The sequence below is a fragment of the Conger conger genome, chromosome 10, assembly GCF_963514075.1.
Source record: "Conger conger chromosome 10, fConCon1.1, whole genome shotgun sequence".
NCBI lineage: Eukaryota > Metazoa > Chordata > Actinopteri > Anguilliformes > Congridae > Conger > Conger conger.
In genome coordinates, this window is record NC_083769.1 from 36,029,777 (window position 1) to 36,173,955 (window position 144,179).

Below are 144,179 nucleotides of genomic sequence, written 5' to 3' on the forward strand. Positions count from 1 at the left end.
CCTGATATGCGCATCCTTTTATTGTTCTCTGAAATGTACTATTGTTTTATTTTTTATATATTTTTAAATTTCAGTTAAAGTGATCTGCGAGTGAGTGGGTTTCTCAAAAGCCTCTTAACTATGAGAACCTCTTTAAATGCCTCTTATGATGGTTTCTCAAACACCATCATAACATAAGTTTCTCTTTAGTTCTCCCTTAAGTTAGGAGCCATCTAGATCACTTGTTCGCAGTGAAGAACCTCTTAAAGATCCCTCTCGTAGCCATCCACTCTGGCAGCTCACAAGCTATGCAAAGCAATGAACATGGGCTTTCTGTGCAGGTTTAGTAATAATAATAATAATAATAATAATAATAATAATAATAACAACAGCCTGGAAAGTGTACTAGCCTAACAATCTATTTCTTTTTCATGTACATCTAGACTAAATGAAAAAAATATATATAACCCTAAAATAAAAATGAATATGATTTGGAATGACATTGTTTGTTATTCAATTGAACATGATAATGTCACATTGAATTATTGGTACATGTGATATGCACAGTGTGGAATAAAAAAATAAAAGAATCTTCTAAAAATTGAAGATTTCAATGAGGGATTTCCATCATGTGTCACACTAGGGCCTTACTGGGTAACTGTAGTCTGTTAGCATCAGCACCCATTTCCCTCGGGGATACCACACTCACGCCGTCACCCAGTGCAAGGAACCTCGGCGTGGTGATGGACAGCAGACTGTCCCTTTCCGATAACATTGCGGCGGTGACCCGGTCTTGAAGGTTCTTCCTATACAACATACGGAGAATCCGCCCCTTTCTCACCCCCTACTCGACCCAGCTCCTGGTCCAAGCGATGGTTCTATCCCGCCTGGACTACTGCAATTGATCAGACCCCTCCAACTTATCCAGAATGCAGCAGCTTGTCTGGTCTTTAACCTTCCCAAATACTCACATGTCATCCCCCTGCTTACTTCCCTCCACTGGCTGCCTGTCATGGCTCGCATAAAATTCAAAACATTGGTGCTAGCCTTCCAAGCAGTTAAGGGGTCTTCCCCAGCTTATCTACAAAAAATCATCAGACCCTACACCCCTGCCAGACCTCTTCGTTCAGCCTCCACAGGCCACTTGGCACCTCCCCCTCTCCAAACCTCCACCTCACGCTCACGACTAATGTCTGTTCTGGCTCCACGGTGGTGGAACGAACTTCCCGTTGAGGTCAGAACTGTAGAATCTCTCCCCACCTTCAAGCGCAAGCTGAAGACACACCTCTTCAAGCAGCACCTCTCCCCATCCCTCCCTACCTCCCTGTGAACCTTAATTGTTGTCTCTGTGACTTGCTTTGTGTATCGGTATTTTTAGTTGGCTAGGTAAGCAGTGTTTGGATAGTTAACTTTGGTCACTTTTGCTCTGTTGTTTGTTTCTTTGTTGAAAAAAAAAAAAAAATTGGCCCTCGTCGTTATCCTTGTTGTACAGGTAGCAGTTGAAATTGTACTTCCCTCTAGGGTCTTTCAGCGAACTTATCCCTGGTTATGGGTATGCACTTTGTTGTACGTCGCTCTGGATAAGAGCGTCTGCCAAATGGCAATAATGTAATGTAATGTAATCAGTGGTGTTTTAACTACAGTTGACTGGTACCATGTCTACTGGATTACGGGGTACAGAGGCACACACCTGCTTTCTCCAGGCATTCCACCTGGCATGTGAAACAGCTGAGACAGCTACAGCTACATTTACATTTTTGTAATTTGGCACTTTTAATCCAAAGCGATTTACAAGTACATAGGTCCTTCCACAAGTTGAAAGCATCAAATCCATAACTAGAAAATTATGCATGAAGAGCTGTTATAAACAAAAAGACAATTGTCATCGTAAGTGCAATAAAAAAACAAACATGTTTTTTTCTTAAGAGTTAGGATTAGACAAAAGGGATTTTGGAAGGGTGGGGTGATCAGGAGGGAGGACTAAGGTATAGTCTGAAAATTTGCTAAAATGCTTACGTTTATGCAGGTTTTCACCCTACCACCACGTCACGGATTGGAGGTGTGGCTCAAACTAAACTTTTCAGTCAGGGTTGCTATTTTTTGCACAAAATTGAGTGGCACAGCTTAATTAGATAATTATATTAAAAACGAAGGCTAAAACACCCATCTTACAACTAAAGAAAATGATTTATGGTTTATTACCCCTTTAAATCTAATGGTAACACAAGACACCTTTGGATAATCAAAATGCCTTTTGCAAAATGTCATATGGCACCTTATCAAGTGGTTTTCAGTTATGTTTTATGTACATTTCACATGCAACTATTACATGACATTTCAATATTTTCAAATGTGCCTATTTACAGTGTACATATTTTGACCAAACCATACATTCTTTTACAGGGGGTACTTAGCAAAACAAAGATTTATGATACTTGTTGATTTACAAGAAACCATCAGGTAATGGCCAATGCAGGCTTGAATACCACAAGGCTACTGCAGTTGTGGCCAACAAATGCCAGTTATTTCTGACCATATTTTTCCCAGGTACAATCTGTGGAATCTCTCCTTTCATACGTCAAACAAAATGCTTTCTTTTATTTGATTTCGTACATGCATTTTTCTTGTCCTTTCTCTTTCTTTTTTGGTTAATTCAATCTTTCAGGAAGGAAAAGATAAGTGAGACAAGATGGCCTTGCCTGCCAATTGCAAAAGAACGCTCAACGTCAGGGATTTTTTCTGGAAAGCGGGATTACCGAGCGCCTGCAATGAGATTAGGTTCATTTTTTAATTAACTGTGCACCAGGTCAAGTAACCAAGGTCAGAGGCGGGTCTGTTGAAGATGGATTGGTATCTTGGCTGTTTTTGGCAATAACATTTGTTTTCTATCTGCCTGAGGTGATGGTAGAGATGGTGTAAATGAAGTTATGAAACGTAATGATGACAGCAGTGTGTTTCACGTAATTGGAGAGGTGCTGTAAATAGTCAGGTTGCTTGAAAACCAGAATTTTCAACCCATTTATACAGCTGTGTATTTTACTGAAGCAAAGGCCTGTAACAAAATGGATGGGTTTGAAATGATAAATGATTCGGAAATGATAACAGTTGAGCAAACCTAAGAGCAAACTTAATATACAGCAAAGTGGAACTATTTATTAATGTATCATCAAATTGCGATTGCGTGTTCTCTGTCCTCCAGGACGAAATACTTAATTTGGTTTATACATGGACAATTGGTCCTGTAAGTTTCAGGCTTTGCCATTTTAATAATAAATCAAGAGATGAAAGAAAGGATTTAATAAAAGTTACCAAGACATGCTACTTGTGAATGCAGAGCCGGATCATCCATTAGACCATATGAGCAATCCCCTAGGGCCCAGGAGTGGTTAAGGGCCCCTCGTGTGGTGCTTTTTATTCATCATTTTAATGTATTATTATTTTGGGGCTCATTTTAAGGCCCCATGTAAATTGTTGCCAGGTTTAATGTTCTGTGATAAATGGAATTGGCCTGACCTGTGATTAATGTGCCTGGAAGGCATTAACAAATCCTGTGTAGATATAATGGAAATTAGGAACTTATTAAAGCCAGGTGAAGAAAAGCTTCAGGTTGCTTATTGCTGCATTGTTTCTTAATTGGCTGAGCTACTCGGAAGGTTTGCCGATTGTTCCTTGAGATGAAAACTTGGGAAAGATACTTTGTAAAACATTTGCATGAAAGAGAGCCCATTTGGTAATGGCGTCTTTGTGCGTGGAACCAGCAGGCCTCCCGGTTTTCAACTGATCTGTGATGAAGCCGGTCAGAGTGTCTGTCCAGCCAGCAACACAGACTTCATTCTGAGAGCACTGATTGAGTGTTCTTTCCCTTGATCCTCCACTTTTCCCAATGCTATTGTAAAGTGCTATTTTATCCAAAATGGTTCCTGGGCACCATCACACATCCCTATTCAGAGTTGTATCCAGCCAATTATTACCCACTGGGTCCTGGAGCTGTCTTTTATTATTCTGTTTTGGGCCATTATGTGTCAACTCAAATAAAGTGCACCTCAGCCTCTCTTCAATTAATTAATTTTTATTTTTTGTGTGGTGGTAGGCTATTTGTTTTGTCTGTGGAAGTGTTATGAGAGACCTGTCTCCTATAAAATTGAAAAACATCAGGTGATTAACCCTTTCCACTCTGGCCCCCTAGAAGGCAATTTTGGCCTACTAGTCCTCTAAAAGTGATAATATCTCAAAAAATATTTACTGCACAAGTTGAAAATTTAAATTAAATAAGAGGCTTGTACCATTCATAAATTTGAGACAGAAAAAATTAATGTTGGAGCATGTACATACAGTGTACAGAAAAGATACATAAAAATAAAAAGGAATTACACCTTGCCTATAAAAATGCCTCATGTTTAGCACTTAATATCTCACAAGTCAAGCACCAACTCAGAACTACTTCATATTTGTGCACAAACATCTGTCAGTACAAGTTTTGGTAAAGCTATATATGGGTATTCAAATTCTACATGAGTTTTCTCAAAAACTGCACCCAGATGTCCAAATACAAAACATCTGCATATCCTTTTGTCCAGACACATGAATGATCAGAAAGGCTTATTTTTCTATTGAACCCAATTTCCTAATACAAAATGTAAAGACACTTAACCTTCATGTGTGTTTTATTCACATATATTTGTTTTTATAATGCATGCCCAATGTGTCCATGAAACTCCCCAGGAAGGATTACTCACCCTAATTCTTTGTAATAAACCTCCACATTTAAAATTGAACTTTCAAAATTATGTTAACCAGAGGCACATTAGCCCTGCTAGCCAGTCAAATTACTTACGAACAAATGATAACAAGCCAAATCCGCATTGTGTTAATAAGTTTAAGGAAAGATTACGAAAGAAATTAAACCCATGTGTTCTGCAACTGAATTAGATGCCTACTAACCACAGGCTTTCATTCAATCCAGAAATTGTCACTCCTTTTATGTAGAGAAGTGCTTTTTCCACCAGGCGTGTGCAGCTGTTAAAGGCCATCTGACTAGAGAACTCAAGTTTTGATTCCTTTTTTAACGCATCAGTATTAGATATTAAGGAAAGAAGTTTCTCAGCTGTGCTAATTTTGTTAGTCCAATTGTTGTGTTGTTAGTTAGACCAGCTGTGCTGCATTTGCTATTAGTTACTGAATCGTGTTCGTTTTTCACTCGTCACTGTTATTCTGATTAGGTGATCAGACTCAATGAAACACTTTGGACGCTGCAATTGTTAGGATAATTGTTAGATCGCTAAGATTCTATTTGGTAATTAGCGATAGGCATGCTCACAGCGATGCAAGCGTCGGTCCCTCCCAGTTATAAGGGTATGGTGTGTCAGCACCCCATTACAGTCTGCTCTCTCCCCTACTGAAGGCGCTTCCAGCAACATGGCCCTCCATGGCGACGGAACCCCACCAACTGCTGCTACCCCACACTGACCCCCTGTGACAACTTCACAGTTGCAGGGTGGCTATGGAACTGCCAGTCTGCCACACGGAAGGCTGACTTCATTACTGATTATGCCTCTTGCCTGTCCCTACAGTTCCAAACCCTCACTGAGACCTGGATCACACCAGATAACATTGCCTCCCCCGCTACCCTCTCATCCTCCTTCTCCTTCTCACACACACCCCGGCCACCGTAGAGGTGGCACTGGCTTGTTGATCTCCTCCTGCTGGAAATTCTCTGTTTCCTCTCATTGACCTATCCCTATCCACCTTTGAATACCACTCTGTCTCAATCACTCACCCATTTAAACTCTATATTGTTGTTATTTATCATCCTCCAGTTCCCCTGGGACGTTTCCTTGAAACTCAGCTCATTCCCTGAGGATGGCACCCCACTGATCTTCCTGGGAGATTTCAATATCCACCTGGAAGCCTCCCAGTCTGCTGCCTTCTTACCACTATTTCACTCCTTTGACCTCTCTCTGCAGCACTCTTCCCCAACCCACAAGGCTGGAAACCTTCTAGACCTGATCTTTGTGAGGAACTGCTCCTCTTCCAACCCCACTGTTACCCCTTTACACATCACCATTTAATTTCCTTCTCCATCCCCTTTGCTCCCCTGCCTCCCTCCCCTCCTCTCACCCCCACTGTTTCAGTCCGCTGTAACCTTTGCTCTCTGTCACCCTCCTCGCTTGCCCACAGAGTCACTGCTTCTCTCCTTCCTCTTGAATCCTTCTCCAAACTATCCACTGACTCTGCATCTTCCCTGCTTTCCTCTCTCTCCTCAGCACTTGACTCTCTCTGTCCTCTTGTTTCCAGGCCTGCTTGCTCCTCCCCTCCCAGCCCATGGGTTTCTGACCTTCTATATACCTCTAGGGCCAGCCTACGTGCTGCTGAGAGGAAGTGGAGGAAAATCAAAGGACCCATTGGACCTCTCTTCCTACCAGTCTCTCCTGGCGGCATTCTCCTTTTGCTATCACCACTGCTAAAAGAAACTACTACCAAACAAAAAATCCTAATTCCACCTCTAACCCTTGTCAACTATTCTCCACTTTCTCCTCTCTCCTCAGCACACCTCCCCCACCATCTCAGTCCTCCCTCACTGCTGATGACTTCACAGGGTACTTTGACGAGAAGGTCTGTTGTGGGAATTTTAATTTATTCCTGTAAGACATCACTCAGAGACAAAGACAGTAAAAATAATTCAATCTTTACTATGCATAGGGTCCAGGTTACATGCAAAAACAAGGACAAAGGTTCCAGGACCTTTGTCTGGATATGTGTATGCGCAGAGCGCAATAAATGTATGCCCCTTCATTAGTATTCATTAGTATTTCCAATAATCAATATTCAAAGACAATCCACCCCTCTTCTCCTTGCAACAGATGTTTCTTAACTTTCTCTTCCCTTAAGGTATCTGTCCACATGAATGTATGTTTTGGGAACATTCCGAAGGGCCCTCGCTTATCTTGTTTAAGTTCCCTGTCTCCAGGGCAGAGAAGGAAAAGAGACATCTCAACTCACACAGTTTGCAGAAAATAGTTTCCATTAATACAAAGCAAGTTATGATACTTTAATAAGTGTGTATGCTCTGGATCACTCCAGCATAAGCAACCAATAATAGTATATATAAATAATCACATGAATATATAATTTCAACAACAAGGTCGCAGAAATCCGCAGCACCTTCGCGACCACCACCACCTCTGTGCCTGCCTCCCTTTCTGTGCCTGCCCCATTTCTCCTCTTTCTCTCCCCTTACAGATGTCTCACCTCCTGCTCTCGCACAGCCCCACTACTTGTGCCCTCGACCTTATCCCCTCAAACCTCCTTCAGGCAATCACACCTGATATCTTCCTGTTTGTCACCTCCCTGTCCTCTGGCTGCTTTCCCTCATCCTTCAAGAGGGCCTACATCACCCCACTCCTAAAGAAACCCACTATGGACCCCTCCTGCATACAGAACAACTGTCCAGTATCTCCTTTTCTATCCAAATCCATTTAATTAGCTGCCTCCAACCAACTCTCTTCATTCTTCTCACAGAATTACCTGCTGGACCCACACCAGTCCGGTTTCAGACCTGGCCACTCGACGGAGACCACACTCCTCTCCGTCAATGAATTGCTTCAGGCTGCACAAGCAGCCTCCCTCTCCTCTGTCCTGATCCTCCTTGACCTCTCTGCAGCCTTCAACACGGCCAACTACTCCATCCTCCTATCCTCCCTGGCATCTACAGGGATCTCTGGCACAGCCTTAGACTGGATTAAATCTTATCTCTCTGACCAGTCCTCCCAGGTGACCTGGACTGGAAAAGTGTCAACCCCAACATCCAGAGCTGGATGGGCAAGCACCATCTAAAGCTCAACCCAGGTAAGACGGAAATAATCTTCATCCCTGCTCTAACCTCTCCCGTCTCCATTTTTTCCATCTCACTAGGGGATACCACAGTGACCTCATCCCCTAGTGCAAGAGTGATGATGGACAACAGGCTGTCCTTCTCCGAGAACATCGCTACGGTGACCCGGACATGCAGGTTCTTCAGGTGCAACATCCTGAGAATCCGACCCTTCCTCACCACCTACTCCACTCAGCTCCTCATACAAGCAATGGCCTTTCCCGTCTGGACTATCGCAATTCTCCGCTGGATGGCCTTCCAGCATCTGCCATCAGACCCCTACAACTGATCCAGAATGCCGCAGCCCGTCTGGTACTCAATGTTCCCAGGCATTCACATGTCACCCCCCTGCTCAGTGAACTTCACTGGCTGCCTGTTATGGCTCACATCCACTTTAAAACTTTGGTGATCGCGTACCAGGCAGTTAAGGGATTAGCCCCTGTATATATGGATAACAGCTTTGGATAATAGTCCAGTATCTCAAGTTTGGTCACAGTCATGCCAAATATGTGTGTGTAACGTCTGACAGCTGTTCAGTTACTTTTTCCAGCGTTGCTCAGCTGCAACAGGGTAATACATATCCCCGTGTGGGAGGAATCACAGATTGGTAACAAGTAGTTATTCCCCGGAAGCATTTGCAAACATTACCCAAGTCTTTATAGCCACAGATACATTTCTGTGGCACATCATCAAGTGCCACTGAAAGAAGATAGAGCTAAGGCTACAATGTTCTGCCAATCGCTGACATGAACAAATAAAAAACTTGCTGTCCAGAGTAATACATTACCATTGGTTCAGATGAGTGATGACTATCAACTGCACATGGTTCATTTCAGGGCTGTAATGGAAACCATGCAAGGTGTTAAATGACTGGGATGGCAAAGACCCAAGAGTACCACGACTGGTAAAGTTTATGGTAGGCTTGCAAGGATATTTTTATGCAGCATATAGAGTTAGTAGCTTCTATGCTCCTCTTTCCAAACATGATTGCTCTTTTGGACTAAAGAAATCTATTTTTAAAATATATTTATTTTTAAAATACTGTTCAGAAGTACGGTTTAGAACTGCTGTAACCCCAATACACAAGAGTTCATACCAAAAGAGAGAGAGAGCAAAAGGCATGTTGATCCCAAGGCTTCCCATTCTACTATTAAACCCAGTCATGCCTGGGTCATTCAAAAAGATATATTTTATAATGCAATGGTACATTTTGGGTAACAGTTCAGCTTTAAGATGATCAGTCTGGCATCCTGTGTTCCTCCGCTAAATGTAGAAGATGAAACAGATAGACATGTATTACCTCCCTCTGAGGTGTAGGAGAGTTCACCACGCAGTGCAGGGGATGGTCGCTCACTCTTTCTCTCACTCTTCTGCCTTGTGCTCATGCTCATACTTCTTTGAATGTCTTCTTTTAACCTCCCACTCAGTCGATTTCCTCTTGCTTTCTTCTTCTGAGTTGAGTTAAATTCCATTCAAATATGCTTCCTTTGCCAGATAAGAACCAATAAGTTAATACATACACAGATGATATTAACATTAACACACACAAAAAAAGTTTTGTCTGTTGAATCATTAAAACTGTATTGTTTCTTACTATGTACCAGAAAACTTGAATGACTAATCAGATGGCTTGGAAGAATAAATAAAGCTTGCTACTCAACCACAGATTTTATCTGCCAGAGATGTGTGGTCACAGTAGAGCTGGGAACACAGGACAGTATGAAGAAAAACATTCATAAACACAGCAGGACACATTGCAAAAGAATGATACCAGGCCCCGGTGAAACTGCATGGGCTGGTCAAACTGTACGGCCTGGATGTTAGACACATATTAGACATTGAAGTGGATTTTCAGACATTCAGAAATCGGGAAAGGCAAAGACATAGAAGCGTTGTTGGAGCAGAATTGTATGTGTCTTCAGTCGGGGATGTTTTTGCAAGATGGGTAAGATTGATTGACTGACTTTCAGATACTGCCAGGGGAACTGTCAGGAGAAAGGCTCTGAAATAAACACTCTCCTTGAACTCTAGTTTACCTTCTACTCTGCTGTAAAAATGTGGTTTTATTGACAGAAAGATAATGAAGGGCCCTTTGATATGCTGGCACCACAAACATCTCAGGGGGCGAATAAGGAAAAAAGCTAATATTATAAAAACAAGAATGAAATTAGAGTATGAGATATACCTTACAGAAATAGGTGAACATTTAGCAACATAAATGAAGCATTATGTTATTTTGTAACCAAAATATTTTGTGCCAAGTGTTATGCTGTATTGTAACAGAAGTGTTCTGATATTTTGTAATATAAATGTTCTATTATTTTGTAAATTAGAATCAGCTAAAACAGGCCCCTAACCCTAACGTGCCCTTCAGCTGAGCTTCACCCAAACTGACAGGAAAAGCCAGACTCGCTTATCAGTGGATGAGTGGATTGTGGCACTACTATGTCCAGCCTGCAGAGGTCATCCCTTCTGCCTGACCAATGTCAAGTGCACACGCAGCTGCTGAATTCTAGCCAAAGCTGTGAGGCCATGTTTCCTATAAACCACATGGGAGAGAGGAGGTCTTATAAACACAGAGCACCAGCGCAGGCAGCCAGTCTCTCTCACTCTCCTCCTCTCTCAGTCCCAAGGAAAATCGAGCAGATTGCTGATATTATCCCCAAATGTAGGGGAACCTCATGAGGGGGTAGGGTGTCGACTTCAAGATCTTTCTTTTTAGGGGGGGGGGGCGAGAGTTGAAATTGCCAGATTTATTCAGTAGATGGCGAGTTGCTTGACCGAAAATGACTTAAACATGGAAACAACAACAACAAAACAAATACTAAAAAAACATTTTATCATCTAAATACACCTACAGAGGGACACCTGCTCCAATGAATTTCAAAGGAGACACTGCTCTGTTCTATTCAAATAGGTGAGCCAGATGACAACACTCAAATCAGCCAACATTCTGTGCAAGGTAGGAACATCTTTTTTTTAATTAAATGTTTGTTGTTAAGCACTATTTTTATGTTGATGTTAAGAGTTCGTATTTGTGTGTCTGGATTACCTACCTCTGCATCAGACATAAAAAACCTGCTCATTAATGCCTTACAATGCTTTAGAATGAAACAATACAGGTAAAGGTGTTATGCATGTTTTACGAAGGCTTTACAAAGCTGAAGTTGTGTATTTTAAGTGTAATCAAAAGCCAGTCAAGTCAAAATAGGAACATGTCACCCCTCTTTATTTTTTATATAATCCTTCATTTTGAAATCTGAGGTAGGTTTTGTGTCTGTGTGCATGTGTATCTGCATCTTTCTGTAGGGTGGGTGGTGCAAAAAGAAAATTGCAAGGTTTTACCCAGATTATTTGTGCTGACACAGGAAAAAATGGAATAAGGGCTTATCAATAACATGAACACAAAAAAACTGGGCAAGACTTCATCAAGGTTCAGTCTTGATTGATTGACTAGTCAATAGATAAGCTACAGTAAATGAAAATAAATCTTTGCTCAATTTTGGCTTTAAGACTGCAAGTAATTATATATATGTATATGTATATGTATATGTATATGTGTGTGTGTGTGTGTGTGTGTGTGTGTGTGTGTGTGTGAGCGCGCGCATGTGTACATAATCACAGTGGCTGGAATGGAAGATTTCTGTCAGTGAAGTAATTTCACATGTTTAATTTGTTGAAGAACAGCATCAACACACAATCATGGAAGAAGAAAATCTAACAGTTTTAGTTGTTAGCTCACAAGATGATTGACATTGTGTTACCCTCTCTTCTGGGAATTAATGGGATTGTCTGAAATGTCATCTGATACTGGGAAATGATACTGGTTTTGAGCTCATATTCTTTTCACTTATATGATATGCATTCACTTTGTCTTGCTATGATGCCACTCAAACATGGGCCTCGGGACCCTTTTTAAATATTACAATTTGTTAATTCTGATTAAAGTTTTCATGTTTGGAGGTATTATTTACCCTCTTAAGCCACATTATGCCAGAAATATCTATGCATGCCATGGAGAATACATCTTACATTCACATTTTATTGTGTGATATTACAAACGATTACATAAAGTGACATAAAAATATATTAACTAATCAAATGATCAAAATCGGCGGCACGGATGGTGCAGTGGGTAGCACTGCCACCGCACAGCAAGGAGGTCCTGGGTTCGAATCCCCGTCGGCCGGGGCCTCTCTGTGTGGTGTTTGCATGTTCTCCCTGTGTCTGCGTGGGTTTCCTCCCACAGTCCAAAGACATGCAGGTCAGGCCGATTGGAGAGTCTAATCGCCCGTACGTATGAGTGTGTGAGTGAATGGTGTGTGTGCCCTGCGATGGACTTGGCGACCTGTCCAGGGTGTATTCCTGCCTTTCGCCCAATGTATGCTGGGATAGGATCCAGCCCCCCTGTGACCCTGATCAGGATAAGCGGGTTCAGATAATGGATGGATGGAAATGATCAAAATCCTTTTCTTGTTACAATAATTCATCAATACAATAATAGATCATCTTACCTACTTCAGTCAATTCCCTCCCTCCTTTATGTTCTTTTTAAATCTATCCCCTTATATATATTTTTATCCTCATTTGTAATTTTCTTTTGTTATTAGAGTATGATCATTTCTTTAAGAGTAGGATAAGTACCTTGAAAAAGCCCCTTTGAGTTTTTTCTTTTTCACTTTGCGATGTTCATTTTTGTTCACGATTATGTTTGCTACTTTTAATTGCCTTCTGCCCAGTCGTCCCTGGTTTGAATGACACGCTGTGCTTATGTTGTGTTTTATTTGTAGGTTAAGGGGCTGTATTTAGTTCTCCTCTGTCTCCGTCTGACTGTGGCTGATGTGCCTGGTCCCTGCAGGTACTCCATGAGGAGAGATCACCTGGCCACGCTCAGCCATCTGGTAAGACTTCTGAGGAGAAAGGCATTGATGTAGGCTGGAGGTAATGCTGTACTCCACAGCTCTGCTCCAGCTACAGAATACAGTAGGTACATACCACCAGAAAAATGTAAACATTTTGACCCAAATATAAACAAAAATGGCCCACCGCTTCAAATTGGAACTTGGAATTAATGATTCATCCACCTATTCCCACCTCATAGCATTCCTTGTTATGAAATTACTTTGAGATTTTTATGACATGCTGAAATAAATTATTACATACTCAGTTTGTATAGTAAGACATCACAATAAGGTTACATGAATTGGCATGAACTAATAATAAATACTGAGAATTTAATCTGTGCAGTTTTGTTTATGTAATTGTACATCATTAATTTATGCTAGCAATTATATTAGCTAGGGCTAATGCCAATTTAAAAAAATGTTAACGTATAAATATACAGCTAGTAGTTAACAAATACATTAAATCATGAAAACTGTACCTCAAGGGCAGACTTGACTACCTTAATACAGTAAAGCTAACACCAGCAATAAGTTATCTCTCAGTTATCAGTTTACTAGCTCTCTGGCATGCTGCAGCATTCAACTCTGCTTACTTCATGCCACAAAAGAGCTAGTTAGCCGAGGCTTTTCCAAAGTCATATTACACATTTTTAGTCATACATTGTGTTATAGGAATTTAGTTCTTCATGGCATGCATATAGCTATTTCTGGCTTAAAGGTCCCATATTGTGTATTTTCCAGTATTTATTTGAGGTTTGGATGAAGGTGTTTGTTTGGTTTAAAACCAAAAACTATCTATATCCAGTCTTCTCCAGCACCTCTCATTAACTTTGTCAATAACAGGCTGTTTTAGTGACTGTGGCTGTGTTCAAAACTGCATACTCGTAACACACACTATGTCTTTAAGGCTCATAGACGTCAACGAACCTCTGTTCTGATTGGCTATCTCCAGCAAATTGAACACCGTCTGTGCTGAGTGCTTGGATTTGTTCCGGCTACAAGGCGGGCCTTTTAGTCCACAGATTGTGTGGATTTGTTTGGGAACTGTGCGTTTTCATAATTGTACAGTGTTCAACTCCTTCAACTCATTTTCCACAACATGAGGCCTTTACGAGGGTTAATAATCCCTCAAAATATCAACAGCATGACATAATTAATAAAAACTTTTTCTGGGACTGCAATTGTGGTTGGAATCAATACCAGCATACACAGGAGGCCCCAGGCCAGGAGTTTGTGAACCACTGGGGGAAAGGATTTTGAGCTATTGCGATATACAAAATGAGTAGGTGGATTTGCTGTGATGTGGCTCTTGAATGCTGCAATTATTTTTTCCTCATTGTCCTCCAGGACACCAAATGCCAAATGATAATGTTAATGTATTAAATATCGTGTGAAGAAATGCCTGTTTACAAAGACCATTGTGCATTGTATGCAGTGGAATCCCAGGGTAAAGATTGACAGAATGTGGATGTAAACAACAAGAGGCAAACTTTCTCATGTCAGGGTGTTTTTACCCGCTGAGGGCTGATTTATGGTAAGCCTCTGTGCTCAGTTGTGCTTTGTGCATTCACAGTGTACAAAGCTTTTCTTCTTCAGCTGAGCAAATACACTGGCGTTGCGAGACACTAATTGATGCAGTTTCGGTTTTGGTTTGAGGGCACGCTGTCCTTTCAACGGTTGATGGGTTTTGACATGCCTATGGTCTGCATTTTGATCTGATCTTTGGAATGATCTGGAATGCTGAAATGTTTCCTCTTTTTTTAACAGATTGATAACCAGTTGAAAAATGGATGCTCAATAACATATAATTTTACTGAGCGGGGGAATCTGGTATGCATTTTTCTTATCACAATCACTAAATTTGTATCTGTACAAAAAAAATGTCGCAGGGAAAATATTTTCAAAAATATTATTTATTTTGTGTAATGCTGATTATTTTTGTATCCAATAATAATTGTTGATTTGTTCTGCTAACTTAGTTAAAATACATGGCCTGTCTGTGCCTTATTTGTGATATTGTTGTTTTGTACTCACAGACATTCTCCACTTTTGTAAGCCGCTTTGCTAAGTGAATGTAATTCAATATAATGCAATGTACAAAAAGTATGAAGGAGAAGACAACATTAATTTTGTTTCTTAACTTCACAGAGTGACGCATGTTACATCAAAGCTGCGTTTCCACAAATTCTGGAGCTCATTGACACTCACTTCAGATTCTCCAGGAGCTCAGACAATGGACGCTATGTAGAGGCAACGAGAGCCCTGATTCACAGCATGTACTCACAAAAGTGCATCCTCCTGATCAACGAGGAGATTGAGGTGAGTGCTCTCTTGTTTACTTCCAGGGATAAGCAGCAGCGTAATATCATGCTTTGGGAATTGTTTTGGTTTTTTCTATGCTTGGAGGTTCAATTTTTAAGCAGGGCATTGCTGTTGTACCCCTGAACAAGGTTTTTAACCCAAATTGCTTGTCTATATGTCCAAATGTATGCGTACTGCTACTGTTTGCATGATACCCCTAATTAAAATTTTGAATGGCATCATCAATTAACAAGATTTCAAATTCACGTCTTAAATTCCACATGTGGATTTACTTTTACAGAATGTTACAGTAGGCAGAGTGTTGTGGGGATCAAATGCAAGTCGTAGTGTTGTTTGTATCAAATTTTCCACTACTTAGAAAAGCATTCAGTGTTTAAGTTTGTTGAATGGATTCTATTGAGCAGCTGTGCAAATAAAATATGTAATGTCTTTGTATATCTGTCTCATTTTGACTGTGTAAAACCCCACGCTAACCCAATGACGGAATTTAGCGGGGGCCGAAGGGGGTTTTGCGTGCTTGTCCTTCTGGCGTTACTGGGAGAACATTAGTATGGTTAATTATCATCCCCCGTCCAAGAACAGAGCACAATTATGTTTAAGAATATACTGGGTCCGTTGCCATGGGTCGGATATGGATTGACCTGCCCCATATCCCGCTTACAGCTGGCCAGAAACGGATCAGTACAATTCTTAATATTCTCCGTTCTCAAACGGGGCCGTATTGTACGCTTAGTGGTTACTATAGTTTTACTTGTTTATCTGACTCCATTTAAAATATAATTTAGAAATTTGGGTTCGTAACTTACGCGGACCTCGAGAGTGATTACACTCGACTCGTACCTGCGCCACCATTACTCAATATATGCTCCCGGGATTAGCATTACTGCTGAAATCTCAGTTCGGTGGAGAACTCAGAGGCTGAGGGTCCAGTCAACACAATACATGCAAACCTGCCATGATAGTTGCAAGCCCAGGTTGGCGTAGCATTGTCTGGGCTCCTTTGAGCTAATTTGGCAGGAACCAGCGCCATAACGCCCATGGGTTCCCTTCGCACCAGATTACAAGAGCCGTGCTTCCCCCGACCCTTTAACGGACAGAAACTTGCTGGCCTCACAGCTTAGAACTACCACAGATGCACCGCGCCGCCGATCGGTCGGTCTTTAGCCACCATTTCCCCCTGAGTATTCAGTTGTAATTTAGGCTGAAAAGGTGTGGCAGGTCGAATACGATCTTCCGCTGCTACACATACATACATACATACATACATACATACATACCTACATACCCAAGACATGTTGTGTGGGAAGTCGAATGCGATCTTCCCGATACTTACATATACATACAATGTGCTGTGTGGGAAGTCGAATACGATCTTCCCAGATTGGTCTGTCTCCCTTGCTTTTATGCCAAATCATACGTTTGAAACCAGGCGGCAGTGCCATAAATCAACCTGGAGGGGTGGTCAAATCTGGAATTTAGACCCCCACCCTTGTGGGTTGTTAAGTAGGTTAAATGAGATGATTACCAGGAGAGGACGTGTAGGTTTTCCCTTGAGTTACTGAAACTATGGTTTATTAAACTCCATTTGGTATGAAATGTATCTCATCCGATTCTTTGATTTTACCAGATCACATCCATACCAAACAGATTACCCTTATGTTTTATTATGTTGCAGTTATCATGAAAATTTGCGAAAATTTACATGCAATCCCTGTTGCCATTACATAAGACTTAATGCAGTAATACAAGGATCACATGGGCAATGTTTTCAAGGTTTTACCGGGTCTATTTACTATCTTAATAGCAGTTTTGAATATTTAATCGAGGAGAACAGTCACCGGTGTAATGGCAGCAGTGCCCAAATGAGGGCACTGTGGCATTGTCCGGAGCCTTCCCCCTTGGAAGTGATCAGGTATGGGGTCACAGGCAGGTCACCAATGTTCTGGAGGATTCTTTTCCCATGACCCAACTGCCCTTGGACCACTCATACATCTTTCTCTTATCTTTGCCCAAAACTGCCCAAAGCTAGTTTAAACAACATTGAAACCCCAGCTCTCAGGCCCCTCACAAATGGCAGCCCTTCCTGACCTTAAACACTACACTACAGGCCGCCCCATCATATCTATGAATGCTGTAGTTGGGAGTTTTCATGATAACTGGATTATGCTGTAAATATGTATTTGTGCCTCTCATGGTAATATACCTTTTGGATAAACCTGATTTGGGTGAATGAAAGGAAAGGAGACACAACCCCAGATTGCTTGGTTTCTTCTCCTTATCTCTGAAATCCAGGCCTTAGTTCTTGACCCTAAAAGTGAGTCACCCATCTATAATTTACAGCCAGGCCCACCAGGCAGGGGGCTAAAACACATGGCTTCTACAGAGACAGCTTTTGCCCAGTTTCCCCTCGGCTCCTGAATGGTTATGATATCAGAGGTAGACTGTTACAAAAACTAGACCGTCGCACTGAACCAATCAGAATAACACCAAACATCACTATATTCTGACCTGGGATTTTCATGAAACATCTTTATACCATCTCCAATATTCCTGTTCTCTAACCTGTCAGGAATGTGAGAAAAGGGGGCCCCCAGGGCCCAAGAAGGCGCCTCTAAGAATCCTTCTCTAGCCCTCCCCCACAGGCATGTGTGCCAATGGTGGTGGCTAACAATGTTCCAGGAGGGGGAAGTCAGCAAGCTGACCAGCGCATTTCCACTTATGACTGGTTTACAACTGGCCTGATAAATGAGCAAATGAGTTGTTCAAAGGTGGCCATTTTGTTATGGTTATATGCTGCTGATTATTTTAATCTTGCTTGTTGAACATGTCATTGCAATTCGGGAGTCAGGTACCTCAGATACACAGGAAGCCTTTAGTACATTATGAATTAAGCTTTTTCCTACACTGGAAAAAGGACAGCCAATCAAATACATATGGTTTGTGAAAATCCCTCAAAGCTCCTCATAAACGTTCATGAGAAACATATCATATACTTCAGCTTCAACAGCCTATTGTTTCAGTGTTTCATAAGAAAAGCGCAAATCTGAGAGAGAATTTTTCAAAAAATAGAGATTAGAGTTTTTTATATTTCATTGTATGAAGTAACATATTATGTATTACTTTTCTGATAAAAAAAGATATGCTTGGAACAACCAGCCTATTTTCTCATAAAACTGCAGGACATTTAACCTAAGAGGACTGATGCAGTTTTAAAGGCAAAGGGCAGTAACAATACATGTTCAGTTGTTAACTTTTTATATGAGTCTAAGACTTTTGCTCAGCACTGAATGGATAATATATGGCAATATATTTTTTATATTATTATTATTATTATTATTATTATTATTATTATTATTATTATAACAGCACAGCAGTTATATCTGTATTTATTATTGGACTGAGGGTTCAAATTCCCTTGAGCATGACACATACAATATTTTTCTCAATACTACTGCAAGCCACTGTATGAAAGTCCTGGATTTGGTGCTTCTGGTGATCACATACCTACATATACTGTGGTGATGTGTCAATGTCTATTTTCCAGGATGATCCAGTAAAGTTTTCCAAAACCCACAGAGGTTCACCCAGAGAAGCACTGGACAGGGTGCTGAAGGTCTTCTCACTGTACCTGGAGCTAATGTCCTCTAGAAACAGACCAATGGACTGGAGCTGTGCTGATGAGTATGCTGAGGATGAACCCCAATTCACCACAGCCCTTACCCACACCACAGGTATGACTGAACGAAAAATAAAAGTGTACATAAATGTAAAATCTGGCGTTTTTGCATGGAAGGGGAAGAGAAAGCATGCAATGTAGCATAACACAAAAACATACAGATTACGCTACTTGGGGGGCATTAACAGTGTGTTGCTGCAAAATTGTATGTGTGCTTAGTCAACCTACCCTGTATAAATAAAGGTTAATAAATAATGATTAAAAACCCAGCGGTTGCAGGTTTGCAAGTCATCGTTCTTCAGAGCTGTTGCCACTCAGAATTCAACTGGGCTTAGTTCTGCATCCTCCGTTAAAATGGTGGTGTTTCCCACAGCACCGGAGACCCGTCACAAGCTCAGTCTTTTCTGAAGCCTCAGAGTCCCCTCACTGATTTGAGGGAGCATTCTGTGAGTGCAGCATTGAGTATTTCCAGGGATCCTGCCCAAGCTACTAGTGGAACACCCAGATTTGTGACTGATTTTTCTGTAAGCCATGCGTCCTTTGGACCATGGGTCGCTACCCTCTCCTCACCTGTCCTGCAGCAGGGATTTCAGGTGGAAGGGACCCCCAGGAGGCCATGGGCTAGTGCCAAGGTCCTGCTAGCCAAGTGATCAGTGGAACCCACACATGATAGATCACAAGTGGATCTGTTGCCCAACCCAGCTCATCCCCAGAGAGGGCCTACTTCTGCCTCTCAGCTACCACCCACCATTTCCATGCTGATAACCAGAAAGAATGCTGTCCTCGCTGCCGTCTTGGACCACTTTAGCTGCTCAGAAAAGACCTGGCAAGGAGATGATCAAACTGGCAGCCCCGAGACTGCAGCTCATGTTCCAAAGACTTGGCTGGGTGATGGCTTTTGGCGGTTGCATGGTCTGCCCTTACCAGCGGCTCACGCACCCCCCTCGCCTGTCCCGAAGCACAAGGCCCTTTCCCAAAGTTACCACGAAGCTCTGGATGAAGGATGTCCTCCCCAGAATCACAGACTATGAGCCCCACATGAGAAATACATTTGTGGACTCCAGGATTCCATCTTTGTTTTTATTTTTCTGGTTTTTGTTTTTAAGAAGCACCCTGACCCACTGGCAAGATCAACTGTTTGGGGAAGCCCCTCTGCGGATGCTTGTTAGATAACAGGCAAAGTAATGAGTTTGGTAGCATCTAACAATGCTGCTCTTACAATCTCATTTCAATTCTAATCTGCACAGAAAGTACACGGCTTCGGCACTGCTGAAACAGTCACCTCACAAAGCCCTCTTTCTCTCTCCAGCAGATCCACTGGGACAAGACGAAAGGACACATTTCCAGAGCAAGGATCCTGATGAGTCACATGACTCAAACATGCTTGCCTATGTACTGGCACCAGTGTGTGGGGGACTACTGTTCATGTCTGCCGTCTATTGTCTCATAAGACTGAAGGTACAGAGATACTGTCTCCCTGAAACACCATAACAACAACAACAACAATAATATTAATGTGTATTAAATGTTTTAAAAAACATTATTATTATTATTATTATTATTATTATTATTATTATTATTATTGTTTTATTTTTTTATTCCGACTGTGTGATTTATAAAAATATATATATGGGGCACAAAGACCAATGCACATATTTATTCCAATATGTGAATATGGTTACATAGAACTATGGATAAATAATGATATACAGAAAATTCTTGGATGGTTTTGTGGATATTTTAGTAATCACGATAGTTTGAGTATGATGTCATATGATGTTTTATACAGTAGATTAATAAATCATATGGTCACACTTTACAATAAGGTTACATAATCAGCATCAGTTATACAGAAATACATTCATTATCTTTTCATTTGTAAATGTATTTGTTAACTACTACTGTATTAATTACATGGATATTTATATGAATAAACCATAGAATACACTTATAATTAGTTAACCATTAACAAATACATTAACAGTTTTTTCCATTCCATTATGAATCAGCATTAACTAATGCAGTTGTTAACATGAATCAATGCTGTAAAAATACATTAACAAAACTGAACAGATTATCTTCTCAGTAGTTAATTAGTGAACAACTACGTGAGTGAATGCCATTACTATTTTAGGGAGCCTACTGTCAACTGGCCGGGGACTACAGCTGGAAATTAGTCATGTAGGCTAAAGCTGCTCCATTTACTGTTTACAGTTAATTAATGGGGACTGTCCACGACATTATAAACAAATAAATTCAAATTCAAATTCAAATGTAACAGTGTTACCACTGATGTCCATTTATGGACAGAACCGGGGAGGCAGAACCCAACTGCAGCTCTCTCATCGCTCATGGGACTCACAGCTGCAATAAATGATGGAGGGCTTTTTGCTTCTTAAGCTAAGGAGCTGTACCCTATTATTTTAGGTATTTCACTTAAATGACAACACTCAATAATTTATAGTCTATAACAACCGCAAGTGAACATGGCAAGAGGAGTTCCACTTAAAAGGCTTCGTTTTGAAATGTAAGATTCCTTAAATTTCCGTTGATCCTAGCAACTGAAGTTAAACTGAGGCTATACAAACATAGAATATCTTACCTATGAAATCTTTTGTCACAAATGTGTTATTCACACCTGTTTTTCATCATATGATGTGATTTAGACACATATCACATGTCTAAATTGTATAGTGACTAAATTGTATAGCACTGAACATCTCAAATACATATTTCATATTTTTTAACATGTAACCATTTTTAAATGTAGCCCATTTAATATTGTTCATATGCAGATTGGCTTCATGCAGCACAGGCCTGGAGCTGCAGAACTGTCCATCAGTGACAGCCAGGTGAGAGACTTTCTTGAATCGTAGGGGGGTTCAGGGGTGTACTAGGAGGATGGGCGGTGGGCAGTGGGGCAGGGACGGGGTGATTGAGGGTTCAGGGGTGTACTAGGAGGATGGGTGGTGGGCAGTGGGGCAGGGACGGGGTGATTGAGGGTTCAGGGGTGTACTAGGAGGATGGGCGGTGGGCAGTAGGGCAGGGACAGGGGGTTGGGGGTTCAGGGGTGTACTAGGAGGATGGGCGATGGGCAGTGGGGCAGGGACAGGGGGTTGGGGGTTCAGGGGTATACTGGGAGGAGGAGCGGTGGGCAGTGGGGCAGGGACAGGTTTATTGGGGGTTCAGGGAAGTACTGGGGGGACGGGTGATGGGCAGTGGGGTGGGGAGGGGGGGGGGGTTGGGGGGCCACAGCCATTTCATTCAAAGCTATTATTTGCAGCTTTACAAAATACATTAACTTTTAATCTATTTCTCTATTTTTTGAAGGTCTGAAATCATCATACAGTACGCAACATCTGTAAAATTAAAGTTTCAACATTTATAATAAACTATAATAATTTCTAAAAGAACATGTCTATATGCAGTATTGTCGACACAAGTAATAAACACTTATAAATGCAAGCACACTTGCGCACGCACACAGACATTAGTTTGGAACAATGTCTATGAAGAAGATGACAGCATTTCCAAGATAATTTCAGTATCCATTACCCAATGGGTAAACAATGGGTAGCACTGCTACTGCTCCATTGTGAATGCATGCAACTCTTTGAAAAGTATTTTCTCCCTTTTATCCTTTTATCCTCAATTTGGATTTGCCCCTGAATTATCACACAACTAAACCAGACGCTCTGTACATCACAAAAGCAGAAGCCCTTCTTTAATATCCCTCTCAGTCCCTCACTGTAAATGAGAATACATTTTAGCTGCAGGTCAGTGACTGTCTTATGACATATTGCCAAGAGGAAATGCCAATGGGAGGATATGAATGTCACTGTTACAACTAGTCACCTGTAGTTGTCTTAGATACCATTGAAAGGAGCAATTCAATATTATTATTATTTATTTTATTTTGTTTGCTTAGCAGATCACTATCACCCAATTATGTGTTACAGTATGATCAATTTATACAGAGGGCTTAATTACTGAAGATCTTCTAAATGTAAAAGATTCTGTGTATTTTAAACCAGTAATCAGTGTAAATTATTTTAACCAAACATGCAAGTTTTGTACTGGTATTTTTATTAGTTATAGTTTCTTTGACTAATTTTTGGAGCACATACATGTACAAGTTATTTAAGGATGTGCATATTTTATCTTAACCTCATTTCAGTTCTGTGTCTGCATAATGTGCTTAAGGACGCAGTACTTGGACTGAAGTGGTTGTACCTCCAGTTGTAAGGAAATGTTTTTTTTCAGTCCGTAGTGATGTTTGAAGCATTATGTTAACTGGCCAAGCAACAAGTAGGGTTTAAAGGTATGTGATTCAGTGGATAACTACTGTATAACTACATTATGTCAAAACATTTTTGTTGAATCATGTCCATAATAAAATAAAATAATAAATATTATTTATATGGATGTGTGTCATTTTTCTGTGGGTCAGATTTATACACATGCAGCTCGCAGCGCAAAATGACGAGGGTATGTTGTGCGGTCGCAGTCTGCCTGAAATTAAGGTCTTATTTATGAAGGCTACAGCTCATTATGCAATCGGAATGGGACTGCAATATGAATTTACTTAACAAGGAGTTCATGCAAGCAAATAGCAATTGAATCAAGACCATGGTTTATTAATTGGAAGTGACTGCATTAAATGTGTTGGGATTTACAGAATGTATTTACAGCATACAAGCCTTTGCTGATCAGGAGACAGCATGCAACGTCATACCACAGATGTAATTAATTTTATAATTATTATGTATTAATTGTATTTATTATTATTATTATTATTATTATTATTATTATCCATCCATCCATCCATTATCCTAACCCGCTTATCCTGAACAGGGTCGCAGGGGGGCTGGAGCCTATCCCAGCATACATTGGGCGAAAGGCAGGAATACACCCTGGACAGGTCGCCAGTCCATCGCAGAGCACACACACCATTCACTCACACACAGGCAATTTAGACTCTCCAGTCAGCCTATCCTGCATGTCTTTGGACTCTGGGAGGAAACCGGGGTACCCAGAGGAAACCCACGCAGACACGGGGAGAACATGCAAACTCCGCACAGAGAGGCCCTGGCCGACGGGGATTCGAACCCAGGACCTCCTTGCTGTGAGGCGGCAGTGCTACCCACTGCACCATGTATGTATTTTGTATAAGAAAAAAGTTTTAAAGCTCTTACAATTCATGTAAGTAATGACTACAGAATGAGGTTTCACAAGTGGTATCCTTTATTAAAAAGTCACAGAGAACTGAAATACTGAAAAGGGTAAGAGATCACATGACCACACAGGTACAGTCCTTGTGTAAAGATGTTGCATTCCCATTGAGAAAGTTCACAAACCTTGTATTAATTGGCTGTGTGGGGTAACTGTAAAGTACTGACACATCAACCAGTGTGTTTAAGTGCTTTATAGTGGTAGTCCTGTACAGTATTTTGTTAACTATTGAAATCAATATATTGCAATGTAATGCAAATTGTTTCCCTAGCTGTGTAACAGTGTCCATATTGTTTTTGGCTCTGTACTTAACAACTCAAGATTCGTAATCAAACTATTTGTGTGTGGTTAAAGTGTAGATTCTCAGCTTTTATTAAGTGGTATTTTAATAGATTTTACCATGGAGAAATTCAAGCACGTTTTATATATATAATTCCCCATTTCAGGGCACCATAATGTTTGGCACAAATGGCTTCCATAGTAAAAGTATGAGAGCTTTCAGTATCTAGTCTTGATTCAAGGCTTTCAAGTCTGTCAACATGAGGACAATAGTTGTACCAATGAACTTCAAGGCAGCCATTACGAGGCTGAGGAAAAAGAAGAAAGAAACCAGTCAGTGACAAATGTTAGGCTTATCATAAACTGTCTGGAACATCATTAAGAAGAAAGAGAGTACTGGTGAGCTGGTGAGAATTCTCACAATAATGAAGAAAATGTCCAACTGTCCAATAGATCAGAAACACTCTTCAGGAGACAGGCATGGATCTGTTGGTGACTACTGTCGGCAGAAGTCAGAAGACTTCACAAACTGTCACACTACAAAATGAAAACCACTGGTTAGATATAAAAAACAGCATAGCCAGGCTACAGTTTGCTAAGAGGTCCCTAAAAGAGCCTGCAGGGTGCTAGGAAAAGTGGTGAGGCCAAAAGTAACTGCCCAGGGTCCAGAGCACCCCACATGGTGGTTGGGGTGTTATGGTTTGGGCATGTATGGCTGCATCTGGCATTGGCTCACATGTATAAAAATGTATTAAGTATAAAAATACCCTTTCATAGAAGCTCAGATTTTGTACTTAGCATGTGAATTGTTTGATTACAAATCTAAAGTGGTGTACAGAGCCAAATGAAGAATAAATACGTCTTTGTCCCAAATGATTTGGAGCTCATGGTATGGGCATATTTTAAGTGCTATATAATTTAGAGAAAAAAGTACAGGAAATTGTAATATTCCCAGAGAGAAATGTGCTGCAGTGACCGCCAAAAGTATTGGCATCATTGATAAGGATGAACAAACACGTCTGTATAAAATAACAACACTATATGCATACTCAAAAAAATATTTTATACTAATTTGATGATTCAGGATTTTTTTAGGATCCTTCTGATTCTATGGTCCCAGAACTCTCTTCTGGAAAAAAGTAAGATTGTTAGTTGGTGCGTTAAACATTTCTTCATTTGAGGCACACTTGGGATCTTTGCCCTGTTGGAAGATCATTTTGTAGCCACGTTTTGCTGTCTTTGGGTAAGGGACCATCATGGCCCTTGCTGGAATTCATGATGTCTTTTGACATTATCAAGAGTTCCTGGATCAGTAGACAGAAAACAACCCCAACAAAGATTCATGACTATTCCACCATACTGTAGGTAAGACGTACTTTTCCAGATAAAGTGTTCTTCTTCTAGTGCCAAACCAGTGATGCTGCACATGGCCCAGAAGTCTTATCCAACCACCCTGCTCATTGTTGAACATTTGATCGAAACCAGGTGTTATGGTCAAATGGGACAATAATTGAGCTTATAAAATATTCAGGAGTGGGTTTGGCATTAGAAGAAGGCAACTGATGGTGTTAGTTATTTTATACAGCTTTTTTGCTTGTGTTTTTCATGGGTGGCAAAAAATATACATCATAATAAAAAATCGAAAATGGCTATTGTATTATTCACTGCATTGATTACAGGAGGTTCAGGGCATTTCAGCCTTCTTCACATGCACACGCACACACACACACGCACACACTCACTCACTCTTTCACTCACACAAATGCACGCACACACACAATACAAGCAAGAATTTAGCAAAAGGACAGTTGGAATTCTGAGGCCATTTAGCATGTTTCTGTATTTCTGTAGCATACTTCTGCATTTGCTCAAATAATATTAACAATAAGAACCACATCTAGAACATCAAGACAGCACTGCAAGGCATAATTCATGTGAAATATGTTCAGTTACTATGTGTTGTGTAATAACCACATTTGTGCTGGGTCCCACTCATGTGCATCTCCTGGTATGACAGAACTGTACTGTATACCCACGCCAATCATAACCATCAGGTACAGCACTGTGAAGTGCAGTTCTTTTAATTGATTTTAACTCCCTGTTATATCATAGCATAGAACAAATTATAGTTTACTTGCACTTTATGCACACTGAGTAACACAATAGCATTGCAAGCTAATCACCTGGGGTAAAACATTTAATGAAGTCATTCCAAATTGTGAGAAAACAAGTTTTTCTTGCTGAAAGTAAACCGGGAACAGCACAAACAGTAATAGGCTTGGTCGTTACAGAGACGATGGAGATCTGTTACTGTCACACAGTTATGGTCCTAACAGTGGAAACGACTGAGAGGGAAATATCCTAACATTTTCAAGGTCTTGGCAGTTATTAGCCTGGTTTGTTTTTTTTGTTTTTTTTAACAGTACAAAATCTAAACCAGGATAACACAATTAAGATTGTGATGGCTAACAGACACCATTGAGACTATCAACTGTCCACAGGAAGAATACTCTTTATTTGGTCATGAGGGGAGGGGCCAGTGCAGGAAGTGAGAGGTCATGCAGATGTTTGAGAATCTGTACCAGCCTCTGGCTTCTGCTGCTGAAATGCAGGTCCCAGGGTCAGAGAAAACTCAGGATGCTGGCCCAGTCCACTTATATATTTTCCATTAAAACACTTTCACAGTTCCAGACACAAACCCAAGGCCACTGAGGGAAGAATGCCTGTCTCACAAAGTTGGGCTTTAGTTCAGAGTTCTGATCAGTTCTGCTAGGCAACCCAAAAAGCCACAAAAAATTTCCCTCTGTAACCTCAGGCAGTTGAGACTCCAGCCAGGACTCCACACTTTGTCAGTGCCGCTCCCTGCTGAATAAAAGCTGGCTGTGGTGAGCCTGTCCACCTCTAGTTTTGGGCTTTTTGAAAAAAATACTTTATCTTCTTTCTTGAAGCAAAGATTTTCTTTCCTTCTCCAAGCAGTTGGGCACCACGGCTGCAGTAACTCAACAGTAAGAGGGGTCTAAACTGTGCTTTCTGACCGAGGGGCAACAGAAATGGCTCCCCCTGCTGTCCGGAGGCTGGCACTTCCATTCCTCCGACATCCACAGTGCTGGATATCTGTTATGAATTTCGGCAGGACAAAGCTGCATTCTGAAAAGAATCTCTGCTTTTTTTATTTGGTTTTTAATTTCTTGCTAAATATATCCTCTTTCACAGTTGCAAAAATAACTGAATGGAAAAATATACTTTATGGGGGAAAAGGAAAAACATTTTTTATATCTTTATTTCCTTGTTTCTTCAGCAAGTGCTCAGAAGGTTGCTCCGTTAAATTTGACCGCAGCAAGAGCCTGGGCTGGAGTGAAAACAGAGAGAGACAGGAGTGAAAACAGAGAGAGACAGGAGTGAAAACAGAGAGAGACAGGAGTGAAAACAGAGAGGGACAGGAGTGAAAACAGAGAGAGACAGGAGTGAAAACAGAGAGAGACAGGAGTGAAAATGGAGAGGGACAGGAGTGAAAACAGAGAGAGACAGGAGTGAAAACAGAGAGGGACAGGAGTGAAAACAGAGAGAGACAGGAGTGAAAACAAAGAGAGACAGGAGTGAAAACAGAGAGAGTAAGTCATGAGGAGTTTTCTCAATACTATAAACTCTAAAACAGAATGGATCAGACATGAATAAAATAGTTCAGAATGGATGCTGCATGAATGCAGAATGCTTTTGCCAGTGGAAATATAATGACTTATTACTGTGTTTCTCTCACCAAAATATTATTTAGAGTGAAATTATCTTTTTTAACATTCACAGATTATTAGTTTGAAAGCCTGTGGCAGTGACGAGTGCCCTTCGGAGAGAAGGAGAGGAAAATAAAGGACGGAGTCACAGGGTGGGGGCGGGGTCCAGGACAGGTGTGAAAGGATGGCAGGGCGTATGCGATGGACTCACCCAATCCGAGTCAGACCTTGATGAAGTGGGAGGAGTCAGAGAGTTCAGCAGAAGGGGGAGGGGTCGGGTTGGTCACGGGGGCGGACTGAGCTGGAATGAGATTAGGATGAGATGAGAGGAGATGAGGAACTGAAAATAAGGTTAGGGAATAGCAGGTCAGGGGACACAGGAGATCTGACTGATGAGAAAGTATTTTATAAAACAAATCCACCAGCAATGCTATTCCCCTTTTTTTATGTCATCAACTTGCTTTGTTCTCATTTCAGTGGCTCACGATATAACACACACATAAACAATATGAGCAAGGGGAGGAGGGGAAACAGGTTTGCTAAATATCTGCCCATTGTAAATACAGGGGGGCCTGGCCCAGCCAAGAGCTTGCCTTGCCAAAGGCAATGTCTGGCAGGCAAGAAACTTGCGTGCATTGAGAAACTGCCAATGGGTGGAGGACAAAATAAAATGTGTGGTTACATTTTCAGTTAAAACTTGGATCTGCAGATGCTGGTTCCTCTCCTTCACACTGAGTCATTTTAAAGGGGATGCATGGCCTAAGGACACCGTGAAGTGATGGATGAAGTGATGAAATGGATGAAAAGGGAATGGACTATTTTTCATGCGCAGCAACAGACCAGCGAGAGCTAAACTGAATGTGACTCAACATCACAATCAGTCTACACCACGTACACCAAAATGTATCACCTGTGGGTTTACATATTTAGTGTGCAAAATATTCACTGGCATCCATTCAATGTCCATTGGTTCTTGTTTTTATTACTACCACTGACTCTATCAAAGCCAACTACCATACCCTTTATGCACAATGTCATCCGCACAAGCAGTTAGGGTGGGGCATGGATTGAGACAGTTGGAGGATTGAAACAGTAGGAGGGTGGGGTATGAGTGACAGCAGTGAAGTGGGCCGGGGCAGTGTGTGAGTGACAGCAGTGGGGCGGGGCAGTGTGTGAGTGACAGCAGTGGGGCGGGGCAGTGTGTGAGTGACAACAGTGGGGCGGGGCAGTGTGTGAGTGACAGCAGTGGGGTGGGGCAGTGTGTGAGTGACAGCAGTGGGGCGGGCGGGGCAGTGTGTGAGTGACAGCAGTGGGGCAGGGCGGGGCAGTGTGTGAGTGACAGCAGTGGGGCGGGGCAGTGTGTGAGGGACAGCAGTGGGGCGGGGCAGTGTGTGAGTGACAGCAGTGGGGCGGGGCAGTGTGTGATTGACAGCAGTGGGGTGGGCCGGGGCAGTGTGTGAGTGACAGCAGTGGGGCGGGGCAGGGCAGTGTGTGAGTGACAGCAGTGGGGCGGGGCAGTGTGTGATTGACAGCAGTGGGGCGGGGCGGGGCAGTGTGTGATTGACAGCAGTGGGGCGGGGCAGTGTGTGAGTGACAGCAGTGGGGCGGGGCGGGGCAGTGTGTGAGTGACAGCAGTGGGGCGGGGCAGTGTGTGAGTGACAGCAGTGGGGCGGGGCAGTGTGTGAGTGACAGGGCTCACCTGACAGCAGGCGGCTGCGGCGGGAGGCCTCAGCAGCCAGTGCACAGGAGATCTCGATCCTCTTCTCCTGTTCCTGCAGCTGCTGATCCTGGTCCCCCTGCTGCTCCGCAGGACCGTCCAGCAGGGGCACCACATTCTGCAGACTAGGGAGAGAGAGTGAGTGGGGTGGAGGGGAACGAGAGAGAGAGAGACAGTGATAAAGAGAGGGGAGAGAAAGAGGGAGTGAGAGACCATTAGAAAGATAGACATTCAGAGCACAATTGGAGGAAATTCAGGTAAGGTTCAATCACAAAGATTATGCATACAAATGCAACACAATATACATTGTGCAAGTTCTCCTGCATGTTGCCAGCAGTGCCAGCAGTGGCTACACAATCACACCAGCAGCTAAACTTTCTGAGTAGAGGGAAATGAACAGGTTCCGCTTTGTTCGTACTTTGATTTGGCAATCAGGGTCTTGATTCTCTCCACTTTTTTCTGCTTCTCCAGAACCTCCTCTGGACTGAGTGGTGTATCTGGTTCCTCCTCCACATACCTCTCCTGGATCAGAACCTTATCAGTGACTGGCAGCTGTGGAGGCCAGAGGGCAAAGGTCAAAGATCAAAGGTCAAAAGTGATTGGGCCTATAGCAACCTGCCCTCAGCCTGCACAGGGCCCCACCTCCTTCTTCACATCAGGTTTGGAGTGCTCGGGTTCGATCTGCAGCCTCCGCAGACGGGCGATCTCCTCCCGCGGAGACTCCATGCCCTGCCCCCGCACCGCCTCCTCCAGGCCTTTGATGTCTACCTCATGGGTCGTCACCCTCCGACGCACCTGAGAACCAACACACCAATCAGCAGGCGACCAAGGCCTGAGGGGAGGGCCAATCAGAGTCTTGTGCTTCAGCAGCAGCGGGTGCATTAGGTTTTTATGTCATACCACCCTGTAGCTGGGCCTGAAGGCGTCGCCCTGCTGGCTGCCGGACGCGTTGAGGCTCCGCCTCTTGTCCCGCACCGAGTTGCTCTGGTTCCGGCGGATCCTGGCGTTCTGCTCCTCCACGCTCATCTTGGACTTCACCTCCGCCGGGAACACAGCACTCTTTGGGCGGCCCTAGGATTCAGCACAGCGTTAATTACCCCTTTAATTACCCTCCCCAAACCATGCTTTTGAGCACGCTGATGGGTTCTGACTGTGCTTACCCGGGAAATGTGTCCATTGGCCAGTGCACTGTCCACTTGCTGTGCAGGTGGGATGGATTTTTTCTCCTCTTCTGTAGGAGACTTTGTTCTGGGAGGAACAATGCCAACTGTTCCAGAGAATGGGTGAGATAGCAGGGAAACATTTACAGTAGGTTTCGGGGGAAAATTAGCAAATGACTATAAATGTTATAGCCCAATAATGAAAGCTGGTGAAAGCTAAATAAGATATACAGTTGGATTCCTTAGGATCCATTCTGATGTTTGTGTCGTATTAAATTATAACTAGTGTATAAGATACTAAGTATCTTCAGCACAGTCATGCAACATAAGTCCATTTAGACTTCCTAGTTCAGGTGTCTACCGCCCTGGTTCTGAAAAGCCACAGAGTGTGCATTGCAGTGTTATTCCCCAGCAATGAAAAAACTTTAAAAAACTGATCAATTAATGTAATCAGTTGCTTGATTTAAGTTAAGAACAAACACCAGCCCATCTGTCTCTCCAGGACCTGGGTTACAGACCATTGTTAGTTTGAGCAATAAGAGTCCGGCACAGCCAGTAAGCTTCTGACCACTTTCTACCTTTATTAGTGCTGGCATGCCTGTCATCCTCTATCTTCTGCTGGTCACTGCTGTTGGTTCTGCCCCCTGACGAGGTGTCAGAGTGGACAGCATATTTATACTGGAGGAGGAAGAAGAATGAAGGATGTTTACTTTCACTACAATGGACTGTACAACACAATCCAACACACTACTACAACACAATATGCAGAAATGTAACAAAATATGACAAAATACAGCAGCAAGTCTTTATGTAGCTGCTGTATGCTCCAGTAACCAAGGGTTGCTATGACTAGGATTTCCTTTTATACTAAATGGACGGACACTCCAAAACCATCCAAACACTAAATATAATATAAATATAATAAAGAGTGCATAAACAGCAAGCTTGGAATTTAATTTTGGAACTCAGGTGAAGAACTTGCTCATAAGACTCACACACCAAACTAGAATCACACAGGACCAGAATAAATATTTTCTGACAAAATGGCAATGACAAAATCATACATACATTTGTATCATCTTGTTTGGATTACTGCAGTTCCTATTACCACAATTTTAGCTTCTTTGCACTGGATACCAATTGCATTCAGGGTGAAGTGTAACATTTTAGTGATTGCATACTAAAACCTTTCAGGGTTTGGCACCTCAATACATACAGTAACTTTGTCTCTTTACCAAACCAATCGACCTCTGAGGTCAGACCTTTGTTGGCTGTTGTTCTTGGCTGAAGACAAGGGGAGATCATGCTTTTTCAGTTAGATCTTTCTTTCTCTGGACATTAGGACAATAGCTGAGTCAGTATAATACTGAACAGAAGACTTATTCTTATAGATTAGCCATCCATATATTTTAGGGTGTAAAATATATTTTATTTGTACTGTATTTTGCCTCAAATTTTAATGTTAACGTGCAATACAAATAAAAAAATTGCTGGGGCACACTCATGAAGTTTAAGACACATCTTTCATTCCTTGCTAATATGATCTAGCTGAGATGTCACAATCTATTGTCACTTGCACTGCATTCCATTTCCTGCAACTCTTTTGTGATTGGTGAGTGAACAGAGAAGAGGGAGGAAAATCAGGAAGAGGAAGTCATAGGAGTGGAAAATGAGCTTTAGAATGGGGGGGGGGGGGGGGTTGGGGGGGGGTCGGTAGGGTGGTGAAAGCAAGCACTTGCTATAGGGCTATCATTTTGTTGAAAGGGTTCTCCAAAATACAATGGCCTTCCATCTGCTTGAATGTTTATGTTTTCCTGGGATTCCCTGGAAACTCCCCTAGGAATTTTCCCGGGAATCTCCCCTTTTCCCTGGAACATGCTTGCTTGCTGGACAAAAGTGGAATATTGAACAACCTTTTAAATGATTTACCAAAATGAGGTAATGATGACATCAGTGAGGTTTGGGATGAGCTTCAAGGGAAATCCTTATGGAAGTTGGGGGCAAGGGTTAGTTGGAGGGTTTTGAGACAGGGATTTTGGGGTTTGGGTATGGATGGATGGCGATGAAGGCTCTTGGGGGTGGAGCGAGGGGTGCTGGCTGCAATCCCCTTCCTCAGAGGTGGTACCTGTCTGCGACGGGCCTCTTCCTCTTCCTCATAGTCTTCCTCCATTCGACAGAGCCAGGAGCTCCTGTCCAAGCTCAAGTGAGAGGTGGACAGAGGGAAGGGGGGAGGGGACTCGAGCGGAAGGTAGGATTTGGGAAGTGGGGGCCGTGGGGGACTGATATCCTGAGGTAGATTGAAAAAGAAAATGAGAGAAGGAAGGAAAGAGAGTAAGAAAGGGGGAAGAAAGAAAAGAGACAGAAGAGGGAGTGGTCCAGTCGAGCCAGGCAGAGGGGCATAGGAAGTTGGGGGGGAGGGGTGTGTGGTGACAGAGATCTCTCTAATCGGAGACATACATCACTCAAACATCAGATACTGTACTGCAAGCTTAGCCCTCAAAATATCTACATATGCAGTAATTGTCCCTAACAGTTATTAGTGATGTAAGCCATTGCGCAGTACAGCACCACCAGGACTCAATAAAGGCCCTCAGAGTATAGGGGTGAAAGGTCACAGCTATTCCAATGCAGCGGCGGGGCAAGTTCAGAGTTGGGAGCGGTCGGAGGGGAAGGGGGTAAAGCTGCAGATGGGTACAGTTCCGGGGCAGGATTCCCAGAAAGTGGGCAAGATGCTCACCTCCATGCCTGGCTGTTTGGGGGGCGAGTCGTGGGACCCAGACACGGGCGAGAAGGGGCTGAGAGGACTGGTGAGGCTGGTGGAGCTTAGGGGGCTGGCAGGACTGTTCGTGCTGAAGGAGCCTGAAGCCAAGCTGGCCACTGTGGGCAAGAGGAGGGGGAGATGTGACCAACATCGCATACATTGCATTGCATTACATTATGAGGGGAGAAAGAAGGAGGGAAGGGGGCTAGTTCTCTATATAGCATGCATGATACAGTACATTACATTGATTTAATAGACGCTCTTATCCAGAATGAATTACAGTGTAGGACATCCCCAGACCAGCAAGTGTAAGTGCAACATCAATAAAGCACAAATTATGTTTTCATGTAATGTGTCAGTAACAATGTACTGCATGTGGCGATGTCAGAACCTCTGTATGTCACTGTGTCAGTATCTCTGTGTGTCATTGTGTCAGTACTATTGTGTGTCATTGATGTACAGTATGTAGCTGTGTACCTCTGTGGGTGGCTGTGTCAGTGCCACGGGATGGGTTGTTCTTGTGTAGGCCCTCAAGCACATCCTGAATTTTCCAGAACTCCTTCTGGAAGTGTCTGTGTACCACCTCGTTCTTCCCAGAGGAAAGAGGACAAATATTTAGTCAGAATAGAAAGGGGTTTCAACAACATGTAAGGTCCAGAGGGAGAAGAGAGAGTGTGTTCACCTGGCCACCAGCGTTCAGCTGCTCCCAGAGGTCTCCATGGATGGTGTTCACCTCGTCCTCCAGCACTTCAAACTCCATCCTCGTGGTAGTCAGGGCCTGAGGACAGTGAATAAGAATGGTTAGACTGTGGTAATCATGAGACCAAGAAATCGTTCACGACCTTCTCTCCATACTGTAAAATCCTGAACTGTCACTGACTAAACGTCTAAAGAGGACAGGTAATGGCACTCAGAAGGATGGAATGGTTCATATAATAGGTGCTGAGGCCATATTTAAATCCCCACCCCAGCCCCGCTCCCCCATATCTCACGCTGGATGCCTGAGAGAGCTCCCCCCGTATGTTGATGAGCTGGTTCTGTAGGGTCTCCTTCTTCAGACGGAGCTTGTCGGCCAGTGCCGGCTGCCCACGGTACACCTCCAGCTCCTGGTGGGTGGCCACCAGACCCGACTCCAGGCTGTCCTAAGAGGCAGGATGCACAGAGACTCAGACATGCTTTCAATAGGCACAGTGACAGTGTGGATGGTCTGACCCTTGGTTGAGAGGGCAGGTTGAAGGGTGTAGGTTGGTTTTAGGGGTTACCTTCTCAACACGCAGCCGCTGGACCAGAACCTCCTGCTCCTTCAGGAGACGGTTCTGCTCACAGAGGCGACCCAGGAGGCTCTGCAGGGGGAGGGGGCAGAGAGAGAGAGAGAGAGAGAGAGAGAGAGAGTACATAAACTCATTTAAATTAATGATGCAATGAGCCAACAGTGCTGCTGAAACTCTTTAAAGCCTGGCCTCTTTCTACACCTTTTTTCTAATCTTTTTTACACACCATAAAATACACTTGGCCTGGTTCTGCAGACACCCACTGAATGCAGATCACAAAATAATCTGACTTTGGTGGACAATATCAGCAGGGGAACAAGATTCAAGGTTTGCCCTAACAGTTGTGATTGAGGTGGCAGTGCACTACAGGCTAACATGGTTTACTTTTTAAATAAATAATACATTCTTTCTTATTTTGTTCACGAGGCCTCTGGTTCTTACATCGATATCTATTTCGCCCAACGCAGTGGGAAGGTCTGTGTAGACATCATGGAATGGTGCCACCTGCTGGTAACAAAAAAATAATTTTATACATTATAATCGCACTAATATATTGTATTGAATAAAAACCAAATCACAAATCATTTTCAACTATCCCATCATGCACCTTGGCTACAGGCATCATAGTTGTATTGTGATATGTATTAGCTCGATCAGCAAGAGCTAGCATCATGAAGTATACATAATTAACTCTATCTCTATCACTACCAGGTAGACAGGCATAGTTCCTCAACAAACTCAGCTTGAAACCTGATCCATTTCTCTCTGCTCTATTTAATTGCTCTTCCAGCGTCTGCCTCCCAGCAGACAGCTGCCCTGACCATGTGCTGCTGGTGATGGAGTGCTGGTGTTACCTGTTGCTCCAGGTAGTCCAGGTTTCTCTGGAGCTGCAGGTGTGTCATGTCCTCCTGAGATAAACATATGGTCAACATTACACACAGGCAGAAGGCATAAATAGCCTCCTCCACATTCACATGACTATACACTCTTAGTGATGGTTACTGTATGTGGTACTTATATGCCATTTCTACACATAGCCACAAGGTGGCATGTTTAGAAGTGTTCACACTTGCTAGATAATGCTATGTTGAGCAACTCTTGTATATGTATATTTTATTGAGAAGCACATTACATTGCATGCCTGTGTACAAAATGCTTTACTGGATGTAAATACATTTTGTTTGTTTGATTGATGAACTGTGAATGTATTTTTAGGTAATAATCAGTGTTTAAATGTGTTTAATATATTCGTCAAAGGACATACCATGTTGTCATGGAGGGAGCCAGGGTAGTTATAATGGTACAGTCCTGTGGTCATAGAATGGCTATCTCTATGAAAGTCATACTAAAACAGAAAAGAGAATCTGAGAGTGCTGGGAGTAAAGAAACAAAACAGAACAATGTAATACAAAAGCAGTATATCAGTGTAACAGTATTAGTTTTTTACAGGGTAATACTGTAATAGCATTACAACATAGCACCGTTAAACATAGCATGGATGAAATAAGAATTAAGATATTTAAAGATATAGTTCACAGTGAAGAATATACAGAGTGCACTGGCAGCATTGTGGGTACCTTGGGCGAGCTGACGGACCTCCTGATGCCGTAGACGGAGGGGTCGGTGTAGATCAGGTCGTCGCGGTCGCGTTCGAAGCGCGTGCTGGGGGAGCGCATGGGGGAGTAGGGTCCCTGTGGGGAGGACGAGGAGGGGGAGCGGGGCACGGAGCGGGAGCGGGGCTGCATGGAGAGCCGGTGCATGCCTCTCTGGGCCTGGGCCAGCTGGCCGTAGTACCCCGCGGGGTGCTGGGGGTGTGACGGGGGGCCCCACTGAGACACGCGCGGGTACACGGGCCCGTCCCGCAGAGACCGCCGCTTCATCTCCGGCGTGGTCCAGTGGGGGGGCACGCGCTCGAACCCGCCCGACACCGAGCAGATGCTGTCGGGCCGCATGCCTCCCGGCGGGTACAGGGCGTACTCCTCCACGAAGTGGGGACCCCCGTAAACGCCATAGCAGTCTGAGGGGACCCCCCGGTCCACTGCGTAGTACTGAGAGGGGCTGCAGAGAGAGAACGAGGGAATAAAAAAGGAGAGAAATAGAGAGGGGGAGAGGAGGGGAGTGAGGAAGAGGAGAGAGAAAAAGAGGAGAAGACAGAGACAGGGGAATGAGTGTGAAAATGAGAGGGGGAGATGAATAGAAATTGAAAGAGAGAAAATGGAAAGCAGAGACAGGAGTCAGTTCATTTTCTTTAGTTTTATCTCACATAATTAATTGTCTTATAATGGCATGAAAGTGTAAGAAACTAGTGCATTTAGAATGTCCTCTTTGAAACACAATAAACCTAAAAGAAAGTAAGCAGAAAGTAAACTAAGGGGCCTGGGCCCTTACCTATGCAGGTCGTCCTGTGGGGCCACGGCCCGGCGCTGGTTGACCCACTGCTGGAGCTGGGTCATGGAGTTCTGCCGCTGAGTGAGCCTGTCAGGGGCCGGGCGGGGTGCGGGGGCGAACCCCCTGTGCAGGTACGCGTTTTCGCGCTGAACCCGGGCCTCCCACTGGTCCCTGGACTCCTGGGGCTGGTAGACACCATAGCCACCCCATCCGTTGGGCTGGGGAGGTGGGCCTCTGTCCCTGCCCCTCTCCCCACCCCGCTCATCCCTGTCCGGGGCCGGGGGCGACACAGGGGGGTCCTGCTCCGCCTTGCTGACGCCCCTCTGGCCCTCCCTGAGCTCTGTCCCCCGCCCGTCTCCCTCTCCCCGTGGATGTGCTTCTGCTCTCCTGCCGGCTGTGGCGTTGTTCAGTCCTGCTGGTGGGATGTTCTCCATGTTGTTCCTGTAAAAGGAGGCAAAAGGCAGAAATCTGCATGTTCAATTCCTGTTTCCACCATATTCTGTCAATACACACTGTATGTGTGTGTGGGTGAGTGTGTGAGTGTATGTACAGATGTGTGAGTACCTCTGTGCAAGTGTGTGTGTACAGGTCTGTGAGTGTGTGAGTACCTCTGTACAGGTGTATGTGTGCACCTCTATACAGGTGTACAGTATATGTGAGTACCTCTGCACTGGTGAGAGTACACAGGAGTGTGTCAGTACCTTTGCACAGTTGTGTCCATTCGGTATGTATTAGTGGATGCATGCTATAGTTATTTACCACTATAAGACCATCAGGCTGCAAGTTTCTATTTTCAAGCTTTTAATATGTGTGTATAGGTGAGTGTGTTGGACCACTGTGCAGGTGTGTGTGTGTGTATGTGTCCAGGTGTTTTTGAATACTTCTGCATAGTTGTGTGTGTGTTAGTACCTCAGTGCAGGTGTGTGTTAGTACTTCTGTGCAGTTGTGTGTGTGTGTGTGTGTGTGTGTTTGTGTATACAGGTGTGTGTGTAAGTACCTCTGTGCTGGTGTGATGGTTATGCGTGCTGCCTCACTCATAACCTTCAGCCAGGCCTCCTGCTCCTCCTGACCATCAGAGCTGAAGTAGTAGGTACGGATCCCAGCGTGCTCCACCTGCAGGCAGAATGCTGAACTACCGTTACTGTCCTCCTCCTCCTCCTCCTCTACGTCACTGAATACCTGAGAGAGAGAGAGACAGAGAAAAAGAGAGGGAGTAGGAAAAAGGGCAGCAGAGAGTGAGAGATTATTTATTTTGCCATTACCCAGCATTGTTCATTCCATTAAAGTTGACTATATTTTCATGAATTTGCCTTCAATCACAAGCTGAACATGAGTTAAAGCTGCAGGCAAAGGATGCGGATGCCCACATTCCCCACGGACACACACTGCAGAGAGGACCAGCAGCTGAAAGCGATGGCCAGACCTCTTTCACAACAGCCGACAGCATGCAAAGAAGCATTCCTCTCCTTCACAATAACACGAGCAGAAAGGCAGCACAATCGAGCTGTGGCAAAGGTGAGGCCTAATTTGCCATTGTTCAGAGCATCTGTCAGTCCAACAGTGCGTGTCTGTTACTTCAGACATTCCATGGGAGCAGACAGTCAGCCCAGAGTGGCTCAGAGCACAGATGGCAGTGCTCCTCAAGCATTCACAGAGCTATCAGCCCGAGGGAGAAGACACGCTGTCAGGAACGAGCCAGGAATGTGTAATAGTGCCGCAACTGTGGTACTGCACAGGACAGGGTCACTGTAGTCGTTGCACGCATTTTAACTTAAATACCTATTTTCAGTTTATGGTATATTCATTATGGGTGTCTATATATTATAAACATTTTTGAGGATTTTTTTATGTGCTCATATTTCACAAATTCATGAAAATGGATTTCATTTTAGCACAGAGGTACTACAAAAAAGAAGTCTGGTTTCTGCAATCTTTGCAATATTACTATGATTGCAATCATTGCATTGTTTCTATCACATTGGACTTGATCCAGTTGCTTATTTCCATTCCTTGCATCCTTTTCTCACATCCTTTCCTCAATCCTTAGCTCCTCCCAACAGAGGACAAAAGGAAAGGACGTGAGGAGAGAGGAATCAAGGACACGTATATGAGGCAAATGGACTGTCCTTGTTCAGTCAAGCATCAGTTTGAAGCCCCTCAGAATACAGACGTGGCAGATGGGGAGAGGTGGATCCACAGGTTGATTGTTTAAATCACATATCACATAAGTCACATATTCTATAAAAGCTGCGTATCCTCACTGAGGCATCCTCTAGGAGCCTACTTTTTCCTTGTTCCTCCAGGGAGCATTTAACAGGACTGTCCTTAAAGATGGCGGACGTCTATGGATTTCTGGGACAGGTGAGGACCAAGCAGACGAGGACAGATGAAATAACCAATTGGAGTGAGTCCACGAAAAGTATTATAAAATAAAGAACCGTGATAAAATCACATAATGGTTCAGACATTCTTCCATATACAGTAAAAGAGTACACTGACAACCAATGTATTGCTTGTTGTGGGTGTTTAAAGGTATCAAAAATGTACCATTTTACTGAGGTGGGGACCTCAGACATGGAGTGGTGATTGAAGGGGGTTGGAGGGGACTCAAAGTTTTGGGACCCCTGGCATGTTGGTAAAGGCTTGATGTGGGCACAGATGTACGGACGGACAATGAACACGGCCTTCAGCTATAACACATGCTGCATGCAGAGGAGAGAGAGGTAGGGACTACCTACAGTACGGGAGCTCATCAGGGATCTCAAACAGGCAAAGTGAAGGGCAGCCTCACTCGGGGGTCCTCAGAGATAAGAGTGAACAGGACAGAGTGACACAGGTCAAAGGGTCAGAGGCCACCAGGTAAGAGTAGGAGGAGGCCATTCACACAACATATGGCAGGTGAATTATTAAAGATGAAAACGGGTATTATTTTTCTGTCTATGCATTGGAATGTAATGCCTTAAAATTTAATGCACTAGAACTTTCATATCCTGTTACAAAGAAGAGTTATTAATACAGTTGAGAACTTAAAGAGCATCAAACTGTTTCTTGAACGAAGAGAGAAAGGGTTAAGGCAAACATTTTGTTGTCATAGTACTGTGTTCAGTTCCACTTTCACCCACAAGGGGGAAATATCACCACACATAAATCTGTAAAACTCAGGTTCAGTCATTGCAGTGGCTATAATTCATATAAATAAAAACGACAGCCCTATGCAGTACAGGGCAATTATCAATCTCACGCGATGAAGCAGAACTATAAGTAATGACTGCTTGCTTTGATGTGGATGATACAGAGGCTTCAGATGCTGCAATAACCAAATACAGCCTGCTTTTTCTTTGAAAACATTCATAGCATTTAGAATGAAAGCCACTTTGCATAATAGCATGAAGTAGACATATTCATCGTACACAGACTCTAGACATATGCCTCAGAGAAGCACTGGAACCAAGCCACAGTGCTGTTGCTACAGTAACGCGGTGTGCAGCTCCAGGGAAAGGCATCAACAAACATACCTGCCGGCCATCTTGCATGAGACATAACAATAAGCCAAGCCCGCGGGATAACTTACATTATATTTTTCATTGTTTAAATGTTGGCTAGGAGCTCTGCCTGCCTGGGAATAATACAAATGATTTATTCCTAAAATAAATATGCATAGCCTACTCATAGAAATGTCCAATTGAAATATGAGAGGAGTTTGTTATAACTATTCAGTAGAAAAATACACAATGAAAAAATAGCTGACAAATATTGAGATAAAAACACCGTGAGCTGTTTGCTTGCAGTTTGTGAAAAACTGGTTTTGCCTGATCATGGTCAAACAACACATTGTAGCCTAATCCTTGGTCCTTGGTTTTTTATGTTTCTATGCATTCAGTTTCTTGTGAAAATGGCTCTGTGGTATAGAGTTCCAGTTGGGATGGTCCCAAAACAGGAATTCCAGGATTATTTATGGATGACAACAAAGGCCTGACCAACTCCCCAGTTTGGAATTTGTGTAAATGTGAATGCACCGAGGTGCTGTGAGATACCTCCTAAATACTGAGACAGAAATATATTTCTGCTCGCTAAAACACAGACGCTATATATCCCAGACATTTCTCATAATACGACCCCCCTCCTCTCTGAAAAAGGGCGTCCAAGGCTTAGATAATCATTTTGGGGGAGGAACAGAGCACAGCTACCCAGTATGGGGTTTCATTCCATGGCCAAGTCGCAGTAAACTCACAAATTGACATGGTTATTATTATTATTATTATTATTATTATTATTATTATTATTATTATTATTATTATTATCATTAGAGGGGTAACCAAACCACAATCTCCCTGAACACCAAACCACACTTCTGAAAAATGTGTTAGCCCGTTCAGCATAAGGTCCCTGCCTCCAGGTAAGGAGCCTACAATTGCAGCCTACAATTGCAGCGTACAACTACGGTTTGCTACATTATCACACAGTCACTGCTGGAGCGTATTTGAATTTGAATTTGACTTAAACCCCTGAGGAATGGCAGCATGTCCACTGGGGGCTTAAATCCCTGCAGAGCTCACAGAGCATATACAGTAAGATTAATGCCTACAGTATATATTATTTTTAATTATTAACACGCACACACATTACAAATACAATTGAGATGTTACGTTAGGGCAAACTCACTGATCCGAAAGCGCCGTACACACAGTGGGCTAAGATTTGATTCTGATCTCTTGTGATAACTATGGCGAGACACTGCACAGCGCATGCCTGGGTAGATAAAAACCGGGAGCAAAACAAAAACAATGTTTGCCCTTTTCTTAACACTGAATTTTTTTTGGTTAATTTTGTCCATGCACATATCACGCTTCCGCACGTGAATGATCATATATCTCATATCTACAGTTCATTCATCTGGACAAATAATAACAATGTGTAATCCATATGGTGCCTCTGCAGTTCTCTTTGCAGCAGGGCAACTCCTATGGCTGTCTGGGTATCCTCTCAGATACATAATGCAGTAGGTGAGGTAAATATAAGCCGAAGGCTCAGAGATGCTAACATTAATGGTGTGGTCAGAACAGAAAGCTGCACTGGTGAGTTCTGCAAATCCCCCTCCCATCAAGACTCAAAATGAACTCAGTGAACTCAAGAGTCCTGTCATAGCGCCTTCATAAATAGTGTATTACAAGCAGGCATAAAACCTTGCTGTCTTACATAACCGCAGTGCGAAGCTTCCAAGCTGGAGACATGATTCATCACTGCAGAAAACTGCCAGGCTCCCTAACACAGGAAGTGGGTGAACCAGGCCTCCATTATGACATCAGCAGATAACACCATCCATTAAGGGCAACTAATTGGAATGCGCTCATCTACCTCAGAAGAAGGACCACTTTAGACAAAGTGCTGTGTTAGACATACTAATTTGTCTCTGACCACTGCTTCGAGCTATTGCGTGGCATGTTACCTGCTGAGGTGAGCAGGAGGATGCCTAATTATCTGGGAGAAAAAACTAAACAAGTGTCATTTTCAAATATTCAGGTAAAGTTACAAGTCACTGAACCAGACACGATACATCAGCTGTAGCTGCCTACTCTGAGGTACGGTGATGGATCTACCATGGTGTGCACAAAAATTATTTTGAGAGAAACAAGAGACAAGATCTGTCAGTAACAGTGTGAGAGCTGACAGAACAATGTAGTGTCACACTAGGTATTATACTGCCGAGAGGAAAGGGCAGCTGGTAACCTAGACAGCCAAATCATCAGCCAAATGCATACAGTATACACTAGGACTTCATAAAGCATTCATAATTCATGCCTATGTAAACATTATATTGTTTGTGATTCATTCATATTCAATTCACTACGCAATCACAATTTAGCAAGTGATATATATATATTTTAAAAGAAAATGTATCTGGTGGACCCAATATTCTAAATCAGCAAATTAGAATGAACGTTTTCCTGTGCAGGCCAGTACGGCAAGGAAGCCCAAAACCAGTGCAATGCCCCTCAATGTGGGCCTGTGAATTTAGATTTATGCAGACCCTACAAGCCTGAGAAACACTGAGAACTACCCAATCATCCACCACAAAAATGGTTTGTATTTCCTCCATCATTGCGGTTAATTGTTAATTGATTATTCCCAAGGAAATATTAAAATGGAAATATTAATGGAGATTATTTTTTCCCCACTCCACTTTCTCTCAGTGGCCAGGTGCTGTGGGTGACGCTATGCTGGAGACCACGCAAACATGTGAAGACCTGACAGGAATGCCCTAACCCTCCCTCCAACCCTGGGGGCAATAACATACGCAAAGGGGCAACAAACTGCCTAACACATCATCAAATGCAGCTGGCTGGCCCCCCTTCATCTCAACATCCCCCCCCCTACATTCCCTACTCTCACAGCACAAAATAACACATAAATATTTATTATAATGAATTAAACATATTATCATAACAATTCCACTGCGCTGCTAAGCTAAGGCTATCTCTAGCCATATCAGATCAAGCAACGGAACATGAGGCTGAGTTAGACGGCACTATAAAAGCAGAAGATGATTATGTTTCACCCAGAGCTTGTAAAAATGCACAACCCTACTTCATGAGTTGAATAACCTGGACGTGTTCTGGCACCAATACAAGGTGGGGGTGGATGAGAGATGGCAAATAAACAATTCTTTTAACCCGTGCATTGCCTGAATTTGTTCTAATAATCATCATTTAGCACAAAACATATTATTCAGAGTTATCACTTTTTTGTATTTGTGTCCCTATCTTAGCATGGATACTGTAAACACAGACATTTGGACACAGCAGCAGCATTAACATTGTCCTGCACCCTGTAGACAGTCCTGGAACAATGCACCAGTGCCACCAAAGCAAACTGTTATTCAGTGCCACTAACCTTAAAGGCGTATTTACGACTGATGCCGTCCGTGGGCTGCACTCCTCCGATCCGAAAACCAAGGAGAGGCAGGCTCCCAAGGACCGTCTCCTCCTTTTCGTCTGGTATGGGGTGTTAGGGAAAAAAATAAAAATAAAATATGAATCTAAATAATAAAAAAAGTTAGGTCCAAGCGTCCAGATCCAAGGCAAACACACGGGAAGAGAAATGGAAGAACAGCCCCGCTCTGGATTCCCGCTTACAGTCCTGTCTGAGGCAACGTGGAATACCAGCATGAGACAAACTTCAGGCAGAGCGTCAGCATGTCCTGTAACAGATCCCCATTACCTGTATTCCAAAACTAACAAAAAGATTAGGCCAGGTGTGTGAATACTGAAATGGCCCCTGAAGTTTCAGAGATCCAGAGCAATCCAGCGTAACCCCAGTTCACTGTGAGATAGCTGTGGATCAGCTGGAGTCTGGCTCTGCAAATCCTCGGCAACTCTGAAAGCATGCTGTCTATTGGCTGAGTTTGAATGCGTGTGTGTGCTGTGTGCGTGTGTGTGTGTGTGTGTGCGTGCATGTGGGGAGGGCTGTGTTCGGCTAAGCTGAAAGATACAGCGGTAACCAGCCCTCACAGTTGCTTGTGGCAACACTGTGAATCCAAGCATTGGCCTCCAGCCAACAGCACCTGCCTAATCCACCAATAGGAGGCTGCACTCCCACTTCAGGTGGAGACAGACATATGCACACACACACACACACACACACACACACACGCTTATTGTCTGCTTCAGAAGAATGAATAACAGAGCTCTTCTACTGCATCACAGTCTTTGTGTGCTCAAAGAAAGCTCCCAGTGCCGTCTCAACATGTCCGTTCGGTTTACTGCATGCCCAAATGTTTGATCAAAAAGTAACAAAACCATGACAACGGCACCAATGGCAGAGGACTGAAAACACGTGGCAGGAGACCTTTTCACAAGCGGAGACAGACTGGCTGTAAATGAATAAATCCTCACATCTGAAATACTTTTGTTTGAATTGCCCCTGCCCTGGAATGCATTCAAACATTCACACACGACACATACAGCACCAAACCGTTGTGAGGCAGTTTGAAAATTATCTGACAATGTTTTCATAAGCAAAACAATAACACACAGTATGTACTGCATACTGGAATTAACTTCATTATAGGGATAAGCAACTGAAGTTTAAATATAAATATTTGAATAATATTCATGTTCTGAAGGCATGTCTCTTTCTCTTTTCAATTTTCAGTTAAACCTTTAAATCCCTTGGGTTCCAAAACCCCATTGATGTGTTTTGTCAACGCATCAAGTCGCACAAATATATGCAATGAAAATGCTGTGCAATCTATGCTGCACAATTCTACAATTTGCGCAAATAAATAATCACAAAAACAGAGCCAGTCAGCCACAGTCTGGAAAAAGCCATTTAGAACTGTACATGCTGTGTCATATAAATGGTCATATGACCACTACAGAATATAGAGCATACTGCCATAGCATGTACTAAATGGCTCCATATGCCTCAGAGCAACCATGTCACGTGCTACATTTGTAAAAAACAATAGTAAAACTATGGGCTATTCTGTTCTCCTCACCTTCCCTTTTGCTCTTAAGCTACTATTTACAATATTTTCATTTTAGCCATGACTGAAAGTAAATGTATTCAAATAGATATAAAAATTCACGAATACATGCAAACTTTTGGATGTTTTGCAAGTGAAAAACACCCAAAAAGAATTTCCCTTTCATCTTTCACACAATGTTGCACTCGGCAGGCAAAGAAAAAAAACTGAACTGAAATGTGAACACTTTTGGCAGGGGGAAAGAGACACACCTTTGTAGTAGAAGAGGCAGCGGTCAGTCAGTACAAACCAGCGCTTGTTCCACTGCTTGACTCCGTGGCTTGCCTTAGGCAGAAAGAGAAAAAATTCAAGTAACAGGGATACGTACACACAGATCGCATTACAGAACTAAAGAAAGAAACCAGATGGAATATTATCTTTATAATTAGATGGTATTTAACGAGGGTATTTTCTCCATGCTCCAGGGTTCAGTAGTAATACCGCTTAGTGTGAATTTTACCAGTCTATATAGACTGCTCTGTTTGGCCTGAGACTGTACTGGTCTATGGTGTGGTCATACAGGTCTCTGGGAGTCCGTACCTGCTTGTAGAGCCAGCCCTGCTTGGTGACCTCAGCTGAGGGGTTTCTGCGCATGGAGTTGGACCGCTTCCCGAAGGTGGCAGCCTTCCTGGTCGACCGAGGAGTCTGGAGGGGAATCAGAAAATAATGAATCTGGACAATCCACTGTGTGTACTCAACTGCATACTACCTACAGACTTGTGTCTGTTATGACCTAACTGATTATTATGTAGCAGCTTAAATATTATCTCAGCATCCGCAAAATTGCATAGCTTATAAAAGGTACATTTGTTATATGCTTGAAAGGAGGGGCATGGCAGCCTGAGAGTGTTTTAGTGGGGAGCGGGCATGACACTGTGGCAGTGTCATAAATGGAGAACTTGGTACTAACCTGGTTGCTGACCTGAGTCTCTGGAGACAGGTCAGACACCATGGTGAGGTTATTAGAGTTGACGTCGCTGGCAAAGCTCACAAATCTTTTCCCAGTGGCTTTAGTGCTCATGTCCGGACTGGAGCTCCTACACACATACAGAGAGTTAGAGAGGTTCTGCTGGGGAAATTCTGTCAGACACGGGCCCTGGCAGTAAACACGAAGACAACTAAAAACATGATATTCAGGGCCGAAGAGTAGCATAATGGTTAGAGAATGGGGCAGTTTTGGTCCAACCTATCCAGGTGAATCCTATTTCTTTTCAAGACCATCTAGTACAGTCTGTAAAATGGATTTCTCCTTTTTTTCAGTTTATGTACAGTATCATCAAACTTGTTACCAGATATCAACAGCTTTAAATACCATAAAAAAATGAAAGTGCCAATTCAATGATTGGTGATTGATTTCTGTACACAGTGCTCGGCGTAGTGTTGTCAAAGTTGTAACATTATTATTAAGGCTGGGCATGTGCCGTGGAAAATGTTAACTAAAGTCACAGAGCAGTCACAGCAAAGTCACAGAGAAATCAGAGTTAAAGGTAAAATAAAAAATATATAAACATATTTATTAAATTAATTAAACCATCTCCTGCGTAGCACTAGGACATTTTAAAAATAACAAGCATGACTGTTGCGACAGGCGGTAACTAGCTGCTATAGGAATAGAGAGTAAATACATTGATTGCTGGTGCATTCATTTTAGTTTATTTGCTTAATTTGATCCATTGTGGAAAAAAGGGGCATGCTTTTAATTTAATGGAACATTGTTCAAAATAGAATACGCTCCAGTTGCATTTATAAAATACATGGATACCATGTGTCTGTTTCTATTACATTAAAGTATGTTTTGGTACACAGCATGTACTGTACTGTACATTTGGAGGTTTGGCCACTGATGGAGCACCTGTCACTGAATGTTACTGTAACGTGGTGGGCATCACTCAAATAATTAATTATAAATAAATAAAAATGATTAGCTGTACTTTAAATGTCAAAAAGAAAGAATGTGATCGCAGATTGTGGGGGAACATTGAAAGGGGAACAGCGATTAACTGACTCTGACTATCCCGTTTAACTTAAACAACCCCTGTTAAGAAATATATTTATGCATCAATGTGTCAAACAATGGAAAAACATGTCCTTTCATGTATATGCTTTGGCAATGCAAATGTTTGTGATGCCAATTATGTCATTTTAGATGAAAAATGATAAACAGAAAGAGACAGCGAGAGACATACTATAAACAGAGACAGCATTAGAAAGAGAAAGTGGCAGATCTTTCTAAGAGGACAATGCAAGCATCTACACTCTTATCTCAAACCAAAGAGATGCCAAGGACAGCAGGCTTCAACACTTTGTTTATAATCACAGCATGATGGTTTGCTTTCTGCTGTCTCAGCAGAATTTTCAACTGTAGCAGTACCGTATAATGTAATATAACCTAATGTAATAGTGGTGTAATCCAATACCGAATGTACTATTGCGGGAATGACTTTGTGCTATTTTTCCGAAGCAGAAAGCCATGAGACAACACCCAACCTGCTGATAATGGTGGAGGGACCACTGCCTGATACTGCCTATGTTCCCTTCATTCTGTAATAAGAGTCTTGTTTGAGAATTGCGTCTGTGAGGGGTGTGATCTGTGATTTCCGTGGTTTAAGAGTGTGGTTTTTGGTTTCAGCGGACAGTGGTTTTGAGGGATGTAGTTGGTGATTCGTGTGGTTTTTGGTTTCAGCGGAGAGGGTTTTGAGGGATGTAGTTGGTGATTTGTGTGGTTTTTGGTTTCAGCGGACAGTTGTTTTGAGGGATGTGGTTGGTGATTTGTGTGGTTTGTGGTTTCAGTGGACAGTGGGTTTGAGGGTTGTTGGTCTGCTTGTTATTGCGGTTTATGGTTTCAGAGGAGAGTGGTTTGTGAAGGGCATGGTTCTGAAAGGAGGAGTCTGAAGGAGGTTGAGAAAGGAGGAGTCTGAAAGAATAGACCTAGGCTGGATGACTCTCCCGGTCCTCAGTAGTAAATCACTCTCTTTCTCAGGCTGTGTAGGCCATCTCTAACAGATATTGACCAGCTCAACCAGAAGATAGATGTATTCAGCAATAAATGCGATGAATGAGCCATTTTATTACTGTACACCTTGAGCTAGAAAGGATTTTTAATGGCAGCAGATGTATGTATTTTAATTTTTCATCTTAAAATGACACACATATTGAATACATATAGTTGTTGTTTCCCATAAAAAAATTATTTATTTTTGTTATATTTTCACTGTGAAGTGATTTTTAAAAGTTTCTTCCCTTGTACTTATACACAGGGAAGATAGATAAGATTAGTTTACAAAAACAGGGCATACGTGTCCTAGACTACGTGTCACAGAGGAGTTAATTGTCTTGAATCTTGAAAATATGTGGCTTGTACTGAGAACGTACTTTACTGTGTGTGTTGCAGGCACAGCACAGTGACTTTCTGACTCCCACTGCATTCTTAACATCCGATAGTGTTAGTGTGTGTAAATGTGTGTGTGTGTGTGTGTCTGTCTGTGTGTGTGTTCTAGTTTCCCTGGAAGTCAGGGGGAGTGACAGTTTCTGTATGACATCACTCAGATAGCAGAATAGTGGCGCTGATGTTGACAGCACAGAGTCTGCCAGACGCAGCTCTCCCAGTATCCCAGTGAAACTGAGACAGTGACTCATAACACATAAAGCATAGAGTTCAGGACAAAAGTGTGAATTACAGCATCTCACTGCGCACAAGAAAAAGATTGAATATCATAATATCAATATTTAAAAAAATGTATGCAGTAAGTGTATGCAAGTATAACTCATATGGTACAATTTAGGTCATCCCGTTATGACTTGTTAACCCACAACTATGTTGACATCTGACATTGGTCAAGGTGACCTAAGATTTTCTCCCCAGCATTATTTTTAGCTTTTACACTGTCCTTTAATAAACCCTTGGGCTGTGGATGACTCGTCCTTTTAAGGCAATGTTTTAGTGCATGCATCTTGTGTAGCCTTATGTAGACTCCAATCCACATCATGGCAGAACACAACAGAGCTAGCATTGCCCAAGGATGGGAGGGCTCCAGTCGGCCAGAATGACAATGTCTCATTGTGCACTACGACCCCTGCTGGTCAATCGAGTGCCTGTAAATCCAACTGTTGGGTCGCGCATGACATGTCTTCCTCCAACTCATATCTGTGTGAGCCCCACATACAAGCTGTGGCCAGATGAGAAGCACCAGTTGACCTCATGTGCTTTGAAGGAGAGTCCTCGTGTTTGTGCTCTCCAAAACTGATACTGGAGAGACAACGGTCGCTAGTCAACTCATTTGGACATTTCTAAACGAGGGCGAAAAAGCATTAGTTTTTGCTTTTTTAAAGAAAGCCGGTGTGCAGGTTCTGTGTAGCTGTGGCTAATTCTATGCTAGTGTATCCTGGGAAAAATCAGGGAAGTACTGGAGATATTGCCCTATGATTCCATCAGCTTCAACACAAAACATCTGGGGAAGGTTCCAAAGATATTCTATTAACAGACCAGATATTCAGCTCCTGCAGCTAGGAGGCTTGAGGTGGTATGAGGAGGACATGGTGCTGACTTTGTCTCTGTTCAAGCAATGGATGTTCTCTATCTGGTCAGCAAATATAAAATCGTTGATGGTCTCTGAGGCCCCATTGGGGGTTTTAGTACTGCATCTGTGGCACCTTTTATGTGTTTCGCAGAGCAGTGCCAAGGTAACACCTGATATTAAATTATGCCAGCCATTCCAAAACCATCAGGGAATATTAGAAAATGCCACTGCCCACTATTCGTTCTGGGTGCTACCTCTGATGAAGGTCACCTTGATGACCAAATGTTGGCAGCTGTTCTGTGCTCTGTGCAATGGTACTTTTATGTGTTCCTGCAGGTAGGATTAAATTAAGTTACTGTTATATATTTTATACCCATTAATCCACCAACAAGCCTCTTGTGTAAATTAGGCCTGTTCCTTGTGACAGAATTGCAGTATTTAATGAGCCCACTGCAGAAAGAAATTTGCTGATCACTCCCCTATTTCAATTACAGTTGGATATGTTGCAACATGATATGATACAATGCCTAATACTGTATGACATTTGTCTCATAAGCTAATTGCAGAAATGCAACTTCTGTCTCGAGTGATTGACAGCCACCAGTTTGTTATGGTTACTCACTGTAAATGCATCTGCGTTCTTTTGATCTCCACCAGGTGATTCCGGATCACTGGGCGCCCAGTTGTTCCATCGTGGTCATTTTGACTGAAAGAGAGGAGTAAATAAATACAATACAAGTCAATAAATACATTCAAATAAAAAAAATATATAAATGCATACGCTTATGTTAAATTTAATGAATGAGCTTAAAGCGTGAACGTTCACACACCATGTTGTTGTGTCCATGTGCTCAGAGAACAAAAATGGACCAATATAATGCTTTTTGGTTTTATAGCAGACAAAATAAATGTGGTGATACTGGCAGGATACCCACTGTTCAATTTTGAGTTATTTCAGAGCAAAAGTGGGAGGCTACTTTTTTGACAATGCTCCCCTTTGGCACGTCTGAAATCTGTTATTTTTTCCACTGCTGACAGAGACTAGTGTTTGTGTTTAATGCATATTCCATGCACTGGCTCTAATTTTCCCACATGGATTTTACAAGATCTGTTCTGAGACTGAGGAAGCGCACATTCCACATTCTGAGAAGCTGGGATACATTCATCTGCAGATATCTATGACTTTAGGAGAGAGGGAGAGGGAGAGAGAGAGAAAGGTTGAGAGAGAAAGAGAGAGATTGAGAGAGAGATTGAGAGAGATTGAGAGAGATTGAGAGATAGAGAGAGAGAGATTGAGAGAGATTGAGAGATAGAGAGAGAGAGATTGAGAGAGATTGAGAGATAGAGAGAGAGAGAGATTGAGAGAGATTGAGAGGGTGAGAGAGAGAGAGAGAGAGATTGAGAGAGATTGAGAGGGCGAGAGAGCGAGAGGGAGAGAGAGAGAGATGGCACAGAGGGGGGAGTTTGCATTTCTACAGGGCAGAGTCCTATTTACCTGCGGGGGAGAAAGAAACTCAGCCCCCACAATCAAACTTTTCACTGATCTGTTGAAACATTAGTCTCTGCGTTTACACATGCCAAAATATTGTCCTCACACTGTCAGATAGCTTCAGCTTTCAGTCACGTGATGCCATTGTGCGCTATATACACTCAGTGAGTAATTTCTTAGGTAGAGCTTGTTAATTCAAATACTTAATCAGCCAATCATGTGGCAGCAACTAAATGCAGAAAAGCATGCAGATGTGGTCAAGAGGTTGAGCTGTTGTTCAGACCAAATGTCAGAATGGGGAAGAAATGTGATCGAAGTGACTTTGCTGGTGCCAGACAAGGTGGTTTGAGTATCTCAGAAACTGCTGATCGCCTGTGATTTTCACTCACGGACTCTCTAGAGTTTGCAGAGAATGGTGCGAAAAAGAAAAAGGAGGTCAGAGGAGACGGACCCGACTGGTCAAAGCTGACAGGAAGTTGACAGTAATGCAAATAGCCACGCATTACAACAGTGGTATGCAGAAGAGCATCTCTGAACACACAGCATGTCAAAGTGGACAGGCTACAGCAGCAGAAGACCAATACGTCTAAAACAATAAATTAAAAAATACCAAATAAAGTGCTCACTAAGTGTACAAAATCACAATATTACCGGAGAGCAGGGACTCTTGGTGTGACATCTGAAGCATAACTTTAATGAGGACACAAGGCAAGGGCAGTTCCCATCCTTTCCCACAGATTGTGGAGTTACTGTTCAGGCAGTGTCGGATTTACACCTGGGAACGCGGGATGGTTGACATACTAACCAAATAACAACTCCAATCAAACCATTAAGATCCAAGACAGAGAAGGAAGGAGTGTGTATGTCTCCCTGAAGCAGATGCGGGCATCAATGACATTACATTACATTACATGCCATTTAGCAGATGCTCTTATCCAGAGCGACGTACAACGAAGTGCAGACCAAACACGAAGTGTGAAGAGGACCTGAGAGGACAGTACAGTTCCGAGTCCTAGTGTAACCATACAGATATAATCGGAACCCTTGAAGAATACATCAACTTCCAAACTAGCATACCACAGTTGCCATTTACAACAATATGACATTTATGGCATCATGGATAACACCATCCCGTCCTTTTGCATGGGTAATTTGTAGGTTAGTTTTCACAGATAGCACAGAGGTACTTTGACACAAGATTGTTTAATTTATTCACAGCAAATATGTATATTTAAAATTTGCTGACTGTTTCAGACCATAAATGAAGGCTAAGCACATTATTCCAGTTATTGTCAACAAATTGTCTCTTGTTACTCTGGTTACTGGCCTGTCAAACAAATACAATTCTGTACTCTACTGACACACACACACACACACACACACACACACACAATGCAGGACTACAGCTCTCCACAGCCAAACTGGCCGGACACTGCACAGGAGCATCGTCTCAGATACACTTTGGTTCCAGCATAATCATTCAGGCAGAGCCTACAAATCTATATAAAGACACTGCCAACAGCAGGGCAGCTGTAGACACTACCGTACATCACAGTGTGTCAAAACAGATGTCAGTCACACAGAATGGGCTCGCTCATTCCAACATCAGCGAAATAGGTTGAAGCCAGTACTACTGCCATCAACAACTCGCTCAAGGTGAGCGCATGGTAACGTGGGTGTAGTTTACCAACACAAATCATAGGCCCACAATGTCTGCCACCAAACTTCTGCGTTCACGTAGACACGCACAGCCACAGCGCACCCACGCATGTGTATACGCATATGCACCAACATCCACCCATGCACACATTTAGCAAGCAAAACACACACACACACACACACACACATATGTGCACATATTTAGCATGCACTCACACACTTAGCAAGTGCGCCTGCACACACACAGACACAGGCACAGACACACACACACACATCATTTCTCACATTCAGTTCCCCAGTTAATTGTTGATAAAGAGCAGCGGGTCCCTGTTATCAGCACTGCATTGCAGTGATCACTGACCTACAGTACGGCACACTTCTCTCATTCCGTACAGCAAGCCAACTCCTCAGCCATAAAGTTTAACAGTCCCGCCTGCACCTACCTCACTCTGCGGTCCGCTCGGAACTTCAGCATTTTCCCCCGCCCGCATCAATCGCTTAATATCACAGGCACAGAAACGGAGAAAGAGAGGGAGACAGACAGGGAGATAGAGAGGGAGAGCAAGAGAGACAGACAGAGAGAGCGAGAGAGAGAGAGAGAGAGAGAGAAGGGGCTTCCAGTGCTAGGGGAGATGTTTACCCCTTTCTTGCCATTGCTGGGGGGTACTGAATTGTAATCGATGTGCGACTCTCTCCTTGAAAAGTCATGCCGTAGTCAGCCTCTCTCTCTCTCTCTCTCTCTCTCTCTCGCTCTCTCTCTCTCCCCTTATTTTTCCACTGTCATTCATTCCTCTTTTATATCATCGGCTGCTTTCTCTCTCCACGTGTCTAGCTCCCTCCCCCCTCTCTGTATCTCTCTCCCTCTCTCTCTCTAGCTCTCCCCCTCTCTCTCCCTCTCTCTCTCTCTCTCTCATGCTCGTTATCCGCTGCCTTGCAAAACAGCTCAGCTCAGCTCGTTCACTTCCAGGTCTGTTTCTCAATGCCCTTCTCACCTCCCCTAATAAGAGTGAGCCCAGGGGAGCAGGCGACACAGGCAGCGCACTGAATGTCAGGCGAGTCCCCCGACTCAGCTAGGCCAGCTGCTGCCCCAGCATAAGTCTGGCTGGGACGCGCGCATTGGAACGGAATGATGGAAAAAATGAAATAATTTTTCTGTACTTCAACACTCATCATTTTTCTGGGGAGCCACTGAGACCGGGGCTGTCACGTCGCAATGGTATGATCTGCATCTCGTACAAAGAAAACCCAGATAATGGAATGCCTCAGAGATGGAATGAACCACTTCGCATTTATTTGTACAGAAGTATTCCCATGCAATAATGTCTTTGCTCATATTCTGGTTTGAGTTTATGTATATAATCTTCGACTGTACTGTACTTGTACTGAAAATCTTACCAAAACATTTTGCCAACAGAGGTCTCGTGTTACATTGTTTACATGCATAAAAATATATATTTTCACACATTCATCACTATACTGACCATAGATCAGCATTGAAAATGATATTGCAGCGCTTCGTATGTATTTCCATGGACACATTCTTTACAAGGCTGACCCTGGGCCTGCACTGAGGGAAGGCACTCTGCTGAACTGCAGATGGGGGCTGTCTTCTCTACAACTGCAGTGGTTTCATCACATTGCATCATTCATTAGCATGGCTCAGTTTGTGCATACATACACAAATTAACAGGTTCAGTGTCTTGCATATATTATTATTAATATTAATATTAATAAATGTTTATTTTTTCATTATTATAATTAGCAGGTTAATGTTTGCTGACTTGATAAATCATGTCATACCCCATTTGGTTTGGACCAGCTACTTTCTAATGACCAACTTCCACATCTGTGTTTCTAACGGCTGACATACTTTTCCTTTTTAATCCCTTAAGTATCTCCCCTTTTCTTAACACAAACTTGAAAATGAAATAACCAAAACAAAATGGTAACTACTCCTGAACCCTACAGGCACAATCATGCTCTCTTCTGAAAGGTAACCCTTGGGAGTTTGCCAGAAGTAATCTAAATAGTACTAAAACAAAGTTACAGATGCACAAACACTGGAAGTGGAAGCTTTTTTTCTCACTGAAAATATTTTTTGTATTTGAGTGGATACAGATGCTCATGGCTGTGTCTGGTGGGCTTAGAAACACAATGGAACTATAGCAAAAACGCTGGACAAATCCATTTCAAATTTGATGACAATATCACCAAAAATGAGAATTATGCAATGCTTTTTCTAAGCTATGTCTAGGCAGGTTTCCAAAAAGGGAATTGGGAGACTGCAGAAGGACACATGGAAACAACATTATATTATGAGTTGTGCATGAGGTGTACAATACTATAGATTGCATCCTAAATGATAAAACACTTTTTATCCTGAAAAATGTGTTCTCACTTCCTTCCCCTACCTCTCCCATTTCTTGCTCTCCCCAGCTGGCAGAAGCAGGTACAGAGGATTGTAAAAAATAATTGCAATAATAAGATCTTGTATATTTAGATCTTATTACCCCCAACAACAAGTAAAAAAAGAAAACACATCCCACAATTGCACATTCTGTTTATTATTAAAAATCAGTCCTTATTTATACGCATACAGTATAATAATAAAACATCTTGAGAATGTATTTAGCTCACCAATATAAAATGGGGTCACGTCACTGAAAATGCCCTCTAGTGTGGAGTCACATGTGTTTTAACCGTCCTCCTCAGAACTATTCATTCAGTTTAATCCAAGGCCTCCAAATGCAGAGTCTTCTATTCAGACTTAGTCATCACAAAATACTTTTTTTTGTTGTAAAACATCAACATTTTCAGGTATAACTGTTTTTCCGTCGCATAACTGTCGGAAGGAAAGGAAATGATTATGCTGGCAAAAAAAGGCCTGTTGTTTTATGCAAGCCCAACAAACAATAGACCATTGGAAATATTTTAATAGCTAAAATTCTGCTCAGTCAACACTCTAATACCATACTCAAAAATGGCTGTATGATAAGCAGAAGTTACACTGTAGGTGATTGCTCACGCAGAGGGGTGTTGTCTATACCATGCGACTGCATTACGGCAGTAATGTACAGGGACTGATCAGAGAACTGGTCAGTTGCACTGATCTTGTTCCAGAGAGCCAATACAAAATTTTGATAAGAGCAGTTCATTGTACAAGTACTTTTGTACATGTATGCAACGGTGAATGGACAGAAATGGTAATTCCTCCAGAGAAATTCTGAGTAAGCAATGGCCATTCTATCATTGTTTCCCCGAGTTAGCACGTTTTTGGAATTATAAACTCTATCTTATAAACAGGGGCTGCACGGATGGTGCAGTGGGTAGCACTGCTGCCTCACAGCAAGGAGGTCCTGGGTTCGAATCCCCGTCGGCCGGGGCCTCTCTGTGCGGAGTTTGCATGTTCTCCCCGTGTCTGTGTGGGTTTCCTCCGGGTACTCCGGTTTCCTCCCACAGTCCAAAGACATGCATGTTAGGCTGATTGGAGAGTCTAAATTACCCGTAGGTATGAGTGTGTGAGTGAATGGTGTGTGTGCCCTGTGATGGACTGGCGACCTGTCCAGGGTGTATTCCTGCCTTTCGCCCAATGTATGCTGGGATAGGCTCCAGCCCCCCTGCGACCCTGATCAGGATAAGCGGGTTCAGATAATGGATGGATGGATGGATCTTATAAACAATTATGGATCTGTTTTGCTGGACACTCGAAGGTGAGGCCCCCTGCACTTGTTTTTCCATCCTACATGTTACAAAATAAGGAACTGTTGTCACTAAAGCAATGGCACTTCACTCAAAAATTTTCCAAAACCACATGTTTCCCTAGTACAAAGTACGTGTTCCACATATTGCCAATGTGATTTTAACATACTCATGTGAAACTCATGTGGTTTTTCTATTGCAGTTCCATAAGTTTATATAAGTGTTAATAATTACAGTGTAATTCTCACCATTACCGCAAGCATCAGGAAATGACTAAATTAACATTATTATTCACAGACTAATTAATTTTTGCCTAAAAATCAGACTGAGCCAGCAGTCAACACTGCTCAATCTGCTGATTACTTACTCCAAGAAATTCTGGAGTGACAAATTACATTACATTAACATATTACAGTAACTTGCTCTAATCCTGAATTATTTACATAGCTCACAATCTTTACATTCAATATTTTCTGAAGCAGTTCAGGTTAAGCACCTTGAGCAAGCGGACAGAGGCATTGCGTTATATAAAATGTTTCGTTTTAATAATATCATAAATGAAAGGTTTTTATATTAATTTACAGTGAAATGGACATGGATGTGAATTACTGCTGTTTGTGTGTACTGCTGCATCATGAGCATCACATCGTCTCCACAAAGGCTCTGTTTATAAAAATCGCTGCCTTCAATATTGTAACACATTTTTTCAGGGAAACTCTAAAGCTTGCATTTTGAGGTCATTCCAAAAATGGCACGCATTTTTCATTGCCACGGCAGCCTGGTAATGATGAGACAGCTGCTGTCCTGGGTATTTGTAGCAATGTGTTTGTTTCTTTTTAAAACAGCGTTGCTTTTTGTCTCTATGGACAGAAAGCAAACCTCAGAAACAGGGTATATTCTCAGATGTTTTTTCAATTTGAGGGTTACCACTCTGGGACAAAGGCACCCATCATCTAGTTCACAAGACAACAGAAGTGTACTTGTTTGTGTGTGTGTGTGTGTGTGTGTGTATGTATGTGTGTGTATGTGTGTGTGTGTGTGTGTGTGTGTGTGTGTGTAAAGGTATAGCAGTTAGCATCAGCACCATCTTGGGGGATTTCAAATAAAACCACAGAGCACTGTTTGATGTCATCATCCTATTATTTTCGAACTGTCTCGTAAAAAATCGACCTCTTATTTCATAGTAGTGTGAGGTTTTTGAATGCTTAGAAATGCACACTGGCTGTGGGAAAGCTGCTTTAGACTTTTCTGTTTCTGACAGTTGCTTTTAGGGCGTTTCCATCATGCACGCATCCAATTAATCACTGATAAAATGTTTATCAAGTTTCAGTCTAATGATCAGTAACTTTTTACTGTACCATCACTATATTCAGAGTACGGTAAAACAGCTCTCAGTTATTGAGCTGGAATAATCTAGCTGGAAATAACCAAATCGCAGTATTCATATTGGTCATTTTAAATCACCAATCCATTATTTCAAAACTGAAACTGGCACCTGTTTTAAATAATGTTGACGTGTTGTCCATGATGTGTGCTGTCTGGAAAAGAGACCTCAGCCTCAAGAGGACCTCCCTGCATTAATAAAAGTAAATAAATCTAGGAAAATGTTCATGATGAGCCAATCACATTGCTGCTATGCAGAAGCTGTTATGAGTTGGCAGACATGAAAGAAGATATGTAATTTTCATGTGTAGTGTTTCATAATTTAAATAAGTGGACATCATGCAATAGCCAATGACAGAATGTGTGTGGCTTTTGTGCTGACGCACTGAAAAAGTGAAAAGTGCATAATGCATATTCGCGTCCAGAAAATTGGACTGTCAGGGCTTCGGTCTCATATCCCTGACGGATTTTCTCTAAAGCAGCAGCCAATATTTTGTATTCCCCCATGTGAATATTTCACGGCTCACGCCACTGCAGTGACAGTGGAGGCCAATTTGTTTTGCTGTGTTCACGGAGAGAATTACCTGAACATCTATGACATGAGGTCGAAAAAAACCCCAGATATGTCATGTCATGTCATGTTATCAGGCTTTTCTCTGCTGTAGTGGTGGTTTGGGTCACTGACAGGCATGTCCATGGGACCCCGTGTCTCCTATAGACCCAGAAACCCTTCAGCTCCATCTACCCATCACACAGGTGGCACAATCACTTGTAAATGTACTGTTGAAAGAGGCTCAGACTACTCTGAACTGGGCACAAATTATGTTAATCCTGCCCTGAGGGCCCGGTTACACCAGCACATGCATTGCTGTTTTATCTGGATTCACTGGGAGATAACTGGGTTTATTCCCCTGAGAGCAGCCCTGTGAGTAATACCAGATGAACACAATGCACGATACAGGAGGGGAACCTGCCTACCCTGCCCTCTAGGGGTCAGAAGAGGTCAAACATGTAGAGTTGAGTCCACATGGGCAGTAATCAGCAGCTCATTTACTTATCCACCACATGATGAGGTAGAGACAGAGAGAGAGAGAGAGAGAGAGAGAGAGAGAGAGAGAGAGAGAGAGAGAGAGAGAGAGAGAGCATCATGGCTAAATATTTCATCCCAATTGATATGCCAGGCTCCCTGTTTGTTGCCATGAAAGCACACATCTCACTTTGCCAAACATAAATCTTGCAGAGTACTTTCTGCAGTTTTCAGAGTTGTAGTTGATGCATGAAGCAGAAATAGCTAATCTCTCCCATTTCATTGTTTTCTTTTAAATGTAAAGTATATTACAAAAAATGGCAAAGGCCATTGTAAGTGTAAACTGAGATATGTACCACAAAAGATGGACTCTACACTGCTTTTATAAGATGATTACTCATTCCTTATGAAATTCTAGCCCAAAAGATTTAAATGAAATATAAGGTTACATGTTATCCTGAAAAGAAATCTGCTGCATTATTTCAAACTGATGAGCATATCGCCTGCAGTCATTTTATTCAGTCAGCTGCTCTTTGGAACATATTTCAAAAAGATGGCACGTTGTCAAAGTGCTGTTTTTATAAAAGAATGAAACTCCTCCTAGGGATATCTTTTACAGGAAAAGGTGTGGCCTCAGTCAGTTCCTAAATTAATTGTGCCCCCGTAAAGCCAGGACAAGCCTATTGTACAAGGTCATCTCACACGAGTGGCCAAATGAGTTCTGACTGCACTCTACATAGACTGTCATGTGCTGTCCTCTCTGTGATTCCTACTTAAACAAAGAAATGAGGATGGAAAGAGCCCACTTCTCACGTCTGAGCAGCAAGTCCTTAAAATAAAGAAAAGGTACATATGCAATACAAAATAAATTACTGCTGGTAAGGTAAATACAGTCATAAATATAAATTAATGCCATTGTTAAAACATAGCTTATCACACACACTCCCACCCATCAGCTTCTACGTATTTCTTTCCAATGCATTATAATTCACGGCAAAATATTCAGCATTTTGTTATATTATTGTAGTTACAGTACCTCTCATTGTTTTTGTGAATAGTATTCGCACATTGTTTCAGCGAATGACGAATTTGCCTCACAACTCCTTGTGGGAGAGAGACAAAATGAAGAAAAGATAGAGAATACAGAATAAAAAAATTGGCAACGCCATGGTAACAAATGACCTTTTCATAGTTGGTGGTCCAGGCTGGGGAATATTTAGCCGTTCTGACACCCGGAATGTGATCTCTGCTCTGGGTTTGGCAGGGAGTATTTTCACTATGGAGCAGTTCACCACAGCTCCAAACACAGAACCAGAGGCTAGAGTGAAGGTCAATAACAACTAGGACAGGAGACTGTCGGCCATCATCAGTCACACTCTCCACTGTAAGGGATTTTCTCATTATTCATAGTCAGAACTCACAATATGGTGCAATCTGACACAGTCAAAATGAGCCACTGCACTCCACTGCAATCAGTCACAGCAATTCATGGTTTCTACTTGAATCATGCTCAGTCAGAATTTGCAAAAAAAAAGTGATAGCGGGGATTACATTTGAAATTCATTTTGAATTCTGTTTTTCTCAGGGGTTTTCTGATGATTTTTGTTTTTGTTTTTGAGTGTTTTTCTTTGTAGCTCCTGGGAATACCTGGCTCTAAGCAATCAGACTGATAATCACACCTGTAACTCTCCAGAGCACAGTTCTGCATTCCTGAGGACGGCACAGACTCCAGCTCCAGGAGAAACAGGCTGGCATGCCTTCCTCCACAGAGAAAGTGCACGCTGCTGTGTGGTGAATCCTGTTACTACACTCTACTACTGCACGGACGGGCCCTGCAGCCTGTTACCATGTCCGGACCGGGCCCGTGTCGACTGAACGGCAGCCCCAGAGGGCGGTATTGCCCATGAAAGAGAAGGTTTCAGGAGGCCAGGATCACAGGATCTGCTGCAGCTTTCGAACCGTGACGGCTCTGCACAACAAATTTGGTATTGGCTCCAGGTCCCCGGAAAAGGCAATTAATCACAATCTTGTTTCTTGCTTTAGGGGTGCTGTCAGATTCTGATTCCCATTCCGGTACCACCCTACAGGGCCACCAGCCCCTCCAAACCCCAAGGAGCCTTGGCCCAGTGTATTTCTGGGAGACCTGGGGGTACCCCAGGGGGTAATATTTGGAGTCAATATTTACTTCCAGTTCACAGTGCTACTGGAGCTACTGAATGATGACAGCTATTCCCAGTGCAACAGCATGCCATGCACTTCTCTGTGAGCCGAGAACGAGTTCGGGTTGAGTTAATTATTTTGATTTGACAGTCCGTGTCTCACAACTAGGCCACTAAGATCCAGAACGCAAACAGTCAGCCTTTCCCATCACAAAATGCCCTATCACTGTTTCAGTTTGAAGACCACTGCATTTATCCTGAGGTGGCTCCCTCCTAAAGCTACACATTGTCATTTTGTTATATATTTAAACTAAAATGCCTTTTAAGGTGGGTGGTTCCCCTTACCTTTCCTATAGTTTGCTCACTTCAGTGATGGCCAAATGTATTATGACATGTAATTATTGCACCAAGAACATGAAAGTAGCACTTGTTTAAATGTCAAATGCTTTGCTTAATACCCTCTTCAGGCTTCAATAGTTTAATTTGCACTTACAATTATTTTGCATCTGGTCTTGAGGGACATTTTTGGAAGAACTTTTTTTGTTAAAATGATTAGCGTGTTGTGTCAAATTATCCTCGCCAAAATCAGTGCAACCGCAATGAAAATGTATCCCATTCAAGTGGCTGAGACATCAGATGCTAAATTTCACAGACTGCGCTGAGCCTGCTGACCAGGGCTGAGGAGGAGATTAGCTCTGCACAGACGGATGAGGCTTCGCCCAGTGTCTCTGCTGGGAGCTTTCAGACCCCTCAGCTGGGTGCACTTCAATAGCACAGATGTGTCACTGTGCATTCTGATCTGCTGATCTGCTTTTTGCACATCTGACTGCATCTCTTCAACCGAAGAGGAAAACACACATATGTGCATATGCAGACACACACACACATCTTACTCTCAAGAACACATATACAGGTATGCACACTCACATTATTTATCTCCGTTTCTCTCTTATACACAAAACACCACAAGCACATGCATGCTTTCTTCTGCTCTTTCATACATACACAGTATATGTAAACACATGCCCTCTCTCTCTCTCTCTCTCTCTCTCTCTCTCTCTCTCTCTCTCTCTCTCTCTCTCTCTCTCTCTCACACACACACACATGCACATACACACACACACACCACATACACACACTTCCCGGCTTGCAGTTCAAGGTCACTGGGTCATCCATGAAACAAGAGCCCAAAGGCTACAAAGGGACCTGGGCTCAATACCTGCCTAGTGCCTACAGTCAGGTCCTCTGCCTTCCAGACCACTCTCAGACCACACTCAGACCACACTCTGACCACAGCGGTCCTCTGCCCACCTCCTCCCTGCTTGCCGTAATATGAGTCACCCACACCACCAGACCTCTGGCGCATGAAATCCATTCAATGCACATGCATCAATTTTAGATCTCCAGATCTTTTCTTAACACAGCTGCATCCATTTTAAATCTCCAGCTCTATTCTCATCACGCATCCATCTATTCTAACACTCAGGGCTCGTCCTTAACGCACATGCATACGTAAACCTCTTTGATTTATGTATGCGTGTGCGCAATTCACACAATAATAACTTAGAGAGCTGACTTACCCTACACTGCGGCCCTTCTCCTTCCTCTCTCTTTCTCGCTGACTCTCTCCTTCTCTCTGCCCCTGCAGCTGAAGTCCAGCCAGGTTTCAGGGATCCGGCATGAGAGGAATTTAAAACAATCTCCTCCGTGCTGGAGCTAACTGCTCTTCTTTTTTCGGCAGCTGAGCTCGGAGCACACATGGATCCCATTCCCGCCCGAGCGCCGGTTCTGCCCCCAAATTACAGCCCTGCCCACCCCCCACTGCTCCAGCACTCGCCCCCGTCTCTCACTTTTCTTCTTTGTTACTTTCTGCCCTTTTTTCTTCCACATACTGAGAATGACCATCCAGCTCTATCTGCTGTAACGTCCCATAACTCATAACAAATAATGAAACTGGTTCAAATTTCCAGAGTGACGTAACCATATGTCTCTAAGAGGAAAATATGAACTGATTCTAAGAATGATATTTTTGGGATGCACAGTAAAATTCTTATTGTTCAGATTGAACAATAACAGAGTTTGAATGAGTCCAAGAGGGATGTACTCTACATGAATTCATTTAACACTGAACATTTTATTGAACAAGAAATATGCAGTTTTAGAGGTCACATTTCTATACAATGATGCAAAGATAAAACATATTTATTTACTTTATTCCACCCCATTACAAGAAAATGTGTACCCCAGGATATTTCTGCTTCAGAATGTGATTACTGAGGCTGTGTAACTCCTTCCTTCACATCAGCTGCTAGACGCCATCTTTCCCAAAATAATACCCTCCAGCTGTGTTCATTCCTTCAGTCTCTCTAAAACATAGACCAGGCGACCCACACTGAAGAGACACATGTCATAATCGGCATGGTAACCCTTCCCCCATGTACAGTATAGTGATTGGCAAGTTTCTGCCAAGTCACTGACAGGAGGTCAATTACAGCCAATAACCGATCACTAATGAAACATGAACATCCACCATTATCTTTGTATGTGTGTTTTTTGACGTTTTTGATTTGATTAACACAAAAGCCTTGTCCCCTTCTGTTTCACAAGCACACTGCAGAGTCACTTAAACTTCAATACTCAATGTCCACTCTTTACTCACTGAGCAAAAGGAGACGTTAAGGGCAGCAGCGGTTCTCTCTTAGACAGGCTGGTCGTACGACTGAAAATAACTTCCTTATCTAAGTGAAACAGTCCCTGGAAAGACGAAAACGAATATTCTATTTAATATGATTAATGGAGACTGAGACGTTATGCGCCAAACATTGAAATCAGCCGCCAAATGCTTGTCGGTTAAGAGTTGTTCAGTAAGTGATTCTTTAGCCTCAAGGTCAATGCAGTTTCTCTGTCACAGGAAGCTGTTTGTTTTCAGGGTTAGAGCCGCATCTCAAAAATCAATTAGTGGATTTGACAATTTTTCTGTTTCAGGACTGATTGGTTAATATTATTACAGAGGAATTCATTTAGGATTCATACCACTTAAACAATAAAGTCATGTTGTATTCAATCTATCGATTTGAACAGGACCATATGCAAACATTCAGTTGCTATCTGTAATGTTATATTGGAAAAGAGAGTGGCAGCATTCTTTAGAGTACAGTTTACCTAGGGGTGGAGGATACTAACTGACAGCAGGGATATATCACACAAAGGCCTTCCACACCCTACAAGTCTTCTTCCAGCTTCCACCATACCTGTCTGTCAGACACCACCATACCTGCTTTCCAAACACTGAGCTGGCATCAGGACCCACACATCAAAGGGCACTGAAGCCAAAAAAAAGTTTTTATAGTTGCAGGTTCAGGCCTCCACTTGTTTTGACTGGGAGTCTGTTGTGGTAGTTTGTAAATGACTTCAGCATCAGGAGTAGGGTAGACTTACATCTGTTCTGGCTTCTCACATTACTGCTGCACAACTTCCTCCAAATGACACACCCACCACTAATGCAGTTTGGCAATACATGTTTTGCAATAACAATCCCACACCCAAGGACTGTTTGAACCAGAGCTTGAGTTTGTGTAGCCATGGACTATACAGTTTAATGGCCTAAGGTGCGGTATGATGACCGCGGGTCATGACCACAGATAATCTTGCATTCATGCAGGCTAGCTTAGGCAAAGTGCTGAAGACAGGAGAAACACGTGATTTGAATTTTTGTCTGCATGGCAATAATTCTGGGACTGGCCCTGCACCATTCTGGCAGAGTCTGTTCCTACCCTTCCTGTCCACACACACACACACAAACACTAGCTTGCACGCATACACACACACACACACACACACACACACACAAACACAAACAAACCACCCTTAGAGTGTCAGGGGGGCTGACAGATTTGGATGAAACACAAAAGAAACAGATGGCAGACACTGTTTAATACTTTGTGTCCAGAGGGGGTCAGGTCTGTAGAGCAACAAGGCCCTGCTCACTGAATTTATATAACCAAGGTCTCTTCACACACACATGTGCATGCACACACACAGACACACACACACACAAACACAAATTCACACAGACATGCATACACTCAAACACAGGCACACACATAAATACTGTATATGGATTTGCATAAATACACTCATCCACAATGTCAGTAAAGCACACGGTGTGGAATGGCTGCCTGAAAGGGCTACAGTCTACAGGGAACTACTGTACGTTATGTGTGGTGAAGTCAGACTTCACAACACTTCCCTTTTTGAGGGAAGAGATTTATTGCCTGTGCTTGATGCTGTCAGTTTATGCATGTCCTGCACCATGCAAAGCGTTCTGATCCATTTGTGTTTCCTTTTGTTGCTTAACTGTGCAGGCAAATATTGACACCTTGTGGCAATGTTATTAATCTCAGCAGCCTTCACATGGCTGTGCGAAAAGGGGGAAACATATTCTTTCATCCAACGCCAAATTTGCAAAGCAGTTTGGCCTGCATTTTGAGACATGCGTAAAACACAGCGATATCATCATTAACTCTGGAAATACTCTACAGCACGAAATCAGCCAAACCACAGCAGCACAGCAGAAGAGGTAGCGGGCGGTTGTGACCCTTTTTATAGCGTGGGTTTGGAATTTAAATGCACTGCAGGGTTTCAGCAAACCACACATACAGCATTAAGTCAATACAGAAATGCGCTGCACATGAAGTATTTATGAATTATTTTTCAAAATGAAGAAGTGAATGTATATCAGAGCGTTCCCACTGGGCCTGTTTTACAACGGGTGCCTTGCGGGTGCTCTGCCTCTTGTCATCAATAGGGGTGTTACATTCCATTAAAATTTTGATGCAAATTGACCATTTGCTAAATTTTGATGCACATTGATCTGCTGCTGGTATAGACATATAAGCCTGCACCCTCCTACATTGCTCTCTTTTAACCGTAAATGACCACCTCCACTCCAAGCTTTTATTTGCTGCACACTAGCTTCAAATAGGGAAAATAAAATCCTGACTTTGGCATTCCAGTTTCAGTGAGACCAGAACCACGAGGCAGCTGTAAATTATGCTGATTAGATGTTGTCAGACCAACAGCTGGTGATGTCAAGTGTTTTTTTGGGGGGGATTTGTGTTAACTTAATTAAAAGAGGGAATACATGGTTATGGTGCTTCAGACTCATTTCTGTTTATCTTACATGGGCAGCAAACCTGCCTTGGATCTGGGGTTGGCAAACACACTGTCAAGCTGGGTTTCTTTCTTAGAAGTGCCTCCATCTTGGCTCATTAAAGGCTGACCTCCAGCTAAAGCAGTTCTGCATAAACGCCTCCATCTTGGCTCATTAAAGGCTGACCTCCAGCTAAAGCAGTTCTGCATAAACGCCTCCATCTTGGCTCAAGTAAAGCTGACCTACACCTAAAGCAGTTCTGCATAAACGCCTCCATCTTGGCTCAAGTAAAGCTGACCTACAGCTAAAGCACTTCTGCATAAACACCTCCAAGTTTGCTCAGGTAAAGCTAACCTACGGCTAAGGCATCTCCATCTTGGGTGAGGTAAGTCTGACCTATAGCTGAATCAGTTCTGTATAAACACATCCATCTTAGCTCACATAACCGCATACATCGATCACGACCTGGCACACTGGAGGAGAGAGAGGAGGAGGAAGAGGCGGAGGGAGAGGAGGAGGAGAGCAGGAAGAACATGATGAGTAGGAGGAAGAGTGAGAGGAACAGGAAAGAACAGATCATGAGCAGCAGGAGGTGCTGGCAGAGTAGGAAGAGGAGGTACAGAGGAACAGGTAGAATAGTAAGAGGGGGCACAGACAGAGCCGAGGTTATGGGGGAAATTACAGTCCAGTGCCATATAGACTGCAATGCTGAGTGGATTGTCCATGTCCTGACCACATCATTCAGCACAGTGGAGTTTCAGATTTACACACAGACTTACATTACATTAGATTACATGGATTGCACAAAGGGCTACAGGGTAACAGTACATCCCTAAAATCACATACATCACTGCAACCAGATCCATCCTCACCCCTCTCAAAAAAAAAAAAGTTCAAGTCACGTCCTCCCTTGAGTCGAAATCTGAAGTCACAAAGACACATCATGCCAGAGAGATGCTTACAGACTCGCGTTTGCTAAAAGGCATAGTTTGGTCTCCACCCCACTGACATCTGCATTACTGTAATCCAGCCTACAGTATGAGGGAGCCAGCAGGTTCAACAATACATAGCAGCGACAAGAATAATAAAAGGAAACAGGACACTTGGCTCTTTCTTCCCCGTCCCCTTGGCAAAGAGAAAGAGAGGAGGGGGGTGGGGGGAAGACATGTACAAATTGTACTGTACCTTCCTTCCATTAACTTTCCATCTTCTTTCTTCTTCTCCCCTCAAGCTGTCTGGTTTGAGCCCTCCTGCAGACTCTCTTAACATCAGTCTAGAACATCATCGTTCAACTGCAGTGAGTGAGAAAGTGAGTGACTCGGTGAATAAGCGAGTGTGTGTGTGTGTGTGTGTGCGTGCGCAAGGGAAGGGGTGGAGAGAAGTATGACTGAATAAAAGGTTTCTCTTCGCAAGTATTCTTCCAGATTTCTATTCTTCTGCTCTCTATCCCTCTGTACTCGCTCTCCCCCACCCCATCCACACAGAGGGAGGGAGAGAAAGAGAGAGAGACATACTTATTATTTTTCACCAAAAATGTATGCAACATAATATCAGAATTTCCTACTACACTGCCTAATTATGAACAAAGAAGAGCGATCTTCATGGTTCAGACATCCTGAGTTACTCATAAAGGGGTTGTTTTACCAAGCCATAGATTTTGTGAGTCCTTCCCGAGTGTAGTTATCTGCCATTAATTGTGATTCTTCAGTTCTATGAGTTGCTGTTTTTAAAGAAATGGTGCCCATGGGGCTAACCATCTCCAATTCCCACCCAAATTTGGAATGGTCAAACATCTGCATTCACAGCCAAGTTTATGTTGCAACCCCCACTGCCAATTCAGGAGAGTATAGTATCTGCATGCACAGCCAAGTTTATGCTGCTAACCCCACTGCCAATTGAGGAGAGTGTAGGGGTGCTAGCTGCTTCCTTTCGCAACACAGACCACAGTTACTGTAAGCACACAGAGTGGAGTCGGAGAAAGACCTTCCGGCTTTGGCATGCAGTCCATGGGGGCCTTATTGACCACTGGGGGTCGCTAGATAGCAAAGAACACAGATCCCTAACCAACTGATCCCTCCCATACCCGCCCACAGTCGGAAATGAAGTGGTCTATATTGATCCATGCACTACAAGCATGGTGCCTTAACCGAATGAACCACAATTGATAGGTTTGTAAAACAAAGTAAAATGGACTGGTAGAATACAGAATATATAACAGAACAAGGGGACAGGGAATAGGTGGACACCAGTTAAAGGTAAACTTCACTGATATGATGTTTCCTTAAATTTTTTACAGATCTTTATTTTTTAAAGTTCTCTGAGCATGGAACAGCTTTTCACGTCTTAGAAGAACAGGGGTTGACACAATGCTGGTTACTTTCAGTAAATGGACAAAATGAAGGATGAGTAAAATCATCTTCAAATATTCTTATGTTCCTCATTCTTTCTGCTCTTGGTACATAAGAATCTCTGGACTCTGACTCATCCACCCCCGAGTCTTAACAAAACATGGCTTGACCACAGGTGCTCCTGTCTAAGCTTGTCTGTGTGAAGGTATTCATCACTGCACAGGTAGCATCCAGAAACTAATCAAGACTGACATGGAGGTGTGAAGAGGAAGGCGTGCCAGCAGATTTACAAGCACATAGATACACAGGAGTATAGTGTGTTTTTGGCCTTGCGGGAGGAGTGAGAACAAGCCTGATGACATCTTCCAAGGGACTGTCTTCAAATCGTTGTTGACGGCTTCCTCCAGCCTGCCCTCAGGGCTGTGTTGCCTGACTGGCTTTGGAGTGTCAGTTTATGAGGTAAATTACTCACAGTCCGTGTGCTTAATTAACAGCGTTCCTGCGGTAAAGGGGAGCTGTAACTGCAGGCCTCTCCTTCCCTCCCACTTTATCTGTCTCCCTCTCTTCTATCTCTCTCTGTCTCTCTCTCTGGCTCTCTCTCTCAGATTAGATTATTGTGTGTTTGCCTACATCAGCTCTCACCTGGCCTGGCTATGAGTCCAGCATGTCAGGACGTGTTTGGCAGGAAACCTGGAGACAAGGGAAGACATCCCACTTGTATCTGCTTTTCTCCAACAGGCCCTCTGTATTGATCTGGAATTTGGACTAGCCCACAGGCATCAAAAACATTTAGCCAGTCTCTACTTTGCTTCAGTCTTTGGTCCTTGTGCTGGGCTATGGACTTTGATTACTTGCTGGTGCCAGCTGACTGTAGGTGTCAATCAAATCCTCCTTCCCAGGGCAATTACCTGCTGACCACCAGACATGGTCATGACCTGATTTCAGACCAGAAGGCACATCACTGTCTGCCAAACCAATTCTTTACGTCAGGAGTGTCAAAGGAACATGTCAAGTTCTGCTCTTCATTATTTAATTAGCACAATCGTTCATTGGTATTTCAACTACATTTCTTGATAAATTCCTGAATGACAGCTGAAGACTGTCCCAACATGAATCATCTTATTGTGGTTCAATATATAGTTAAACCAACATAAGTGTATTCAGCTAATGCATTTAATAATCTTGCCGGTCTAATTGGTGACAATGAAAATCTGCATATACGTGGAACTGGCCACCCCTGTTTCAAATTAAAACAGGGCTTACCGTGCGTGCCCGAGTGCCGTTTAGCTAAATGATGCTCCATAGTTTGAGCTCCAGTTCAGAGATTCTCTTTTCGGTAAAGGAGGTCTATTGCCCTACTTCCCTGCTGATGTCATTATGAGCAGAGCACACTGGTATGATGGACAGGTAATGGAATCTCTCAGAATGAGTCACAGTTTCCTGCACCAATCAGGCAATGCTGTAACAATGGGGCACTTCTGTGAGATATATCATATCCTTAAATATTCTCTTTTTCTCTCTCTCCTTTTCTCCATAATTTTGAATGCCTGATTTTATTTGTCGGGGTTCAGCACTGTTTTTTCTTTGGGAGAGAGCAACACCCTTCTCTGAAGAGAGCATGGTCAGCCACCACTCCTTATCACACAGCATTCATAAGCTTGATTTACACAGACAGGAGCCCGGACCAGAGTTAACCTCCCCCTTCTCCCACACCTATCTCTACAGGGCTGCTAGATACTGCAGTCGAATGGGCCAGACTCAGAGCCCATGCATGTGCGAGTGCTTTCACAGGGAGAGCTACTAAGCAGCCTATATCATACTTCTTTAATCATCGCAGTTCCCTCAACATAAAACGCATTCCTCCATAAACATGGCTTCCAGATTGTCCGACATCTCCATATCCATGTCACAGTAAGGCACTGCTGCAGTGCAAGACAAGAAAGAGTGAAGCTTTTGGCAGTGATAATAGTTTACTCTTGTGTCGTGGGCTTAGTGCTTTCACTGAACCACATGAGTAGAAACATAAAATAGAATCCATTAACTTTTCTGTGTTTCTGAATAATTTTCTGTGGGTTATGAGAATGAAGGTATTGTTCAGTTTTTGGGGTGCCAAAAAAAATATTGTTCTCCTGTTCTATGTTCTCCAGGGTTTAAAAAACAAGGACACATGGAAATGCCCATTGAGAACCGGACGGGGGCCAGTGACTGCAGTCTGACTGCCTCGCAGAAGAACACCAGCACAGGAAAACACATTCAGATGCCTTTGTCTATGTAGTTACCCTGCTGGTTTATTGGGTATCACACAGTGATCCAGTTGTGTTGGGCTGTTTCTTGAATCTGAACAAGGGGCGTGATCAGCCTGCAGATGCAGTTTGGACACAAGGGGAAGCTCTTGGTGGGTGTTTCTGTTTGAAGTGAAATTGGCCAATGGATACCCTTTCAGATCGCAAATAACTACCGGACTAGCAATGACAAATTTATCAAAAACACATTGTTCTAACAGTGCATAAATGCTGGCAAACCTTCTGTAGGTGTTTTTCACCTGAAAGCAAATGCATTACTAATACTCTCTCACCAGATAGATACCTGAGGATAATGTTAGAGAGACCGTCACAATAAGGCAAGAAGAAGAAGAAGAAGAAGAAGAAGAATAAGAAGAAGAAGAAGAATAATCCATTGTCCAATCCATTGTCACTGAGTCCATTGCCTGTTTCAGTTAGAATAAAACTGAACTGGGGAGGTGTGTGGGACAAGTGAAAGCATGGCAGAGCAGGATAAACAGCCACTGACATTCATGTACAATTAAGTGTCGGTTGGGCAGTTTGTAGCCAGTCTTTAAAATATATGCATATTGTGCATTGTACCAAAGAAGAAAGTTCCGAACAAAAACATTATGTAAAATAAGATAATCAGGTAATATACATATATAGAACCCCAGGAGGCATATTGTCACAAGCTGTTTTAGTTTTTTTTTTTTAACCACATCCCCTGTATGCCCTCATAGCTGGCACATCATCTGAAACTTCTGAAAATATTCAAAATAAAGCTCATTGCTCACAGAAACTGTCTGGACCAACCAGACATATACAAAAAAGCCGAAAAATATCAAGGAGTCCCAGAAAGAGAACTATCCCTTTAAGGAATCTTGTGGTTTGACTGAATTTGGGCCACAGACTGGGTGTGACCAGCAGCTGGTGTGGTTCCCTTACTGGACAATCAGGTCAGGCCATCGGCAATATGAACAATACGCCATCCAGCTCTGAGATAAATCATATTTGAAAAGCAAGCCTTCTCTCTTCAGAACCAACAAACACTGTTCCCCAGTAGGGGAAAAAATAGCAACCATAATATAAACAGGATGGGGAATAAAAGTCTATTTTCACCTGCTATATTTTTACATGCCAGCATCCTGGTTAAAGTGGCCTTTCGTTCCATTCAGTGGCTGGGCGAACAGTGAAAGAATATGATGGAAAATTTTACATACACTAAGTGCATCAGCACAAGCAAAAAACCGCAATGTTACTGTTTTTAATAAGAAACAATGCAGCTACCACCCTCTCCTCCCTCCAAATTCTCAAAGTAGACAATAATCCATGTGCCCTCGAGCAAAGCATCATGGGAATTCTCCCAAGAGGCACAGAGTTCAGCATTTTCCAGAGAGACGCTTTAAGGCAGTATTTCCCACAGCTGTTTTCCCACCTCGCAAGCATTGAGCAGAGACAGCCCACAGCGACAGCCTTCCCCTCACTGACAAACAGCACCCAAAGCTACATACTAAACACCCCTGTCACGTCACCAGGTTTTAGTCAATCCACAGTACATGAGACAGAGATTTCTGTGCTGATATTTTATAATTATATAGCAACGGGACTAGATAAAGAACAACAGTCATAATAAATTATTAAGAGTATAATGACATACCATATATTCAAGAAGAAAATTCAACCTCAGTGAATAGGGAGTATAAACAGTATAATTTAACAATGTTTTATTTACATGTAAGCACTGCAAGTCAGATAGCAGCTTTGTTTATGTTTGGAGGGGTTTTATAAAGTGCATTCTGTAATTTTGGACTAGGGTTCTGTAGAGTGTTTGCAAAGTGAGTACTGTAATTTTGGGCTGGTTTTGCAGGGGGTTTTGAAAGAGCAGGCTTTAATTTTGGACTAGGGTTCTGCAGAGGCTTTTATGAAGCGAGTACTGTAATTTTGGACTGGAGTTCTGTAGAGGGTTTGTAAAGTGAGTACTGTAATTTTGGGCTGGTTCTGCAGGGGGTTTATAAAGTGCATTCTGTAATGTTGGGCTGGTTCTGCAGAGGGTTTGTAAATTGAGTACTGTAATTTTGGGCTGGTTCTGCAGAGGGTTTGTAAATTGAGTACTGTCATTTTGGGCTGGTTCTGCAGAGGGTTTGTAAATTGAGTACTGTCATTTTGGGCAGTGGTTTTAAAGGGAATGCTGTAATCCTGGAATAGGAGGTTTATAAAATGCATACTGTAATTTTGAACTGTGTTCTGTAGAGGGTTTGTGAAGAGCATGTTGTACTTTTGGTCTAGAATTTTGCAGGGGTTTTGAAAAGTGTGAACTTCTGCAGGGCATTGTAAAACAGGGATTGCAATTTTGGACAAAAGAGTTTTTGAGATGATAGACTGTAAATTCATTCTGTAGTTTGGCTGGCATTTGACTGTGCTGCCCTAAGAATGCTGGATTTTCCCACAGAATAAAAGCCACACTTAATGACACAAGAGTCCCATGCCTAGGGAAACTGAGAATGATATTAATGGACCACAATAGGAATTGGATGCACTATCTATCTATCTATCTATCTATCTATCTATCTATCTATCTATCTATCAAGAGACAGAGACAGATGGAGTATAAAATATACTGTATTCATTCATTCATTCATTCATTATCCTAACCCGCTTATCCTGAACATGGTCGCAGGAGGGCTGGAGCCTATCCCAGCATACATTGGGCGAAAGGCAGGAATACACCCTGGACAGATCGCCAGTCCATCGCAGGGCACACACACCATTCACTCACACACTCATACCTACGGGCAATTTAGACTCTCCAATTAGCCTAACCTGCATGTCTTTGGACTGTGGGAGGAAACCGGAGTACCCGGAGGAAACCCACACAGACGCGAGGAGAACATGCGAACTCCACACAGAGAGGCCCTGGCTGACCGGGATTCGAACCCAGGACCTCCTTGCTGTGAGGCGACAGTGCTACCCACTGCACCAACCATGCCACCATATACTTTATTGTATATCGTATATAAATATACACGCACCGAGCACTTTATTAGGAATATTTTCTACTTTATTACACCTACTTAGTCATGCGATTAATCAGCCATTTGTGTCAACCATCAGAATGGGGGAAAAATGTGATCTAAGTGACTTTGACCATGGAATGATTGTTGGTGGCAGACAGGGTGGTTTGAGTATCTCAGAAACTGCTGATCTCCTAGGATCCTGGGGTCACAAACACTAGTCTCTAGAGTTTTCAAAGAATGGTGCAAAAAAGGTTTCAAAAACCAGTGAGCAGCAGTTTTCCAGACGGAATTGTTCATGAGAGATGTCAGAGGAGAATGGCCAGACTGGTCAAAGCTGACAGGAAGGTGACAGTAACCACACATTACAACGGTGGTATGCAGGAGAGCATCTCTGAACATGCAACACATCATAACTCTAAGTGGATAGGCTACAGCAGTAGAAGTCTAATAAATACCAAGTAAAGTGCTCAGTGAGTCTATACTGTCATTTATATGTTCCATGTATATTTAAGTCTCTAAGTGAGGGAAAAGTTTAAAGGTACAATATGTCATTTCAGACTTCTAATGGTCAGACAGGAATAGCAGGAATAAACAACTTGAAACCATAACACTGTTCATCCCTCCCCCTTCTCTGTAACGCATTGATGCTGAAACGCCATTGGCTGTGGCAATTTTCAACCAATGAGCTTAAATTATTGTACAGTCATACTACTATATTTTGGTATAGAGTATCTGGCCGTCAACTGCATATTTTTAAATCCGAATTTAAGGACTATAAACACAGGCAGAGGGTGAGTCAACATGTTATTGAGCCTTTTTCAATTATAGGAAGGGATATACAATGGTCTTGTAACAATGTTTTAACACAAAAATCTTACCTATTGTACCTTTAAGACGGCTTAAGCCTCATCTGCCACTTCTGATTAAATAGGAGTTTTAATGCAGCAGTTTGCTAAAGGTCTTCAGTAGTACCCTGCCAGAGGTTTACTTCCTTCCTTATCGGCTGCTACTGTAGCTGCTAGGCTAACATTTACAAGGCCACTGGAAGAACACTTCTTTTGACCCACCCACAAAGGCAATTGCTTTTCATTATTGGGAATTTACCTATAGTCAGAGTGCTTCATTGACAAGCCATTAGACAGAATTATCACTCTGACATTTCCATATCGCTCAGTCGAACACATACAATGGTTCACAGGGTTACTGTCCTCCTTCTGAGGCTATTGTGAGGGAGGGAGAGGTGTGATGGCTGTTTGGGTTGTCTTGCGCAAAGAACAGTGACAATGCCCTTTGTAGTCACAAAGAGGCCTTTTCCGCAGCTCAGAAATATGTTCTGACAAATGTCCCTGCCCCTCAGGATGACCTACCCACTCACACTGTGCATGCACTGTAAAGAGTTCCACCTTGCTGTCAATCATGATTATTCTTACCCATAACTCCATGCCGCTACAATAAAATGGTGGCAATAAAGCACAAGGGGCAGCAGGGTGCCATAATGGTTAGAGATCTGCGCTTATACTATGACACCGAGGCTGTTGGTTTGATTTCCTGATGAGCCATTCTCAAGCACCCTTGAGAAAAGCACTTAACCTGAATAGCTTCAGTAACAAATACAGCTGTATACAGATTGTATATAATCTTTGTAATTGACTCTGGATAGAAGCGTCTGCTGAATGCCAAAAGATAATGTTAAACAGAACACGCTTTGTTAGTTAGTTGGTTGCCTAAAGTCAGTTAGTCCTTTTAATTTAAGCCTTTTTATTCTTGACGATGAGAGTCGGAGGTGGAAGATTGCAATGTGATGCATTATGAATATTCGTGATGGAATGAGTCAAAGATCAATTTCTGTGGCAGTGGATATTCTATCCTTGAGCATGTCTCCTGTGACTATTTTATTCCACAGTCCACCAGGAACTCCAAACCAATAAGGACATAAAGAAAGGGGGGAAATGGAATATAGATGACATTGAAGGAAAACAGGTGCTGGTCAACTTTTTACAGTGGATAATATATGCTCAGACAACAAAAAATATTGGAATGCAACACCTATCAATATAAGACACTGCACCAGTTTTACAAGTTTAAAATCAGAACTGAAATCAAATGATCAAAGTCATCTAATCAACTATGAAATAGCTGTGTAGAGTACTGGGGTATTTCCACGGGGTATTCTGAAATCCTTGCTTGGACCATTTTCTGTTTGGCAGAGAGGCTGTCTCATAGGCGATATGCTCCGTCACCGCTAAGTGAACTGCCCCTCCTTTGGAGCCAGCAAAAGCTGACCTATAAGCCTCAAGACCATAGTTTTTACCTCTTCCCTCTGCGAATATCAGCCAGTGTTATATGTAGTGCTTTGGGGAAAAATCACATTGATCTTTCGTGAGTCTGCCCAATTAGAACATTTCCCAGTTTCTGATTTGAAGGATACAAGATGAGTTGGTTTCTTTTTGACAGGATATGAGGTCAGATTGTCTCTCTATGGCTGAATATGAGAACAGTTTGCCTCCCGTTATCAGGAAATTAGGTCAGGCTGATTCTCCTTTGACAGGATATGAAATCAGTCCTTCTCTCTTTGACAGGATGTGAGATGTGACTGTCTCACATTCATAGTAAATGAAGTCAGTAAGAAACTCATCTCAGGATGTGCCTGTCAGTCAGTGAGTGGAGGTGCCCTCTGTTGCTAGGCGCCCAAATCTCCTGTGGCCTGAGACAGAGATGAATAGCTCCGGGCCTGCACTAATCAAACAAGAGACCAGTTTGGTGTTCCAGCAGGAATACCAAACCCTTTTAAAGTTAACGCTGGCCCGAAAAAACATCCGCAAAATTCCTGAGTCTCGCGCTGCTGCAGCAAGCCCTGTGTTTGGGACGTCGATCTGACTGCTGGAGACACCAAACCTCATGCTTTTTGGTCTCTTCTGCCTTCCAAGCACATATAGCATTCTCTGTGATATAAACAGATCGCGCATTGTTTCCTGTCTGCCAGTGCGTGCCTGCCAGCCCCAGGGGGGAGACAGGGAGAAGTCACAACAGGTCTGTGAGGACAGGAACAGTCTGAGTCACAGAGCAGTCATCAGGGACGCACACAGATGACGGGAAGTCCCAGTGCTCCGGCAAGGGCAGGTTTGATAACACATACAGGTAATGATGAAGAGATCAGGTCATAAATCACAGCCAGCCATCATGACTCTGTAGTGTTGTTACCAGTCACCTCCTGCTAGCCACACAACTGCTCATGGGCCACCACTGCGGTCCATGAGGTGCGATCTTCTCTGTGCATGTTTTGACCTGCTAGGTGGGAAAGATTTCCGGATAGCATCTCAAAAAACATCTCTGTATATCTCTGTGTACCAAGCACCAGAACAGGAGCATAGCAAAAATCAGGGCAGGAGATAGCTCAGGAGGGGTGAGCTCCTGGATAGTCTTCTTGTAATTACATTACCACTGGTGAAGATGAAGGACTGCTGTACTTATTGGTATGGCTACAATGGTGCACATTTGTGAAACCAGGTTCAGAAATGCCAAATCAATAGAACCTCACAAAATCGTCACACATCAATTTGCCCTAGACAAACTGTAAAGAAGCAAAACAAGATTATGTCTATTTCTGCATTAATTTTCATTTACAGGTATCTGATTCAATGGCACCAGTAGACTCTAATGCCCTGTCGGACCAAAGTGAGAATTTGAGTGTCAGGAAACCTGTCATCCTCATATTTTTCCCTTGAGATGCATTTAATAAGCAGGCTTTTTGTTGAAGATTAGGAGCTAATCGATAACATAGATGTAGCCTCATGGGGCATGTTTGTGAGCCTAATTGATGGAGATGTCTCATTGATCACACATAACATTGTTGCAGTAATTTAATGCCAGAAGCAGTCACAACAACACTACACAGAGTAAAGCACGTTGAATGAAAAGCACAAATTGGTGTGCTCTGATCATCAACCCACAAATGTCAGATTGCGTTACCTCCACCCCATGTTCGCCTGAAAGAACCACACCCATTGGTCGAGTCCCAAGGGCGGCTAACTAGAAGCACTGCCCCCCTGTGGCCCGGCCTGGCCCTGCAGTGCTCACCATGGGGCCGGATTAACGACCCAGCACCCGTCAGCACGCATGAGCACACTTTCCATTAGTATTTTTTTGGAGTTGGTCCTTGCTGCTGCATTAATCTTCCCTCCCCAGTTCAATGGCTTGGCCTGCACCCCTACACAGATGACAGGGCTGAGGACTAATCTATATTAAAGGTGGCGATGGGAGTGGGGATTTATGCCTGCGTACAAATATCTCTCAACGCATGGGGCTCAGTTCATGCATTAGCCCGAGCTCTGTACAGGGACAGACGGACAGTTTTCCTCGCACGTGTGTGCTATGTGCTCGCTTGAGGGATCACATTGTCATCTCATTTTGACAGCCGCCTGCCACAGCAGAGGGGATCTGTCTCTATGAGGAGTCACATGGTTGAGGAAAAAATAATATCTGGTCTGAGTCCACAGATCTGAGATCATTTGGAAAAACATTATACAACTTGTATAATCATAATACATTTTGTGTATTTGTCAGACAGATTAATTAACTATCTGGATTAATTAACAGCTGGACTATAAAATCGGATATTTCAGGAAAGATCCTCAGCAGACCGGATTTCACTTATGAGCATTTTTAATAGCAGCCATTGATAATCTGATGTACAGCATGTTAAAGTCCATGGCTAAGTGGGTCAGAGGTGGTCCAGACATAGGAAAGGGAAAACAGGATTATTTTAGGAGCAGTGCTGATAGCATAGTGGAACATCATACATCTGTGATATTGATGAAAGCAGCACGTAATCCTAATCCCCTGGAGACAATATTACATGTTTTCCAGCAATGTTCTACCAGACAGAAAACCGCAGGAAAAAAACAAGGATTTAACATCTCTCAGCAGAACAGCAGTGACGTCACAGGTCAAATGCCACAGGTCACAGGTTACTCCTAGCCCTGGTTTAGAGCTTGCCTTGGGATGATTTCTGAGCCACATATGAGGCTGAGTGAGCTTTTTTTAAGAAGAAGGCTTAGATGAATCTCCTCTGGATTTAATACTGCTACTGGGTGCAGAAGTTTACGGTAATACCTTGCTACAAAGCTATGTGCTAAAGCCTTACATCCAATGAATAATTTATGGTTCACTGCATTATCATTATAATAATAATTATTATTATTAGTCGTAGTAATAGCAGCACTAGTAGTAGTAGTAGAAGCAGCAGCAGAAGTGATAGTACTAGTAGTATAGTTGTTATTATAGTAGCCATTGTTGCTATAATAATAATTATTTATTTATATGTTCTGTGTTTATTTGGATGTGGGGTGTAATTGGCACGTTATTTGTGCATTATTTGGGTGGGGGGGGGGTTAATGTTGCTGTGTGGGCAGACTCTCATGAGGCTGGGTTTGAAAGTTTAGGGCCAGTTGAGATGCCAACAAAAGCAGAGTGCAGGCCAAGCAGTTACATCTTAAACACTGCACAGTACATCACCGCTGTCAGCATGTTCATTTACTTCAATTAAAGAGGAGTGATGCAGAGAAAATACATCTCTGTACTCACACTCACACTCACACACACACACACACACACACACACACACACACACACACACACACATGAGGTCCAACCAGGCCATGGCACATCACATTAGTTAATACCAGCATCATTAGTTCATAGCACAATCATTGGTTTATACCACAATCATTAGTTCATACTACCATCACTGTTTCATGCACTGTTTGGATGCAGTGCTTCATTTGAAGAGCTGCTGGTACAAAAAGAGAACGTATGAAGATGAAAGCAAAAAAAAAAAAAGCACAAAAGTTAGTCTACATCATGACAAGTATGCTATCTTGGCCAGTAAGTACCCCGGTATAAAAAAAGAAAACCCCGCTACCAGCTGTTTGAGTTGTTTGGCCAAAACCTAGTTTGAGCTGTTTTTTCAGCAGGGTTATAAAGGACAAAGGAGTATACACTCAAAAGGAAATAGAACTTGCAATAATCAATTTATTGAATCCAATGAAATTGCATCATTGCCGAATTTAGCAGCTAGAACCAGACATTGGCAAGATGGGCTCCAGACAAACCAGGAAGCCTGGTCCCCTTGGACCTTGTAGTTTGGGGCCCAGGGTTTGAGCCTTGGTGAGAGGTGTTGGATCCTGTTCCCGCAGCACAAATTAAACACTCTTTGGATGTAAAAAGCACAAGGGGATTGCATCGTTAGCCTTGTAAGACTTTTTGTTTTTGTTGCTTTGTTTTTTTTTTGCTTGTATTGTTTTTCTTTCATTCAGTGCTCAAGTTCTCAGGAACATCCCCAAGGAGAGGAAGGCAAGAACAGGAGATGAAATCTCAGCACTCTTCTTCTTCAAAAGACGGAAGCCAAACGTGTGCCACCTGCACAGAGATGCTATCAAAGCAACCAGACCGGAACAAAATGCTAAAAACACCAAAACCAGCTAGTTTTGAAGGACACAGAGATGAGATGAAATGATATTAAAGATGCAAAGCGGGAGAGGAGATGGAGCTCACTGGACCAGGGGCACACATGGCAGAGCTGAAGGGGTTAATCTCTCAACCTGCCGACCAGACCTCCACTCCTCACGCCTCCGCGGTCACCACCTGCTTCTCTTCCTGTTGCAGAGAGAACACCGTCTGGCCCTGCCCTGCCAACCTGCCCACACTCTCACAATGTTTTTTCTTTATTTTGGAACTGGGTTCCATGTCCTGTCCAAGAAAACCAACATTTCGGTGTTCACAATCCCCACCTTCCTTAGAAAACAACACAGCATACACCTTCTTCAGTAACAAACAACACTTTGCCTGGCTCAGATTATTTTCTAAAGTTTTACATTGGCACAATATATTGCTCTGGGGCTACACATTCTGCTAAAGATTATTAATTACCAACAACAAGCAATAATTAACAGTATTAAAAAAAGAATTAACACCTGCTCCTTTTCCTGTTCCGCATTTATTTCTCTTCTGCTCTCTGCACCCCCACCACTCTCTCTCTCTCTCTCTCTCCCTCTCTCTCTCTCATTCTGGGCTGTGAGAGAGCTGGTCACTGATAGGTTGTCATGGAGATTCTGCAGTCTCATGCTAGAGGGCCTCTTGACAGCCAGGTGAGGGCCAATGAAGGAGTTAACCGTTTGCTACCCAGGCCTTTCCCCATTCAATTCACAGTTTTGTATTTTGGCAGTCACTTTTCAACTTGGCTTTATCTTGCCCTCTCTCTTTTTCTCTCTCACTTTCTCTCCATCTTTTTACATTTAGAAGATGCTCTTATCCAGAATGACTTGCATAAGTGTGTTCAATAGGTTTACAAGAGCAACTAGCATTGTCAGTAACAGTGCAAGAGAGGTGTAAGAATCACCTGTACTTCCAGCAAAGTCTCTCACCTCAGATTCACTGAGGTTCACACTATTACACTATCTAGTAGATAGTGGATGTGACACTGATCATCAGTAGATCCTCCCCCAACTCCCCCAATACTGAGACGCAGACGGGTATTTGCCAATTTGATTCACAAATTTCCATGACAACAAACTATGCCCCACAGTTGCGACAAACGTTCAGGATCAAGTTCATTGGTCGCCACAGTCATAAACCTCCAGTTGAGGAGGTTAAACTCATTCCAGCCAGCCAGCAAAGGTGAAAAGTACACATGTATGGTGCAACCTGGCTTGCCAGCAAGAAAATGTTTGTCATTTTGGTCAAAGCAATGGCTAGCCATATTTAACCGTATTCAGTGCTCTCATTATATCGATCCTGAACTTATTGTAATTATTGTAATTATTGTAATTGCAGGGTGTGGTTTGCAAACAAGTAGTTTGCAAATCAAAATGACACAGTTAAAGGACACACTGCATTGCTTTTTCCTGTTCAGTCATGGCCTTCACTGTAAAAAAATAGCTTCTCCCAATGAAACGTTCTTAAGTCACTGATTACAACAGCCCTCTTGCGTTTGTTCATCTTCTTCTTCATCCTCTGGCGTTTGTTCTGTGGACTACATATTCTAAACCCCAGAGACAGTACAACTCATATTCTGCTGTTCTGCTAATAAGACCAAAAGTTCCAGTTAAATATTTGTAGCCCACACCTCTGTGTGCATGTGTGAGACAGTGTGTGGGGGTGGGCGAGCTGGCAGACCCGCCCTCTAACAGCCTGGTGCGTCACACAAACACACAGACCGCCGCTCTGCATCAGGGCAGTCTCACTCGCTCCTGAGGGACCGCCATCGGTGCAGACCTGACCCAGTCACTCATTGGGTCATTCTGCAGAGCTGAAATGGCTTAATCAGCTCCCCATGGCGACAGACAGGCATCCACACCCGGGCGGTCACGTGACCTATCATTCCTCCAATCAGCAGCGAGGACGATAATGGCAGTGATTAAGCCCACAGCAGTGGGAATACTGCTCCTTTTTCCAACGGTTAAGCATTCAGATGGTGAAGAATCCAGCCGTGTTGTCTGAGAGCCGCTTGCGGCTGCTCTTGATCTCCGAGCATACGGAGGAAAGGCGACATTTTGTGTGTGTTTAATAAGGGATGCTCATGCGGAGCGTTTCTGGCCGCGCCTTGCCGCATGGCGACGGAGAGTTTGGCAGTGCTTCTGCGGCATACGGCATTAGCAGACTTCTCCCGATCTCTTAGCGCTGCACGCCTTCTGAGAGCTCTCTCTGTGCGCGACAGGATGGCTGTCCAAGGCACGAGAGGCAGGAATAAAAAGAGGGCACTCTGCAGCGCTCTCTCACTGCACATCCCCTCCTCCTCCCTGCCTCTCCTCCCATTTATAAATCTGCACAACAACCCCGGGATATTGCAACATCATCTCCCCCCTCCCTTCCCAGCATGCACCAGCAAGCATCCAACTGCACCTCAGGACAAATCCTCCTCTACCTCCTCAGCAAATAGAAGGACGCTCAGTGATCATGCCGTCCAATCAGAACAGAGGCTGCGGCTTAACATCTCCTCTCAGACCAATCAAAAGGCAGGAGGTTGAACATGAGCAGAAAGGGGCTTTAGCTTGGGGTGATGCGTGTGGGGCTACAGCATCTGCATATTTAGTAGGACAGACGTATCATGGTTTCAATGTACACAGTTTAGACACACCTGTTCAGTGATTCCCCACAGTCTGCACCGTCATTTATATCAGCAACACAAACCCTCAACTGTATGGGGCTGTGTGTTCACTGTTTATCGAGCAAAAGCACATACTGTACACATTCACATACACACATAATCATATTCAAACACACACACACACAGATACACAAATAATCATACTCAAACACACAGACACACACACACACACAGATACACACATAATCATACTCAAACACACACAGACACACACACACAGATACACACAACCATACTCAAACACAAATACACAAACTTACACAAAAAAACATAAATACACACACACACAAACACACATATAATTGATTGATATATTTACACTGTGCTCATGTGTTCAGGCTGATTAAGAATGTACAATTAAGAATGTCACAATAGCAGCAGCTATGATTGCTGCAGTCAGGGAGGTCCATCTGACTGTCAATAGCCCCTCAGAGCCTCAGAGTGCATCAGAAAAACCTCATGGGAGAAATGTGAGTCACAGTGAGAGCCACGGAGGGGATGGGAGGCATCAGAATGAGCACATTGAGTCATACTACAGTGAGGATATTGAGTCAAAGACAGGGAGGATGTTGAGTCAAATACAGGGAGGATATTGAGTCAAAGACAGGGAGGATTTTTAGTCAAAGACAGCAAACATATTGGGTCAAAGGCGGTGAGGATATTGAGTCACAAACAATGGGGCTATTGAGTCAGAGACAGTGAGGATATTGACTCACAAACAGTGGGGCTATTGAGTCAGAGACAGTGAGGATTATTAGTCGAAGACAGTGAACATATTGGGTCAAAGACAATGAGGATATTGAGTCACAGACAGTGGGGCTATTGAGAGTAGGAATATGGCAAGGAAAGAGTCAGAGGCAGAACAGAGCAAAATTTAAAAAGTTAGAGCTTAGGGTGTGAGGAAGATTACACCATATCAGCCAATAATGACTCATAGTCCAGCTCTGAGACCAACAGAGGGCTGAATTTATTAATCACTATTGAACTAGCAATCTCTCTCCCTGTCTCTCTCTCTCTCTGTTAAAGCAAAAAAAATGCACATGATAGCTATACTCAGCTTAAACATAAAAACTCAAACAGACTCGCACACACACAGGCACGCTCATACACACACACACTCACGCACGCACACAGACACTAACGCACAAACACACACACACGAACACACAGGCACAAATGCACATACACAGAGGCATGCACGCGCATACACACACACACACTCACACAGGCACACAGGCAATAACACGCATACACACATGCATGCACACACATACACACAGGCATGCACGCATACACACACACACACACACACACACATAATCTTCAGTGATGAGCAAGGCATTAGAAGAGCAGCAGTACTGATACGTATTTAACAGCACGTTGCCTCACTGCACAAGTGCCCAGCCCCCAGACGCAGTGTGCTACATGTTAGCCTCTGCGATTCGCCTCACCCCCCAGCCCCAGCCCAGAGATCCGTCCCTTACCAGCCACCTGCTCACGGCTCCTGCAGCTGCAGCCTCCTCAGCCCCCCGGCAGCACGGAGGAAGATCAGGGTTTCCAGGGAGACGAGGCAGGCACAGCGATGGAGACGCAGCGGAGAAGGAGAGGACAGAAGAGCACACGCCGCTGTCTACGGCGCTCGGAACCGTCTGTTGTCACGACAGCCTGACCGGCAACAGCATCAGCACCACAGAGAGACCGTACAACAACAAGCATCTTTTCCTGGAGAAACGGATGCGAAGAAGAGCGAGCGATGGGGGAGGGAGGGGGGTGGCAGGAGGGGGAGGAGGGGCAGAGTGCAGAAACAAACACGCCCACTGCAAAATCCCCGGGTATTTATCACGTCACATGACAAGCTCGAAGATGTGCTCTGTGCTGCCTCGTAACGGAGGAGAGAGAAGGGAGAAAAAACATTGTCATTTCATCCTGAAGACTGCCACGTCAGAGACGCTCCGCTCTTCAGAGACAGATTAAACCTGCGTTTCCTCATGCCCCTCCCCCCTGGGCTGCACAGCCAGCCAATAGGATGACTAGTTAATTTTTCTCACTTCAGGCATGGCCAGATAACTGCCTTGGACAGGTGTGGAATAAACAAAGACATGAGTGAACGATGAGCCCCCCCCCAAAGTGGTCGCTCAGTATCGAAATAATCACATTACACATGCCGTGTTGCCTGTGAACCCAAGCATGACAGGAACAAGTCATACTGACAGGCCATGTTAGCGCATGACTGAGCTCCAATCAAAACCATGTAAAGGCTCGCTTATCATGTCTGCCATCGCAAGCATTTTTAACAACAAATAGTAACTGAAGTACAGAGATGAATTGTTCAAGATTTAGAGAGAGCGAGAGAGAGAGAGAGAGAGAGAGAGAGAGAGTGTGTGTGTGTGTGTGTGCGTGTGTGTGTGAACCATAGATTTTTTTAATGCTGAGTTATTTGGGGGATTGTATTGACCCCTGTTTGTTTTGAGCTTTAATTACATTTTTTTAAGTTATCCTCAGAACATTGAAATGGCTTTTTCATTCCTACAGGGATCATTTACAAGGATGCAATGCATCATAGGCTAAGTATCACAGTTTGTAGCAACTATTGAGCATTTTATGGCTATGGAATAAATTATAATTTAGGATATCCTTTTGCCTGAGTCACATCATTCATAAACCAGTATGTCTGAACTGTCTGTGTTAATCTGAATAAAAGAATCAGGTACATGTTTTTGGACTAAATACAATACAGAACTGTGCTTACCGTTTGTGGAAAAAAAAAAAACTTAAATCTTGGTTTTGAAAAACTAAGCTAAATATTTAATTTAAAATATAGATTTTACATTTAATTTATATTTTGAGATTTGTCAATTAAATCTTGAAATATGAACTAAAAGCTTTATTTAGCATGTTTGTTAAATATTGTAAAGAAATCTTGAAGAAAATGCTGTATTTAGGCTAAATCTGAGAGAAAATGTGACTTGTTTTCTTTACATTTGGCAACCCATAGAAAGTATCATTTGATTTATCATACCAGAAATATACTGCAATCCATAAGTATTAGGACAGTGGTACAATTTTGGATCTATTGGCTATGTACTCCAGCACATTTTAAATCAGATCCTTTTATCTTGAAGAAAAAGCTGAATTCAGGCTAAATCCGATTTTAAAAAACACTGGAAAATGTGATGGGTTTTAGTTTACATTAGGCACCCCATAACTTTACCCCCATATGACGGATAAATAAGGATGCATTTTATAATAATCTACCCCATATTTGCAATGATATTGTCAGGATGTGTGATAGCTTGCCACGTCATGCAATAGAGGTAGAGACTTGTGGCTTTTAAGTTCAGTCCCAAGACTGTGCTAAATCCAATACAGTTTGTAGAAAATAACAAGTCGCAGCAGGTAAATGTGCTGGATACTCTAGTCATTATGTGTTCCTATGTTCTTGACAGGCATAATGGCTGTTCTACCCATTATGTATTATTATGCTTTTATGATCTAAATTGACCGAACAGCATATTCTTGTCAATTATATTCTACAAGGTCTGAATGGCCTGTTCTTATTATGTTATCTTATGTTCCTATGTTCTTATTGTTTTCAGCAGTTTTCTTTGAACTGGGGAAGAGAGGTTAGGTTATACACTCAGTGAGCACTTTATTAGATAGACCTGTACACCAGCTTAATCAGCCAATCAAGTTGCACCAACTAAATGCATAAAAGCATGCAGATGTTGTCAAGAGGTTCAGGTGTTTTTCAGACCAAATGTCAGAATAAGGAAGAAATGTAATCTAAGTGACTTTGACAATGGAATGATTGTTGGTGCCAGACAGGGTGGTTTGACTATCCCAGAAATTGCTGATCTCCTGGGATTTTAACACACAACAGTTCCTGGGATTTTCACGCACAACAGTTTCTAGAGTTTGCAGAGGAAAAAAAACAAAATAAAAAAAAACAGCAGTTCTACAGTTGTTGTTAATGAGAGAGGTCAGAGGAGCAGAGCCAGACTGCTCGAAGCTGACAAGAAGGTGACAGTAACACAAATAACCAGGCAATACAACAGTGGTATGCAGAAGAGCACCTCTGAATGTGTCAAAGTTCTAAATGGATAGCCTACAGCAGCAGAAGACCAATAAGTCAAAAATGAATGTGTACCTTTATTAAGGTTGCTATAGCTTAGGTCATCTTATTCAGCTTTGCCACAGATTTTAGAGGAATTTTCTTCAGCCTTTAAAAAAAACAAAAAGGAGGGAGACCATATGGCACATTCTGCAGTCTGTAGACTTCTAACCTACATATGAATCCCCTATGCAGCAGGGGGTTAGAATTCCCCGCCATGGCACTCTCAGGGCCATGATCCCCTCTTCATCTGACACCCCCTGTGCTCCCCCCTCACTGTGAAAGCAAAGTGAAAACATGCCCTTTTTAAAATAAAATTTAAAAAAATAAAAAGTGGCAGGGGGCATGGTGGCACCCACATGGGGTGTTGAGCCAGAAAGCAGGACAGGGGAAAGGCAAAGGTTGGTATTCGATTAATCCACTATAATCCCCTACTGGCTATTTTATTGGTTAGCATTACCGGGGTGAGGGGAAATCTCTACACATCTGTGCATGTTTTTCGCTTTGCTCTGAGGACGGGCGCTGGAGCAGGCTGGGTCCTTCTCTCAGCCGCCATCACCGCCGTCACAGCCAGCTCTCAGGAGCGTGTCTCACGCCTGCAGGGGGAATGAAGCACTGTCACCAATCCACTGCAGCGCCCGCCCCGCACCGCACCGCATCCACAACACTAACTACGAACATTCAGGGAGAAATTAATACAATGAGCAATGGCAGTAATGATGTTGGCAGAAAAAAGAATGTATTTTGTGATAAATGTATTTAAAAATTTAAAAAATTACATAGACAACACAAACAGCAGACACAGTAATACATTTTGGACAGCCCATCCTGTATACTGAGCCCACAATATGAGACACTTCAGGAACTAGAGAGATAAGTGAACATGGCATCTGCAAGCCTTCATTTCTGGTGCCGCCTCCCCCATTGACCACTTCCGGGTTGTGCACAGTCCACTTCCTGTTTCTGCTGCTTTGGAAATGTTTCACAGGACAAATTTCATCCAACGTGATAACGACTAGTTCTGGGTTGATTTTCTCATAAGCTAAGTTAACTAATCTGGAAAATGTTACAAAACAAAAATCAGAGGAGTTAACAGAGGAGGAAGCACCATTACAAGCACCATCCTTCTGCACACAGAGTCACAAGAGCTTATCTACTCATCTGCATTCAGCAGCATCCCATAAAAAACACTGATCAGTAACTACACATATGAAAATCCTTGCAGGAATTACTTGAAAAGTAAAAGCTTTTTTATTTTATTTGCACGACTGAAAACTATGTAAATCAATAGCAAATCTTAATCCTATTCAAAAGTCTTATAAGCATGCAGCATCAATATGTCATTGCAATATCAAGATAGAACAATCCCAGAGCAAATGAATTATGATGTAATCTACAATAAGGGAACAACTGAATATGAAGCAAAAGACCAAATAATGAAGTTAGCAGCATAGAAAATAACATCTTGACAACAGCGATGAAATGAAGAATGGTAAAATTACTCAGGATTTTTGCATTCACTTGGATCTTTTCTTTATGTAATAAAATGTTAAAACATACGCTGACATAGACTATTTGGTATAATTTCTTCAGGTTAGTTAAGAATAAATACTCACAGCATAGCTTTTACTAGTCCAGGACTTACATACACACCATCATTGTTTAAGCACATTAACTCCACATTGTATGTTTTTAATGAGAAATTAATTACTAGGTCTACTGTTCTATTAAAAGGGTCTCCGCAGAGAAAATTCATAGGAAAAAGAAATGACGCTCTATCCAAAACCATAAGTTGATGATCCATACGCTGGCCTCTTGCACAAAATGTGTTCTGAGTTTCAGCTGAACCTGTGGCTGCGAATCGAGGCTCCTCCTGCTGGTGAATCTGCGGTACTACACGTCAATGCTCCGAGCCAGACGTAGGCAAAGGGCAGCCTCTTGTGGAAAGTCTCCCGAATTGATTTCGTTACCATCCAGACGCAGCACTCTCAAATTTGAGTAATTCCTGATGTCGACCACTCTGCAGAAGCTTCCCAAGGTGAATTCTGTGGAATAAATGCAGGTAATAATACGTTATTATTATGAATATTATTATGAATAATAATTACTTGCCATGAGCTCATACACAACAACTTTCTTCACAGAACGTACACAACAGTTAGAAAACGTCACATCATGAAGCTCACTGCTTACTCATTCTCTGATCTGTGAGTTGTGCCCTCAGGGGTCAATAAAACCAACCTCAAAAATGTGTATGGCTGGCTCTTCTCAATGAAGCTAAGAAGAAGCCACCACATGCCCTGTCCTGATCCTCATTGGGAAAATAGCTTTCTCCAAATTCTTTACATGGAGCGATTGATTGCTGGGATTCATGGAGCAGATGATGGAAAGTTGGATGCCTGGCATTCAGCAACGGCTCCTGTGGAACCTTTGATATGATTTTGGTTGTTTTGCTTTTTGATTGTGTTCTGTTTGAGAACTTTGATTGAATAATTTCCTCACAAAAAAAGTATTCTTATTCATTATTATTTATTTTGCATGTTTACAGACTATGAAGTTAACATAAACCCCTATCCGCAATCACAGTATCCCGATTATGCCCCTGGCCAACAGATAATGAACGGCCTTTTCTTTTTCACTGTGAATGACGTAAAAAAGCTACGGACGTATCACACAAGTCCTCTGATTACGTGCTGATTGTGCCATACGACACAGCAGAATAAACACAGGCATTAAGAAATTAGCAGACACTGCGCCGGTAAAGCCAAGAGCTCTCGTAGCGCTCGCGTTCTGTCTGAAGTGCGGTCTGAGGTTCCGCCCGGCGGACGGTAAACAGTGCTGTACATTGTGTGAAGCCGCTCCATCTGTTTCAGCTCAGCCAGAACACAGGCGCCAGGGCTGCCTGCGGCTCCCGATCTGCTGTCACCGCCGCTTGTGAGGAGTAAATCTGGGCCCCCCACCCAAAAAGAAAAATACCCAACAAACGCCCCAGGCTGCAGCTCCAACTCACCGAATTCAATCAATCTTAAACGGTCATGTTTAAAATAATATCAATATTTATCATCAATATATATAGTAAGTATAATCATAATGGAAATGGTCATTCATTTTTTCCATGCTATGGAAACATGAGACGTGCGACGCAAATAAAATTGGATTGAATTTGTAATGCTGTGCAGACCACACATTACTGTTTCAACTTAAATGTATCAACTTAAGTATATGACATTTTATGCAGTGATCTGACTACGTTGTACTCATAGGGCTTGTTTGGAAGCTTTGGCTTGCTTGCCAGAACAGTGTTGAAATAGTCACAGGTCAACAGAGTGGAGAGCCAGGCTTTATACCTGACAGCACAGTTCAATCTGTTTAACCATGTAGAAGGGAGGATTTACACTGCCTGTTATCAAAAATTCAAATACGAAACATCCGAGACTTTGATTGGCTGTAGGAAGCATTTATAAAGCCATTAACTTTGGCACACAGGCTGCACATTAAAGCTTTCACCCTGCTCTTAGAGGAAACTTAGTCCTCAACTACTTCCACTAAACAAAAAATGGTGGCCAACACAAAGCATATTTTGTTCAGTAGGACTGAAATTATCCCTTAACCTGGCAGGGGAGATCCTGCTTAAAATTACAGAAGGGGCCATCCTGCTGTTAACCATTAGCCCTTAGCCCTGCCATAAATGCTTATGAATGGCATAAAATATAAAAACATTATCATTATTGTTATTTTTATACAATAGTCATCTTCATAAATTAATAATGGTGCGAACTGCAGTATTCACCCCATTGGGCAAGACTGTCGAGAGGAAAGATGATGCAATAATGAAATTCAGAGTGAGTATCCAAGTGAGGGTGCGAGGGAGGGAGGTACACTTGCGGCCGTACCTTTGATCTGGTTGGCCTGCAGGTAGAGGTTCTGGAGCTTGGTGCTGACCAGTGGGATTCTCTCCAGCTTGTTGTAGGAGAGGTCCAGCTCGATCAGACCGCTCACGTTGAAGGTGCTGGCAGGGATCCCCTTGTCTGTCAGCTTGTTGTTCGCGAGGCGGAAGAACTGCAGCTGGGAGAGCTTGTGGAGGACGTCGGCAGGGATGGTGTCGATGCTGTTGGACTCCAGATAGAGCTGGTGCAGCCTCTCGGGGAGAAGGCTCGGAACCGTCCGCAGACGGTTACTGCTGATGTCCAGGAGGGTGAGAGACGGGAGGGACTTCAAAGCCCCGCCCACATCCTCTATGATGTTGTCGTGGAGCTTCAGGATGGTGAGGTCCTCCATGCCGCTGAAGGCGCCCTCCTCCAGGGTGGAGATGTTGTTGCTGGACAGCCGCAGCACCCGGATGGAGGTGGGCAGGTTGGACGGGACGTGGTTCAGCAGGTTGCCGTCCAGGAAGAGCCTCTGCAGGTTGGTCAGCCCGGAGAAGACGTTGGGGCCGATGCCATCCGAGGTGAGGAGGTTCTGCTGCAGCATGAGCCAGACGATGGCCGTGGAGTTAACGAAGGCGTCGTCCTGGATGGCGCTGATCTGGTTGTTCTGCAGGTAGACGTACTTCATGCGGGACGGGACGTTGGGGACCTGCTGGAGCCCGCGCCCGTTGCAGTACATGGCCACCGGGTAGCTGGGGGGGCAGTCGCACTCCTGGGGGCAGTCCCCCCCCGTGGTGTCGGCCTGGAGGGACCCGTAGGAGCGGTACCGGCTGTGCATGTAGGACAGCCACCTGAAGGGGTCCCGGCTTCGACACAGGCCCAGACCACAGAGCCCAGCCAGCAGCAGGAGCATAAGAAGCCTCATGGTGACAGATGCTGAGGATCATAGGATATCTTTCATCATCAAAATATACTCAGGAACCGGAGTATGTATAGTGTACCACCCAGCAAATTAAATATCACACTTATTGCGTTACATTTTTTTGTTTTTTGTTTCAGAAATCAACCCTTTTGATTTTTTAAGTGATGATAACAGCTCACGTTTCGATTTCTATACCAGGGTAAGTTAAATTGTTATGAAACAATTGAATGACCTTTCTTAACAATACACTGCAGGGCCCCCACCCAGCCATAACATTGTTCACGCTACTCTGAACAGTCAGCTCACTTCATTGCTTCAATTCAAACACACACGTATAAATGCATGCTGCGCATACACACACCTTCTTTTATATGTGAAGCAATATGATGCAAAAACATACAATCATATACTCAATTTCTCAGGTATATTTGTATAGATGTGTGGTTGCGTATGCTCTCAAGCATGTATAACAGAAAGGCATTGCTTAAGCATCAAGTATTTCCATTTGTCCAACCATTAAAAAAAAGTTTGGGAAAATAATCCATGCGCAATGACAAAAAAAACGGAAATACTGTGAAAAACAAAACAACCAATGGTGCACAAAAACATTCCCTCAGATTCCATGAGCAATGACTCCTTCAATAATAATAAGAATTATTATTATTTCAAAAAGATTTTTCTCTCTGAAAATATGCAGAGCGCAGATTCAGACTCTTGATCATTTCAGAAACTTGTTCTGAATATTATTTAAATAATATGAGAGAAAACACAAAAAAAAACAGCTCCACAAACCTGATTGGAGGCAGCCGTCTGTCCTTTCCCTCTGCCCTTGTCTATGGCCTATTTGGTCTGATTCTAAAAGATGCCAAAGATTTTGTAAATACCCCCCCCCCCACCCTCACCCCCATTCCCAACCCCCCAACTACCCCCTCTCCAAAACTACTCCTCCCCCTGCCAGCTGTTTTCCAATTACTGCAAGGCCGTTTTTCACTGGTGTTAGATGGCTGCTTGCTCTCACCTCCAGCCATCCAGCTATCTGTTCCATCTGTAAGAGTGTGTAGCCGTACATCTGCTTTTTAACAACCTTGTTTTCATCAAAGAACAACAGCAAACCTTATCATTACAGGGAAGAGGTAAGGACCCCCTCTTTTTTACTTTCACTCCTTGGAGGACGAAGGGTGTCACACACAGAAATATGATTTTCACATAGTCTGAAACTTGTCCCAACAGGATGCCATTTTTGTTCCTGTTGGTTCAATGACTTTTAGTGCATGCCACATGTATGTTTATTACTACATACCCTCACAGCTATAAAACCAAGCCTTTACGGCTCTTTAACTCACAGTTTCCAAACATAATCTGCTGCCCCCTTAAAACTGGTGTGTGTGTGTGTGTGTGTGTGTGTGTGTGTGTGTGGGTGTGTGGGTGTGTGAGTGTGTGTGTCTGTGCTTGCGTGCGTATGTCTGTGTAGTTTTAAAGTTTAAAAAAGTCTTCATATAACCTGATCTTATTGCACTGGAACCCATTCATTCAATTCATATATCCAGTGCAAAGCGGATGGACACTAGATTTTACAGTTCTCAAGTATCTGAATAGAAATAAAAAACCAAATCAGATTTTATGAATAATCCATGCCAACAGTACAAGAAAATGCCTCACTAAGTTATTCTGAATGAGCGATTTTTGTAAATGAGAGGTATGGGCACTACCACTGTGACTGAGTACTGAATTTAATTTGTTATGGAGGATAGTCAATGGATTAGCCACTTGGTTGTCAAAACATATAAAACTCAAAGTTACAGGCTTTTGTTATATTTCATGAAAAGACAAAAAAGGACATTTAAAATCAAGCTCCATTCATAAGCTGAAGTGAACACAGAAAGTTTTCGGGGGTAAATATCCAACTGTGCGAAAGCCCTTTGGGGGTATTTAAACTCACATTCACCACTGATCCCTACCTTCCCAAGTCTTCAGAGAGCCATCGCTGCATTTTAGTGCTGCACCAGAGACCACCCACCCCACCAACACACACACACACACACACACACACACACATTTGATGTGTTAATGGAGAACAGCCCCTCACGTGCTGTCCCCAGTAAGACAGCAATGAGGAAGTGAACTCAAACCCCAAAGTGAGCCTAGTTGGATGCATACATTGTTATTTATTCATTTAAATTAATTTATTTATCTATTTTGTCTTTTTGTAATGGGCCAATTGGGGCCAGTAGCTAGGGCCCAGACTAGGGCCCAGACTAGGGCCAGCCCAGGACTCTCCAAGCTTGCACAGTGGCCTTGTTTGGGGTCCTGGACCCACCAGGGGTAAGCAGGGCCACAGATTGAGTCAGCAGGCTTGTAGAAGACATTCCTTTTTTACACAACCAGTACAGGCTATAAACAAAAGTTAGCTACTGAAGCTGCAGAGTTATATGAAGTGCTATGATGAAGCTGGGAGTGTCAAGAAGACAAAATGTTCAGTTGAAAACCCCATTTTTGCTGTGATGACTGTATTATCCATTTCTGGAAATTTGTCTTTGCCAAAACACATTACGTTACAGTACATATCATTTGGCAGAGGCTGTTATCCAAAGCTACTAACAGTTGATTAGACTCAGCAGAGACAATCCTCCCCTGGAGCAATTTAGGGTTAAGGGCCATGCTCAGGGGCCCAACAGCTGTGTGGCTACACTGGGGATCAAACCACCCACCTTGCGGGTCCCAGTCAGGTACCTTAACTACTACGCAACAGGCCGCCTGTATACAATATAATAGAGCTCCAGATACCCCAATGATCAAAGTACATGGGTGAGGGGGTAGGGATTAACAAATTGCATTAGGGATATAATAATTATTTTTAAAATGTTGTATGTGGCCCTGTACCACTTCCTGACGAAAAGGGGATGTGAGGAATCCCAGAAGATTTGCGGGACTTTCTGCCAGTTACATAACACACATCTGAGACAGCCATCTCTGTGCTTTCCCTATAATCTTCCCAGCCATGCTCACCATCTTTGACAGATTACAGCACTGTGGCCACAGGCAGACCATAGTGTGACAGCAAGGGGTCGGAGATCACGTTTAAGAAAGACAACAGCAACAACCTGGGTCTGAAGACAGCTTGTGTTACCAGAATAAGATCTAAAAGATCTAAAATCTGTATGGTGTCATATATGATACACAAGATGAAATTAATTCTGGGGCAGTCTTAAAACAGCTCACGTTACCAGGATAAGATCTAAAACATCTAAAAATGCATCTGTAAGATGTACACAAAATTAAATTAATTATGTGGCAAGCTGACACGCAATAAGCTCCATAAGTGTGGGGACAAAGACCTATTGTCTTCTTGATTTGGTTCTGTACTCCACAATTTTAGAATCAAACAATTCACTAGTGCAATTGAACAATTAAAAGTGCAGATTTTCAGCTTTTATTAAAAACCAACTTTTTTTATACATAGTCCACCCCATTTCAGGGTACCACAATATTTGGGACAAATGGGTTCACAGGTGATCAGAAATTGTGCCAAATCAATAAGAAATATATCTTTGTCCCAAGACTTATGGAGCTCACTGTTTCACAACTGCCACTACTTGCATCAGCCCATACGGCTGAAGCATTCCTCAGGTCTTGCGCTTCTTGCCTTGCTGTGCTACATCCTGTCCGAGCTACTGAATAAAAACAGGCTCCTTCGTCTTGAGTTTCAACTGCGTTGCACTCTCTCATCTAAAACCCATGACTGTGCTTTCTGGTGATGAAGAGGGCCTGTTGGCATTTTCACTGAGAGACAACAACTCCCATGGGCTCAGACTGCGAGACCAGGAAATGAGGACACACACGGAGGGGGTTTCTGAGTTATAGACGAATGTGCAACACAAACACATAAATTCACACTGCGGAACAGGGGAGACATTATTAACCATTCATTAACCACCTAAACTAAAGAAGGGTCCAGTTACGGCCTAAGACTGTCAGCTCCAGCACCCATAGACATGCACCCCCGACCCCTACCCACATGCATACAAACACTGCTACATACACATTCACACACACATATACACACACAAACACACCCCCCGTGCACATATGAAAACACACAAACATCCCACTCCACGTACACTCTGTTCCCCCATGCACAGAAGAAAATACACAAACACCACCCTCCCCATGCACCTCCCACCCCAGACAGATAAACACTCCCCACAAACAAATCCACAACTCCCTTACACACACATAGCCCCCTCACCCACACACACATAACCCCCCCACACACACACTTACCCCCCTCACACACACATACCCCTCAGACACACACAACTCCTTCACATGCGCACACAACCCCCTCACACACACACATACCCCCACACACACACAACTCCCTCACACGCGCACACAACCCCCTCACACACACATACCCCCCCACACACACACTTAGCCCCTTCAAACACATAACCCCCTCACACCCACATAGCCCCCTCACCCACACACACATACCCCACTCACACACACACACAACCCTCTCTCACACACACATACCCCCCTCACACACACACATACACCCCTCACACACACACATATCCCTCACACACACAAAAGCCCCCTCCCAAATATAACACCCCCACCCACCCCAACACACCCCACCACCATCCCAACACACATGCACAAATGTATCAGGAAGTACTTATGTGTACTTTACATGCCTTCTCTCTGTTGCCATGGCATCCTGTGGTCAGCTGATAGTTGAGGCCCAGTAGACTGTTCATCACACGGTAGAGGATTTTGTTGATACAGTGATGCCACGAGACTGTGTGCTTATTGTTTTAAGATCACACTGCGATTCTCTGACGGAAGCCTCCAGCCCTCTCCTTGAGTTCACATGTGCACCCCAACTTCCTGAAGCAGGGGAGATTACACGTTCCATCTTTGAACCGCAGGCAAACACCCAGCCATAGTCTCATGCTGAAACCCACAACCTAAAATGTCACTTTTCTTTATTTACATTTTCACGCACCACTGGACCTGCTCGGTCAAGCAGGATAGGACACGTGTTCGTTCTCACCCAGGAGTTCCACAGAGTGGTGCATAATTTCACATTGCGTCACCCAGGGAGGGCGGGTTTCATTCAGCAGGGTATTCCCTGCCACGTGCACTGCAGTAACGCCTCTGGACAGTCTGGTTCCTGCAGTCTAATTGTGAGAGCTACAGACTGTAGTCCAGTAACGGCAACATGGCTGCTGTTTGTAGATTACAACTATCGTTTCTGACCGCACCCTTTTCAAAGGATACGTACACTAGGGCACACCAAACATGATGGTAGACACTGAAGTAAGGGGTCAGCCCCTTACACTGGACTTTCAAAATAAAATACTATTGAGCAGAGAATTGTAATTCAGCCATATGTAATAGTGTCCATTTCAATGACACAGTTCAAGACAGAAGACTCAGGACACAAGAGTGTACCTAGAAAATAAGTGAGGCAGTCGATTGTGCCACAGATCCATCACTTCTCATGATGACTAATAATAATGCTAACCTAGAATTGCAGAAAAGAATAATTTGCTTGTCAGCTTTGTGAAACGAAATAGACAAGAATGCCACAGGCACAGGTAGCTACATGCTTCCCTCAGGACCTAACCCTAACTAAATCATGTTCCCCTGTCAACAGAATTTCAGAGGGAAGTTAAAGTCATACGACACCCAACCAATTTAAAATTCAATAAAGGAAGATGCTTTCCACATGCTTGGTATAGTGTTTTAACAAAACATCAACATTTCCAATGATGTCAGCTTGTTTAGCTGTTTTATGTTTTATTACTCTAGGCATATAAAGACTATCCAAAGGTTTCAGTGATTTTAAGGACCTTATGTAAAAGGCTGGCACAACAGGTTGAAATTTATTTTAATGACAAGGCCTCAATCTTGAGTTTAGAATATATAGCTGTGACCACCTGCTATTTAATGAGGAAATAGGAAGCATTTGTACAGTTCTACACATGCATGTGAGTTTGTCTGTGTGTCAAACGTCTACCATTTGAGAATCCCAAACACAGGCACAGATATAGAAAAATATTTGTGACAGGGAGGCTTTACTGTAAGTAAGTAATTCGTTTCAGGAAGAGAACCTGAGAACCCTGATGAAAACATCTGCAGTTTGGCTTATCGCAGTCTGAAAATCAACACGTTAACACATTATGACTTCTGACCACTAATACTGTAAATAGTATTTTACATGTAAACCCTGTTAATATTCATCTTTAGCATGGCAGATAATATCAGGTAATATCAGTTGTGCTGGTAATATGTACGTCAGCAGTTATTAATTAGGCCTGACCTGGGTCACATGGCCATGACTGCGGTCATCAATCCTTAGACGTTAATAAGCAGACTTTATTTTTTTTAACCCAAATATACTGCTATTGCTGTTACCATATGAGAAATGCAACTGAGGACAAAGATACAACAGCACACACACACACACACACACACACACACACACACACACACACACACAAAGTATTTAGGATGAAGCTTTTTCCTGCACCAGTATTAGGGACACTGTAGTCACAGGTCATGTTCAGAGAGCTAATCCAATGCTTATTTTGTTTTCATGTAAGGCTTTTCTATCTGTCCTCTTGATAGTCTTGCACTCATCAGGTAAGAATAAAAAACATTCTGTAAAACTATGTGCACAATATTAATATTTAATATTTTCACACTATATACAATCTGAAATTCCTAGAATTTGAGGATCTGGCAGACCTGCGCACACACTGGGGCTGGGAGATCCAGGTCAAGGCCCAGTTCAGTGTGGCATGTGGTTTGCCCTCCCATCATCCACTGCCACCAGTCTGAGTGGGGCAGCTTGTCCAGTACACCACCGTGGCAAAGAGCCTGGACTGGGCTTTTGGTTCTTCTGCCTCTAAGGGGCACGGTGTGGGTATTCATCTTCAGAGTTAACAGTTACATCTTCATTCATATTTTCCCCATTTGTGATATTATCCTGCTGCTGACTACACCCTACACCTGTCCTGAATAAGAGTACAGGACAGAAGAAAGCTTTGTTTCACTCACACTACAGTGGTCGGGGTTGGGTGGTCAGGGGCTGGGAGGTTGGATCAGAGGTATGGGGTTAGGCAGTTCATTTGAACAAAGAGAAGAGACACCAGGGTCTAGCCACGGAGAACAGTGTTATTTGACTGACGGCACTATTCAAAAACAAGGCCTCACTTGCAGCTTGCTGTTGCTTTATTTGTTGTTTTTAATGGATATTAGGCAATACCAGACACCTAGAGTTGGTCACCATGTGTGAGGCATGTTATATTTATGACAGGCTGCAATTGCCTAGGGTAGCAACAAATTGTCTACATTTATAATTTAATGAGCTGTGAAATGGATGAAATATGCCCTTTTCTGCAAAGCTCCCATGAGCACAGAGAACATTATGTGTCTAACTTTTGCTTGAGGTGCTATGCAAACATTTGCCAGAGCTGCAGGAATGGGATCTACACAGTAAATAACACTATGATGTACTGTATGTTCAAGTGCAGAACTATGGTACAGCAGCTATGGAGCCATTACATTAACAATAACTAACAGGATGTTCTGTTTTGTCACCCACTACAGTGAGCCGTGACCAAGCCGCTGGATGTTCCTGCTTTCAACGAAAGGCAATGTTTCTCGTTTCACATTTTTCCGGACATGCCAAGATATCCTCATGCTTGTCAACTTTGTAACATAGCATGTGTGTTCTGCACTAAATCTAGAAGTTCTGCTGGTTATGGCCCAAGACACATTTGTTAATGGATTCGAGCTAAATGACCAACATAACTGTCAAAAGATCCTGGACAGGTTCAAAAAATGAAATCTTTAAAAAATCAATCCTCACAAATGTTGACATGACTTAGATATGACAATTATTGTATACATATTGACATGTATTTAAGTAGAAAATACATTTTCAGATGATACCTATACCAAATTATATTTTAACATTTTACAATTTTGCTGCTTGGGATTTGATATGACCAGAAAACATTTGAAACACACTTTAACCTCCCACAAAACAACAACTTTATAGCTACACTGCACAATTCATGTACATTACTATAGCACACTATTTTAACAACTTCATATTATGTGACTAGGTTTCTGTCCTGATACTGTATACATATGGGTTTGCTGCACCCAGCTGGCAATTCTTTATCAAAGGTATTTCTTGGGTAACGTGTGTCATCCTGGTGATGATTTCAGCTGTCAGTAGGGACCCTATGTTGACAGACATCACTCATACTGTACTGACCTTACACTCAGCACTCAGCCCCAGACCCCAATGAAGAAGGTTGTCAAGGTAACATCCATCCTGATGGGGCACTCGGAATACCAGAGGTCATAGAGTTCCCTTCGATTCCCTTCTGGACCACAAGGGGGAAACTGAGAGGAAAGGGTTCCGGGTGGGATCCGGGTGAGCATTAATCACACATGAAGCCAGTGTAATGCAGGAAACACTCAATACATTCCAATATTGTAACCTGATTTATCGGCAGGCAGTATGATTCAATTTGGACCCACTCTCGCTGAAGGCATAGGACCATCTCACGGAGCTTTTAGCAGGTTCTTTTTCTTTCTGTCTTTGAGCGTTGAAATCTGGGGGCTGAAATTATGGGAGACAAGTGTTGCCAATCAATAATATTTCCGAATGCACATTTTTACACAAAAGAAGAATTAGTAAAATATGCAGATCTTTAATGTCACTAGTGGGAGGCATTCAGACCACTAACTGCATGCGTATTCAACATATACAAGAATAAAACATTGCTGTGCAGCCACTTATTTTCTGTTCTGAAGGGGAAATACAAGCGCTGCTTTGACACATATATAGTGGACGTAGAGTACATAGGAAACCCCGGTGGGATTTTTGTGGAGTAGTGACCTTACCCTGAACTGATGACACTGGCCACCATTGGCATATAACAGCCTCCATCACGTGATATGAAGTAATACTGAACACTGATTAGCATTTCACAGCCTGCATCACCAACCATCAGTTGACATATTCCTATAATAGCTTAAAAGCTGCCCTTTATCAATATAATTCTGAATGGGTTCTGAATTTATATATGTTTACACTAGGACTCGGAACAGTACTGTCCTCTCAGGTCCACTTTTGCACTTGCTCTTGTGTTTGATTTGCACTTTGTTGTACGTCGCTCTGGATAAGAGCGTCTGCTAAATGCCACGTAATGTAATGTAATGTAATGTAATGTAATAATTGTGCAATCACACTCACATATTGGTCAAACAATACTGTATTATTCATTAAATAGCACTGGAAAATGAGTCATTGTGACCATAAACAAATAAATGCTTAGCAATATAAACAAAAAGGCACTAAGTGATATATTGTAGTAACATAGAGCTACCTGTAATAGCACACAGTGTTCTGCTCTGCACAACTGTTCTAGCCTCAGTTATACACAACAGCTTTTTTTTCTTCAATGGGTTTTTTTTTCTGAGCAAGTGAACTTACAAACCCTTCGGGATTTTTTTTCAACCACCCAGGCATATGCATTTCATATTGGTCTTTTGGTTTTAATATATATATATTTTTTTGTGTATTTATGACTGCGAAAATAAACAAAGTAAGTACCAAAAAATAATAATAATAACTGCGGCTCTGGTCTCAATGAGGTTTGAGTCCCTGGTGGAACTCAGTTTTTCCTTTGGGAAGAAGCGAGTCTAACCTTTATTTAACCAGGAAATCCCACACAGGAAACTTTCCCAAGAGGGCAGAACAATAAATAAATACAAAAATACAATAGTGCAAAATAGAGATGAATGAAAAAAACAAACACTTCCAGTACAGCTTCCTGAATTATTTATTGAAATAATTGCAAACCAATCACAATGATTTAAATTACTGCAAACCAATCACAATGATTAAAATTACTGCAAACCAATCACACTAATTTAAATAACTGCAAACCAATCACACTTATATAAATAACTGCAAACCAATCACACTTATATAAATAACTGCAAACCAATCACATTAATTTAAATAACTGCAAACCAATCATACTGATTTAAATTACTGCAAACCAATCACACAAATTGAATTAGCTGCAAACCAATCACACTGATTTAAATGACTGCAAACCAATCACACTGATTTAAATTACTACAAGGAATTCACACTGATTTAAATTACTACAAGGAATTCACACTGATTTAAATTACTGCAAGGAATTCACACTGATTTAAATAACTGCAAGAACTTCACACTGATTTAAATTACAGCAAGGAATTCACACTGATTTAAATAACTGCAAGTTTTAATTTCATCTCCTGAGTCCTGCCTGAATTGCTTCAGCTAAGAGGTGAGAGCAGGGTCATCCTGCACAGGGGCCAGTTGACATTCCCCTGACAGCCAACCTCTCTTAAAGCAGCCAGCCCTGACACACACACATATACGGTATGTTCAGTGGTGGAAATAGCTAATGTGCAAAAAGATGAATATGATATGGAGTTTGTCCTCAGTACATGACAAAGTAAAATAATACTATCCTCATTTCTAATATCATTACCAATACCACTTTCTTGTTGGTTTCGCTTGCAAAATAGTTTCGCTGATGAATGAATGACACAGCAGGGCTGGAACTTCCTTTGGAGTCCATTGACCATACTACTGGAAATTACACAATTACATGGAGTGTTGTTTAGCCACCAGACACCAAGGCCATTAAAAGATTACGTAAACTTGGGCATGTTGCTGTGGCCACTGCTATATTCAAGTTTAGTCCCATGACAGAGTCATGGGAAGAGACACAGGACTGTCTATCAGAAAGCATATAGCACATAGCGTGGCTGCACACATTATTTCAGTAGTGTGAAGTAAGTGTGCAAGAATAATTCCATATAATGTATTACTCATCTTTTTTTAAGGTTGTTTCCATACTGTCACTGTCCATTAAAAGCCTGCAACACATTTTTGTCCACCTTCTTTAGAGTTATAAATCATAAAAAACTGGAATCTGCATTGAGAATAAGACACGTGTGGCACTATCACAAGGACATCATGCCAATCAGCTTGTGAAAGCTCTTCCACAGGCAGTGTGTGGGTTCACCTGGCACCGGGGCATAATGAACTCGGGCAGCCTGTGGGCCTCCCGCTGTTACTCACGCACATACTCAACAGAAAGTGCCTTTGTGTTTCCCCAGCAGCATGAGAGCTGGGACCACATGTTCCTGCCTCAGCTTATTACGGGAATACTGTGCTCAGCATACTTTTATTTAAGTAATAAATGTGAATTTTAAATGTGTTACTTTGTTACATTCTTGTGTCGTGTTTTTCTAGATAAATAGTGACACTGAAGTGCAATACAACAAACACTTCTTAGCTATTCTTGTGTCTTTATCTGTATGCAGTACAATATAACAAACACTTCTTAGCTATTCTTGTGTCTTTATCTGTATGCAGTACAATATAACAAACACTTCTTAGCTATTCTTGTGTCTTTATCTGTATGCAGTACAATATAACAAACACTTCTTAACTATTCTTGTGTCTTTATCTGTATGCAGTACAATACAACAAACACTTCTTAACTATTCTTGTGTCTATCTGTATGCAGTACAATACAACAAACACTTCTCAGCTATTATTGTGTCTTTATCTGTATGCAGTACAAAATAACAAACACTTCTTAGCTATTCTTGTGTCTTTATCTGTATGCAGTACAATACAACAAACATTTCTTAACTATTCTTGTGTCTATCTGTATGCAGTACAATACAACAAACACTTCTTAGCTATTCTTGTGTCTCTATTTGTATGCAGTACAAAATAACAAACACTTCTTAACTATTCTTGTGTCTATCTGTATGCAGTACAATACAACAAACACTTCTTAACTATTCTTGTGTCTTTATCTGTCGGCAGCAGTTTATCTTCTAAATCTCGATAGAGTATATTCAAATCTGGAATCTGTGGTGTCACTGGAACATGTTATTGGCATGAGAGAGGGTGATAATGAAATCCTACTGTGACAAATAAAAAATAATAAAAATATATAAATATTTTATGCTTATATGCCATAAGAAAAGTATAACGTGAGCACAATAATCTCTTCTGACAGGATAAAAAAACATTTAAAATAGGGCTAATAAGTCTTTGCTTCCCTTTGTTCTTTGTGTATAATGGTTCATTGACTGCACAGGGTAATAACAATTGGTGACGTTGAACAGGTGTGTGTTTTAATTGGGAATGGTAAGAGCTTTCTCTGGAACTGCTTCATGCCTCTGCATTTTAGAGGTTATCAAATCAAATGTATTTATAAAGGACATTTAAAAACTACCAGAATTTGACCAAAGTGTTCTACAACATAAATTAAAAGGTTATAGGAAAATAATCAACAGTCTCAGGCAATCTCAGCCAATAAAAATCATGCATTGAACCAAGCCAAAAAACGAATCTAGATTTTTAGTGTTTAGGCTGCTGTGTAAATATACATACTCAATCCTATACATACTCAGACTGCAGTAGCATTTCATTATACAGCCACACGTGCACTTACACTGGTGCATATGATCATATGAGCCATATACATGCCTAGCCTGATGCATTTGCATGCAATGTTTTCTGTGTGTGACACCACTGAAATAGATCTTTATCTTGAATGCAAAGTAAATCCATGTATATAGTAGGGAGTGGTCACAAGGGGGCAGTGTTGAAATATTTTGCTCTTATATCAGCTCTTAAGATCAAAACCAATAGTGTCTGAGTTCACCTCATTACACAGGTGGTGACCAACACAAACAATATTCAAATTTACTTGAATTGCTTCACACTGATGACATATATAATCATATAAAATAATTTTAATCATCTTAAAATGATCATATTTTGTAGAATAAAAGTCAAGAAGCAATTGAGGAATTGCCACTGAATATGATGGCCAGTGAACACTTGGTTTTAGGTGCGATTTGTCTTATGTTTGTGACAGCATGACAACAGTTAATTGATAGCATGTCTGAGAGCCATGCAGATGAAAATATCAAGCAGTTTATCGAACACCAAACTAAAACATCTCTCAATATAATACACAACTGTCTTTGATCTACTATTGATGCAGGAAAATTCACTAACTGCGTAAAATAATTTCTGTTAATTTATCTCGCCATAGTATATAATCTACTGAATCCTGTATTTAATTAAATGAAATGGACATGATTTAAATTCTCAGAATTTGACACGTTTGAAAAATGACAAATCGGGGACAGATTTCAGCAGGAAATGACTGGGGAACTTATTTTTGAGTATAAATTGATGCTGACACGCAAGCCCTCGTACTGTAGAGTGGAGATTTCGTGGTGACTGCGATGTCTCTGTGCAGAGTCTCCTCCCTGCTCCTGCTGGCTCTGTTCGTTGAGAATGTGGGCTCAACAGCCACCTGCAGGACCACATGCTGCACGTTCGTGCAAAACTTCCCCTTACGGCTGAAGCAGCTGAGGACTTCATTCTTCGAGATGAAAGAGTACTATGTGAGTGCAAAACATTTTCAAGTGTGCTTTCACGGATGAAAGATTTGAAAATATAAATGCTTTGATCAAGGATTTTGAGCTGATCTTCATCATCAGTCTTTGGTATTATTATTAATATTATTAGTATTAACATTTGTAAAAAAGTAAAGTAATATATATATTATTCTAAAAAAATATTACTACTAATATTTTTTTATAATAATATATACTTTTTTTTTAAAACTTTTTTACAAATGTTAATACAAATAATGTATACATAATTTGCCATTAAAAACAATGACACTACTACTACTACTACTACTACTACTAATAATAATAATAAACATTTATTTTAATATTAATACTGTATGAATTAGCAATTAATACACAATAATAATAAAATAATAATAATAATAAAAATTATGATTATTATTATTATTATTATTATTATTATTTATTTTTATTATTATAATAATATCATATTAATAATAATAATAATATAATAATAATAATGATAATAATAATCTTTTTTCTTATTATTATTGTTATTCTTATTAATATATTATTATTATTATTTTTATTTTTATTATTATTATTATTATAATAATTATTATTATTATTATTTTTATTATAATAATAATATCATATTAATAATAATAATAATAATAATATTTTTTCTTATTATTATTATTATTGTTATTATTCTTATTAATATGATATTATTATTATTCTTTTAATTTTTATTATCATTATTATTATTATTATTATTATTATTATTATTATTATTATTATTATTATTATTATGAAAATTGCAATATATGCTTAATTTATCTTCTATTCACCCCCCTCAAGGAAGAAAAAGATCAGGTTGAAAAGGCACTCCTGGATGAATCTGTCCTCGTTGAGATAAAGGTGAGTATGGCCTGGGATTAACTAGCATATCTGTTGTTAAGCACTGTTAGCTCCCGCATTACAAGTGGTTTCCATTCTCCTCTTCAGAGCCCCTTCGGATGTCACGCAGTGAGCGATATCTTGCGTTTCTACCTGGAACACGTGTTCCCGACTGTGTACGTATCCAGTCACGAGTTCAAGAGCCCCATCGACAGGATCGGAGGCATCTTCCATGAGCTGAAGAGGGAGCTGATCCACTGTGTAAGTGCAAAGGGAGAGGAGCCACGTCAGACATTCGGCTGTCACTTCCCATTGTATTTATTTTATTAACTGAAGACGTTGGTCTCCAGCATGCAGTCAGCTAATATTAACTACAGTAATAGCAACATGGCATGTAATCAGACAGCTTGTAGATTTGTTAAAAACAATTGCAACGCTCTGGTGTAGTGGTGAATTTAAAGGATAATCTCGTTTCATTCTTTAAAGTGTTAGCACAAACACTTTATCCATTCACAAAAAAATAATATATATAATTTCTGGTAATATCAGTCAAACACTTATTCAATCCTTGCAGTCATTTCAATCATAGTACATTTCCAGGAAGAGTAACATCATGGAAAAACTATAATACAATTACGTTTACTTGTATGATGGCCACTCAATAGTTAACATGGTCTTGAAACTCCAAAATTATGCAGATGAAACTCCAAAATTATGATTATTTTCTCTTATCTTTCAGAAAGATTTTTTTTCCTGCAAGAAACCTTTTGAGCTAAACAGTATCATTGACACATATAATAAAGTAAGTGCAGTTTAAGTAATATCTTCTTATTTATGAGAGGTAAACATTTACTAAAGCCACACATTTACTCATTTTCATATGCTTTCAGATGCAGGAAAGAGGGTTGTACAAAGCCATGCGAGAGCTAGAGCCATTCTTTAACTACATCGAGGAGTATATGGCATCGAAAAGGCACAAATCAACCTCAGCATCACATGGGAAACCAAGTGAGGCACTGACCCCCAGCTGAGCTCCGCAGACAGAAGAGGGGAAGTCAGCTATGCAAAAAAGACCCATTTACGCTTTGGGCATGGACTTACGTACAGTATTACCTCATCAGAAGGCTGACTTGAGCTCTAGAGATCAGATGGTTATATTACCCCAACAGGGAATGCTGGATTACTGGACCGAGCTGACCTGTGCACCTGAATGGACAAAAACATATATTTTGTTTGCTACATTTAGCTTTTATGCTTTTCCCTCCAATCACTGACCAATCAGATACATTAATCAATGAACAACCAGTTAGAGAAGAAAACCAACAGTAACACTGACCTGAAGGACTGGATTTGAGCATCCCTCATCTTCATCTTTATCTTCAATTTGCAAGCACAAAATTTCATGTAAGATCATGTAAGAAATTGTAAATTTACCAATGTATTCAGACATATTCTTGTAAGATGGTTTGATTGAATGTGGATTTACTGCAAGTTATAACTGAAACTATTATTGCATTATATTATTGGAATTTAATCAACCTGTATTACTTCAGTAAATATCCAGCTATACTGTATAATTGGGTGGTATTATTTACTAAGCATTGATTATAGAAATGGATTTATGTCAGAACACTGCTAAAGAAACAATAACAGACTTGTTATTGTATGAGGGATGGGGAGAGGATTTATGAAAGTATAAAGAATCCATCTTATTACTTGGCGAACAATAAATATTGGCAAACTCAAATTCCCAGGGAGCACAGTATGGACAAATGCAAAGGGAAAAGGGTTACTGGAAATACGTATGTGCGATTTACATAGCCCCCATCAGGGGACCACAGCAGAGCACTTACGGGTAGCAAGGAAGTCTGTGGTTTACTGTAAATATAGTCATACAGAGAGGAACCACGCAAAAAAAAAACTGTTGAAGAGGAAGGACATGAACCCCCATATATAAATACATATATATAAAAAAATTTGAATATCGGGGACAAGTTCTTTTTTTTTTTCTGTAATTTAATTCAAAAAGTATTATTCAAACTTTCATATATTCTAGGTTCATTACACACAACGTGAAATATTTCAAGCCTTTTTTTGTTTTTATCTTGATGACTACAGCTTACAGCTCATGAAAATCCACATATTACATAAGACCAATCAAAAAATACAGAAATGTCGACCTTCTGAAAGGTATGTTCATTTATGCACTCAATACTTGGTCGGGTAATCATGGGGAAGACTGCTGACTTGACAGTTGTCCAGAAGATACTCATTGACACTCTCCATAAGGAGGGTAATTTCGCAGAGTGCTGTATCAAAGCATATTCAAGTTGACTGGAAGGGAAAAGTATGGTAGGAAAATGTGCACAACCAACAGGAAATGGAAATGCATTCCAAGTGTCAAGCCACTCCTGAACCAGAGGCAACATCAGAAGCATCTTACCTGGGCTAAGGAGAAAAAGAACTGGACCGTTGCTCAGTGGTCCAAAGTCCTCTTTTCAGATCAAAGTCAAACTTTTTTTCAGGTGAAAGTTTTGCATTTCATTTAGAAATCAAGGTCCCAGAGTCTGGAGGAAGAGTGGAGAGGCACAGAATCCAAGTTGCTTATAGTTCAGTATGAAATTTCCAGTCAGTGATGATTTGGGGTACCATGTCATCTGCTGGTGTTGGTTCACTATGTTTTATCAAGTCCAGAGTCAACCCAGCCATCTAACAGGAGATTTTAGAGCACTTCCTTTCTTCCGTCTGCTGACCTTTATGGAGATGCTATTTTCCTTTTCCAGCAGGACTTGGCATCTGCCCACAGTATCAAAGCTACTAGTAACTGGTTTACTGGCCGTGGTATTCCTGTGCTTGATTGGCCAGCCAAGCCATAATCATCAAAACTAAAACAAAAAAAGGCTTGAAATATTTAACTTTGGGTGTAATGAATCTAGAATATAACTTCTTGAATTAAATGACAGGAAAAAAAATAATTTTTCCACGATATTCAAATTTTTTGAGATGCACCTGTATATATGTTCATATGTGCGTTCAAAGGACAACGGCATTCAGATCTACCAGGTTAAATAAAGGTGAATAAAAATTTCACCATGCCAGCTCTGAACCGCCAGACTAAACATGCAGCAGTTTATACACACACACACGACACACACGACAGAAGAGGCAGTGCGTGGTTTTCCCCCAGAGTGTTTTAATAAGTAGACACAGACCTGCACATCTGCACAGCAGTGGAACACAATAGGACAGAGAGGTTAGGCCTGGCACTGAGGGAACTGAGAAAAGAAAACATAAGAGTGGTGCTGTGAGGGACATCCAGAGCGTGACAAAATGGCCGAGCACACAGGAAACGTGTCAGCAAAAAGGAGGAAATGAGTCAGCAAAATATAAAGGGTGGCAGGAAAGAATCCAGTGTCCATGGCCTCATTTATAGCAGTCGATAGCCGTTGTGTGAGGTGGGGGGGACAGTCCCTCTCCTCCTTGCAGTGCGACAGGTCTTCTGGAGCAAAATGGCTGCCGCGTAACACACCTCTGTGCTTCAATGGAGGTTGAGGTGAACTCGAACGCTCAAAAAACAACAAAAAAAAACATTAATAATAAAAAATAAAATAAAAAAAGAGCAGTTCTCTTCAGTATTTCCCACGATGGCAGATATTTGAGGTGAACCAGTGAATCCAAAAGCCTGACTGAGGTTAGTCAGGGGAGTCTTCCTGAACCTCTCTGTCTCTTGTGTTCAGGTACCAAGACTTGCGAGAACCGGTCGGGAGCTCCTTATTAGCAAACACACTGCAGTTAATCCAAATCAGAGAGCAACAGGGGCAGCGTTACAGCCAAATGGGACACATTTTTAATCGGAACATCCAACACAGAGGGCCAGCAGTGCCTGTATGCTTATTACAGTACACAACTACACGCCGAGAGACACAAAGACACACATGGACAGCCTCCTACGAGTTCATCTGAAGCCCACCCAAAAATGGCTTAAGTGATCGCATGGGCAGGAATAACACTGCCTAGTTTCTGTAAATTTAAAAGGTAAACTCATTAAAATGGACCGAGTCTTCTCTCCTGATGCAGAAAGGACTCTGACTTCTTTAATACAGCACACAGCAAGCGAACAGCCAGGACTCAGAACATCTCATCATTCAATAACACCAGAGAAAGAAAGAAGAGGGTCGTTTCTCTCCCAGTGCGTGTTGCACAGAAATATCATCCCACATCTTTCAACATCAATTTGCACACGGGGTAACACGGCCAAATGGCTTCAGCGTAAAATCAGTCACTCGGGTAAAAGAGGAAGAAGAAAGAAGAAAAAAAAAGAAAAAAAAACAACACTTTACAAACACCTCTTATTACTCAAGGTGTAACATGGCATGGCTATACCCCAGTGACTGACACAGCTTACACAATTTGGTACATAAAACCTTGAAAAGAAAAAGAAAATTAAAAAGTGAGATATTCACATCTCTCCTAGACGACGGCTACCCTCAGAAAGTTTACTGTACACAGCATGACTGAGGAAATGGCAAAAGCACAGAGTACACTGCATCAACCCATCCAGGCTGGACAGGGCATACGCTCGGATAGTGGCCCCAGAAACACAGTCTGGGAGAAAGGCAAGACAATTCACAGCACTGAACCCAGAGGTCTCGTACATTCAGAAAATTAAATGAATAAATGAAATATATAAATGAAAAGGAATTTACAGTAGAGTGGATTGATAGTGTATTTTTCTTTTTTTGTGGCATGAGGCAAGGATGGGAAGGTTTAGTCTCTTCACCAAGCAAACAAGAACGACGGTTTATATTTGGAAGAAAAAGCTCAATGCTGCACGATGCTGACTACAGAGGTTCTTTGGTAGATCTACAGAGAGGTTTGTTAAAGCGCTAGGAGCAGTGTGGTTTAAAAAGGTAAAAACAGACTCAGAACTTTCTTTACAGTGATGGGACCACAAAACACAATATGAAAATAGAAGTATAAACAATCAATGAAGTCAGCCATTATCAAAACTATATCATTTCCGTATCCCCCTCTTTTCTCTCAAGCCTTACATAATCTTGAATTTGCTTTGTTTCACCATTACTGGTATAGCACTCACATCACCCAGGAGTGCTTGATCTTGTGTGTTTTAACTTTACTGCTAGAATTCTCACCTCACATTCAGGAGCGCTTCATTTGTTAAAAAGACCAGAGTAATAAAAAGAAGTGTTGCTAAAAAATAAAATCAATAATGTAAAATAATTGTATAATTGTTTGTCTTTTTTTTTTGGTTTTTGTTTAGATTTTATGAAAATCCATGCTCTGTAGGACAGGGAAAATGCAGTTTTTGTTACAATGATGGATATTGCTTCCTTTGTGCTGCCTCGCGTTTGTGTGTGTGTGTGTGTGTGTGTGCGCGTGTGTGTGTGTGTGCATGTCCGTGCATGCTTGTGTATCTGCGCGTGTTTGCATGTGCATGAGAGGGTGAGTGCATGTGTGTATACATGCTTTTTATGCGTGCGAATGAGGATGTGTACATGTATGTGTGTGTGTGTGTGTGTGTGTGTGTGTGTGTGTGTGTATGTGTGCATGTGTGTATGTAAGCGTGTATGTGTGTGAGTGTGCATGTGTGTGTGTGCGTGTGTGTGTGTATGCGTGCATGCACGTGTTTCCCTTAGAGTGCGGGCGTTTCTGAAGCAGTGTTAGCCTTCTTCCTTCTCTTCAGCAGCAGCGGGTTGGAGGAATCTTCAATGGTCTTGATTTTGATTTGCTCGTAATCGACTCTCATTGTGGCCAGCGCACTCGTCATTTCCTCCTAAAAACCACACACAGCACATTCAGCAACAATACCTCATCACTAAACCTGAGAGCTATCATTTATTCTTTTAAATGTTAAACCTGAGAGCTTTCATTTATTTTTTTTACACTGAATGCATGTGTGTATCCAAGTGCATATAAACATATTAATTAATCTGAATTAATCCCTCTCTATGAATCCCTCTGTATGAATCCCTCTGTATGAATCCCTCTGAATCAACCCCTCTGAATGAATCCCTCTGAATCAACCCCTCTGAATCAACCCCTCTGAATCAACCCCTCTGAATCAACCCCTCTGAATCAACCCCTCTGAATGAATCCCTCTCCTCACTCACCTTGACGTCCTCCCAGGCGTCCTTCTCCTCCTTCAGCACACGGCTGGTGTGGAGCGGAGTCTGGGGCACCTCCATTGACTGCTGCACAGTGATACAGGGTGGAGGGCACAGAGTGAACACAGGTCTCACACGTTTTCGGTGACCCCCACCCCCTTGTTATATAACAGCCCAGCAATAAACAATTTTGATTTTAATGTCAGAACGAGCAAGAACATATGGGCTTAACTAATGTAACTAGCGCAGTGTGGTAATTTCACTGGTGTGGATGCCTGCAGAGAGTGTATAATGTATAGCAAGTTACCCACTGCAGAGTTACTGCCAATCTTCTACAACAACAACTGAAAAGGCTAGGTGCCTTGTACTGCATGTAAAGTGTACCTTGGCTCATCTTTGAGGCATTTTAAATAGGCTTACTAGCTGTACCTACACTGAATTTGAAACTATACCTGGCTTTCTAATACAGATATTTGCTGAACAAATTCAGGTTAAGGACCTTAATCAAGGGTACTATGGCAGTGCTCCACCTGGGAGTCGAGCTAGCAACCTCTCAGTTAAAAGGCATGTGCGCTAACCAATTGACTAAACTAGATCTGGAAGGCCCAGGCTGACGTCCTGGAGGGGAACTACACTGGCAGTTCCCCCTGTCAGGGGGGGTGACATCACACTCACATTGATCCAGGGGTGGTTGGTGAACTCCGTGATGGTCATCCTCTGTGTTGGCTCAGTCTTCAGCAGATGACGGATCAGCTGCTTGGCTGAAATCACACATCACAAGCTGGCACACATCTACAGATACGCAGTGCACACCTACCACATCTACCGTATAGCTACGCGTTCCACACTTTGCGATACACCCTTCGAGCTACACGCTTATCAATGCTTGCACGTGTAAATGGAAAGTCATGTTCAGGCCCTGTACCTTCCTCGGAGACGTCGGACCACTCGGGGTTCGGGAACTCGTACTGTCCCATCCGGATGCGCTTCTTCATGCCCGGAGAAATGGCCAGGCCGTGGTTGGAGTAGAAAGGTGGGTATCCACAGAGCCTGCAGAGAGAAGCACAGTAATTACATTCAATCGCAAATAATGACATTCATAAAAGGCTATGCCCACATTGTATTTTTTCTTTATTTCATAAAGATTCATTAGAATGTGTTCATCAACTGAACTGGGCTTCAGAGCACTGGAGTTATTTAGGTCATCCAAACTGTGCTCTTAAACATCAACAAAACATTACGACCAACCTTGTAGTTACATTACTTTATATAGACTTCCAAGAGAAGTTCACCATTACAGGCAGTCAGCATTATGTGAGCAGAAGGTATATAGAGCCCATTACTGTACATTTATACTGAACATGCATACATGGCAACTTTGGTACAATGTTGAAAGAAGATCTGCCATGAGTAACAAGAAGAGTGGAAAAAGAAAATGGAAATATAGAGTAGAAATGAAACAGAAAGAAGGTGCTGGAGTCACAAGCTTAGCCACTTACAAGATATACATGATCACTCCCAAAGACCACATGTCACAGGACTTATCGTACTTCTCTGGCCCAAGAACCTCGGGAGCTAAGGTCAAAAGGGGAAAAAATGACAATGATTTGAACAAGCCTTACACAATCACGCCAAAGCCATGAAGACCAAATAAACAGTCACCAAAATAAAGAGTTTGTGCTTTTGCAACAAGAATGACAATTCCTTAAGCGTCGCTTTCCTTACCCACGTAGTAGGGCGTGTAGCAGGGTGTGGCTAGGGAGTTGTGTGTCGTCATTTCCTTTGCGAAGCCGAAGTCTGTTAGTTTGAGGATGGCATTGGGTCGTTTAGAAGTATACAGCAGATTCTCCGGCTGAAACACACAACAGAACACGGGCCATAAAATTAGCTCATATCACACGGTACAGTCGGTCAGTTTGTGTGTGCGTGCAATTTTTATAAGGAAAAATGTCATCATTTACACTGGAAATAGTTCAGAGTTTAATGTACAGACATACTGACTAACACCGCACAGTGAATCAATGTATCAGCTGGATTCAGATTAAATGCCATGTTCATTGGTATAATAGCAACATCCCAGCTGGCAATCAAACTGAGTTACAAACCCAGTTCCCTAACCATTATACTACACTACCGTCCAGTTGAGGGACCCACACATTGTTGAGCAGGGAACCAAAAGGCTCACCTTGACATCTCTGTGTGCGATGTTGATGGAGTGCAGGTACTGGATGGCCTCTCCTATACTCTTCATGATATCGGAGGCCTCTGAAAACCACCAGGAGAACATCACACCACATCACACCACATTTCACACCACTCAACTCCAGTAACAAAGGAAGTAACATAGAAGGGCAACTTGACTACTTTCAGGTTTTAATTGAATGACTAACAAAGAGGCAAATCAAGAATGAACCATTGAAGAACTGGTCTAATTAAGAATCTTTAAATTGAAATTGAGTGGTCAGACGATGTTGTATGAATATCTGCATGTGAAACACTGGCCTAGATTACATGACCCAGACTGCTCTTGTAAGACCCTTGACTGACCAAGCTGCTCTGGAGCCAGTTGTAGGTTAATCAACAGGCCGTGTGCTCCACAGAATAAGAGGGGAGGCGCTGCCGTACCTCTTTCCGTGAAGGCTTGGTCTCCTCTGTCCTGAATGCGGCTGAAGAGTTCTCCCCCATCCATGCTGTGAGGTGGATGAGCACCAGTCACAATTTGAATTAGATAACCACTCCACAAAGCATTACAAATCAAAGTGAAATTGAGTAAGCAATTTTGCTTAGTTAATCTGAATCGAAAGGGACTACAGTTGTGTTCAAATAAATAGCAGTGCGTTTAAGAAAGTGAATGAAGTGAAAAAATTTTTTTTTTTAGCTTTTAGTTCAACAACGTGAACTAATCCCAAATGAAAGCATTAGCAAATTTGACCAAGTCTGCGTTATTCTTTTACAGGAAGCAAAGAAAAGGAATATTAATCTGTTCAAAAAAATGGCAGTCGACATTTTTCTCTTCAAACTGTATAAACTGAAGACAGTTTTCAAGATTTAACTTCACTTTAAAATACTGAAGTAATATTTAGTTGCATAACCATTGTTTTTTTATTTTCATTTCATTTGTTTATTTATTTCTTTCTTTTTCTCCCAATTTAGTAGCCAATATAATGTACCCTATATAATCCAATTAGTGTTAGCTGGGGGATACACCGCCCACACCCTGTCCCTCTGCGGCCCGAAGGAGAAAAACACGACTTCTTCAAGCGGTCTCGCCTCATGCTTGTGACCGTGATTCTGAGGCACCCGGGGTGCTGTTGTGCACGGTGATCCGCTAACCCTGCGCTAAGTCCCTCCCTCTGGAGCAGGGAGCCAATTATGCCGCTCCATGAGAGCCGGCCAAACTTGGCTTTTGTTAACTGCTGCGCATCTGCGTTGCATCGAGTCAACCAACTTCTGACAGGTGTTTAGGTTTTGCTTCAGAAACTGCATTTTTCATGTCACTCACAAGTTTTCAATGAGGTTGGTGGATTGAGCTGGTTACCTCAATCCTTTTTGTCTAGAACCAAGATGTTGCTTGCTTACTTGCGGTCGTTGTCTTGTTGAAACACCCATTTCAGGGGAATTTCCTTTTCGGCATACGGCAACATAATCTCTTCAGGTATTTTTATGTATTCAAACTGATCCATGATCCCTGGTATACGAACCCAACACCGCAGTGTGAAAAAAAAATCCCCATACCATGATTTTTGCGCCACCATGCTTCACTGTCTCCACAGTGTACTGTGGCTTGAATTCAGTACCTGAGGGTCGTCTGACGTACTGTCGCTGACCACTACACCCGAAAATAGGTCCACAGAATGTTACGCCATTTCTCTTTGGGCCAATTCATGTGTTCCTTGGCAAATTTTAAACGATTCTGCACATGCCCTTTCTTCAACAATGGTGGCTTTATGGGGGCTGAGCTGAGCTTTGATCAAACATCTTCTGACTGTTACAGCACTTCCACATAATTGTAGATCATCTTTGATCTTTCCAGAGCTGATGAATGGCTGAATCTTTGCCATTCTGACCATTCTCCGATCCGTTTTAACAGTAGTTGCTCGTTTTCCTCCTTGTTTCATTTTACAGCATTTGAGATCATTTTAGCTGAGCATCCTATAATTTGCTGCACTTCTTTATACGTTTTCCCCTCTCCAATCAACTTTTTAATCAAACGATGTTGTTCCTCCGAACAATGTTTGGAACGGCCCATTTTACTCAGCAATTCAGAAGGAAATATATTTTATAACAATGTGTGGAACATTTGCTTCCTTTGCTCTAATTAAACCACACTCCTATTATTTTGAACACACCCCTTTTAATGAATGAGTCAATTACTCAGAACAAGCAGCGTGCATATCATGACAATTGGGTCTGTTGTTTTTCTATTACACTAATACATCTACAAGTAAAGTATTTGCCACGCAGATATATCACTACTGCTAATAACAGTGGTTCATCAGGTTAGTGATGTTGTACTGCTTCCTGTTTCACTAGAGTATAAAAATGAGGTAACAAGAGGGCAAAATGCCTTTGGTTTTTTCCATGCTGACAGATGACAAAGAACTGTCCATTCAGAAGAGACATGGTGATTGACCATCACAAATCTGGTCCAAAAACATATTAAACGTACCACTTAGCACTGTAAGGCTAATAATAAAAAATGCAAAACATGGTTTCAAATATGCAAAGAAGAAGTACACAGTCCCCACAGATGGCGAGGGAAGCCAAAAAAAGCCCACAGTTCACAGAATTGCAGAGATCGATTGCATTGGGTCATCAACTCTCAGAAAGAACCATAGAATGGCACCTATATAGCAACAACCTCCTTTGGGAAGGGTGGCACAAAAACAGCCCTTACTGAGCACAATGAACAGGGCTCCAATAGGCTTTTAGCAGGCTTTAATTTGAAAAAAGGTATTCAAATTCAATTAAATTTTCCCAAAATCCCTGGAAAAAAAACAATAATTGTTTCACAAACTACAACACGTAATGACATTTATTCTTTAAAAACATATACACCTCAAATCAAAATATAGAACACTGTTGAAATGTAAAATACTGTGTCCAATAGTGTCCATTTCAGTTAGCCGGTTAATCGATTAACCATACACTCTCTTTTTTCAAGTAACTATCACAGGATTGTCATGGCATGAATTATGGTTTCATGGGGATTTCAGCTCCTATGAATCTATGATTTGCATTATGATTGTAGGCTGGCATAATTAAACTTGCCCCTAGTTTCTTTACTGATGTTACACTCACACTCGCTGGTCTAGGAATGTTGCTAGCAAGGTCTAGCTTGTTCCCTCGACTGCAAGTCACTCTGGATGAAGGATCGGAGATGAATAGGAAGGACCACACACACACACACACACGCACACACACACACGCACACACACACACGCACACACACACACGCACACACACACACACACACACACACACACTCTGGCTTCGCGGTCGGAGACAAATTGGAAAGTGAGGACCGCGCACACACACACACACACACACACACACACACACACACACACACACACACACACTGTCGCAGGTGGGACCTACCACTCCATGACGATGAGCAGGCACTTCCTGGTCTGGTACAGGTTCTCGTAGACGTCCACGATGCGCACGATGTGGCTGCAGGGTGATGCCCGCCAGTGTAGCTCCACCTCCCGCCGGGCTTTTGGACAGTCCTGCAGCATCTGAGTGACAGGGAGAATGACCAATGAGAAATCAGAAAATGCAACCATGTCAGGTAAGCTCCAACCCCACAGAGAAGAGGAGCAATGAAAGCTTTCAAAGGGCAATTTATCCAGCCCAAAGAATGCAACATCCCTGGATATACATACGGTCTTACACACATTACATTTTGACAGATGCTGTGAACAAGAGCAACTTACATTTTTTATATTTAATTACAGTATGATCAATCTAATATAATACAGCTGGATATCTCATGAACAATGCAGATTAAGAGTCATGGGTACAATGGCAGCTCCCCACCTGGGGAGCAAACCTTGAATTTGCAAGCCCAGTTCTCTAACCATTACATTACACTGCTGCCACTTCAATTCTACAGTGTCTGCAAAAGAACCCAGCCAAAGCCAGGTGTGGAAGGATGAAAATAAACGCACAGAACTGAACACAGTTCTTAAGATGCATCAAGAATAAGGTTCATCACTACTCTTTTACTTTTTGAAAAATTGTGAGATTTCTTACTTTATTGTACTTTGCCTTTTTGGGACACCTACTAAAATTGTATCCCATCCCACCTCGAGTTCCTGCCGATGTTTGAATTAAGCTTATTTCTGATACAACACTGCCCCCTGGTGGCAGCACAGGCAACCTCATGCTGACTGACAAACAAGCGCTTCAATTTGATCAATTCCAGCAGAAGGCAGGGATACACGGTAAATACATTTATTTATTTATTTTAACACAGGATAGGAAAATGGCAGGGAACAAATCATGAGCAGAATCAAAACAACATTATTAATATGCCCCATGATGAACAGGGAAACCTTTTTTGCATTCTGAATTTAATTTTCTATTTAAAAAAGCAGAGACAAATTAGAAGTGTTTGATACAAAACAAGACAAGGTTAATTACAAGACAACCCCGAGCACGAGGGAATAAGGAGGGAATGCCAATAGCTGGAGATTCACTGCGCCGGAGTGTCTGCAGTGGACAGAGGGGGAGCACAGAGCTGCGTTCTGCGGGCAGAGAGAGCCAGCTGCCTGGTTTACGACCCGCCAGTCAGCTACCATGACAAACTGCGCTTACTCAGACATTTACAGCAGGGCGAGCAGGCCGGAGCAGGCCGGAGCTGCGACACACGCCACAGGCTTCACATTAGAGCCCTATTAATGACTTATGTAGCAGCAAATCCTCTCTTCTTACACTGTTCCCATCCTATGGGTCGTCCATGATGCGCGACCCATAAAGCACCTGCAATTCCTGGGGCTGCGTGCCAAGCCGGCCCCCTCCTCCTCCATAGAGAGACCCCCCCAGCTAAACCTCCACCCCTGTAGCACACTGCGCTACGGCAGAGCCATCAATACCAGCTCATCTGAAATCACAGATCGATACCCAATTACAGCCCCTCTCCGGCACGTTCCGGGAACAGACTCAATACAGAGGACGCTGCCGTCTGATCGTATCTGATATTAAACAATACAGCCACATTACCAAAGGCCTGTTCCACCATCTGAGCATCCAAACTACCAGAGTGCTTCACACCACCAAGCCCTGAATGCCCAAATACCTGCCAATGTGACCAGAAAAAACTTCCCAAAATAACTCAAGTTAACACATTAAAGAACTGTCTGAGCGAATGAAAAGACATTCACTAAAACTGAAATAATATTTTTAAAAATGTAAAAACCCAGACAATGAGCTGTCCTTTAATACTAGTCATACACAAAACCAGTCAATATGGCAGGTAAATATTCACCACGACACAAGGCCATTACAAATGTCTGCTGGCTGGCTGGGTGTTTATTCCTGGCCCTGAAATAATACCAGCTAATGGCTTTTATCAGAGTGGCAGAAACCAATTACGCCTCGGGACTCTGGACCAGCAGGGCCCTTGTGACTGGAAACTCTTCTGCAATGTCCGGGCAAGGAGCGAATAACGCACCCTGCGCTGGAATTACCTCACAGAGCAGCGTCCCTGCCAGAAACCCTCGACAGGGCGCTGTGACAGGTTCCTGTAACACAGCCAGTTCATTTCACTTTAACACCCTGAGCTCATCCCACAAGGACAATCAGAGGAGAGAGGGGGGGGGGGGGGAGAGTATGAGTGAGAGGAACAGCAGAATGTAGAGGAGAATAAGAGGGGGATCTCAGGGCAGAGATTGAGAGGGAAGCGGAAAGCTGGATCCTGAAGGTGTTGGGAGTAACACTGTGCAAAGCCGCTGCAGTTAAGCCCATGAAATGAACACGGCCATTTCACAGGACATTAAGCCTGAACAGCTCGCATTTCTCAACCTGCAGGACCAAGCACAGCTTACTACAGACGGCCATTTGCACGCACGCACGCACGCACGCCCACACGGACACACACACAAACACACACAACCCCAGCACTGTGATTCACATATTCTGATGGCAGAGTGGTAGACGACACACATATATCCACTCAGACAGTCTCTTGCTGACACACACACACACACACACACACACACACACAGACACAGACAGACAGATACACACACACACAGACAGACAGACACACACATACACACACACACACACACACACACAGATAAACACACACACACACACACACACAGTTATGTATGACAGGCACTGGAAAGAATGCAGATGTGACAGTGCAGGGAGCTGCTCTGGTTCTGTAACTTAGTCCTCACATCCCAGTCCTCTCCACTGCCCCATCGCAGAGGGGGGTCTAACAGTGTTCCCCATAAGGAGGTCTACCCAACAGCCCCATCAGAGGGGGGTCTGACAGTGCACCCCATAAGGAGGTCTACCCAACAGCCCCATCACAGGGGCGTTTGACTCCCACAGGGAAGCAGACAGATGTTGAAACAGAAATCACACATTGTAATTTTACCACTGAGAACAGTGCTCCTGGACCTAGCCTGGTTCACATGCCATCAGCCACATTCTATCAGCCTGCAGTGGACAGCAGTGGAGAATCCTTTCTGTGCAAGTCTACTGGCTAACTTTGAGCTCTGTCCTGGTCTCTCTGACCCCTAGGAGGAGGGGGTGCACAGCTGGCAGTGCCAGCCTCAAAGACACCCCCCCCCCCCCCGGGCACCACAGTGCCGCCTCACCCCCATTGTTTCCAGCGCTAATTTATACAGCGAAACAAGCTGCTATTGACCCTGAGCACGATGCAGGCCTGTCCTCGCTTTCATCACACACTACAGCAGGCAGGCAGCTGCCACCAGAGGGCAGTGAGGAGCACATTTTCACTATTGTACAAACAACAAACACCAACACTTACAAAACACCGACACTCACAAGCGCCGACACACATATTTAAAGGGGACAGCAGAACTGTAATATCTAACCTACAATGTAGAAGAAACTTAATCTGAGATCTTCTAATCAGGGCAGGGCCAACTGCTACATGGTCAACTCATACCACATAAGAAATGAACTGACATTCAGTCCCATTCTCATATGCTATCACTGTCCTTTAGCCTTCTAGTGTAACACCATTCTCATTTGGTTTCATTCCCAGTTGGCATAATCACTGTTGTTCCAGAGAAAACTATGAGTGAACGGTTCCTGTTTACATTTTCTGAATACAGGGTTATTCCCTTACTCAACAGTATTACTCTATCTGTATTTCTAAGAAGTGTGCTTTCTGTGGAAAGAGGAAAGTATGTTGGAATTGTTGAATTTAAAAATTGATTCCTGTAATTGCCTCCCTTTTGTTTGGGGATGCCCAACCAAAAGCTTTCCCTTGGGTTTAACTTTTACATACTGACAGTCCAGAAGAGCACTGCCCCACACCTGTCCTGTCAGCGAGCACTGCCCCACACCTGTCCTGTCAGAGAGCATGGTCCCCCAAACCCTACACCCATCCTGTCACAGACCACTGTCCCACACCCTACACCCGTCCTGTCTGAGAGCACTGTCCCAAACCCTACACCCATCCTGTCAAACACCACTGTCCCATACACTACACCTATCCTGTCTGAGCAGTTGGTCTCAAAATCTTTCCCCATCTGCTGTCAGAGGACAAACCTCCCCCCGCCCACAACCCACCCTGAGACAAGCACATCCTCCAAATCTTCCCTTGCCAAATTCGATACCAGAGACCCAGCCAAGCTCACAGATTGTTGAGCACTCGTGGGGTGGAGGAGACATTACATCACATTTACTGAGCAGACACTCTTATCCAGAGTGACTTACAGCGAATGACAACGCAAGTGCACCCACCTACATGAGCAACGGTGCGCCAGCCTCAGCTAAAAACACTCAGACCTGCGAGTGCCACATCAATAAAGCACTAATGCACGCCGACTTCTGCCCCCACCAAGAACCCCACTACAAATCATAGATTTACACAGCTAATATCCACATGAAACCATAAAACATGCTACAGTAATCCTAAAGTAATTACATACATATAACGCGTTAGGTGGTGGGAACGGACATTGAGAGCAGCCATGGCTGAAAGGCCTCAACTAGGGGCCCCATGTGGCATGCACGGGTTACGGCGTCACCGCAGTGACTGTTCACTCTGTACTCTAACCTCGGGGGTCAGAGCCTGGGCTGGGGTCACCCTAAAACCATGGCAGGGAGACGGAGGAGGGAGGACCCTGTGGCAGGACATCGCCGCCCACGGTCAGGTTTCGCAGTCTTTTCGGGCGCTCTGGGGTTGCGTGGTCACATACCTCAGTGTGCAAGTGCCAAAACGGGGCGATTGGCTGTTTTAAACGAAACCCTAGGGAAAGGGCGTGGTTGGCCGAGCGAAGCGCTCATGGGAAGTCGGACGGTCCCCCGCCGCCCTCCCCACCCTGCTTCAGGAATACGTGAAGGAGCAAAGTTGGGCTTTAGAAAAAGGAGAATGCTGAACTGGCACGGAAATAAGGGTACAGAAAGATCCCATTAAGTATGAGCACACAGGGACTGAAGCACAAAGCCCAGCTATAAAGGCAGCTCCCGCATCGTGCCAGGCGAGGTTTTAATTAAAAGGGGGATGCAGCTACAAAGGAACACCCCTCATCCCCTCATCCCCTCATCCCCCACCTAAAAAAAACCCCCACTCCAGCACACGCTGCCCACCCCCCCCAGCCCCCTCCCCTTTAATGCAATCAGACCTCACTCAAGACAGGTCTTTGAAGCCTCCTTCTGAAGCAGCTGATGGCCAGGACAGCAGATGGGGGGCGCTTTCACCCCCTACAGCCCCTACACAAAGGGGCTACTCCCACCCCCATACAATTAGGGGTACACCACCCCCACCCCAACACACAGTGGAGTGGGTGGGGGAGCTTATCCTCCTCCTGGACCCCCAGGGAAAGCAGTCTGCTGAGAGCAGGAGTTGAGGAAACCCCTCTTTATTGAGCCTGAATTCACCACTGAACACCCACTGCACTGACTACAGGCTGTTTAAGAGAACAGTATATCATCTGCCCGCTACCCATTTCCACCATGCACAGTTTTGTGCTGAGCTTTGTCCATGGCTAACTGTCACTAGTGCTTTAGTGATGTTGCGTCTTTAATGGCTGGTCTGGGAATGTTAGCCAGGGTTAGCACTATTCCCCTCAGGTGTCTATGTGGTGTGTGTGTGTGTGTGTGTGTGCGTGCGCGGTGTGTGAGAGTGTGTGTGGTGTGTGTGTGTATGTGTGTGCGCGTGTGTGTGTGTGTGTGTGCCTGCTTGCTCACCAGGTGGTATAAGCACACCTCAGGATTAAACATCTGTGGGAATCTCTACCTTGTGACTCCTTTTAACTTCTGGCAGCTGTCAGCCAATCTGTTTGTTTGGCAGGTCCCTTTCCACACAAATGTTTTGAAAGGTATAACACCACCTTGCTGTCATCGGAAAAGATGCAGGCAGAGTTTAAGACCTTGGGCTTTTCTGATTCTTTTTTACTTTTTTTTCTTTTTCTTTTTTACTATTCCTTACTTTAGCCAACTTAAGCCACAGGCATTGCAAAGCCACAGAGGGTACGGTTCAGGAGAATGAGCAGAATTGTTAACTGCTTAATTGGTAGCAATTACACACTTTTTGTTGTTCTGATTGCCTCACCATGACAACCAGAACAACAAAATGAAGATATGCATCTTTCCGACAGAAGATACAGATACCAGAATAACACACTCTGGTTTCTGTAAACACAGTCTTGATTCATTAGGCGAATGTGACTAAAACTGAAACAGTTTTGGGTTCCCACCCATCAGCTGATACTGTTCCTCCTAACGTCACAGGGGGTTTATTTTGTGTCAGATTCTCTCGTGGGATGTATGCGTGTGGTGGGGGGGGGGGGGTGTGTGTGTGTGGGGGGGAGGAGTCAGGAGCACATCCGATTTCTAAAAATGTTGTTACCTTCCTGTTCTTCCAATTACAGAGAAATACCCCCACTGAGAACAGAAATGTGTCAAAGTTTATTTCAGGACAAACAGTGAAGTAAAACCCGACATGGGCGACATGGCTCAGGCAGTAAGAGCGGTCGTCTGGCAGTCGGAGGGTTGCCGGTTCGATCCCCCGCCCGAGCTGTGTCGAAGTGTCCTTGAGCAAGACACCTAACCCCCAAATGCTCCTGACGAGCTGGTCGGCGCCTTGCATGGCAGCCAATCGCCGTTGGTGTGTGAGTGTGTGTATGAATGGGTGAATGAGAAGCATCAATTGTACAGCGCTTTGGATAAAGGCGCTATATAAATGCCAACCATTTACCATTTACCAAAACCCACTCATGTTGGACAGGTAAAACCCTGCAGTAGCTCTCTGATGGAGAAACCCGCTCATGTTGGACAGGTAAACCCGCAGAAGCTCTCTGAAGAGACACCCGCTTGTGTTGGACAGGTAAAGGGGGCAGTGTGCCAGCAGCTCTCTCATGTTACAGGAAGGGAGGGGCATACAGAGACATGACGGAACAGCGGCACGCTTCACTGACAGCGTCTGAAATCACCAGCGTGTCGGGTCTCAGCTTCAGAAGTGGCCGGTGCCCCAGTCACACGCCTCACTGAAAACACTTTTCAAACGCTCTCAGCTGGACTGCATACATGTCTGCACACATTTGGCCCATTTTCTTTTGGCTGTAACTCCATCCTGGAGGGCCTCAGTGTCTGCAGGTTTAACTCCAGTCCTGGAGTGCCGCAGTGTCTCGTCAACCTGGTGCTTCAGTCTGACCACAGTTGAACCAGGTCAGAGGAAACGCATCTAAACCACAGGCATGAGGAAACAGGTTTGCGACTGGGTGACAGATTGCAACATTGCGTCAAAATAAACCAAACTTCGCTCAGTAAACCAAACCCCATAAACAAACACAGCATTCCCCAAATTATGCCAAGAAAGGAGTGCTGTGACAAGGTCACATGATCCATCCCGCCCTGAGCTTCTCCCGCCCTCTCCTCAGAACCCCACCAGCAGGAGTGCTGCTGACCAATCAAAAGCCAGGAGCAGAGAATGGCATGATTATATTTAGCAGCAGACAGGAGACTGATGGACATTATTAAGCCTTTTGCAGTGTGGGAGCCACGGGGACCAATCAGCCAGAGCGCTGCCTGGAACCACTTCCTGTCTCTCTGCAGCCTGCAAGAGACTGCTTCCTCTCAGCTTTGATATGACAACCCAGAGCCTCTAATGACTCACAAAAAAAACGAGGTTTGCTTCTCCAGGTTGATAATGCAATCAAGTGCATATGGAGGCTTCCAGAAATACGGAAGCAAAACACACATTATCCAGTTGCCTGTGACGACGACAGGAACCCAACCCATATGAAACACCCAGATCACCGGACATTAGTCACATGGCTAGAAGGCAAAACGACATTAATGTGCTTTCAAACAGAGCACATTTCCGACACATAAATGACACTTATAAAATCAGCATCGATTTCAGAAGCTGCTAATATACATACATACATTCTCTCAACAATCCATTTCTGGCAACAAAAAAAAAAAATCTTGAACCTTAAACAACTAGGGGCCCAGGGGCTCCTGGGTGGCTCGTCATATCCAGAGAGGTAAGAGGTTGAATGAGGAGGGTGGGACAGGGCCAGGCAGACAGATCCCCAGGTGTCCCCAGGAAAGGACAAGGGCTTCCTGGATGCTGCACACTATTACAGCCCCTCTCCCCACGGCAACGGGCCCAGGAGCCTACTCTGCCTGGAACCAATTACAGCTTCCCCTCCTCCGAGAGTGCTGGGAAACCTGCCCCCCACAGAGAGAACCGGGGGGGGGCGGTAATACACACACACAGACACACACAGACACACACGCACACACGCACACACGCACACACGCACACACGCACACACGCACACACGCACACACACAGACACACACAAGCACACAAGCACACAAGCACGCACACACACACACACACACACACAGAGCAGCAAGAGGCAGCTCCACACTGACGGCGCGCCATCCAATGATATCATCACAATAAGCTATTCCCAGAACTCCCGTCACCCTGGCGAGACACGGCCATCAACAACCCCGGGTCCAGTCGCCATTCTGCCGCTGATGTCACAGCGGCCAGGAGGTGTTCGGCCGCCAAGCGGAGGCGCGAGGTGTCAGGAAGGTCAGCCAATGCGCTGTATGACCGAGGAGTCCGTCGAGCATAGTTAACCATTTTCATCATCCATAAATGTGGATATACCAAAACAATTCAAGTACTATGCTGAAGTGCACAATAGCACCACAATTGTTAAATCTGTAACGCTCGGGTTAAAATCCCACTCCGCTAACCCCTGAGGTCTTCACAGTTGCCAGACTGCTATGTGCACTCCACACTCAGACAGTTTCAGCCTTTTCCAACCAGGTGGCAAGTCAAAAAGACATTTGTCAATATTGTCAATAGATGCTTGTTTAAAATAAAAACCAACCCTTTACTTGTTTCCAACTGGAATTGGCCTTACAATGTAAAGTAAAGGAAATCTATCAAATTCAATTGGCTCTCCTACAAAATTAGAAAGAAATTCAGAGAAAAACACAAGAGACCACTTCAGAAATCGGCTTTTGGCCAAGTGAAAATGTGGCAACACTGTCTCTATCCAATATGAACATGTCTTACTGGAAAACAAGCCTCAGGCGAAACAGTTGTTCTCCTGTCACACCTCAGATGTTAATCCGTAGAGTATGGCAAAATGGTTGTGGGGCACAAGGTGCATGTGTTACAGATAGAGGTACTGTACACGCGAAACCATCTGAAGCAAGGGTCCCGGCGCTGGTACAGCCCCCAAATACTGGGTATCGGCAAATTCATGGGTCTGTTTCAGATACTAGGACTGAAGACTGCGACTGCAAAGAAACAGAAGAGATAATGGCTAATGCTTCCCGCTACCTCGCCCTGGGCCGGTTCTGTTTGACCCAAGGAGGAGACTACCACCAGTGTGTGCTAAACCTATGTTACCCTTCCTGTCAGTCGAACTCTCTTCCTGCAAAGCTCAGAAAGGAAGGACACAATGGCTGTTTATAAAAGCAGACAGAAAAGGCCTTTTTTACATCTGCATGTGACTGACTGAACTGTGCTCTGGCTGGATTTTGCAGATTATTTTTAACTTTACAGTGCCCGGGGACACCTTGCTGTGAAGGGCGGCATTTAAAAATAAAACTGATCGAAGAAACGTCCGTCTCTGTGGGACGGCGCCTCGCGTGCGACATCACCCCAAGCCCCATGCATGCTCCCAGCATGCACCACGCGCCTCCGCACACGCCTCCTCACACCCTGTAACCGGCCGCCCCGGCCCACCCGACCCCTCACACAGGGCTACATTTAGACACTGCGCCCCTGAACTTTATTAATAGAGCAGGGTGGAGAGCAGAGCACAATTGTTACTACTGTACTTACAGTCACCGTCAGCACCCGATACGGATGAGAAACTTTTCAACTCTACACAAGTCCACACACATGCAGCTATACCCTATATCTGAATCAGACATTAAGTGATAAATTGCTCATCTCAGTCAGACTTAACACGCCCCTGGAAGCATGGAGATGCATGGAGACTGTCTCACTGAGAACCAGCCTCCCGGACTGGTCCGCCCAGTGCCAGCGATTTGCCTATCGAGCTCTGTTGACTCATATCTGTGTCAGCCCTGTAAACCGTGGCGTGAAGAAGTGCGGGTGACACTGTGTGCTCTGGAGGAGAGCACGGCCCTGGGGACCGGGTTGGGGAAAGGAGGGAGTTCCAGAGGAACATCGCACCTGATCCTACCCAGGATGCGGTGGGACGTCAGAGGTTTTAGTTCCCACAGAATTTGTTTATAGTGTTTCAGCTGAACCGTTTGCGGTTTGAAGCTGTGCTCAGTCCAACGCAGGGTATCCAGACACTGTTCACTAAACAACAAACAACAGTGCGCGCACACACACGCGCACACACACCACATACACAATGTGTGAGTGTCTGTCGGTACTGTACTGTATGTGTGCACACAAGTGCAGTGTGCATAGACCGTGTCGTTGAGATGGAGGGTGGACATATGTGCATGTGTGGCTCCTTGAATACAAAGTGACTTGCTATTGTATTGTGCCTCTGCATAGTGCACTTCTCATTGGTCAAGAAGCTGTGTGGTCATAGGTCAGAGGTCAGGGAGGGGAACGGGGCAGCAGTGAGATAAGGACTGTGGGGCGGAGGAGGAAACACGGGGGCAGTGAGATTACTGCTGACTTCAGGGTTCAGACCTTTTCCGTGGCTCCTCCATGGCGCTCTCCGCAGTGAACAGCAGTGCTACTCTCAGGAATGCTCTTACTGCATGTACGCCATGAGAGTGCTTTCAGTGCCACTGGACCATACATTAGTTTACTTCTGACAAAATGTGCTTACCACTTCTGAGGTCAGTAGCATGGGTTTGTGAGCATTCAAACATTCTTTCAAACGGCCGGCGCGAGTGCACTCACGCACGCCTCGGGTTTTTGTCAATAGTTTGTCAAACGTCCTTGTTGCCCTGGTCCCAGGTTTTCCATTTCATGCAGAAAAGAGCACCCGTTCTCTCATGAAAGTCAGGAGCTACTCCTTTCCCATGAGCGCCAGGGCAGGGGGGTGGGACAGAAGGCATCACTCGTTTTTCAGAGCGCCAGTCGTCCTCCTCTCTGTGCTGATCCCCTGCTTATCGCTGGCCACCGAGTGAAAAAGATGGATTTCCAGGAGCCTTTTCTGATTCAGATTCAAGGCGCAGCCTAGCCTCACTTGAGCCTTACCCTGCACACAAAATGCTGACAGATACTTTAACACACATTCTGCCGCAAGTCATTTCAGATTCATTTTCACATTCAATTCAGCACAGCACTACAAAGGAAGCTCAACATACCCAGGGTTCCTTTATTAATCTGCCTTCACAAAACCAAACAACCGCAACTGGGCGTAAGCAGCATCACAAAGGCGGTTATCAGCATGCCAACTTAGCGGCTCCAGAGCGCGACAGCTCGCATTTTGCAGAACTTTTATTTTGAGGTGTCAGTAGACTTGACCCCGTGAGAGCTAGTTGCAGAACGTAACTGCTTAGTATGCGTTTTTTTTTTCCCTCTCAACTTCTACATAATAATGCCCGAGCAGTTTCCCGTTTTAGGTGGCCGTAGTTTTGGACGGCCGTATGGATCCGGACTGGTTTTTCTCCTCGATTGGAGCGGATTGGCATTTTGTAACTGACGCATACGCATCGTAGATGCTTGGGTTGTTAATCGTTTTTTTCTTCGCAGCACCATACGTTACACACCGTCAACAATCCACCGACGCTACGGACTGCAGTGCCGTTCTCTTTGCGGCGGGTGGATTTCTAATCCTCCGCGAGTCACGGCCAAGCCGCGCAGGAGGTCTTAAGACTGCGAGCTTGCCAATCCATCACCTGAATGAGGCCTGGTGAAGGCGAGGGTGAATGGACATATCCCCCATGGGCCCCCAGGCAGGAGGACACTATGACAGTGTGCTGGACCAGCCTGCTTCCTACCGGACAAAAGACTGCAGGGGGACGCAACAGAGAGACAGAAGGAGGTGAGAGAGGTGTAGGGAGAGATTGTGCACATCGTTCTCCTGACGTTGATAATGGTGAGGAAGACTCACACTAGTGAGGGGGGAGAGCGAGAGAGAGACAGAGAGAAGTGTACATAGACACACACACAGGCGCGCACGCACGCACACACACCCACACAATTCCTATCTTTCTAATGATGTTGATGATGGCGATGAAGACTCAATCACTAGTGAGTCACTGCATCTCTGGCCAACACAACACAGATGGGATTAACTCGTCAAACAATCCCTTCACAAAAGTATTGCTGTCGTCACCATATCCGAGAATTAGCCTATTTACACAGGAATTGTGTATGAGCTATTTACAGAGGTTAAGCCCAGCCCCCATGTAATAATTACACAGGAATTACACAGGGTTGTAAGGGCACCATCCATGTGATACTTACACAAGAATTACACAGGGTTGTTAGAGCACCATCCATGTGATACTTACACAAGAATTACACAGGGTTGTTAGAGCACCATCCATGTGATACTTACACAGGAATTACACAGGGTTGTAAGGGCACCATCCATGTGATACTTACACAAGAATTACACAGGGTTGTAAGGGCACCATCCATGTGATACTTACACAAGAATTACACAGGGTTGTAAGGGCACCATCCATGTGATACTTACACAAGAATTACACAGGGTTGTAAGGGCACCATCCATGTGATACTTACACAGGAATTACACAGGGTTGTAAGGGCACCATCCATGTGATACTTACACAGGAATTACACAGGGTTGTAAGGGCACCATCCAAGCGTTATTTACAAAGGACTTGCATGGTTTGTAAGGGCACCATCCATGTGATATTTACACAGGTTTGTAAGGGCAGAATCCATGTGATATTTACGCAGGTTTGTAAGGGCAGAATCCATGTGATATTTACACAGGTTTGTAAGGGCAGAATCCATGTGATATTTACACAGGTTTGTAAGGGCAGAATCCATGTGATATTTACACAGGTTTGTAAGGGCAGAATCCATGTGATATTTACACAGGTTTGTAAGGGCAGAATCCATGTGATATTTACACAGGTTTGTAAGGGCAGAATCCATGTGATATTTACGCAGGTTTGTAAGGGCAGAATCCATGTGATATTTACACAGGTTTGTAAGGGCAGAATCCATGTGATATTTACACAGGTTTGTAAGGGCAGAATCCATGTGATATTTACGCAGGTTTGTAAGGGCAGAATCCATGTGATATTTACGCAGGTTTGTAAGGGCAGAATCCATGTGATATTTACGCAGGTTTGTAAGGGCAGAATCCATGTGATATTTACACAGGTTTGTAATGGCACCATCCATGTGATATTTACACAGGAATTACACAGGTTTGTAAGGGCAGAATCCATGTGATATTTACGCAGGTTTGTAAGGGCAGAATCCATGTGATATTTACGCAGGTTTGTAAGGGCAGAATCCATGTGATATTTACGCAGGTTTGTAAGGGCAGTATCCATGTGATATTTACACAGGTTTGTAATGGCACCATCCATGTGATATTTACACAGGAATTACACAGGTTTGTAAGGGCAAGTGCCCTTACAAACCACAATATTCACACAGGTTTGTAAGGGCACCATCCATGCCTTATTTATACAGGAACTGTACAGGTTGGTAAGCCCGGCATCTATGTGATATTTACTGAAGAATTTCCCCGAATGGCCATGATTAATAAATGACGCGTAGGTGTTGCTGTCGTATTGCTTACAGATCAGACACTGACGCAGTCATTTTTTATCCCCGAGGCACCGGGAGAGCTGGTTTCTGAGAAGCTCAGCCAGGATAAAAACAAAGGAGATAACTGGGAAAACAGGGGGGGAAGGGGGGAGGTACATGAATGGGGAAAATAAGGTAATAGGCGTTTAGTATAGCAGTGTTCAGCAGATTACCTGAACATCAATTTACGCATCAATAGCTACTGCATGCCACACAAAGGCCGGTGTACAGGTCTCCGTTTCAAAAGTGAAGTGATACTCCGAAGCCACAAAGGGTCCAATAGAAACAAAAATACTAAAATAAGTCTCGCCAAGAGAGAAAGACAATAATTTGCAGGTGAAGAAACAGAGAAATATTGTTTTCAGCCTTAATTTTGTTCAAAATGTTTTGCTTGCAAAAGAACACATTTTTCTTTTGTTTTTTTAACTGCTACGATAAAACTGTATTTAGCGTGTGTGTGTGTGTGTGTGTGTGTGTGTGTGTGACAGAGGGAGAGACTCTGAGAGAGAGAGAGAGAGAGAGAGAGAGAGAGAATACAGTACGAAACTGATCAATCAAAATAAAATTCCATGAATCCCCCTAGTTCAGAGTAATGCATAAAAATAGGTTTTTATAGTAAAGCCATCATGACTCCGCCTCCCCTGTGTCTCTCTTAGTGGCAGGCGCGGGGGGGATAGTAGAGAGTTGGCGGGTGGATAGCGGATGGGTGGATGGTGGAGGGGTGGAGGGCAAATCTATTTGGAGAACTGGGCAACAGCTGCAGCTTCACAAATAACAGCTTCCCCTTCTGACCTCTCGACTCGCCCCCTGCCCCAGGCCCCACCCCCAGCCTAGACCCTCTATTCAGCACTCAAGCCCCATGCAGCTTCTTGCTATGACATCATAATGCCCAGGAAAAGGTTCAGCCCAGTCTAGGTATAAAATCTGGCTCATGGGGTCTCACCTCATTTTCTGTTGTTCCCTGGGTTGCCAATCTCCTGTACCCCGACCCCCACCCACTCTGAGTCCACAAGCCACTCCAGCCCCGACCCTCTCCTGTTTCAAGCCTATGCCATGACGCAACCCGGAGGCCTAGATATATCATCTTGCTCTTCGAACCTGCATATTAATAAACACTTCTGTGCTCGGACTGCCTATTCTCCAGGCTAGTCCAATACGCTGAGCTGCAAACGGCAGCAAACGGCACCATTACCATTTGCTCCCATAGGTTCCCCTTTACCCTCTATGACCATTCAGGCAAGCTTTAACAACTGACACCAGGGCAGTTCAGCAGAGGATGGTTTACTGTTTTTTATGTCATGCGTGTAAAATCTGATTCCTAGGGGGATTATGCTCGGTTTTTCTTAATTTTCCTAAGTGTCTTTGTGACAGTGCCAATGCAAGAAGTGCTTTACAAATGAAATGGAATTGAGCTGAACGAAGGTGGTGCCACGTGCCGCTAAAGCCCCGCGCCTCACTGAAGCGAGGAGCCCTGCAGCCTGGGATCCGGCAGTCCCATAAGGCAGCAGGGGCACCCAGGGAGGTCAGCCCCTGGACAGGGTCCTGCCCACATGCAATAGCAGCCCTGGCAGCAGGCATCAGTGTACAGTTCAGCGGGTGGGCCACAGAGACAAAGCACAGAAGGCAGTAGAAAACCTAAGGGCATAATATGCCACAATATTATGAGACTCATGTCATGATCTACAGAACAGTGAGAAACTACACTATGACAGTATAACTGCACAAGAATGATATGTTGTGATATTGAAAGATGTGCGTCTGATACCTTTCGGGAAAGGGAGGTCCCTGGAATTGCTTGGGAACCCCTGGCATGAGCTGAAACACATGGTGCTTCTCTCTCTCCCCCTCCCTCCCTCCCTCGCTCGCTCGCTCTCTGCAAATCACAAATGCTATAAAGCCAGAAGGAGCAAAGGCACTGATTGAAAAAGACAGCTTAACAGCCATACTGCTCAGAGAGAAGGCTTGTGGGATACTGGTAGCTCATTTATACGGGAGGCAACTGCCAAAATATCAAAATACCATACCTCGATAAGCCCTTGTTGCAGGACATGCGTTGTATCTAACATGCCGTTCATATACTGCAACAAGCCACACCACACACCTAAAGCGCAGACTGAAATCATTGGGGTCAAACAAAGCTTACCTTAACTGATGCCGTAACATTGGACTGTGATCACAAATCAATGTGAAAGTGCAGGCAGCCATCTGCTGCCTGAGGCCTCCCTCCCACGGGAGTGTCTGTGTGAATGGACCCAGAGACGGGCAGATAGCGCCTCCGATTCAGACCGCATTTTTGGCACGGCCAGCCCCAACGGAATCTCCTGGCCTCTCTGTGGGGACTTAGAGAGCGGACCGGAGGCCAAACAGTTTGTCTGGTTCCGTTATTGTTTTTACGTGTGGAAACCACAGCCGCGGTGTCTCTACGGACACAACAATGCATTTTCACAGTCTTTCTGTGAACAGGAGCCTGGAAGAGACGGAGCTGCAGCAGCTCAGCCTGAACACAAGGACACTCACAGGGTTACGCCGCCTGCGACGGAGGATGACGGCATCAGCATTTGCATTAAGCAGGGCTGACAGTGAGCCAAACGGTTTGGCCAACAATTTATTTTGGCTTACTGAGACATGAGCACATAACCATTTTTTAAGGTGCTAAAGCGAGAGAGAATCACGGAATGAAGAGCAGGTGTCGCTATCGGCGGACCCAAAACAAAATTCAAAGGTTCAGGGCGAGAGCATCATCCTTTCTTTTGAAATGAGTAATGTTGGCCTCCAGCTGCGGTGGCAGGGAAGCAGGGCTCAAATTCCTGTGATAACAGAACAGACAGAAGCGCCATTTCTCCCTCACATCCATGCTGCGCTGGGGTCAGAGTGAATGGGACAAGGCACGGGAGATTATGAGTCTGAAGAATCCTAACCATGCGGCGCCGAAATCAGATGCTCAGGCTGACAGCACCGTATCTACCGAAGCCTCGCTTTCCCAACACGGCAGGGGCACACTCAGCCCCATACTGTGGTTACCATCACCCTCCCAATAAGTACAGACTGAAACAATGGGGCTCGCTTTGATTTAAAAACAATGGTCGCCAAGGGCATTCCGTCAACTATTGTTTGCCATTAAGGAAACATACACGTTTAAGGCTCTCATAGAATGGTTTCTGTAATCCATCCATTGAGTCTGCTTTGTTTGTTTGTTGGTTTCCACTCATCCAGGTGCACTTTTTTGTGTTGTCTGGTTTTCCCTCCCCCAACGAAACACACATATGAGTTTCCCTCAAGCTATTAAACCACATCTGTTCATAACAATGCATCCAACAATCTAACTAGCACCAGTCAGCAAGTGGGAAGTGCTAGCAATACTAGAAGGTGAAACCTGCTGACTTCCTGTTTCTTCTTACTTTGCAGTAGGCAGCATGTCACACAGGTGTATTGCTGTTTTTTTTTTGGGTTTTTTGGGGAAATAGCTTGCCAAAATCGGTCTGTCTCTCTGTCTGCATTGCAGGACCAGGTAAGTTAAGATGCAGTCCGTGGTCCTGAGTTGACCCAGGACCAAGTGCACAGAGGAGAATGACCAGGCCAGTGAGTGGTTAACAATAAGAACGACACAAACACAAACTGTCTTTTTCCCCTCCTTAAATGGAATAAGAGACGTCATTGTGTTTTCCCTAACTGACATGCTTTGCCGCGTGGGAGTTCTTTGGAAAATTGTCAAATATTTTTGCCCAGAATCAAAGAGGATCGTTATAGTCTTAGAGAAGGTCGGGTGATGGACAGTTGAGGGGAACTCAGCACTCAGCCCCTCGCGACCTGTCAGTTTCTTCACACAAAGACTTGGGGACATCAGCGTATAGAGGTGGTTGGCCCCACATCATTGCATCTGTACATCAGACGATCAAGACTCGAGCAAAAATACTGTACAAATGAAGCGCATTGGAGAATGGCACGAATTTAGAGCGGCGAGCATTGCATCGCATCAAATAATCTAATGACACAGCGAACAATAGTCCATCACACAAGGGCTACATCTGGATTAATAATGTCAAGTTCCATCCATCATAAAATCAAAACAATCGTAAATATGTAAAATAAGTATTAATTGTGAGAACATTTTCACATAATCACAGTGTAACAGCAGACACGTGTGAAATTACTTCTGAGTCCTTGCGTTGGCGTGCCAGAGAGTCTGAATAGTTGAACGTGATGCCACATTAATCGCTTCGTCTTCCAATATAGCGTGTTTTGCCAGGCATGAGAGCGTGTGACAATGACAACTTTGAATGCCACTGCCGGATTGCAATAGGAAACAGAGCTGGTCATCAGACATCCGCACCTGTCAAGAGACGAACGCGGCTGCATCTCTCAAGAACACATTTCAACATAACTGCCAAGCGAGATCATAAGTAATTGGGAAACTGGTCACGGTTCGGGAAAATACAATTACATACAAATACGTTAAGAAAAAGCTTACCTTTAATGCGTATTTTTCTCCGTTTTTCTTTTGAAAGATTTCCAAAACCTTGCCATTTATGCCCAAACCAAGGACCTGGCTTGTGACTTTGTAATCGTCCGTTATCGCGTTCTTCTTTATTTGCAATGTGGGTTTAACGTGAAACTGCATGAACTGTGCCGGGTTCTGTAGAGTTTGCTGTTGCTGGGTCGGGAACACCGGCTGGTTCTGGTTCTGGGCGTTGGACAACATTGTGAGAGTCCACCGAAGAGAAAGCCTCCACTCTTGACTTTTTAAATACTCCCGACAACAACTGGCGTGCTAGTAGACCCCTAGCTACAGCTAATTAGCTCCTAGTACGTACAAGTCAAGTGTTCCGCTGACTTAACCCGCCGACGTTATAGCCACACGTTAGCTACTAAGGTCAAGCAGCTAGTCACATTAGCTAAGCTACTTTAACCAGCACACCACTACCCCGATAGAGTGAAATCCATACAGCTCCCTCAGTACATTTACTTTTTCGCGAACTTAACTAGATAGTTGCTAACTAATCGTCGATGTGACGGCGAGCTCGGCAAGACAACTCGCCACAATGTCAGATTATTGTGTCGGATTCTTCTGTTTCCACCTGTAAAAAGTAGCTAGCTAGCACCTCTCCTTCAAGAATAGCTGTTACCAAGTGGTGGGGTTTCCATTCGTTTGTCGCGGTTATGAAATCCCATATGTCCTTTTAGGAGAAGCAAGAAAATAAATAAATGACCAACAGAAGTTTGCTGGGGCTGTAACTAGCTAGTAAGCTAGCTACAGTTAGCTAGCGCTAAGTCAGACGAGCACAATGCAGCTAGCGAACTAGCTGGAGGCACTTTTTGTCATGACGTCGCAGTCCCGGCCGTCCGGCCAAGGTTTTCTCTTAAAGGAGAAGTAAAATACGAAGGAAAGCGTTTAGGACAGACCTTTTCTGAGGACAGGATTTTGAGTCTGCGTCATGAGTCGAACGCTTTCTCATTATGCTGCTAACCCACTATTTCCGTATCATCCGGTTTTCAATTTCAGCAGTATCATATATTTTTATACAGTCTAAGTATCATATCGGTGCAGTCCATTAGCTTAAAGCAGTCTCTTAAATTACAGAATGCAATGTCATTATTCTAACAACAGAACAGCATTTTACAATGTAAAAAAAAGGCTTTTTGAATTAATAATCAATTATTTAAGTTACAGAACGATATAAAACAACACTTGGCTTTAATTTAAAAATCTCTGTTTGGCACCTAACATCATGTCACTGGGTTGAGCTGTTGCCATGTTGAATGTGGGCCTTGAAATGTGTACATTTTGCATTTCATGATAAGAACATGTGAAATTATGTGCACTCTTGAAATTTCTCATTTCTTTCATTACTGCTATGCCTTCCACAGCCCACACAGGGAACAGTGTAGTTGAGTGCATCCTATACCATCACCCACAAACCAACAGTTTACAAAAACAAATGTAGTTTACTGTAAATAACGGGTAACCTGTAGGTTACTGACGGTAACAGGTAACCTGTAGCTTACTATAGGTAAATCGTTTATTCATACATAAATTTGCAATTCATATCGAAAGCAAGATGTCTTGTGTGCACACCCACCAATGTTTGCAGCAAATAAAATAAACCACCTGTTACTATGGATACATAGGCCATTTTACATAAGTATGCCTCTCTGCAAACCCCCAAAAGGAAACAGACTGTGTTTACCATGTTGACACAGGGTCAGCAAGGCTTGATGAAAAGACAGTGCTTGTCAATACAGGACTATTGCTCCCATCACTGCGCTGCCTCTGCGCAATTCTGCCACCTCAGTGGAATGCTCCCAAAACTGTTTTAAGTTAAAATAGTACTGTATAGAACATGGATTGTCCACATACAGTGTTTGGTGTCTTTAGATAGCTAATGTTGTGAGAATTAGTTATTGGTGTCATTGGTGGTGTAGTACACTGGTTGCTGAATAAACATCTTGAAATACCATTTAGAAATAAGGCACAGGTAATGCAAGTTACTTGTGAGTCAGCATCCGGCTGTGTTACAAAGGTTAACCAGGTTTGTTAGATATACAGAGATAACATCAGCAGGACCATTGTTGTTACCGGCGTCTTGTGACTCTTTATTTGATGATTTGTTGTTTTCCTGTAAACCCTGGGTATATAGAGAGAAACATGGAATGGTCAGAGGATACTCGCTAATACGACCTCCTGCGCACCAGCATTGTAGACTATACAGACCACAGGCACGTCCGCGTCTACACAGATGGATAGCAATAGTATAGAGCCACACTATTGGCGAACATTTGCAGTTCCTTATGTTGTACTGTTAGAACAGAGGAAGAGTCAGATAAATGAGAAAACACCTAATCAACCTTGTTCCAGTATCACCTGGTCAGACAACACACATTTCCTTCGCCTCTCAGATACTTCCGCTTTTTGCTGTATTTACATTACATTACATGTAATGTAACATATTTGGGGGGTTCCTACACATGCAATCTGAACGTACAGATTATTTGATAATTAAAGTTTAATAACAAAATGAGTCATGTCTAATAATGACAGATGCCTATTCCCCAGCTTGGTAAATTGACTTTTATGAACTTGGATGTTCAATTAGTTATTTATTTTATAAGAAAATATGGTTGTGCATTGATGATTTGAAACAACCCCACTGCGTGCATGATACTATTACAGACCATGATGTCACTTTTCTAATAATAGTCCAATAAGATACAGTTGTGCCTTGAGGTCAAAAGGGAATTTTACCCTGTAGTCAAAAGGTCTGTTGGTTCAGTAACTGCTCTGACCACACACCACCCAGATTGAATATTTTATATGGAGGGTGATGATTAAACTATTCTATATGTCTTGCTTGAAAGAAGTACTCTTCTTTTTGTTTGTGTTTTTTGTTTTGTCACTCAATCGCACTTTGAAATGACTACAGTACCTAATATAGCCACAAGATGGCAGGCACTGCATGGGAATTGGCTTGCACTACAGTTGGTTTGAGGAACATTCAATCTTTATGTTATTCTTCTCTTAACAGCAAACAGTCTGAATTCTGATGTTTCAAAATTCAATTATCATACTGCTTCATGTAATCCATGCATCGCACACTCAATTCTTAATTTTCTTTTCAATGCTTTTGCTTTTATTCTGAAACTTGAGAACATGATCACTGCTTTATTACAACAATACATATTCAGAAAATCAGGTTTTGGAGATGTTACAGGATTCTTTTATGTCTAAACCATAAATTTGGAGACAATAAACCTTTCTGTCTCTCTGAAAGGTAGAATACAGTCTAAGGCTTCCAGGCTGTTCTGACCCAAATGATGTATCTGGGAATTATCTTGTCCTGCTATTACAACCAAAATGTATTATTATTCTTGGATTGATACCTCCTGCTTTTCAAGGCCAGGCAGTGTGAAATCAGTGACATATGATATAAAAGCAGAACTGGTAACGCAGGCAATGCAGAGCATCTCCCACTCCAGTCACCTGAGTGTGTGCAGCCTAATAAATCATCTGATGATGTAATCAAGGTTCCAGCCGGATCTGGTGCTAACAGGATCAGGGCCTCTCGCCCGCCAGTGTGGAGCGGAATTCATTCCTCCCGTTCTCAGATCTGCATTTCCCCCAAGCTGGGCGTGCTGCTGGTGTGTCCGGAGACAGAGGAACGCGTTTTATAATAATGAGCAAACAGCGGTGACACAGCTGACGTCAAGTGCAAGCTACTGCGGCTTTGTAGAGTGCTTTTATAGTTTCAGATATGGGCCCATAAAAAGAGCACCATTATCTCTGCTAATATTAAAATAAAAAATTTAAAAAGTAAGGTAATGTGGGCTCAGGAAAGTGATAGAGGCTTCTGCAATCAGACACGCCATGCTACTCAAGAGGAACACACTCTACCATCAGGGCACTGACGTCTGGAGGCCCAACTCCACCGTGGAAAATGCAACATGACGGAGGCCCAGTGCGTTCTGGTTCATTCCTGATTTATTTATTATCTTCTGTGTTCTTCAGGGAGCCGAGCAGTGGTTTATACAGGGCTACATGAACCCACATACAAAGGGCTGCAATGGAAGAAATCCTACAGAGCCGGGATGTATGACAGTGATGATGCTGAAGATGGTGATCATGATGGCTTGAATATAAAGAGCAGTAAGAAACTCTAACACTGTGAGTGCAGAAACTAACACCGGCCAGCTAATAAAAGAGGAAAATATGTTCTTCACAGGACAGTCCTTGATCCATAGGGAAAGATCCTTGCCAGGATTGTTTCAAAGGGGCTCACCTGAAATAAGGTGAGCTGGAGCGTTCAGAAACACAACACCTGGAAACAGGGTGACTGACATTTCTAAATTATTGGCATTATTGGCATAAATCTGGGACATCTTAGTCTGGGACCTCAGAGTTAACAGAAAAGAAAACCATGGAACCAAAAGAAAACCAAGGAACTGCACCAGGAGGTATAATACACCCTCCGGTACCCTCCCACTAATTAGACCATATAAACTGAGAATGTCTTTATAAGCATTAAGGAAAAACATAACAAAAATACGATTGGACATTCGCTCACACAAGAAAGTGCGTATACATACTTTCACATGACTCCCGCATCACATGGTATGGAACATTTCAAAAAATAAAATGTAAAAAGGGGTGAGTTGAATTGGTCACGTGACTGTGACCTACAGACCCACAGGAAATAGACACAGCGTGGGAAACATGCACCACAGACCGCATCCAGAGGAGGGGGTGGGGGGCAACTTTGGAGAGACTCTACTTTCCCACTGCCCCAGTAAACCATTTTACCAAACAAGGCAGTGTATCTGACAGCCTGGATTTCCACAGAGGCATGAAGCTGGGGGTGATGTGCAGTTAACATAACATAACATATCTGTCATCTGACCAGTAAACACCTAACACAGGTGGGCTCACATCCTGTCAAAATAATAACTAGCTTAGAAAAACAAAAGGAGAAAAGGTTGTCAGGACCAAAGCTCATTATGGTGCACAATTTTAATTATCGCAATAATTATTGCGATAACAGTTACCATTTCAATATGGATTGATATTATAAGGGCAATTGTTATTATTGTGATTGCAGTGATTTTTGTGATGATTATTGTTCCTGTTGTTGTCTTTATTTTGGAGGCAGGTAAACACTGACATTATTTCAGGGTGACATCATCACTTGGCAGAGGCATCTGACTACAACGGCAGGATGGTGTCAAACCCTACCTTTTCACATCCTTCCTTCCCACTGGTCCAATCCAGAACTTTGCTCGACCAAATAGTTTTTAACCAATTGCGGGAGTCTATGAGTGGGCTTGAATGTCAAACCACACCCCTTGAAATCCAACCTCGCCCCTCCTACATCCTAGTCAGATGTACTTCAAAAGTCAGGCCAAAGTGTCTAGCACAGCTGCTTTCTGAGAATATGTGTTTTTTCTTGTGCTGTGTAAACAACTATTATTACTTGTCATGTAAAGACACAGACCTTTGGCATTGGCAGAACCCAGCGCTATCTGCATATATCAGCAGTGGACAGCTGATTGGCTGGGCCCTACATGGACACAAAGCAGCCATCTGGTGTCATGACATGGTTGCTGGGGAAACTGCTATGACATGGTCAAACAGGGGTTCACACAATACTGGTCAGTGATTTCCAGGGTCTGCAATATCCTTATTCTCAGAAGAAGCCCAGTTACCTCATCGCCACTGCTGTCAGTCATTGTCACAGGAAGTGGAATCACCCCTGTAACACAAGAGGGAAAAATGCTATTTCCTTTTTCCGTCATTGAATGTGGTAAGCATGTGGTAAATGTGGGTTATCCTGTGCGGTGCATGTAACACTGGGCAGACTGAATTGATCCCTATTGGGATTTTAGTCTCTATCCTGACCTTACCCACTGCATCATACACACATCAATGTTCTAGCATCTATTGTTCACATACTGTCTTTGGTCAAGATGACACTATTTCTGACACCTGGACACCACATTTCTCAAAAAAGCATTACAAAGAAGTCAGTCCATCACTAGAGACATTATTGCCCCATCAATTGAAGTTCTGCTTTTTGCCACTTGGCGGCAAACCATAATAATTTGTTCACAAACAACTGACTTTTTTTTGTTGAGGAACACCAAGGGAGTTTATGTAAAGCACTGTATCAGGATTACCTTTCCAAGCCAGCAGAAATGTTCTGTAGCTAACCATACCATTTTCAGTGAGGGAAAAAAACTAAAAACTGATCCATTAAGGTTTTAAATTCATGCCTCTCCTTTGTGGTCCATAGTGAGCATGTAAATGGCATATGGCATCTGCATATGGATCGAACATGGATCCCAACAGAACAATGCTGAATGGGCCAAACAACAGTGGGTCACCAGCAGTGAGCTCATACATCAGGTCACGAGAAAAATTCTTCTCTCCCATGAAACAAGAGGGGGGCTTCACTCCAATTGTTAACCTACTTTCGGGTGACAGGTCCCCATGTGTCCCAGTTGGCAGGAGAAACTGCCCCAGTTTTGTGCTTCACACCCGGCGGAACCCCCACACAGAACTAGCAGGATGCCCCAGTTGTCACACACAGAGGAGCTTGAGTTTGTTTGACTTCAGTCTCCCCAGTCTGCCTTGGTTCAGCTCTCATGACCCATTATTGTGGTCGACAATCCGCCGAGGCCAGTGCTAAACTGTCTAACAGAGAATCACTCAATATTGATCAATAAATAAGAGTCACTTGTTCTGTTTCAGTGTCATTTAAAGGGACAATAGGTAAGATTTTTGTGTTAAAACATTGTTACAAGACCACTCTTGTAAATCCCTTCCTATTGTTGAAAAAGGCTCACTGACATGTTGGCTCACCCTCTGCCTGTGTTTACAGTCCTTAAATTCTGGTTTCAAAATATACAGTTGACGGGCCGTCACTCTGTAGCAAAATATACCACAGCTGTACAATAATTCAAGCTCATCGGTTGAAAAATGGTTCTAATTGCCACAGCCAATGGCGTGGGGGCTTATTCAGATTGCGCGTTTGTAGCTGCCCAAATTGCGCTCCAATCTGAAACTCTGTATACTATTGCTTAGTATCCAAGTGAAGACTCCATATCTAGTTATAAAACAATACCAGTTCGCTATTGGTAGCAACAA

General features: G+C 43.1%; 5 protein-coding genes across 10 annotated transcripts; 2 read left to right on the forward strand and 3 right to left on the reverse strand.

Annotated features, from left to right (window-relative positions):
* The first annotated feature begins 10,460 nt into the window (after positions 1–10,460).
* LOC133138178 (uncharacterized) lies at positions 10,461–23,166 on the forward strand. Of its 4 annotated transcripts, none has more exons than XM_061256706.1 (8): positions 10,461–10,811; positions 12,640–12,750; positions 14,521–14,583; positions 14,902–15,072; positions 18,620–18,806; positions 20,061–20,209; positions 21,547–21,603; positions 22,082–23,166. In XM_061256706.1, the coding sequence occupies exons 1-8, from the start codon at positions 10,776–10,778 to the stop codon at positions 22,085–22,087; spliced, it is 780 nt and encodes a 259-aa protein (XP_061112690.1). In that variant the 5' UTR covers positions 10,461–10,775; the 3' UTR covers positions 22,088–23,166. The 4 variants fall into 4 exon arrangements, with proteins under 4 accessions (XP_061112690.1, XP_061112691.1, XP_061112693.1 ...); XM_061256707.1 differs by having other exon boundaries at positions 20,064–20,209; XM_061256709.1 differs by having other exon boundaries at positions 12,708–12,750.
* A 2,917-nt stretch (positions 23,167–26,083) lies between these two features.
* On the reverse strand, positions 26,084–65,147 carry LOC133139121 (pleckstrin homology domain-containing family A member 6-like). 3 transcript variants are annotated; one of them, XM_061258446.1, is made up of 26 exons: positions 65,019–65,147; positions 50,951–51,034; positions 46,722–46,848; positions 46,352–46,456; positions 46,024–46,096; positions 44,179–44,279; positions 38,285–38,466; positions 37,288–37,728; positions 36,477–36,957; positions 36,164–36,244; positions 35,754–35,807; positions 35,341–35,403; positions 34,891–34,971; positions 34,621–34,770; positions 34,311–34,406; positions 34,106–34,217; positions 33,605–33,744; positions 32,993–33,154; positions 31,446–31,545; positions 30,868–30,974; positions 30,608–30,778; positions 30,350–30,502; positions 30,126–30,259; positions 29,690–29,832; positions 28,202–28,291; positions 26,084–27,611 (listed from the first exon to the last, which is right to left on the reverse strand). In XM_061258446.1, the coding sequence occupies exons 1-25, from the start codon at positions 65,042–65,044 to the stop codon at positions 28,212–28,214; spliced, it is 3,447 nt and encodes a 1,148-aa protein (XP_061114430.1). In that variant the 5' UTR covers positions 65,045–65,147; the 3' UTR covers positions 26,084–27,611; positions 28,202–28,211. The 3 variants fall into 3 exon arrangements, with proteins under 3 accessions (XP_061114430.1, XP_061114431.1, XP_061114432.1); XM_061258447.1 differs by lacking the exon at positions 32,993–33,154 and having other exon boundaries at positions 35,341–35,406; positions 65,019–65,145; XM_061258448.1 differs by lacking the exons at positions 44,179–44,279; positions 46,024–46,096; positions 46,352–46,456; ... (1 more) ...; positions 50,951–51,034; positions 65,019–65,147 and adding an exon at positions 40,026–40,892 and having other exon boundaries at positions 35,341–35,406.
* A 23,522-nt stretch (positions 65,148–88,669) lies between these two features.
* On the reverse strand, positions 88,670–100,983 carry LOC133139417 (fibromodulin-like). The gene is made up of 3 exons (XM_061258943.1): positions 100,884–100,983; positions 91,690–92,598; positions 88,670–89,841 (listed from the first exon to the last, which is right to left on the reverse strand). The coding sequence occupies exons 2-3, from the start codon at positions 92,585–92,587 to the stop codon at positions 89,690–89,692; spliced, it is 1,050 nt and encodes a 349-aa protein (XP_061114927.1). The 5' UTR covers positions 92,588–92,598; positions 100,884–100,983; the 3' UTR covers positions 88,670–89,689.
* A 4,978-nt stretch (positions 100,984–105,961) lies between these two features.
* Positions 105,962–108,024, forward strand: LOC133139528 (interleukin-10-like). The gene is made up of 5 exons (XM_061259100.1): positions 105,962–106,123; positions 106,955–107,014; positions 107,102–107,254; positions 107,733–107,795; positions 107,884–108,024. Exons 1-5 carry the CDS (start codon positions 105,962–105,964, stop codon positions 108,022–108,024), a joined length of 579 nt encoding a protein of 192 aa, XP_061115084.1.
* A 2,142-nt stretch (positions 108,025–110,166) lies between these two features.
* LOC133139223 (MAP kinase-activated protein kinase 2) lies at positions 110,167–137,858 on the reverse strand. Its single transcript, XM_061258630.1, has 10 exons — positions 137,016–137,858; positions 118,720–118,859; positions 115,744–115,808; positions 115,304–115,383; positions 114,844–114,970; positions 114,618–114,693; positions 114,044–114,168; positions 113,794–113,879; positions 113,125–113,205; positions 110,167–112,787 (listed from the first exon to the last, which is right to left on the reverse strand). The coding sequence occupies exons 1-10, from the start codon at positions 137,244–137,246 to the stop codon at positions 112,647–112,649; spliced, it is 1,152 nt and encodes a 383-aa protein (XP_061114614.1). The 5' UTR covers positions 137,247–137,858; the 3' UTR covers positions 110,167–112,646.
* Between the last annotated feature and the right edge of the window lie 6,321 nt (positions 137,859–144,179).

Excerpts from the sequence above, each read along its gene's own strand:
- LOC133138178 (XM_061256706.1), top strand. The coding sequence starts at position 10,776 with ATGACAACACTCAAATCAGCCAACATTCTGTGCAAG. Across the intron at positions 10,812-12,639 it reads CAGCCAACATTCTGTGCAAG|GTTAAGGGGCTGTATTTAGT; the intron begins GTAGGAACATCT and ends TTTTATTTGTAG. Across the intron at positions 12,751-14,520 it reads TGGCCACGCTCAGCCATCTG|ATTGATAACCAGTTGAAAAA; the intron begins GTAAGACTTCTG and ends TTTTTTTAACAG.
- LOC133139121 (XM_061258446.1), bottom strand. The coding sequence starts at position 65,044 with ATGCCAGCTCAGTGTTTGGAAAGCAG. Across the intron at positions 33,155-33,604 it reads CCAAACAGCCAGGCATGGAG|GATATCAGTCCCCCACGGCC; the intron begins GTGAGCATCTTG and ends AATCTACCTCAG. Across the intron at positions 30,503-30,607 it reads TCAGGCCCAGCTACAGGGTG|GTGCGTCGGAGGGTGACGAC; the intron begins GTATGACATAAA and ends GTTGGTTCTCAG.
- LOC133139223 (XM_061258630.1), bottom strand. The coding sequence starts at position 137,246 with ATGTTGTCCAACGCCCAGAACCAGAACCAGCCGGTGTTCCCGACCCAG. Across the intron at positions 115,809-118,719 it reads CTGCTCATCGTCATGGAGTG|CATGGATGGGGGAGAACTCT; the intron begins GTAGGTCCCACC and ends TCCACCTCACAG. Across the intron at positions 113,880-114,043 it reads GTCCGACGTCTCCGAGGAAG|CCAAGCAGCTGATCCGTCAT; the intron begins GTACAGGGCCTG and ends GTGTGATTTCAG.
- LOC133139528 (XM_061259100.1), top strand. The coding sequence starts at position 105,962 with ATGTCTCTGTGCAGAGTCTCCTCCCTGCTCCTGCTGGCTCTGTTCGTT. Across the intron at positions 106,124-106,954 it reads TCGAGATGAAAGAGTACTAT|GAAGAAAAAGATCAGGTTGA; the intron begins GTGAGTGCAAAA and ends ACCCCCCTCAAG. Across the intron at positions 107,255-107,732 it reads AGAGGGAGCTGATCCACTGT|AAAGATTTTTTTTCCTGCAA; the intron begins GTAAGTGCAAAG and ends CTTATCTTTCAG.
- LOC133139417 (XM_061258943.1), bottom strand. The coding sequence starts at position 92,587 with ATGAGGCTTCTTATGCTCCTGCTGCTGGCTGGGCTCTGTGGTCTGGGC. Across the intron at positions 89,842-91,689 it reads GCAGGCCAACCAGATCAAAG|AATTCACCTTGGGAAGCTTC; the intron begins GTACGGCCGCAA and ends TTTATTCCACAG.